At 40.1% G+C, this 144,179-nt stretch overlaps 1 protein-coding gene and 1 non-coding gene across 4 annotated transcripts; both read left to right on the top strand.

Moving 5' to 3' along the window:
• The first annotated feature begins 29,375 nt into the window (after positions 1-29,375).
• NIPAL2 (NIPA like domain containing 2) lies at positions 29,376-129,689 on the top strand. Of its 3 annotated transcripts, none has more exons than XM_003903008.5 (11): positions 29,376-29,714; positions 62,921-62,989; positions 64,358-64,529; positions 80,874-80,933; positions 98,783-98,904; positions 108,929-109,025; positions 116,524-116,659; positions 118,575-118,663; positions 125,819-125,882; positions 127,000-127,094; positions 128,755-129,689. In XM_003903008.5, the coding sequence occupies exons 1-11, from the start codon at positions 29,580-29,582 to the stop codon at positions 128,865-128,867; spliced, it is 1,152 nt and encodes a 383-aa protein (XP_003903057.1). In that variant the 5' UTR covers positions 29,376-29,579; the 3' UTR covers positions 128,868-129,689. The 3 variants fall into 3 exon arrangements, with proteins under 3 accessions (XP_003903057.1, XP_009211670.1, XP_009211669.1); XM_009213406.4 differs by lacking the exon at positions 116,524-116,659 and adding an exon at positions 104,208-104,376 and having other exon boundaries at positions 29,481-29,714; positions 127,039-127,094; XM_009213405.4 differs by lacking the exon at positions 116,524-116,659 and adding an exon at positions 104,208-104,376 and having other exon boundaries at positions 29,481-29,714.
• Positions 129,539-129,643, top strand: LOC116268705. Its single transcript, XR_004175878.1, has one exon. It is a non-coding gene; the product is annotated as a U6 spliceosomal RNA (small nuclear RNA).
• Positions 129,690-144,179: the final 14,490 nt, after the last annotated feature.

Here is a 144,179-nt window from a genome sequence, read left to right as displayed (position 1 = left end):
TGTTAAAGGCATTCAGTTTTATAAGGGAAGCAGAACATAAAAGTTCAAAAAATTTGCAGACTGATAATGCAATAGAAAAGGAAATCCCATTTTCTGAGGAGAAATTCAAGCTGGCTGCAGAAATTTACGTAAGTAACAAGGAGCCAAATGTTAATCCCCAAGACAATGGGGAAAATGTCTATGGGACATGTTGGAGGTCTTCATGGCAGCCCCTCCAATCACAGGCCTGGAGGCCCAGAAGGGAAAAATGGTTTCATGGACTGGGCCCAGGGTCCTCATGCTATGTGCAACTTAGGGAGTTGGTGACCTGTATCCCAGCCACTCCAGCCATGGCTGAAAGGGGCCAACATAGAGCTTGGGCTGTGGCTTCAGAGGGTGGAAGCCCCAAGCCTTGTCAGCTTCCATGTGGTGTTGAGCCTGTGAGTGCACAGAAGTCAAGAACTGAGGTTTGGGAACCTCCAGCTAGATTTCAGAGGACGTATGGAAATGCTTGGATGCCCAGGCAGAAGTTTGCTGCAGGGGCAGGGCCCTAATGGAGAGCCTCTGCTAGGGCAGTGAAGAAGGAAAATGTGGGATCAGAGCCCTGATACAGAGTCTCCACTGGTGGACCCACCTAGTGGAGCTGTGAGAAGAGGGCCACAGTCCTCTAGACCCCAGAATTGTAGATCCACTGACAGCTTGTACTGTGCACCTGGAAAAGCCACAGACACTCAATGCCAGCCCATGAATGCAGCTGGGAGGGAGACTGTACCCTGAAAAGTCACAAGGGTGGAGCTGCCTAAGACAATGGGAACCTACCTTTTGCATCAGCATGACCTGCATGTGAGACATGGAGTCAAATGAGATTTGGAGCTTTGACTGCCCTGCTGGATTTTGGACTTGCATAGGGCCTGAATCCCCTTTGTTTTGGCCAATTTCTCCCATTCAGAATGGCTATATTTACCCAATGCCTGTACACCCATTGTATCTAGGAAGTAACTAACTTGCTTTTGATTTTACATGTTCATAGGCAGAAGGGACTTGCCTTGTCCCAGATGAGACTTTGGACTGTGTACTTTTGAGTTAATGCTGAAATGAGTTAAGACTTTGGGGGACTGTTGGGAAGGCATGATTCGTTTTGAAATGTGAGGACATGAGATTTGGGAAGGGTCGGGGTGAAATGATATGTTTTGGCTGTGTCCCCACCCAAATCTCATCTTCAATTGTAGCCCTCACAATTCCTATGTGTTGTAGGAGGGACCGGGTGGGAGGTAATTGAATCATGGGGGTGGGGCTTTCCCATGCTATTCTTGTGATAGTGAATAAGTCTCACAAGAGCTGATGGTTTTATAATAGGGAAGTTTCCCTGTACAAGCTCCTCTCTTGTCTGCCATCATATGAGACGTGTCTTTCACCTTCTGCCATGGTTGTGAGGCCTCCCCAGCCACGTGGAACTGTAATTCCATTCAACTTCTTTCTTTTGTAAATTGCCCAGTCTCAGATATGTCTTTATCAGCAGTGTGAAAATGAATACAAGGGGGTGCAAGGATCAAGGCTTTTTAAAAAAGAAATTGAAAAAAATAGCAGGAGAGATGGGGGCCAGTGAAGAGAGAGAGAGAGAGAGAGAGAGAGAAATGGGGAGAGAGAGAGATATATCCTGAAAGCCAACTAAGACAAGCAGGGAGGGATCAAACACTCAAGAGGGAAAAGAAGACACATCTTTACATCAGATATTCTACTTTCTTACCGCCTCTCTGCTTATATTATCACCAACAAAAAATAATACTTAACTTTAAAGCAGGAAACCAAAATGGATACTCATTTTATTCTGATTTTTACAATTAGTTGGATTTGAGTAATGATTCTCAAAGGATTGGCAGAGTAGGAAATTAGGGCAATATCAAATAGAACTGGATGGATGGAGCTGGAGGCCATTATCCTCAGCAAACTAACACAGGAACAGAAAACCAAACACTGTATATTCTCATTTATGAGTGTGAGGTGAACAATGAGACCACAAGGACACAGGGAGGGGAACAACACACACTGGGGCCTGGGAGAGGGGGAATAAAAAAAATTAAAAGTAAAAAGCAAATAGAATGTAAACCTAGATCCTGAAAAAGTACTAAGGTGTTTTTGTTGTTTGTTTTTAAATGAGAGCAATAATTACTATGGTACCAGCCTCAACACAGCCTCCTTAGTAAGAGTTGATTGTGTATATTTATCCAGCAATGCTGAAGAAAAAGTGTCAGGTTTTATAAACCCTGGGTAAACATGTAGACTTTCTAGAGAAAATAAAATCAAAGATGTATTTCATGTAATAATATACACATTGCATTCTTGAAACTAAGTATTTCTCATTTGACCCACACCCTAAAATCATTTGCAAATGAATCAAGAAATGGTGGAATGGGCAGCCGATAAGAGTCCTGGTTACCTGAGGTTTTAAACCAAAGGTAATCAGCCCTTAGGGGGGTTTATAGTAAGCTTATCAAACTGTGGCCTGTGGGCCACATGCAGTCCAGGACGGCTTTGAATGCAGCCCCTTACAAACTCGTAAACTTTCTTAAAACATTATGAGATTTGTTTTAAGCTTATCAGCTATCATCAGTGTTAGTGTATTTTATATGTGGCCCAAGACAATTCTTAATGTGGCTCAGGGAAACCAAAAGATTGGACACCCATGGCTTATACATTACAAAATGAAAGCATATTTATTTAAAGCAAACTTTTTTTCTTTTTTCTTTTTTCTTTTTTTTTTTTTTTTTTTAACCAACTGTGGTTTCCAACTCATTGGTGAGTTGTGAAATCAATTTAGTGGGTCATGAAAAATTTTTGTTAAATAAATGAAATAGAATAAAATTTTTTAAATGTTAGCATGTATTACAAATTTTAAGGGTATTATTTCATGAAACTTTTATTTCAGTAAATATATCTGTGTGCACGTGTACACTGCCTTAATGTAAGAAATATTTCTTCTTGTGTATTACAGTCAAACCAAATGAGAAACTGATTTAAGGCAGTGTAACAGGCTTCCTGCTGCTTAAAATAAAAAAGCCAAACATTTCATCATATTAGACTGTCTTACATTGTTCTACCTATAGCTGAAATCACTTCTTTAAAAGGATACCCTGTGTATTAGTCTGTTTTCACACTACTATAAGGAACTGCCTGAGACTGGGTAATTTATGAAGGAAAGACGCACAGTTCAGCATGACTGAGGAGACTTCAGGAAACTTACAATCATGGTGGAAGGCAAAGAGGAAGTAAGGCACCTTCTGCACAAGGCAGCAGGAAGGAAAAAGAATGCAGGAAGAACTACCACACATACAGAACCATCAGATCTCATGAGAACTCACTCACTATCATGGGAGCAGCCTGGAAGAAACTGCCCCCATGATTCAATTACCTCCACCTGGTCTCTCCCTTGACAGGTTATAGGAATTATGGGGATTACAATTCAAGATGAGCGTGAGTGGGGACACAGCCAAACCACATCACCCTGCTGCTCTCCTCTGCTCTACCTTCAGGGCATTTCTTATGCCAGTGATTCTCAAAGTGTCCATGGATCCTTTGAGGTCTCAGGATGAGACCCTTTCAAGGGAGTCAACAGGTTCAATACTATTTTCATTAGAAGGTGGGGCTATTATTTGCTTTTTCACTGTGCTGACACTAGCATTGGTAGAGCAGAGGCAAAACTGCTGGGTAAAATGGGTAGAACACATCACTCCTCAGGCAGTGGCACCAAATTATACTGGCAGTCCGTGAACTGTCACTGCCACGTGCTCACTGATTTTTCTTAAAGCACTGATTCATTTAACAATGACCTTGATAAAGCCATGAAAAGTATTCATTGTATTAAATGTTGGCACTTGTGCACATAGCGTTTTAATATGCTGTGTGAGGAAATGAGAAGTTCTCATAAATACTTTGATGCATACCGATTACAATTACATTTTACTTTGACTCAAGTAAAATCATGTGTGTGATTATTTGAGTTGTGAGCTGAACTAGTTGCTTTTTAATGGAATTCCATTTTTACTTGAAAACAAACCATGGTAATTCAGATGTGAGGATTTGGCAGACATTTTCCCTAAAATGAACAAAGTGAGACTATCACTTCAAGCAAAACAACTGAGAGTACTTATTGCCAATAATAAAATTCCAGCTTTCAAGCAAAAATGAGAATTTCTAAAAAAGTTCACAGCATACCAATACTTAAAGGATTTTTGATAAAATCAGTGGTGATATTAGAGTGATTATTTGATACTGTATAATGAAATGTGTCAACATCAGGAAGATCTACATAACTCAGGGAATCAATGTTTTCCAAATGACCAATGCATAATGCCAATACATGAGAGACCAGTAGATTTTAATGCAATGAAGGACAAAAAGTCATTGATATGGTTTCAGAATCTACCAATTCTACCAGATTTAGGAGATCATCCTTGAAGAAACTATCACTTGTTGAGTGTTGATGTCAAATCTAAAAGAAATGTTCACAATTATCTAAAAAGAGTGTTAAAATACTCTTCTCTTTTCCAATTACAGATTTGTGTGAGGCCCAGCTTTCTTCATCTACTTCAACCAAAACAATGTATCCTATCAGATTGGGTGCAGAAGCAGCTATGGAACTGCAGCTGTTTTCCATTAAGCCAGACATCAAAGCAACTTATAAAAATGTGAAATGATGCCACTCTTCTCACTAATATATTCATTGAAAGTATTTATTTATATTATTATATAATGGGCTTATTATTTTAATAAAGAAATAAATTTTTAAAATCCTTTCTTGGCCAGGTGTGGTGGCCAGGAGGCCGAGGTGGGCGGATCACAAGGTCAGGAGATCGAGACCATCCTGGCTCACACTGTGAAAACCCGTCTCTACTAAAAATACAAAAAATTAGCTGGGCTTGGTGGCGGGCACCTGTAGTCCCAGCTACTCGGGAGGCTGAGGCTGGAGAACTGGGTGAACCTGGGAGGCAGAGCTCGCATTGATCCAAGATCATGCCACTGCACTCCAGCCTGGGCAACAGAGTGAGACTCCGTCTCAAAAAAAAAAAAAAAAATTCCTTTCTTAACTTTAATTTCGAATACAGTAAGCATTAGCTATTAATATAACCCATGTAAACAAAAGCTCTTTGGAGTCCTCAATAATTTTTAAAGAGTATTCATGGGTCCTGAGACCAAAATGTTTGAAAACCATTTTCCTTGACCTCAGTTTGATTCCTTTCTAAAAAATTACCAAATCTAAAAGTATGAACTACATGGTTGAACCTATAAGTCAACAATCAATTATACCGTTTAAGAAAATCTGACTAACAGGTATGGATTGGGGATTTTTTGAAGCAATTCTGGGTTAAGAAAATGAATTTCTTAACTAAAGACTATTTAACATATATGTCATATAGTAGACAAGAATGACCTAGGGCCCAAAAAGGACCCTCAGTGTTTTCTCCTCTGCTGACCTTGATGTTAAAATGTTCACTTCTAGTTACTATACTGTCAAGATGGATGTAATGTACAAACATAACCTTTATTCATCAATAGAGAACACAATTCTAATCTGACACTTTAAATACCTCATCCAGCCTGAGAAGTGTATCACACGTGATGCAAAACGCCTACTTTCAAGAGCTCTTCTTGAAATGTCAGTGCGAGAGCCCATGTGCCCATGCCCCCAGAACATTCCAGAGCAGGCGTCATCCTGCAGTGAAGGCTGTTTGAAAGCAACATGACTTAATTACATTCATCACACTGAAAATCAAATTCTATGCCAATGACACATGGCACTTGGAGCTTATTTTACAAACATTAACTAATTAATCTGCAAAACATCCCTGAGAGGCAAGACGTAATGATATATGAGCTGACAACCTAATTATGTCTAATTATTCCTATTTCCCCCTTCCAAGTGTTCAGAGAAGTGGGTCTGCTATGTTCTTAAATCAGATATGGAAATCAATTATCTCTTATTCCATCCAGAATCCTCTTGCTGCAAGAGATCCAATCTCTTGTCCTTCATTGCATTAAAATCTACTGGTCTCTCATGTATTGGCATTATGCTTTGGTCATTTGGAAAACATTGATTCCCTGAGTTATGTAGATCTTCCTGATGTTGACACATTTCATTATACAGTATCAAATAATCACTTTAATATCACCACTGATTTTTATCATAAATCCACTCTTGCTACAAGAGAATTCTCTAGCATTCACCTTTCTTTGTGGAACAGATCAACCTGTACCATTTTTCACTGGATTGTTTATAGAAGCCTGAAAGCACCCAAACTTTAATTTAGTGCTGAACTCACAATTCTACCTCTTAAACTACATTCTTTGCTCCTTTTTAACCTCCAAATAATTTTAATCATTATCTTCAATTGCTTCGACCAATGTTTCTCTGCTATCCTCTTTTCTTTCTATAGTGTCTTTCTGCTGGAAACATACTAACAGGCACAGGCCCTATTATCCATGCAGTTCCTTTTCCCCAAATTTTGTAGTCAGAAGGTCAAAGTTGCCTTCTCTGTGCTTTCTTCCCTGTTGTCTCCCTCTTCTGAGACCTTCTTAGCTTCCCTCAAGCTCTCTGCATTCCCTCATTTCTCATTCCACTTAAAATTCAAACAGTTTTGTTTCATCTGAGAATTCCACTTTGGCTTCTAAATTTTCTCCTCGACAGCAAGGTGGGCCTTGAAAGTGAATGGCCTCTATGTTTAAAAACATTGCTGGGCCAGGCACGGTGGCTCACACCTGTAATCCCAGCACTTTGGGAGGCTGAGGCAGATGGATCACCTGAGGTCAGGAGATCGAGACCAGCCTGGGCAACATGGTGAAACCCCGTCTCTACCAAAAATACAAAAATTAGCCAGGCACATAGGCACGTGTCTGTAATCCCAGTTACTCGGGAGGCTGAGACAGGAGAATCTCTCGAGCCCAGGAGGTGGAGGTTGCAGTGAGCCGAGATTGCGCCATTGCACTCCAGCCTAGGCAACAGAGTGAGACGCCGTCTCAAAAAAAAAAAAAAAAAAAAAAACAACACTGCTAGAAGATGTATTGTTAAAAGGGATGTCACCATTTGTGCAAAAAAAAGATATAATATAATTATGTTTTAAAATGCATCAATTATCTCAGGAATTAAAAATAAGTAACAATTCTTATAAGAACTGTATTAGAATTCTTCAAAGAAACAGAACCAACAGGACATGTGTACAACACACACAGAGAAAGAGAGAGAGAGAAGCAGTGTTATTTTAGGGAACTGGATCACGTGACTGTGGGTCTATACGCCCAAAATTTGCAGGGCAAGCTGAAATTCTGGACAGAGCTGATGTTACATTCTTGGGTTTGAAGGCAGTATGAGGCATAATGCCCTCTTGCTGAGGGAAACTTCAATCTTTGCTTTTAAGGCCTTCAACTGATGGGATATGGCCCACCCACATTATGGAGGGTAATTTGCTTCACTCAAAGTCTACTGATTGAAATGTTAATCCATTCTAAAAAAACAAAAACAAAAAACCTTCACAGCAACGTCTAGACTGGTATTTGACAAACAACTGGGCACCATAGCCTAGACAAGCTGACACATAAAATTGGCCATCACAAGAGCCTACCTTGTTTGACAAAGTATTTAAGGTGACTATTTTCTCATTGCTGTAATCCTACTAGCTAACAAAGTGCATCCTTTGCTAGTGTTCACTTACTCTTCATTCAGTGGTGAAGTTAATGAATGTGTGTTATGCTTATGTTTCCAATAAGTTGTAAGCTTGAGGGACAGTGTTTCTCTTGCATTTCCAGTAGCGATTGCAATTACATAACTCACGTTTTCTGGGGCAGGAGTGTTTTCAGGTGCTTTGTTTCACAGTTACATCATGTGTCCTGATTTTTAATTTTAGGAAACATGGTCACCATACCTCTAACATGTAATTGCATGCTGGACATGGTCAGTAAATTTCAATAAATACTTACTGCTTGAAATGGAATTTCCAGCCAGTGGACATTTTGTTTAAAATATGACAAAATACAACTGGGGAAAATTATCATTTCTCTTCTCATTTATTCCTGAGACATACAATGCAATCTGGTTCTTGTGTTTTTAATTTTCCATGTCCAGTTTTCAGGGTGTGGTTATAATGAATTGCCAAACCAATATGAAGTAAGATATTCAGTAATCAAGGACAAGTTCAAACAGTGTTGAACTTTTTTTTAGGGTGAGTGAATGTTCAGGTAATGTATCCAGGGAAGGGCTTCTATATAAAGGGAGGGACACAATTAGACAAATAAAAATACCTGTTTATGGTTTCTCGATGCAGATAATAAAACTTTATGACTCCAGGAGGAAGGTGGATAAACTTTATTGTACATAAGAAGATGGCAGAATCTAAGAATAAATCAAATGTTAAGAACTGTTTTCCAATAAAAATTACTTGGGACTTTTCTGGACTGCTGAAATTATTTTTCTACTTTATAATCTGATATGATTTTTTAAACTGCTGGTTTGTTCCAAACTGATATCTCAAAGGAATACAAATTATATTGCTTGGAATTTAGATAGGCCTGGTGAAAATTTAAAGCTATTATAGAAAACTGAATGATGAATTATCTTCAGGGAAGCCAGGAAGTGCCTGAATCAAAAAGCCTTCAGATACTCAGTCAAAAAATTAGCAAGATTTAGTGACAACTTGGCTACATAGAATGAAGATATGAGAGAGACGAAAGATGTTTTAGTCTAGGTAGGAGACTGGAACTACGCTTATCTCATTGTTAGAGACAGAGAGATTAGGACAGATAACCAGTTTGGAATATTTAGTAGTGGAGCGAAGGTGCTGAGTGATTTTGAACATGTTGTGTTGGAGTGAAACATGGAGATGTTCCGTACACAGCTGGAAGTGCAGAATATGAATACAGGTGAGAAATCAGAACCAGAACTGCGTTCCCAGAAACTTTATTACAGAATTTAAATGAAGCCTAAACTATTGACTATGATTATCTCTTTTCACCCCCATGTCTTCCCCAAGCCACAGATTTCCTCTTCCTGGATTCCAGCTAGATGGAGTGATTGGCAGGCCCCCTACTTGATCTTTGCCCCTTCTGGAACATGTGCACACTCTCTCCTCACCTGGAATTCTCTTTCTTTTCCCATCCCACACCTCACAACCCACACCCCAACTTCCACTAGGTCTCACTTTAGATGTGGCTTCTCTGAGTGCCCCCTTATATACACACATGCATGCATGTGCACAAACACCTATGTATGTGCACGTGCACACACCCACTCCTCCTGTGTTAGGTCAGTTACCTTCATATGAGGTTCCAGAGCCCCTAGGATTTATTTCCCACATTAAACTATGTTATAAAATTCTGCTCACTCTTCCTCCCATCCAACTTGAGTTTGAGGTTCCCCAGGACAGGGATTTCATCCTTCCTGCTCGTTGTTGTATTTTTAACTCCATAACACACAGTAGGCACTCAACAAATTGAACGAATAAATGAATTATCAGAGAGGATTGAATACAGGCAAGATTACATTGGATAAAGCTCTACAAAAGCATGTGGGGAAAAGAGAAGGGTGATAGTTGCCTACCTCAAACGGCAAGCCTGGAAGTGCTTGGAAATGTCAATTACCTGTTATGTGTATTACCCTATGGAATGAATGATGAGGTTATGGTGTTGCATTCTGATGTGGTTTTTCTGGTGAGATGTGTAAAGTAAGGCACACGCATGTGTATGGGTGGTAGGCATGTCTTCCAAGAAGCTGGAAGCCATTCTCCAGAGCAGCCACCTGGGAAAGAAGGGTGTTCTCAGACAGGAAGCGAGCTGAAGGGTGGCTTGGGTGGGTGAAAGGACAGGCTTGATCTTGCTCTCTTGGTCTGGAGCTGTGCTTTCCAATAGACCAGCTACTAGATACATGTGGCTATTGAGCACTTGAAATGTGCTGATCTGGATTGAGATGTGCTCCAATTATGAAATACACACTAGATTTCAAACTGAGTACAAAAAATATAAGTTATTTTATTAATAGTTTTTGTATTGATTACATGTTGAAATGATATTTTGGGTATGGTGGATTAAATAAAATCTAATATTGAAATTAATCTCACCTGTTTATTTTTGCCTTTTTAACGTGGCTACTAAAACATTTAAAATTCTATACATGGCTTGAGTTACATTTCTATTGGACAACGCTGGTCTAGACTTAAGAGAAGATTTGAACATTTCTGAATGTCCTCCTGGGTGTGAGAGCAGAGACTCTTCTTAGGGGCCTGCCACCCCACCCCAAGCGTGGAAATAAAGGAAAATCTGGAGTTCCTTCAAGGGAAATTCCAAACACTTAGCCAGCCCTGAGATGTAAATAAGCAAATTGATAAGAAAGAGGGTAGTAATTGCTGAAAACAATAGCAAAAGAAGTTAGAGCCACAAGATGTTTGGTTCCCTATAGAAACTAAAGATAGGTTGGGCATGGTGGCTCATGCCTGTAATCCTAACACTTTGGGAGGCTAAAGCAGGAGGATCTCTTGAGCTCAAGAGTTCAAGACCAGCCTGGGCAACAAAGGGAGACTCTTTCTCTAAAAAAAGAAAAACTAAAGATAACATCTTAACACATGTCCCTGAGTTGTTTTTCAGAAACTCACAGCCCCACCAAATGGAAAATGTCATTCACTGGCACACAGACCTCAGGTAAGGGAGAAGTGAGGACTGAATGCCATTCTTTGTTCTAAATTTCTTCCTGAGGGGACTTGAAGAGTCACATGCACAGGCCAGACCTCAGCATTCCTTTCTGCTGACCCAAGTTTTTAGACAAAGCTCTGCTTCCTTAACTAGAGAATCTTTGAATCCCCCAATGACCGGTAAGCCCCTGCTTCAAGATATCCCACCTGTTTAGGCCAAACCAATCTCTAACCTCCATGTGCTGCCTATGATTTCACTTCTGCTTTCCTGAAGTGTTCCCCTGCCTTTAAAAACCTTTGCCTGTAAGTCAGCAGGGAGGCCAGTCTTAAGCACAAGCTGCCCAATTCTTATTCCTTGGTGTCCTGTAAATAAATGCCCTCCTTTCCCTCACTGCAAAACCTCGGTGTGGGTGTTTGTCTTTAGTGTGCAGGGTGAGCAGACCCAGGTTTGGCTCAGTAACAGGTGGAGCTATTAAGGCAGCAATGGAACAAGCCTGAAAACCTGAAACGTAAGCATATCTTGTAAAAGTAGAATGATTTATGAGCATCTCTGTCTTGTTTGCATCATTGTAAAGGATTTCTTCCTGGTACTCTATGTGCTGGACACTGTGCTAGGTATTGGGGCTGCAGGATAAACCAGGTGGAGGTGGTCCTGCCCTCATCAAGCTTGCTCTCTAGCTACATGATTCAGTCTCTTCTTTCATCAGGGGAGTTTCTGCTACTGCTGTCCTTGGAGGAGAATGGATAGGGAAGCGTGATATTTGATATTTGTTTGTTTTTCATCATGATTAAATGTATTGAGTGTTTACTCTGTGTCAGGCACTTTTAATTCCTTGTCTCGTGGAATCCTCATTGATCAATCACCCTACAAAGCAGGAACTATTATTATTCCTGTAAAGAGGAGTAAATTGAGGATTGGGAAGTAAAATAACTTGCCCAAGGCCAAACAGCTGGTAAGAAACAGAGCCGAATTGAAACCCAGATCTGCCTGAATGCAGTGTTCCACAGCTAACCACTATACATATACCACACTGGCTAACTTTCTGTTTTTTTAGAGAGATGGTGGGGGTGGTGGGGGGTGGACAGCACAGGTCTCTCGCTTTGTTGCCCAGGCTGGTCTTGAACTCCTGGCTTCAAGAGATCCTCCTGCCTTGGCCTCCCAAAGTGCTGGGATTACAGGTGTGAGCCACTGCACCTGGCCTATTGCTATTTTACATCTGAGGAAACTGAATCCCAGAAAAGTGAAATAACCTGACCAAGATCATGTAGCTACTAAACAGTGGCACCATTATTTGAATCTTAGTCCTCTTACGTTTAAAGTTCTTTAAATATTCCATCTCTCTAAAGTTCCCATAAAATATATATTTTAGTGTCACATGCCTATAATCCCAGCACTTTGGGAGGCCGAAGCAGGCAGATCACTTGAGGCCAGGAGTTTGAGACCAGCCTGGCCAACATGGCAAAACCCCATCTCCATAAAAATACACACACACAATAATAGTCAGGCGTGATGGCATACTTATAATCTCAGCTACTTGGGAGGCTGAGACATGAGAATCATTTGAACCTGGGAGGTAGAGGCTGCAGTGAGCCGAGATTGTGCCACTGCACTTCAGGCTGGGCAACAGAGCAAGATGCTGTCTCAAAAAAAAAATTAAATTAAAATTTAAAAAGGTATATTTTAGGCCGGGCGCGGTGGCTCAAGCCTGTAATCCCAGCACTTTGGGAGGCCGAGACATGCGGATCACGAGGTCAGAAGATCGAGACCATCCTGGCTAACACGGTGAAACCCCGTCTCTACTAAAAAATACAAAAAACTAGCCAGGCAAGGTGGCGGGCGCCTGTAGTCCCAGCTACTCGGGAGGCTGAGGCAGGAGAATGGCATAAACCCAGGAGGCGGAGCTTGCAGTGAGCTGAGATCCGGCCACTGCACCCCAGACTGGGCAACAGAGCAAGACTCCGTCTCAAAAAAAAAAAAAAAAAGGTATATTTTAAACATGTGTGGAAGATAAAAGCTAACCTTCTTAGCCTGGTGTGTTGGCGCACACCTGTAGTCCCCTGTAGTCCCAGCTACTCCAGAGACTGAGGTGGGAGGATCACAGTGAGCCCAGGAGGTGGAGGTTGCAGTGAGTCGTAATTGTGTCGCTGCACTCCAGCCTGGGGCACAGAGCAAGCCCCTGTCTCAAAGGAAAGGAGAGGAGAGGAGAGGAGAGAGGGGAAAGGGAGAGAGGAGAGGAAAGGAAGAAAGAGAGAGAAAGAGAGGGAGGGGGAGAAAGGGGGAGAGTGAGAGAGAAAGAGTGAGAAAGAAAGAAAAGAAAGAGAGAGAAAGAGAAAGAAAAGAAAGAAAGAAAGAAAGAAAAAGAAAGAAAGAAAGAAAAAGAAAGAAAGAAAGAAAGAAAGAAAGAAAGAAAGAAAGAAAGAAAGAAAGAAAGAAAGAAAGAAAGAAAGGAAGGAAGGAAGGAAGGAAGGGAGGAAGGAGAAAGAAAGAAAGAGAAAGGAAGGAAGCAAGGAAGGAAGGAAGGAAGGGAGGAAGGAAGGGAGGAAGAAAGGAAGAAAGAAAGAGAAAGGAGAGAAAGGAAGATGGAGAAAAAAGAAGGAAAAATTGTGGGCTGGGGAAGTTAACCCTCTTTGACCAGAGACTACCAGATATCCCAAGATGTTGTAGGAAGACAGATTAGTACCTTATAGAGCCATTCTCTCTTCCCCTAAGTATCCAGGGATAAAAAAAAAAATCTGCTATAATGTGAAGAAGATAAAAGTTCTCCTAGACTGGTAATTCAGAGTTGGAAACATTTGGAATGATGCAGTCCAAGCCTCTCATTTCACAGATGAGGCCCAGGGAGATACAGGAACTTGCCCAAGGTCACCCAGCTGGTTGGAGGCAGAGCCAGACCTGGAGCACGTGCTGCTTTGCACAGTATATACCTCTCTTCATAACCCTCCCTGCCCCCCAGAGCACCCAAATGAGGGCCTTGGGGAATTTCAGGGTGGTGTGTGTGTTTGCGGGGGAATTGCTAGGGGGTGTCCTATTGGCTGACAGGAGGCAAAGCTTACTCTGCTCATCACACATGTAGTTTTCATCACATCCCCAAGGCACTCGTGAAGAACCCAGAGAGGCCACAGCACACAGCAGGGCCCTGCAGAGAGAACTACTCAATTAGTCCCTGCTTTCTTTATCATTAGTCCCTGCTTTCTTTATCATTAGTCCCTGCTTTCTTTATCATTAGTCCCTGCTTTCTTTATCATCTAAGACACACCAGTGCTGTGGATCCAGATAACAGGACAAATAGTATAAAAACAAGATTCACTCAGAACCTGGAAACAAGTGGAGAGTTTTGCTTTCCCTGCTTTTCTTCCCTTTAAGCACATGCAAGTCCAGGAGAACAGCTTTTCAGAGGAAGCCTGGATAACTCGCCAGAGCAGCTGTGGGACTTGACTGGCAAGACAGGTTTAGGAAGCCGTGTTTGGGAGGAGACGCCTGCAGGAGACGCAGATGACACTCCATGCTGATCTTGGAAATTTCACACACAGTAAAAAATTCTAATTAGCAATCTGGGCCGAAAGCTGTTTCTGGGAGTTGCTCTCTAGGCATCAAGCTGTTCCGTGGCACGGGTGCCCACCCAGCCACGACTCGTTGTCCCTGCACACACATTTGCATTTCCCACTTCCCTCCCGGTGTTCTACATTCCTGCCATACTCTCTCCTTCTCACACCTGCGTCAGCCACGCTCTTCTCTCAGGCCCTGCTCAAGAGCCTCGACCTCCTTGAAGCTTTTCCAGATCCTATCCAGCCCCAAATCACTCGTTTTTGTGGAATCTAAGATTCATTTCCTCCTGTATTCAGCACTTAGGTATCGAGTTTCTACTTGATTTATACTTATTTATCTTTTTATGTATATGTTCTGTCTCTTAAACTGGAATTAAGCCACTTACAGTAAGGGACAGATCCCGTTTCCTCCATGAATTCCAAATTCCTTCTTGGTGCAGAGCCACGTGAGTGCAGGCACTCCATACACTTTGGAAGTTGATGATGACGGTGAAAATGATGATGATAATGGTGATGGAGAAGAATGAGAAGGAGAGAAGAAAGAGAGAAAACAATAAATTTGTCCCTTAGGACAAATTTAATAACTATTGAGATCAAACTCCAGGCCAAAGAAAAATCTGAGAAATGCTCAAATTTATGTTTGTGACACTTCTACTTGCCACGTTTGTCACATCTGGTTTCACAGGCCATTGTATCAGTGTGAAATGCAAAGCTGGATTGTTTCTTTCATTCCTTTCCTTGAGGACCACACCGTGATGGCGACTTTCATGTGTCCACTTGACTGGGCCACAGGGTACCCAGACATTTGGCCAAACATTATTCTGGATGTGGCTGTGCGGGAGTTTCTGGACGAGCCTCACACAGCTGAATTGGCAGACTGAGTACAGAGACTGTGCTCCCTAATGTGAATGGGCCTCATCAGTTGACTGAAGACCTGAATAGAATGAAAAGGCTGAGTCAGAGGGAACCCCTACTGTCCGACGGCTTGAGCTGGAACATGGGTCATTTCCTGCCTTTGAAATCTAACTGGAAAATCAGCTCTTCTTGGGATTCAGACCTGCCCACTTTTGGGCTGGAAACTACCCCACTGACTCTCCTGGTTCTCAGGCCTTCAGACTCGGACTGAAATTGCACCATTGGCTCTTTAGGGTGTTCAGTTTGCCAACTGCAGATCTTGGGACTTCACCTTCATAATCATGTGTGCCAATTCCTCATAATAAGTCTGTGCGTGTATGCACGCGTGTATGCCTGTCTCCTATTAGCGCTGTTTCTCTGAAGAGCCCTGATTAGCATACCCTTCTACCTGGACATCGTTGAGCAGCAGAAGTCTTGGCTCCACCACAAACCAGCAGTGAACATTAGATAAATAATTTAGCTTCTCTAAGCTGAGGTGTTTGCTTTTGCTTTTTAAAAATGCAAATTTTCACCGGGCACGGTGGCTCACGCCTATAATCCAAGCATTTTGGGAGGCCAAGGCGGGTGGATCACTTGAGGCCTGGAGTTCAAGACCAAGCTGGCTGACACAGCCAAACCCCATTTCCACTAAAAACTAGAAAACTTAGCTGGGCGTGGTGGGGCCTGGAATCCCAGCTACTTGGGAGGCTGAAGCATGAGAATCGTTTGAATCTGGGAGGCAGAGGTTGCAGTGAGCCAAGATTTCGCCACTGTACTCCAGCCTGGGCAACAGAGTGTGACTCTGGAAAAAAAAAAATTAATTCAAATTTTATTGAAGAGAGGTTGGTTAACAGGTACAAACACACAATTAGGTAGAAGAAATTAGTTCTAACATTGGATAGCAGAGTAGGCTGACTATAGTTAACAACAACGTATTGTATATTTCAAAATAGCTAGAAGAGAAGAGTTTAAATGTTCCCAATACATAGAAATGATAAAAACTCTGGGTGATGGATACCCTAAATACCCTGACCTGATCATTTCACATTCTATGCATATAACAAAATATCACGTGTACCTCATAAATATGTACAAATATTATGTATCAATTAAAAATAAATAAATAAAAATACAAAATACAAAAATGCTTTTTAAAAACACAAATGTTCTGCTTACTTTACAGAGCTTTTGAAAGAAGCAAATGAAATAGAGGTGACAGTGTTTGTAAACTATAAACTGGAAGGGAAAGATAATACTATGATGTGGCTAACTACTTCTTTCTTTCTTTCTTTTCTTTTTTTTTTTGAGACAGGGTCTTGCTCTGTTGCCCAGGCTGGAGTGCAGTGGCATGATCATGGCTCACTGCAGCCTCAACCTCCCAGACTCAAGTCATCTTCCTCTCAGCCTCCCAGGGAGCTGGGACCACAGGCACATGCCACCACACCCAGCTGATTTTTCTTATTTTGTAGAGACGAGGTCTCACTATGCTACCCAAGCTGGTCTCCAGACCCCTGGGCTCAAGCAATCCTCTGACCTTGGCCCCCCCAAAGTGCTGGAATTACAGGCATGAGCCACTAAGCCCAGCCTCTTGACCTCCGACCCGTGGCCCTTTGTCTACCTCTGTATTTCTCACTCCAGGGGATTTTCATTTACCAATTAGATGTAAGATCTGTTGTGTCATCACCCCAAATTAAATATTTTATTTCTTTTTTTTTTTTTTTTTTTTTGAGACGGAGTCTCGCTCTGTAGCCCAGGCTGGAGTGCAGTGGCCGGATCTCAGCTCACTGCAAGCTCCGCCTCCCGGGTTTACGCCATTCTCCTGCCTCAGCCTCCCGAGTAGCTGGGACTACAGGCGCCCGCCATCTCGCCCGGCTATTTTTTGTATTTCTTAGTAGAGACGGGGTTTCACTGTGTTCGCCAGGATGGTCTCGATCTCCTGACCTCGTGATCCGCCCATCTCGGCCTCCCAAAGTGCTGGGATTACAGGCTTGAGCCACCGCGCCCGGCCCCCCAAATTAAATATTTTATTTCTAAAATTAAGATTTTTATCTCACTCCCCTCAGTATTTCTCCAATTCACAAGCAGCCTTACCAGTAACAAACCTATTATGTAGTAAGATTTGAGGGGCAATTTTGCCCTTCCCATCTCCATCTACCCAAATTCTTACCATGACTGAACAAAATATTCCTTTGGGTTAAGACCTTGTGTTGCCAGGAGAGTCCATCTAGAAAGCAAATAGACATAGAAGATCTATTATGTCCATATCTTGGCGTGGATTCATTCTTAGACTCCTCTTCAAAAGTAGAGAGCAAAGGAATGAGAAGTGAGATGGTATGATTTTAAACAAGGCAGGGGAAGAGATGTTGTCTGTGGAGGACTGGCTTGGATGGGACACAGCCTTGGGAAGCCCTGCCTAGCCAGAAGTCAGTAAAGGCAGGTGGGATGGGGTATGGAGGCAGGACAGGAGTTGGGGAGGGTTATGGAAAAAGGCTTCGCCATAAGTCAAGGAAAGGTCAATCTTAAAGCAGTGTGGGTACTAGATTAATCTTTGTCCATTGAATACTTTTGTTTAGGGCTGGCTCTGTTCTTGTTTCTCCAGGCTTGAGACCAGATATTCTTATCAGCTCTCTCCTCCACTGGCCTATTCTACCTCCCTCAAGTCATCTCTCACTGCTGTTTTTAAATTCCACGTTGCTTGGATCCTTCCTTTGCGTCTGGTTCCCAAAAATGCAATTCTGCCTCAGGCCCCGAGGGTCACACCAGGACTGTGCTTGGCCTCTCAGCCTTGGTACTCCCCTTGATGGGTTTCCCCTGCTCTGAGCATTGTCTCCCTGGAGTATGGACTGATCCCAACATCCCTTTCCCAGAAGCCTCCTATGGCTTCAAAGTTATAAAACTCCTGGCTCTCCGCTGATTCCTAACCTTTTCCTTATCTAAGTTTCTTTACAGTAATAACTGACATTCCTATGGTGAATTAGAATTTTGTGAAATTTTGTAGTTAACTATAATCTGTCACCCCAACACTCCACTGAAACTCTCAGCAAAAGATCACCAGTGACCACCTATTATTGCCAAAGCCAATAAACACATTTCATTTACTGTGTCAGTATCCTTTCTGCAGCTGACGGCTTTATTCAACACACCTTCATTTTTTTAATTCTCTCCTGTCCAGGTTTCTACAGCACTGCTCTATGCTAGTTTTCCACAATATTGGCGATTGCTTTTATCTGCTCAGCATCCCTTTTCCTCACCTTGGTAATACCCCATCACCTTGAATAGAGCGGGCACATGATTCAGGTGGGCCAATCATAATACCAAATCCTTCTGTCCTCCCCGATTGGTCCAGGGATGGGTCACATGTCCCAAAGCAGACCAAGCAGAGATTTTTTCCCTGGACTTTCTAACTGAAGTTGGTTGGGAATACACTTAATTAATTGGTTTTGCTGCTTAATACATACCCTCAAAATCTCAGTGGTTTTTAACAATCTAAATTTATTTTCTTGCCCAAGAGTCTACAAGTCAGATATGGTTCCAAGGAAGACAGCCAGGATTAGCTTCAGGTCCACTTCACAGATTTCCTTTTCCTCCCTGGACTGGTGGCTACCTGGAGTTCTCTTTTCAGAGAGCAGCACAGGAATGCCTCGAAAAACTTTGGCCTGGAATTGTCACCCTCACTCCATCCACGTTTCTATTGCCCAAAGCAAGTCATGTGCCCAAGCCCACCATCAATGGGAAGATGCCTCTGTGGGAGAAATTGTAGTCACTGAGCAATGGGTGGGGAGGTACAAGGCAAATATTCCTGTGTCGGGGGCATGAAGAACTGTATAGTCCAATCTGCCACACTCCCCCTTTCCTCTGTCACTCTAAAGATGGCACCAGGAGCCCCTGTGGCCATAGTCTCACCATGTGAAGCTGATCTGAGGATGAAGCCCAGAGGGCACAATCAGGTTCCCAGATCCAGTAGTCCAGCTCCACCCCTGCCTTCCCAGGTTTTAGTTATGAGTTAATGAATTTCCCTTTGAACTGGGATCCTGTCTCGAATACTGAGAGCCCTACAAATCCGTGCTCTTACTTCTTAGGCGGTTTTTGTTGGCCTTGTGTTCTGTACTTTATCTGGAATAGCGGTCAGCAAATTGTAGCCTATGGGGTAAATCCAGTGAGCATGCTGGTTTTGTAAATAGAGTCTTATTGCAACACAGTCACATCCATTTATACACATGTTGTCTGTGGCTGCTTTCACGCTGCAACGGCAGAGTTGAGTAGTTGTGACAGAGACCATATGGTCCACAAAACCTAAAATATTTACTATCTGGCCATTTACAGAAAAAGTGTGCTGAACACTGCTCTAAAAGATATTGGCCACTTGCTAACCCTGGCCAGTCTCATCCACCTGTATGCTGGTGAATCCCCGATCTATTTCCCTGGCCCTGACCTCACCAGCGCACCTCAGAATAAATTCTGTACACCCTTTCCTGCTTGGATATTCTACAAGTTCCTCAAATTCAATGAGTCTCGGAACCAAACTCTGGTTCCCCTACACTGGTTCCTCTTTCCTCTTCCCCACATCAGTGGATGGTGCTGCCTTCGTACTTAGCAGCCCCAGCTACAACAATCTTCAGCTTTCCCTTCTCCCACCTTCCCCTACCCCATCAGCAGGTCATGCTGATTTTACTTCTAAACATTTCTTAATCCCTCTCCTTCTCCCCAGCCTTTCTCATATATCCTCACTTGAACCATAGCAGTCTCTAACTTTTCTCCTAGCTTGTGTTTCTCCCCTTAAACCACACCCAGCCACACCTGTGCCTCCCACAAGGGATTTTACAGCACTAAGCTTGCCCTGCTACCCTCTTATCTTTAGCTACTTAGCGGTTCCCCATTAAGAGTCAAGACTGACCTTGAACATCCAACACACAAAGCCCTCAATTTCCTGGCCCTGTCAGCCTCTCTATCCTTAGGGTAGGGTACTTATAGCTTGTATCACCCAAGGGTAATGTGGAATTGCTTCATGTGGATACATGCATACTCTGCTGTCTTTGCCTGCTGTGTGGATACATGCGTACTCTGCTGTCTTTGCCTGCTGTGTGGATACATGCATACTCTGCTGTCTTTGCCTGCTGTGTGGATACATACATACTCTGCTGTCTTTGCCTGCTGTGTTCTGCCTGCTGCAAGCCCTGTTCACCCTTGACCTCCCTTCATGTGGCTAACTCATCTCAGGGCTCTCAATAGTCATCACCTCTTCTAGGTAGCCATCCCAGGCTGCACCTGCCTGCCCAGCCTGAGCTGGCTGCTTCTTCTTTGTTCCCTCCCACCCTTGTGCTGAAGTTAACTTGTAACATTGAGCCTACCTATTTATTTGCATGTCTGCCTGCTCACAGCCAGTTAAGCTCCTCATGCCTTATCCAATTTCATGTCCTGGGCTCCTGGCACAAAGTTAAGTATTTGGTGAACTGAGTTGAAATACAGTTCACATTACCTATTACTTAATGTTCAAAAAAGCCTTTAAGATAAATATTATCATTCCTACTCTATGAATTAGGAAACTTAATATCAGAGAATCTGCCCAAAGTCATACAGCTGATAAAAGTCAGAAGAACACACTTTAATCCAGGTCTACCAATCTTAAACTTTTCAAACCTCTGACCACAAAACCTGGGTTTTTTTCTGGATGGGTCTTTTTCTGTTAGTTGTAAAATATATTATGGTTATAAAAAACACACTTGACATAAGTGTATAGCTTTAAGAATAATAATAGTACAAATGCCCACGTAACACATCACCCAATTTAGAAAATAGAATGTTGCCAAACCTTTCAACCACTGTCAGAATTTTTGTGTTTATCATTTTTTTGCCCCTTCCTTCCTTCCTTCCTTTTTCCTTCCTTCCTTTTTCCTTCCTTCCTTCCTTCCTTTCTGTCTTTCTTTCTTTCTTTCTTTCCTTTTCTTTCCTTTTCTTTTTCAGACAGGGTGTCACTCTGTCCCCCAGGACAGAGTGCAGTGGATCCATCACGGCCTATTGTACCTATACAGATCTCACCATGTTGCCCAGGCTCGTTTTGAACTCCTGAGCTCAAATGATCAGCTTGTCTCCGCTTCCTGAAGTGCTGAGATTATAGGCATGAGCCACAGCACCTGGTCCATCTTTTGGTTTTCATTAGGTCCTGCCACATATAGATAGATGTACTTTTAAACAATATATTGTCTAATTTTGCATGCTTTTGAATAATATTGAATATAATCTTCTATGGATTTGCCATTATTATGTTTGTGGGATTCATCCACGTTGCTGTGGCTACTAGGTGGTTGCAGGTAATTTCTTTCTTTTTTTTGTTTTTGTTTTTGTTTTTGTTTTTTAATTTTTTAATTTTTTTATTTTTTATTATTATTATACTTTAAGTTCTAGGGTACATGTGCATAACGTGCAGGTTTGTTACATATGTATACTTGTGCCATGTTGCTGTGCTGCACCCATCAACTCGTCAGCACCCATCAACTCGTCATTTACATCAGGTATAACTCCCAATGCAATCCCTGCCCCCCTCCCCCCTCCCCATGATAGGCCCCGGTGTGTGATGTTCCCCTTCCCGAGTCCAAGTGATCTCATTGTTCAGTTCCCACCTATGCGTGAGAACATGCGGTGTTTGGTTTTCTGTTCTTGTGATAGTTTGCTGAGAATGATGGTTTCCAGCTGCATCCATGTCCCTACAAAGGACACAAACTCATCCCTTTTTATGGCTGCATAGTATTCCATGGTGTATATGTGCCACATTTTCTTAATCCAGTCGGTTGCAGGTAATTTCATTGCTGCTTTCCATTTTATAAATGTATCAAAATTCATTTGCCCACTATTCCTGCTGATGGACATTTGAGCTGCTCGCCTCCACTTCCTAAAGTGCTGGGATTACAGGCATGAGCCACAGCACCTGGTCCATCCTTTGCTTTTCATTAGGTCTTCCCATAGACAGATAGATGGACTTTTGAGCTGCTTCCAGTTTTTTGTTTGTTCGTTTTTTTTTGTTTGTTTGTTTGTTTTTTGCTATTACAAAGGGTGTTGTTATTCTTGTGCATCTCTTCTGCTGTCCAGGTATGGAAGTTTCTCTGGGGTATGTACATAAGAGTGAAATTCACATGTACTCCTTCGTCTTTACCAAATACTGTCAAACTCTTTCCAATGTCAATAGCATCAGCACTAAATAAGAGTTTCTTTTGCTCCACATCCTTATCAACATTTGGTATGCAAATTAAAAAAAATTTTTTTGGCCAACAAGCAGGTGTAAAATGGTTCTCATTGGAGGTATTATTTTGTATTTTTCTGATTATTGGTGAAATTGAAGTATTTTATATGTTTATTAGCCATTTATATTTTTTCTTATGAAGACTGCCTATTTATACTTTTGCCCATTTTTCTACTAGGTTGTCTGACTTTTTCTTATTGACCTGAAGTAGTTATTTATATATTCTGGATGTGAATCCTTGGTCAGTCATATGTGTGAGAAATAAAGGTTCTGAGTTTGATTTTAGTTTTGTTTTGTTTTTTGAGACAGGGTCTCACTCTATTGCCCAGGCTGGAGTGCAGTGGCATGATCACAGGTCAGGGCAGCCTTGACCTCCTGGGCTCAGGTGATCTAATCCTCCTGCCTCAGCCTCCCCAAGTAGCTGAGACTACAGGTATGCGCCACCATGCTTGGCTAGTATTTTTGTATTAAGGTTCTCAGTTTCTGACTTATCTTTTTACACTTTATGGTGCCTATTGATGTATAAAAGTTCTTAGTTTGGCTGGGCATGGTGGCTCATGTCTGTAAACCCAGCACTTTGGGAGGCCAAAGCAGGCAGATTGCTTGAGCCCAGGAGTTTGAGACCAACCTGGGCAACATAGTGAAACTCCATTTCTACAAAAAACACAAAAATTAGCTGGATGTGGTGGTGTGAGCCTGTAGTCCCAGCTACTCATGAGGCTCAGGTAGGAGGATGGCTTGAGCCTTGGAGATCGAGGCTTTGTCGTGCCAAGATTGGACCACTGCACTCCAGCCTGGACAACAGAGCAAGACCCTGTCTCCAAAAAAAAAAAAAAAAGTTCTTAGTTTTATTGTAATTGCACTTATGAATCTTTGTATATGTGGATTCTATTTTTTAATTTGTTTACAGGATCCTTCCCTATTGTAAGGTTATAGCCAGCACTTATTGAGTACTTTCTATGTTTTGGGTACTCCTTATCATCTCCCTTTTACAGGTGATGAAGACAAGGCTCAGAGAAATTGAGCAACTTGATGAGGTCATACAGCAAATAAGCAGTGGAGTCAGGATTTGAACCCAGACAGTCTGCCTTGTGTTTGCACTTTAACAATTGCCAAACTGCTGTTTATAGAGATGGTGTCATATGTTATTCTATAAGATTTAAAGTTTTGTCTCTCTCATCAAAGTCTCTAATCTGGACTTGGCTTATGATGTGAGATACCTGAATTAATCCATACCCTTCTCTACTTTGGCCCCTTAAAAGCTCCTAATTTGAGTAATGCTTATTGTAACACAACTAGTATCAACTGAATTGTGCTAGAGATGAATTTTTAAAAAAACATTTTATTCATGGGAACAATTGACACTGTGGACTGCCAGAAAGGGGAGGGAAGGAGGAGGGCATAGGTTGAAAAACTACCTATTGGTAACTGCTCACTACCTGGATGCAAGAAACCCATGTAACAAACCTGCACATGTCCTCCTGTATCTACAAAAAAGTTGAGAGAGAGAGGAAAAAAAAAAAAAAAAAAGCTGTTTTGTTGATGCTGCCAGTGACTGATCCCAGGCAAGGTAGGCAAAATCTAACCCTGCTCTCTAAGTAAAATGATTTGGCACCAGAGTAGAGTTCTTCAAATTAACTGAAGAAGACAGACCTCCACGTTTCAGCCCTTTTTTTAGCTTTTGGCATCCCGTAAAGTGAACAGGATATCCCCTGAAGAAATCCCACGAGAGGTAGAGGCCGTCACAAAGTACGGAACAATCTCCACAGCTCTGCCTACACTGCTGGGACCAAAATAGTTCACATGGCATTCCTGCCGCCTCCTTGTGAACTGTGTGGGAAGGAACGCTGGTCACGAATTCTTCGTTTCAACCACCCCCACACACTAGGACAGCAGCAGCAACAGCAGTGACATCTTGGAATCTAGAGAACAGCACGTGGTAGGCTGTACATCAAATCTTCTCTGCATCATGTACCATCTTCCTCCAAAATTAGAGGTTTTAAACAAATGTAAAGAAATTGAAAATGATTTTTTAAATTAAGAAATAAAATGGGAACAAGTTGAGTATAGCAGAGTATCAACTAAAGAAAAAAAAAATCAAGCTTTTAAAGAATTAAACTTAGTTTTATTCAGAAGTCTCACTGAATTTTTTGAGGCCAGGAGTTCTAGACTGGTCTGGGAAACATAATGAGACCCCATCTCTACAAAAAAAAATTTAAAAATTGGCTGGGCACAGTGGCTCATGCCTGTAATCCCAGCACTTTGGGAGGCTGAGGTGGGCAGATCACGAGGTCAGGAGTTTGAGACCAGCCTGGCCAACATGGTAAAACCCTGTCTCCACTAAAAATACAAAAATAAGCCAAGCGTGATGGCGTGCACTTGTAATCCCAGGTACTCAGGAGGCTGAGGCAGGAGAATTGCTTGAACTCAGGAGGCAGAGGTTGCAGTGAGCTGAGATTGTACCATTGCACTCCAGCCTGGGCAACAGAGCAAGACTCCATCTTACAAAAATAAATAAGGGCCGGGCACGGTGGCTCAAGCCTGTAATCCCAGCACTTTGGGAGGCCAAGACGGGTGGATCACGAGGTCAGGAGATAGAGACCATCCTGGCTAACATGGTGAAACCCCGTCTCCACTAAAAATACAAAAAACTAGCCGGGCGAGGTGGCGGATGCCTGTAGTCCCAGCTACTCGGGAGGCTGAGGCAGGAGAATGGTGTAAACCCGGGAGGCGGAGCTTGCAGTGAGCTGAGATCCGGCCACTGCACTCCAGCCTGGGCCACAGAACGAGACTCCGTCTCAATAAATAAATAAATAAATAAATAAGAATTAGCTGGGCATGGTGGTGCACACCTGTAGTCCCAGTTACTCAGGAAGCTGAGATGGGAAGATCGCTTGAGCCTAGGAGGTCAAGGCTGCAGTGAGATGAAATTGTGCCACTGCATTCCAGATCATGCCACTGCACTCCAGCCTGGGTGACAGAGCAAGACATTGGGGGAAAAAAAAAAAAAGAAGGAAGGAAGGAGGGAAGGAAGGAAGAAGGAAGGAGGGAGAGAGGGAGGGAGGGAGGAAGGGGGGGGGAAAGAAAGAGAAGAAAGCAAGGAAGAAAGCAAGAAAGAAAGCAAGAAAGAAAAGCAAGAAAGAAAGAAAAGAAAAGAGAAGAAAAGAAAGAAAACCCTCTAGGGAAACTAGAATTGTTGCTGAGTCTGTGAAGCAAACTCTCTCAAGATTAAGAGAAAGAAGACAGGATAAATAAGAACAAGAAAGAAGGGAGAAAAAAATTAAAATGACATGTGCCAGAGACAAGGAAATGTGATTTCTTTTTCCCTCTTTAGGTGACAATGAGCAGATTCTAAAATAACTTAGGTAACTAGGCATACAGTTGAGGACATGCTCTAGATAACAGAGTTGCCTGTAGGCACTGAGAAGCCTAAGGATCAATGGAGATCCCTGAAGTCTCAGGGCATGGTGACTCCTGCTCATAATCTCAGCACTTTGGGAGGCTAAGGCTGGAGGATTGCTTGAGCCCAGGAGTTGGAGACCAGCCTGGGCAATACAGCAGACCTCATCTCTAGAAAAAATTTAAAAATTAGCCAGGCATGGTGACATGTGCCTGTGGTCTCAGCTACTCCGTAGGCTGAATTTTGGATCACTTCATCCCACGAGTTCCAGGCTGCGATGCCATGATCACGCCACTGAACTTCAGCCTGGGTGACAGAGCAAGACAGGCCTATGGCCCAGGAGCAGTTATCTCAGATGGCTCCAAAGCAACATTTCAGTTCACAGTTCATATGCAGGTGGTGAAAATTCAGTATTTGCAAAATCACATCAAACTTATGCCTAAATTACATTAAATCAGAATCACATCAAGGTTTGGGTGTAAGAGATACTCCTGGTTATAGATTGTAGACACATCATCACTAACCCCATCAGATGTTATCTTATATGCAATTAAAGGTAAGGACTAGGGTCATTTATCGTTTAAGAAACATAGTGACTGAAGCAAGACATGTGGGGGAGCCGTGTGCTCTGTCCTGTCTTTCCCTCTGGAGAGCTGCTCTGTCCTGCATTTCCCTCTGGAGAGCTGCTTCACCACAGAATCAAGGGTTCAAGCAGAAATTAGCAAACATGGCTTCTTAGGTTTGCTGCTTTGGCTCCCTAGAGTATGGGGGCCAGATCACAAGCATCTCATGTACCAGGTTTTAAAAGTGTGGACTTTGAGGCCGGGCGCGGTGGCTCAAGCCTGTAATCCTAGCACTTTGGGAGGCCGAGACGGGCGGATCACGAGGTCAGAAGATCGAGACCATCCTGGCTAACACGGTGAAACCCCGTCTCTACTAAAAAATACAAAAAACTAGCCGGGCGAGGTGGCGGATGCCTGTAATCCCAGCTACTCGGGAGGCTGAGGCAGGAGAATGGCGTAAACCCAGGAGGCGGAGCTTGCAGTGAGCTGAGATCCAGCCATTGCACTCCAGCCTGGGCGACAGAGGGAGACTCCATCTCAAAAAAAAAAAGTGTGGACTTTGGCCAGGCACGGTGGCTCATGCCTGTAATCCCAACACTTTGGGAGGCCGAGGCGGGCGGATCATGAGGTCAGGAGATGGAGACCATCCTGGCTAACACGGTGAAACCCTGACTCTACTAAAAATACAAAAAATTAGCCGGGCATGGTGGCCGGCACCTGTAGTCCCAGCTACTCAAGAGGCTGAGGCAGGAGAATGGCATGAACCCGGGGGACGGATCTTGCAGTGAGCCGAGATCGGGCCACTGCACTCCAGCCTGGGCGTTAGAGTGAGACTCCGTCCCAAAAAAAAAAAAAAGTGTGGACTTTATTATGTCAATGGGGAGGCTTCGAGGTATTTTAAACCAGAAGGTAACACAATCCATTTAATATTTTGCTTGTTAGCAACTGTACAACCACTTAGAATCTGGCTGATAGAAAAATACTAAAGAGTGGTTGTACCAGGCTTGACTGGTTCCCCTCCCTCATGCCCCCATGGCATTCCCACTCATCCTGGTTGGTAGAGCTCACTTCTCACTAGGCGGGAAATAGCCAAGAATCACTTTCCCAGCCTCCCTTGCTGGTAGAACATGGGCATGTGACCCAGTCCCAGCCAATGGGATCTGAGGTGAAAGGATGCAGGGAGGATTCTGAAAAAGGCTTTCCTCCCTCAATGGACAAGGCCAGTACCGCAGGGATAGCAGAGCAGAAAGGTGGAAGTGACGACATAATAGAACCACGTAGAGACACATTCCTCTGGAGATAGCAGATACTTATTGTTTAAGCCACTTTTATTTGGATATTCTGTTACTTGCACCTTAAAGCATGTGAAGAGAAAGAAGCATTAATGAAGTCACCAATATCAATTAATGTGATGTTATAGAAAACTTATCAGACCAGGCATGGCAGCTCACACCTGTAATCCCATCACTTTGGGAGGCCGAGATGGGACAACTGTTTGAGGCCAGGAGTTCTAGACCAGTCTAGGAAAAATAGCGAGACCCTGTCCCTACAAAAAAATAGAAAAATATTAGCCAGGACCCGGTGTGGTGGCTCACACCTGTAATCCCAGCACTTTGGGAGGCCAAGACAAGGGGATCACTGGAGGTCAGGAGCTTGAGGCCAGCCTGGCCAACACTGTGAAATGCTGTCTCTACTAAAAATACAAAAATTAGCCAGGCATGGTGGTGTGAATGTGTAGTCCCAGCTACACAGGAGGCTGAGGCAGGAGCATTGCTTGAACCCAGGAGGCGGAGGTTGCAGTGAGCTGAGATTGTGCCACTGCACTCCAGCCTAGGCAAGAGAGAGAGAGACTCTATCTAAAAAAAAAAAAAAAAAATAGCTGAGCATGGTGGCATGCACCTGTATGTAGTCCCAGGTGGGAGGAACACTTGGGCCCAGGAATTTGAGGCTGCAGTGAGTCAAGATCACACCACTGCACTCCAGCCTGGGCAACAGAGCAAGACCCTGTCTCAAAAAATAAAATAAAATGTAATATAACAAATGGAGACCTTTTTCCTTCAGATATTTATTTGAAGTAAACCAGCCTCTTAAAATTGGGAATAGTTAACTACAATTGTTAGCTGTTCACTGAACATCTCGAGTGCTTAAGCAAGAAACTACACAATTTCTGAGATGACATGTCTTGCTTTTTCTCACATGTGAAATGACTTTTTCTCACTCTTTTCTCTCATTTGCACATTTCCCCTAAGAAACACTGAAAACTGTCCCCGCTCCCTTCTAGGCAGCAATTCTCTTTTCTTGAAGGTCTCTTTTTCATGAAGTCATGGAAGTCAAAGCACATTATCTAAGAAAAACCTCAGCATTGTGTAAACAAAAGAAGGCAAGTATCAGGCTTCAGACCACAGTATAGAATCATGGTCTTTTTAAAGTGAGAAATACCTTACAGATCATTTGTGGTCACACATTATTTGAATACAGGTAAAACCAGAACATCTCGTTAGAGTTCTTAAGATTAATAACAACATTTGTCTCTCATCCTAAATTCATATATACAGTAGCTGGCAACTTTTCCGCAAGTCCACCTGGTCCCATCTGAAGAAAACCCAATCCAGTCATCGCACATTGGGGTCCTACGGTCTACCACATTCCTCATTCAACGAATATTTACTAAGGATGTATCAAGCACTGGCACTGAGATTTAATCGCTCGGATCTTTTTTGCTCATATTGCTTACAATATTTCTGGGAACTCATGACTTTTTCATATACAATCAATTTTTAAAATATCAGTGAGAAACACTACATATGTGATAGAGGACCGGAATTGCCAGGTAGAGATGGGAGATGGTAGCTGCTTTGGGTTAGTCAGTGTCTCCTCCATCGACTTGGACAAATGTTTACATCGGAGATGATCTGATTCTGGCCCCGACAAGCGCGGGCACCCGTTGCGGAGGGCCGCCCGGATTGCCCCCTGGGCAGTGCGGCCCGGAGGATGCAGACACTGGCCCGGCGGGAGGAGGACGCGGTGCGAGCCGTGCGGCCCCGGGAGGCCGCAGATTGCCGGTCTCCCCGCCGACACCTCGCTTCGGAGGAGGAGAGGAGGCTGCGCAAGGCCTGGCTGGGAGCACCTGCGGCCGCGCGGGGGCGGGAGCCAGGTGGCCTCGGCGCGCCAGCCTCGCCCGGGCACCGAGCAGGAAGTGGCTGCGGCGCGGCCCGGGCGCGGCCTCCTCGCGGTGCAACCGGGCAGGGAGGCGGCCGCAGCCCGAGCCGGAGCCTGAGCGCCGGGAGCGAGACCTCATGGCAGCGTTGGCGCCCGCGGGCCCCGGGGACGCCGCCTCGGCCGCTCTGGACGAGCTGTCACTGAATTTCACGTACGGGGCGCCAGGCGTCGGCAACGGCTCCCTCTCGGGCGCCTGGTACCGCAGGAACCAGGTAAGGGCCGCCCCGCAGCTCCCGCAGCCCGGTGGGGACACGGCCGGGGCGGCTGCCTCCGGGGGCCTCTGCGCCTCGGCCGCTTTCCTGCCAGCTCTCAGGAAGACACCCGGGCTCTCCGAGTGGAAAGAGCTGACATGCGATGTTTCCTGCATTGACCTAAGTCCCCCTCATGTGGGAGCGCGGGGGTCCGCCCAGTCTTCCTCTCCCGGGCACCCGGCACTGGGAGTGGGCGTCCAGGTCCTGGGCCTTGACCTCAGCCACCCGTTTCTGGGCCTCCTGGTCCCGATCCCGCCTCCCCAGCCTGCGTCCGCCCTCTTCTGCCGGAAGGAATCTAGGAGTGTGGGGGCGATTATTCACTCATTTTCACCCCAGGATCCTTTTGCAGTTAAAAGAAAAGAAGAAAAAAAGTGACACCCCGTTGTCAGAAGCAGAAAACTCATTAAGGGCAACCTAATGTCACCTCGCGCAGATGCCCTGCGTGTGTCCCTGGTGTCTCAACACAGCTCTTCCATTTCCGTGCGAGGAACACATTTTCTCAGGTTGCATTTGCAGGACTCTCATTCTTTCCAACCGGCCCTTTGGGAAAACATTGTTAACTTAAACAACGCCAGTTTACACTGGAAATATACATTTAACAAAATCAAAGGGACTTGGAGTCGCCCATTTATTTTTGGCTTGGTTTAAGATGAGGAAGAGCTCTGACCAACCCTTCCTCTAGCAGCATTCATATTGCAACTGAGTTTTATCACGGTGGATTCCAGGCTTCCTCCTGTTTTCATTAAATGTGTTACTTTGTTCTTGTTCTTTAACAAAACCATGGATACTTTTATTTTTGCAACAATATAATCAGAAAATATTTGTTGCTGTTGTTCTAAAGCAGAGAGTTTAACCAATTATCAAAGATTTAGATTCCTTTTATGCCTGAAGTGTTTTAAATGCTAATTTCTGAATGCAGAAGACAATATATTTGTATAAAGAAAAAGTAAGATAAATAAGCATGCTCACTTTATTAGTTTTCAAGAGGGGAGAGTATTGCTTTAAGTCATTTCATCATAAAAGACATAAAAATAGGAAAAATGAGGGTACTCAGAGCCTCTTGATCAGTGTTTGTAATCCATCCCCATTGCTCCTTTCTTCTACAAAGGAATTACAAAGAAAAACATCATTTTTATGGGAACTTGAGTATATCTATTATATTATTCTTATATTAGATGCATTCCCAATGTAAGTTTAAGAATGAGTTATCTATCCCCTCTTGAAAAAAAAAAAATTAGAGGGTTAGTAGATGTGATCATCCAAAAACAGGACATTGTTTTCACAGTGGAAACCTCTGTAGTCATTAGTTTTCTTTGACATTTCCTGGAATTCTTGATTGTCTTGGCTCTCTGATAACCAAACACAGATTATCATGTGACATTAATGCGAGGCAAATAAATACTGTTTGCAAGGCTTAATTTGCCTTTGACTGTGTATTTGTACAGGTTAGAAAGGATGTATCCAGAATGTGCTAATTGAAATTACTGAGCTGACATCTAAACTTTGCTGGTTTGAGATAAGACTGTATCAAGTTTTCCCATTACTGTGCAAATTTAGGCCCTCTTATAAGATGGTGGTATTTTATCTTTTTGGTAATTGCATTTGTGTTAAGCAAAAGTAAAAATTAATTTTTAAAAAGTTCACTCGAGAAGCATTTTATTGAGTGCCTCTGGTGTTGTCCAGGCCAGTAAAAATAAAATTGAGTCTATTTTTTCTTGTCTTTTTTAACACTGAATAGAAATGGCTGAAAATGGGTGTGGTTCCAGAAAAACAAAGTGTGAGATATAAAAGTGTCACTCCCACAATCAAAATGAATGTTGGTTGCTAGCTAGCCACAGCTTAATGATGCTTATTAGCTTGCCTCCATTGGTTTTATCACAACTAAAATATTTGCACAGTGCGTGCTGGCTAATAGCCTAGTTCTCTGTCCCTTTCTCCCTTCCAAAGTGATTATCGTCAAATCTGATCAATTAACCTTACTACATAGAAATAGACAAACTTCCCTGGAATGCTTTCATGTAATAGATGAATGTTTAACAGTGGCCATTTGGAATCAATGTTGTCTAAGGCAAAGATGTGAGTGCTTCCGGAGGAAGAAATCTCAAAGCAACTCAAAAGTAGTAGTTCAGTGGGGGAAGATGTCTTAGGAGCAGGGAGGTAAGGTCTTTGCCCTTTGCACTACTCAGATGCTGTGTGCTTGGTGAAAAGCCTGGCCTATAGAAGTGACAGAGTTGTGCCAGGTAAACAAAGGGCACTTTATGTTTGATCCACAAGTTTTCAGTAGAGAAGGATAATGTTCCCAAGATGTTTATTGAGCTCTGTGCTATGTACAAAGCACTGCAGGGATATTCAATATAGTGCAAGACCCAAACTCTTCCTTCTGTGAATATTATTAGGTGTTTGGGAAAATGAGCTATGTAAGTAATGCCAAAACAAGGCAGTATGTTGTAAGTGTCATGTGAGTGATATAAAGTCCTATGGAAATTCAGAGCAAGGGGGCATTTGGCTGGCCATCAGTGATGCTTTGTGGAGAGGTGGAGCTGGACAGTTAAAGATGGACAGGGTTTCATTGATAGGCATGCACAGTGTAGGGCATTTCAGGAAAGGAAAAAGCTCAGGGACCCAGGAGCAGCCCTCATGGCCTGGACAGGTGCCTTTCTGAATATTTTCCTTCCTAGAGTACAGTTCAGCTATCATTGTGGTTGCAGTGGAAGATGGAGACTGACTACAAGGTGGAAACATGTTTTGGGGTCTTGGATATAGCCATGGATTGCCTTGAAGGACTGGTGACAAAGTTTAGACTTTACCTTGTAGACAGTGGGGAGCCATTGAAGATTTTTTTTGAGAAAGAGTACAGGAATCAAAGCAAATTAAATTTTAAAAATTTAAATTAAGGCTAGCCGGATCCAGAGTTTTCAAACTGGCCAGCTGTGGACTCAATCCAGCCTATAGATACATCTTATTTGGCCGGCAGAGAGGCTTCAAAATCTTCAATACATTGCCAGCACTTTAAAATGAGAAGATTAAATACAAAATTTCAAGTTACCATAATCTCTTTAAATATTAGGAGTTCCAGCAACACTGGGCCTTTTCCCCCACATGATCACTGAGCTGGATATCATGTTTAAAGCAAGCTGTGCTTCCTGCTGTAGCTCTCTTGCTTCTCTTTTCTTTTACCTACTGACTCCCACACGCATTTTTTTTAAATTTTTAATTTTTATGGATACATAATAGTTGTACATATTTATGTGGTCCATGTGAAATTTCAAAACATAGGCATTTAATGTGCAACCAGTGCTAGAGTCTGTCACCTCTGCTGTTAACTAGCATACTTGGACAGGTCACTTAATTTCTCTGGACGTCAGTTTCCTTATTGGTAAAAATTAGAGTTGAACCAAAAGATCTCCAGCTTCCCTCATGCTATGTGGTTGAATAAATAAGGGACAAACCAGCAAGGTTTGTAGAGAGAATGGATAGAAGAGGGAAAATGTGGGAAATAATGGGAAGGAGGATTTTGTTGTTGGTTCTTTAAATTTATGCATATTGTTAAATGTCTAAATTCACAAGGACATGGTCAGAAAGGTTTTTTCTGCATAGGGTGAGATGAAACTTCAGGATTTTTTATGCCCTTTCTTTGAACTTTTGATATTCAATGGCTTGGATTTTAAAGTCAACATATTTAAGGGAAAATTGATACAACTTGGCAGGGAGGAGGACAGCAAGGAGACGGACATTTGTTATGCATTTACTGTGTGACACTTTATAGCTGTTATCTCATTTGAGCCCCCCTCAGCCTCGTAAGGTATGTATTATCCTCACTGCTCATGTAAGGAAACTTGTGTTAAATAACTTGCCCCGAGATCTTACAGCAAGTGGGTTTAACTGCAAAACTACTTTTATTCCATGCCTGAAGGCCATCGCTAGAAACTAAGGCTTGAAAACAATGTGATAAGAGTCCATGTGAAGGGAAAATGATTAAGCCTTCTCTCTTGCTGGTCTTGAGAAAAATCATGCTGAGTTTTATATTACCCTTTTATTAATTTTGCTTTGCTACCATCTATCTCTTTTCTGCTAGTAGCTGCATATGACTATCTCTTAAAGAAAGAATAGTGCAAAACTTTCAAATTGCTGGTCCTTTCCATTTCCTTCCTAAGAAAAATCCTTTTTCTATTTTGTTTTGTTCATACTTGATTTTGTTCCCTTTGTTATGTATCCAATGTGATATTTTTTCCTTTATCAGATTTTCTAGGAGATGTACGTATAAGGCAGCAAGAAGCCAAACATGGTAGCTTGTGCCTGTAGTCCCAGCTACTCAGGAGGCTGAGACAGGAGGAGCTCTTGAGTCCAAGAGTTCAAGACCAGCCTGGGCAACATAGCATCATGATGTCCCTTAAAAAAAAAAAAAAAAAAGCAAGAAGAGAGAGGGAGGAAGAGAGAGATTATGTCAAAGCAACTGTTCAAAACTTTTGTAAATCAATAAATAAGTCCCCTGGCCCTTGTTAGAGGAACTGAGTTTTAATATACTTGTGTGTGTGGCAGACCAGATATTTTAATTTAAATCTACCTGATACCCTCCTTATGGCTTGAGTAATACTACATAGTTATAATATTCACATTGAGGCAATCAGCCAAATGCAGGCTATGGGAAAGTGCCAGTTTACAGCACACATGGCCTGGTTTCTTAAAAAATCATTCTGATAAGGAAAAACGGGGAAAAAATAGATAGTTGGATGACCTATCGATTAAAATAGACCTAAAAGACACAGCAGAAAAAGACACCATTTACTATAGCATTTAGGGTTTCTTAAAAAATCATTTTTATGAGGAGAAAAGCGGAAAAAATGGGTAGTTGGATGACCTATAGATTAAAATAGACCTAAAAGACACAGCAGAAAAAGACACCATTTACTATAGTATTTAGGGGCACACGTTTGGGTGATAAAGCTGTAAGAAAAAGCTAGAAAGTGATTGCCACAAAGTCAGGCCACCAATTCCTTTGGGGAAGGGAGAGGGTTGTGATGGGAGGAGGAAAAGGGAGGGTTTGGGTGGGGACCCAATTTCTATTCTTGATCTGGATATTTTCCTTATGATAATTTATTGTAGTAATTTACTCATCAAAATAATTATCTTCACAGTTGTCTATATAATTTTTAAAACCTTAAAAAATAATACTAACATTGCTATGACTATTCAGTTTGCATGCTTCATCTAGGTAGCATGGGAAATGGTATGTCATAATCATTTTGTTAGTTTATGAGAATTAAACAATTTGTTTTTCCAATTGTTCCAATTTTCCAATGTTGATGACTGTTCACACTGACATTTGAGAACTTACCTTGGAAAGGTTGATATTCCCCAAAGCTATCCTTTTTGTTTCTGTATTGTGCTGTTATAAAAGCTTGGACTTTAGTGGGTGTGTTGCCAAGTTTCTCGATTTCTCCATTTCTTGGCTTTCTCTATATAAATGGAAATAATAATAATACATATGTACCTTACAGAGTTGTTGTAGGCACAAAATAAGATAATGCATGTCAAATAGTTAGCAAAATGCCAGACACATAGCAAGTACCCAATAAACACTAGCTATTATTACATTGTAATCAACCTATATTATAGGAAATGTCATAAAAATGTATATCTAATAATCAGTAATTTTTGGATTCAGCTCATTGCAAATGGAAATAAGAAAAATTATGTCAGTTATTTGATGTAACTTTGCTTTCTTTAAACCATAACCACTATTTCTCTGCATCTAGTGCCTTCCTCACTCTCTTTGATGTTTGCCTCCCTTTCAGTCACATTTCAGAACACTTCCTAAGGAGAGTAATTTTCTAATCAGAGCCCTTGATAGCTCGAAGTACTAAGGCAGAGATTCTTCCCATGTCTTCAGCCACTTTCCAGACTTCCAGATTGGAAAGGTGGTGAGTGTAGCACTGGGAACAGCTGATAGAGGTGTTTGGTGGCAGTAATGTCATCATATTTCATAGGCCCTGACTGTAGTTTAACCAACCAGAAGAACCACCACCCCAGCCTAGGAAAGCTCATTTAGTGTTAACATAAGACTTTGTGCCATTTATTTTAGCTTTTTTTTTCTTTCCTGAAAGACCGATATTCCTCTATTCCATTTATAACTTCTGTTAACTGCCCCCTTCCCCATCCTATATTCCAATAGACTTACATTTTACATAAAGTCAAATCTCTTCACCCAGTCTGTCATGGCCCACCAAAGCATCCAATTGCATGAGGCCTGGCAGATAGCACTCTACTGCCCCTCCATATAGCTCTCAGGATGTACACACTACACATTTGCCGCACCGTGTCACTTTCCCAGCCCTTGGTCACTCTTAATGTGTTTTTGTTTTGTTTTGTTTTGTTTTTTTAGACAGAGTCTCACTCTGTCACCCAGGCTGGAGTGCAGTTGCAGTTGTATGATCTCAGCTCACTGCACCCTCTGCCTCGTGGGTTCAAGTGATTCTCCTGCCTCAGCCTCCTGAGTAGCTGGGGCTACAGGCATGTGCCACCATGCCCAGATAATTTTTGTATTTTTAGTAGAGATGGGGTTTTACCATGTTGGCCAGGCTGGTCTTGAGCTCCTGACCTCAGATGATCCACCCACCTCAGCCTCCCAAAGTGCTGGGATTACAGTTATGAGCCACCGTGCCTAGCCTCAACATGGTATCTTGCCATCTTTGGCACATATCAAGAGATGCTGACTGATCCCTAATGTAAGTATAGGCTGATATATATTTAGTTATGAGCTCCATGCCTCACTGAAGATTGTGTTTGTCCCAACATGACTTCTTCAGAGACCCACCCTGAGCTTGGCAGGTCATACCAGGTCTGCATAAAATGAGTGTCTGGCTGCTTGCCTGTGGCCTCAGCACTGGTTCCCTAAATCACCTTAGTCTTTTTCATGCTGCTATAATAGTATACCACAGACTGGGTAATTGATAAACAATAGAAGTTTATTTGGCTGATGGTTCTGGAGGCTGAGAAGTCCAAGGTCTAGGGGCTGCATCTGGTGAGGGCCTTCTTGCTGTGTCATAACATGAGGGAAGGCATCAAATGGTGAAAGAATGTGCAAGAGAAAGCAAGAGAGGGCCAAAGTTGCTTTTATAAGAAACCTACTCCAGACACAAAGACATTAATCCGCTCATGAAGGCAGAGCCCTCATGACCTAATCACCTCATAAAGGTCACACCCTTCAATACTGTTGCATTGGGGATTAAGTTTCCAACACATGAACTTTGGGGGACACATTTAAACCATTTCATCACTTGACCCCACTTCACCTTCTTTGCAACTCTCAAATTGTTTCCTCCCTCAGGAACTTGGACCATTGGCCTGATTTCTTTAGCTTGCAAGAGGAGTCAGTCTCTCTTCCGGTCTTTGAACTTGGCTTCCCTACCATGAATGCTTTGTAAGTTAAGAGGCTTTAGGTTGCAAGTTACACACACAAAAAAAAAAAAAAAAAAAAGAAGAAGAAGAAGAAGAAGGAAAGACTTAAATAAGAAAAGAAAGTAATCCATTTGGATGATGTAAAAGGTCAGAAAAACTCTGGGTTCAGTCAACCCTCCATCCGGGGGGCTTTAAAAATATGCTGAATGCTCAGTTTCTCACTCTCATTTTCAACTTTTGTTCTTCAGAGTTGTTGGTTCCACTTTTGTCAGGCTCACCCCTCTAGGGTACATACTTCCTTTCACCCCGCTGGAAGAAAGAGCTTGACTTTCTCAGCCACTAACGAAAAAACATGGGCTTTAGTCTGATTGGATGATGTTAAGACCATGTCCTATCTCATACCAGTCACCAAGGTTGGAGTTACTGGACTTAGTGTTCCCAAAGCACATGGGCACCCTTGAGAAGGACTGGACACCCACCTGAAATAGGAGTCCTGTAACCAAGAGAAAAGGGCACTGTATGCCTCAACAGCAATCCCCCCGCAGGTGGGCTCAAGTCCTCCTCCTGTGGAGTTTTGTCTTCATGGGACATCCTTGGGCTAACACCACTCCCAGCTCACCCAGGACCTTTCATTTCTGTGTCCTGGCTCACATGAGCGGCTCCCCAGAATAACTCACTCACTTGGCCTTGTCTTTGTTGGTGGGACCTGAACAGTAATCTCCTTAGAAGCTTAGATTATAGGTTTAATTTCTGAAGTATTTTCAAAAGCATCATCCCTAAGCAGTAACTATTTCCAAGTTCTAAATATATCTCCCCCTGCCCCCAAGAAATTCTAGAAAGGCCTCTGCTCATTCCTATTGATAGAAAAAGTAAAGGGAAGAAATGGCAAAGGCAGTATCCTCTGCTTGGTCTCTATCTAGCTTATTCTTGCTAGGCAAGTTCTTATCAACAAACACCTCTTCAGTAGGTAGGACAAGTTTAGCATATTTAGGTGACTTAGGTTATGGTGTGCAAATACAATGCTGTATGGAGTCCTAGGGGTCATGTTAGCATTGTGAATATCTCATTCAAGTTTGAGGTGATTCCTGGGAATTCTGGGGGTCTTTATTTCCTCTTCAGCCTCTGGACTTGCAGGGCTCTGATTGTTCCAGGGCTGTTTTGGGGGCTGTCTGTATTGTGTTCCCTCTTACCACAGTTCACATTAGGCTGGGTCAGTGAATCAACGAAGGCCCAAAATGCAACCAACTTTCCATTCAAGAAAAATCGTAAGCAGAGAGTCCTTCTCTATAAGGCAGTGTTACCAAAGAAGTCAGAAAACATGGACTATGACCTCAAAAAGTAGCTGCATTTTTTGTGATATACATTGTGTGTGTGTGTGAGAGAGAGAGAGAGAGACAGAGAGAGAGGGAGAGAGAAAGAGGATGCCTTAGAAATACTTGAAAAACATTTGAAAAAGTGGTTAGAAGTCACCCCCTTATATAACCTGGTGAGTTATTTATGTTAAACTTCCAGAACTAACATGGTTCTGTTTTGTGATTGTGAATAAGAGAGCCAAAACAGAAGAGGAAAGATTGTGACATACATTTGGATATGGCTGCTGGAGTCACAATGGTAGAGAAATGGGCAGTTCTTTGTGAGCAAGATTCGACCCAAATAAGAATTGCCATCAGTGAATCCTGTGGGTGTCATATGAGCATTGACCATGAGGTGTGTTGGGACCTGGCTGCTATGCCAGTGGGATGTGAGGCTTTTGCCAGGAATAGGGGTCTTAGGGATGAGGAAATATGCTTGGCTGTGAGAATTGGCCCTTTAGAGGTTGTGAAGAGCCCAAGTCACAATGTCTAAGGGGTATAGCAAACTTGAAATTGATTCCTGACTCAATTTCAGAAAGGTCTAATCTGGTGGGTACTGAGGGCATCAGGAGTCTCTGGCAGAGATCAGTGAGTGAGTGGCAACATCATCACAATCCCTCCCCATATCAAGGCAAAGACTCACCTGGTGGCTGACACCTGATATAGGCTGTAGAGTTTAGTCTTTGGGGAAAGATGCTGACAAAATACTGTTAGAGTTCAAGGCAGGCATTGCTCCCAAATAGAGTATGCACTCCGGAGACCCAGGCAGGTGTGGGGTAGAGCGATGCAGGTGACAGAGCTCACAGCATCCAGCTTTTGCAAAGGAAGCCTTGTTCCAAACCTGGGCTGGGCCTGCAAAAGGTGGCCTGCAATCCTGCTTCTTTGGAAACAAAGGATTATGGGTTGTTAAAACTATTATAATAAACATATTCTTGTAAAACATGAAAGTTATAAGGCCCTATATTGACCTGGACATAGACAGTGGCATTCTTTGTGTTCAGCATGTCTGTTTTTGTTTCAAAAACTTCCTCTCCAGTATTATACAGGATTAAGCTGTTTTGTAGTAGAACCAAGTTTAAGACTTCCTTAACTGGAATCTCACCTTTTCTCGACTATTGTTGCTCCCCATTTAACAAAGTGTTAAAAGCCCTCAAAGGGTGTGTTATTAAATATATTGCTTTTTCCATAAATTTGCTCTGCTGAGACTTACATTTCTCAGAAATGAAAAAACCTGGTGGCTTCTTAGCAAAACTCAGGCTTATTTTTAATGAAATTTTGTTTTTAAAAATAAAGAATGTACAATTATATAAATAAATGTGTTCCCTAGTAAAAGACAAATGTAATCATTCTTAATTGCATGGGAAGGCAATATGTTGGGGTTTTCTGCCTAGGCTTTAAGGTTGATTAAAAATTGGCATGAAACAGCTTGTAGAATAGCAACGATGTACTGTGTTATGTAACCCTGAGCCTTTATGTTGGCTTTTAAATAACCCGATTTGGATCTGGTGTCATATGATTTTCTCAGGATAGGAACCCAATAACCCAATAGCATACAATAACCAAGATAACAAATTAAAAATCTGCTCCTGACTGAAAATGTTTCTTTCTTTTTCACATATAGGATTATAGTTTTAACTCGGCTTGTGTTAGTATTGCAGACAACTCAATTATCTACAAGAATGAAGGAGATTAGTGGTAAAAATAGCACAACCCACCCAGTAATCTAAAAAGCATTACCGTATTTCAGGTTGTCTCCTATGTTTGCTGTTATGAATATTGTTTCTTTTTTCTTTTCTTTTTTGTTGTTAGAGACAGGGTCTCACTCTGTTGCCCAGGCTGGAGTGCAGTGGTACAATCATAGCTCACTGCAGCCTCAAACTCCTGGGGTGAAGTGATCTTCCCACCTCAGCCTCCTGAGTAGCCGGGACTACAGATGTGTGCCACCACGTCCAGCTAGTGTTGTTTCTTTAGGACCCTGTTTTAATTAACTATCCTCATCGCCCCTACTTCTTGTCTGAACTCCTAGATCGATCTCCTGCTTGGTCTTCCTGTTCCCTGGTCTCCTTGCCAGTCCATCCTCCACACTGCAGCTAGGATGAGTCTTCCAAAAGCCAAATCTGGACTTAGCCTTCTCTAGTTTGTGTCTTTGTGTTCTTTGAGTTCCTTGTGTCTTAGCACCGCCTACAGATCCGTGGCACAAAACGTCTCCTGCTTGCCTCTCCAGACCAGCTATACTGCAGTCCTCTGCTTTCAGAGGACTCTGCTTTCAGGCCTGCAGGGCACCTTGTTTGCTGCACCTTGGGCCCCTGTACCTGCTCTGCCCTTAGCCCAATGCACTTACCCTGGTGAGATATCATCCTGTGAGGCTTCCCTAACTCCATCCCTGGAGTAGGCTGAACAAAGACCCCCCAGCAAAAGATATCTGCATCTAGATCCCAAAGTCTTCCTCGAATGTTACCTTGCATGGCAAAAAGAGAACTTTGCAGATGGGATTCAAGTAAGGATCTTGGGATGGAGAGAGTGTCCTGGCTCACCCAGGTGGGCCTAAATGCTATCACAGGTATCCTCCTGACTCCTTGATTTCAGCCCAACAAAGTTGAGTTTGGACTTCTAGCCTCCAGAACTGTGAGAGAATAAATTGTGTTATGTTAAGCCACCATGTTTTGTGGTAATTTGGTACAACGGCCACAGCAAACAAGTACAGTCCCCACCCTAGACAGATTTGTACTCTGTCTTCTCTATTCCCTGGGGTTCTGCGGAGCACACCTCTATTAGAGACTGAACAGGCTGTGCTCTGCTTGTTAGTGGTTGCTTTCTCTACTTCTTCTCAGCTTCCCTTTTAAAATTTTTTAATTTTTAATTTTTGTGAGTACCTAGTAGGTATGTATATTTATGGGGTACATGAGATGTCTTGATGCAGGCATGCAATGTTTAATAATCACATCATGGAGAATGGGGAATCCATCCCCTCAAGCTTTTATAATTGTGTTACAAACAATCCAGTTATACTTTTTTAGTTATTTTTAAATGCACATTTAAGTTATTGTTGGCTGGAGTCACCCTGTTGTGCTATCAGATAGTTGGTCTTACTCATTCTTCCTGTTTTTTGGTATCCATTAACCATCCCCACCTCACCACCTCCTACCCCAGTACCCTTCCCAGCCTCTAGTAACCATCCTTCTACTCCTTCTGAGCTTCTTGGTGGGTACTTTGCATCCTTGATTCCTGACAGAGGGCCTAACATTTAGCGGTTGCTGAACGAATACCAAATGGATGCATGACTGGATGGATAACGTCCTGATGTGAGCTTGCTGAAGTTGTCTGTCCCCTACATCTCTCCTCTTCTCTCTGATCATTTTCATTTCACGTCCTTTCCCTCTACATAGTGTGTTTTTCTCAAGCAGTGCCTACATGCGGTTTTCAGTTGCGCAATGGTTTTATTTTTCTCCTTAACATCTTTTCTTGGTTCTGCCAGCTTCCTTTTCATTTCTTCTCTTGTTATCATCTCCTCTTAACTCTATTTTTAAATAAATCCATCTTCTCCTTAATTTCACTGAGGCTGCAAAGGAGGGTGTACTTAAAATTTTTTAGCTTGGAAAATTTTAAACCTATAGAAAAGTAAAAAAGAATAGTACAATAAACACCATATGTCCCTCACCTGGAGATTCACCAATTGTTAACATTGTGAAATATTTGTTTCTCTCTCCATAAATATACATATATGGAGAGAGAGAGAGAGAGAGAAAGAGAGTAATGGGCTATTTGAAAGTCAGTGGCACACATTATAAATGTTTACCCCTAAATACTTAAAGATGTACCTCTAAGAATTTGGATGTCTTCCTGTCCCATCCTAACTGTCCTGGAGATCTCTCATGTGCCTACCTGTCTACTGGCTACAAATGCAAAACAACTCCAGTTCCTTCCTAAGAGTTTACCACAAGATGGGGTGAGCTGAACACCCATGTCTCAGACATGTCCCCTGGTTCAGGCCATTACGGTCATTTCTGCAGTAATTGGTTGAGCTAAATCACTCAACCTGTACTATTGCTGATACAAGATGCTAGATCTCATTTCCAGTTCATGCATGTTTTATTACTAGAAGCAAGAGATATCATTATTCCAGTTGTGAGTTGCATGCAACCATTACTGTGTTCAAAACGAGCTCAGAATCTGTGGTGCTTTTGTGCCATGTACTAGCTCCATTTGGATCTGATTTTGCATTTATGTTTTGAAGACAGAGCCAAGAATATGGTTGAGTTCAAAGCCAGAGCTGAGACAGAGCACCAATTCCACACACCCTTGTATTACCATATCCCATCTCCTTGTGGCCAAACCACTGCTCTTGCTCCACAATGGATTACAGGTCAATAACACAATACTACAGGTCAATTTGAAATATCTAAAGAACATTCTGACACAATAAAAGTAGAATAGAAAATTGTTATTCAAAATACAATGAAAATATCTTAATGCTTATCAGTGCTGCTATTTTGAACCTCATTCTATATAAATTGTATGCTGTGGCTGCCACCATGTATTTGCCAAGACATCCTGGAAAAGCCAGAAATTACGCTACAGTGGTGACAACAGTGAGCACTACAGACATTAATTAAAGGCATCTTCCTGTGTTTCTGGCCTCTACTTGTAACTACATTATTAAGATGTGGAACAACCTTTCCTCCTAACTATTGTCATTGCTTTATTTCATTTGTATTGAGAAAAAGAAACAAATTCTGCTAATTAAAAACTTGTGGTGCATTGACATTGACTAGCCAAAAGGTTATCTACTGCATTCTACAGATAAATAGTGATTCAGACTTGACCTGGGTGCCTTGGGGTCAAAATTTGACTGCTATCTAGCTGTGTGACTTTGCATAAGTCACTTTCCTTCTCTGGCCCTGTTCTCTTCCCTGACCAATAAAAGGACAGGGAAGCTAGGGAGTGGAAGAAAGAGAAAACAAAAGAAAGAGAGAGATATTTAAACTTCCATTAATTCCAAAATGTTAGAAAAAGAGATAACGTGCTGAATAAGTAATGATGTAAAGTAGACATTTTTAATCTAATGTAATGGGAAGTTTCTAAGGGCCTGCTCAGTGTATGCAAATGATACTTCTGATTACAGGAGTTTGTAGTCATTAAAATACATTTACCAGAGCTTCTAATTGGAAGCAGTATTTAGTAATGGTTACCTCAAGTTACTGTATGTCTTTGAAGGTAATCAAACCACCATCTTTTAAAAGCATTGCCAATTGGAAGTTTTCCTCTCCAATAACTAAGGGAATTAATGAGGATTTACTGTGTTACTACCATTCATAGGAATGTATTAAATAAATTTAATAAGCATGCAATCAACCTCGAATAATTAGACAAAATTTCAGAAAAAAACATAGAATAAGATGTATCAGTTTATACGGAGTACTATTAGGAAACTGTTTCTGACAGCTGCTTTATACCAGTATATTTCTTGTTTTTTTAGTATAATTCAAATTAACTAGAATTTAAAAGTCAGCAAGCAACTTTTTACTACACTCTTAATTGTTGAAATCTGAACTCTGGGACAAATTTTGCTCTCACAGAAACTGGGTTTTTGGTATATTCCAACCTCAGTTATTATAAAATAGTTACTCACTGAGATCCTTCTAGGACCAAAGGTCAACATTTCCTATTTCTAGACAGTTTATATTTGATCCAATAGTTCAGTTCAAATGGTATTTAATAAACAATGTCTCTGTGCTAGGTCTATACTAGTCATTAGTTTACTAGTCATTAGTCATACTAGTTTAAAAGTATTGAGATGAGTTGGTGTATAAGTCACAGCTTTGCCTTCAAGGAGCTTGTAGTCTAGTGGAGAAATGGCCTTGTAAAAATTAACTGCAGTATTGTACAATACATGTCCTGATAGAAATATATAAGACTCAGTTCAGAAGAGGGAAGTCAGGAAAGGTAAACTGGAAGATGGATCTGAGGAAATTATCGAGAATTCAGTACAAAGAGATAAAGAGTTGGAAAATATAGAAGACATCTTAGGAAACAAGGGGTTAGAATGAAAAGACCTAATGTATGAGTAAGAGGAGTTCCAGATGGAGAACAGAGAGAGAACAAAGGGTAGATGACATTTAAAGGGATAATGGTGAAGAGCTTAACAGAATTAGTGAAAGACATGAATCCTCAAATTGAGGAAGCATGAGTCCCCCAAAAAAACATAAATCACATATACAGAAATTGTAGTAAAATTGCAAACAAACAAACAAACAAACAAACAAAAACCATGACAGAGAAAATCTTAAAAGCATTCTGAGAAAAACAACAGATTACCTACAAAGGAGAAACAATTAGACTAACAACCTACTTCTCAACAACAACATTACGGGCCAGAAGTCAACAGAATAATATCATAAAGTGCTGAGTAAAATTACTGTCAGTCAGCCTATACTTCTATACTCAAGAGGAAAGATGAAGATATTTGCAGAGTGACAGAGAGTTTGTTAATTCAAATGATTTTATTGAAAGAGCTACTAAAGTTTTCTTCAGGAAGAAGGACACTGAAGTCAAAAGAAAAAATAAGATGCAAGAACATAATATCCAAAACATGAAAACAACCCAAATATCTATCAACTGATGAATGGATAAATAAAATGTAGTATGTTCATGCAATGGAATATTTAATAGCCATAAAAAGAAATAATACATGCTCTAGAGGTGATACACACTGATACATGCTACAATGTGATGAGCCTTGAAAACATTATGCTAAGTAAAAGAAACCAGGCATAAAAGGCCACATACTGTATGAGTCCATTTACATAAAATGTCCAGAATGGGCAAATTCATATAGACAGAATGTAAATTGATGGCTGCCATGGACTGTGGGGAGGAGGGAACGGGAAATGACTGCTAAATGGCTATGGAGCTTCTTTTTGAGGTGATGAAAATATTCTTTTTTGGTTTTTTTTTTTTGAGACGGAGTCTCACTCTGTCACCCAGGCTGGAGTGCAGGGGTGCGACCTCGGCTCACTGCCACCTCTGCCTCCCAGGTTCAAGCAATTCTCCCATCTCAGCCTCCCAAGTAGCTGGGACTACAGACATGTACCACCATGCCCAGTTAATTTTTGTATTTTTTATTACTAGTAGAGATGGAGTTTCATCTTGTTGGCCAGGCTGGTCTGGAACTCCTGACCTCAAGTGATCCACCCACCGCAGCCTCCCAGAGTCCTGCAATTACAGGCATGAGCCACAGTGTCCAGCCAGGTAATGAAAATATTCTGAAATTAGATAGTAGTGATGGCTGCACAACTATATGAGTATATTAAAAACTATTGAGTTGTACACTTTAAGAGGTTGAACATTTTGGAATGTAAATTATATCTCAATAAAGCTGTTATTTAAAATAAGAACAGTGGTGAGAAAGAAATGGGTAAACATGGGCTGGGTGTAGTGGCTCACGCCTGTAATTCCAGCACTTGGGGAGGCCAAGGCAGGCAGATCACTTCAGGTCAGGAGTTCAAGACCAGCCTGGCCAACATGGTGAAACCCCAACTCTACTAAGAATACAAAAATTAGCCTGGCATGGTGCCATGCACTAGTTCCAGCTATTCAGGAGGCTAAGGCAGGAGAATCGGTTGAGCCCAGGAAGTGGAGGTTGCAATGAGCCGAGATCATGCAACTGTACTCCAGCCTGGGCAACAGAGTGAGACTGTCTTAAAAAAAAAGAAAGAAAAGAAAAGAAAGAAAAAGAAAGAAAGAAAGAGAGAGAGAGAAAGAAAGAAAGAAATGGGTAAACATGGATAAGTAAGGCAAGTATTGGCTGTCTGGAGCAATAATAATTACTAGGAACTCTTATTCATTGCTACTGGGAATGCATGGTATAGCCACTTTGGAAGACAGTTTAGCAGTTTCTTACAAAACTAAACATTCTCTTACCAGGCAATTCAGCAACCTTGGTATTTACCCATAGGCATTGAAAATTTATGTCTGCACAAAAGCCTGCACATAGATGTTTATAGCAGCTGTATTCATAATTACTAAAATTTGGAAGCAACTAAGGTGTTCTTCAGTAGCTGAATAGATAAACAAACTGTGGTACATCCAGATAATGGAATATTATCAATCCATGAAAGACATAGAAGAAGTTGAAATTCATACTACTAAGTGAAAAAAGTGAATCTGAAAAGGCTATATACTATATGATTCCAACTATATGATATTTTAGAAAAGGCAAAACTATGAAAACAGTAAAAAGATCAGTGATTGCTGGGGGCTGTGGGTAGGAAGGGATGAATAGGTGAGCACAGAGGATTTTTAGGGCAGTGAAACTATTCTGTATATAATAAAGGTGGATACATGTCATTGTACATTTACCAAAACCCATAGAGGATAAAAAACTAACAGTGAACCCTAATGTAAACTATGAACTTTGGGTGATGATGATGTTTCAATGTAAGCTCATGAAATGTAACAAACATATTACTCTTGATTCCTGAGGGGTGATGTTAATAATGGGAAAGGCTGTGCATGCATGGAGGCAGGGAGGAAATGGGAAATCTGTACCTTCCTCTCAATTTTGCTGTGAACCTAAAACTACTCTAAAAAATAATACTGGTTAAAAAATAATAATAATCATGACTAGTTTGAGGATATAAATACAAGGTAGAACTGATACACTAGTCAACAACATATGAGATAGGAGAGAAGAAAGATTGTAGTTAAAACAAATGGAAGCTTTTATAATGCTCAGGAGGCTGGGAATATTAATTAACTTTTAGAATTTATGTCAAGAATGCGGATAAATTAGTGGAGAAACTGGATCACTCATATATTGCTGGTGGGAAAGTAAAATTGTACAACTCTGAAAAATAGTTTGGCAGTTCCTTTCAAAACTAAAAATGGACTTACCACACAAACCAGCAATTACACTTTCGGGCATTTGTCCCAGAAAATGAAGATTATTTTCATGTAGAATTTGTACACGAATGTTCAAAGAAGCTTTATTCAAAATAGCCCCAAACTGGAAACTACTCAAAAGTCATTCAATGAGTGAATAATTAAACAAACCGCGGCATATTCACACCATGGAATACTACTCAGCAATGAGAAGGAATGACCCAACAACTTAGATGAGACTCAGGGAAATTCTGCTTAGTGAAAAAAGGCGATTTCAAAAGTACATATACTTCTAGATTCCATGTATGTAACAATATTTTTGAAATAACAGAAATGGAGAATGGATTGGATTGAGGTTGGTGGGGGTTAGGAATGGGGAGGGAAACAGGATATATCTATAAAGGGGTAATACAAGGGAGTCTTATGCTGATGGTACAGATGAATATTGTGATTGTGGCAGTGGTTACACACACACACACACACACAAATGGGTTCCTGTATAATTGGTGAAATCTAAATAAGGTATTTACCAATGCCAATTTCTTGGTTTTGATATTTTACTGTAGTTGTGTAAGATGTAAACATTTAGGGAGGGCAGTTAGGGGAAATATGCATAGGAACCCCCATACATTTATTTGCAACCTACTATGAATCCATAATTATTTCAAAATTAAAGGTTTAAGAAAATAGCAATACTTACTAAAATAATAGAAATAAGATGTATAACTTCCTAACCAGAAGAGTGAAAGCAGAGAGGGGATAAAGAACACTCAACCAATTCTAACAGGGTATAGGAAAGAAGAAATTAGGATGCAAAGGAAAAGCAAGATACCTACAGATATACACACACACACACACACACACACACACAAAGATAGTAGAAATAACTGAAACTATGTTGACAATCACAATAAGTATAAGTGGACTAAATTTCCCACTTGACAGAAAATCTCAGTTTAAAACTCCAGTTATTTTCTATATATAAGAGATCCAACTAAAATGTAATGACACAGAAATGATGACAGTAAAGTGATGGAGGAAGAGGAAATATCAAAAGAAAGTGATTATATTAATATCAGACAAAAATAGACTTTAAAACAAAAACATTATTGAGATTAAAAGAGTTATAATGATAAAAGGAACAATTAACTGAGAAGATAAAATAATTCTGAACTTGTATATACCTAACAGTATAGCCTTAAAATATGTAATACAAAATTCAGCAGATTTAAAAGGAAAAAGATGTCTAAATCCATATTTGTGGTAGATTTTTAATAGATCTCACTTGGCAACTGAAAGACAAAGCAGTACAAAATTTAGTAAGATTGTTGAAGATTTGAGCAATGTATTAATGGAGATAGATGGGATGGATGGGTGGATGGATAGATGATTGATAGATAGATAGATAGATAGATAGATAGATAGATAGATAGATAGATAGACAGATAGATAGAATATGTAAAGTATATATATATATATATGTATAATATTAGCAACTAAATACTTTATTTTCAAGCATACATAGAACACTTATAAACCTTGACCACACACTATCTGGTCACAAGACAAATTTCTATTTATACCATGTATTAGATCATAAAGCAAATGTTGATTTCACACGCAGCACATTTCTGACCTCAACTCAATAAAATTAGAAATTATTAAAGTGGTAACCTACTTCATTTGGTTGAAAACCAACTACCCCATTCACTTAGAATTTTTTTCAGAAAACATACTTTTGAATAATATTGAGGCTCAGATGAAAATCATGAGATAATTAGAAACTATTTAGAACTAGGTCGGGCGCGGTGGCTCAAGCCTGTAATCCCAGCACTTTGGGAGGCCGAGACGGGTGGATCACGAGGTCAGGAGATCGAGACCATCCTGGCTAACACGGTGAAACCCCGTCTCTACTAAATATACAAAAAATTAGGCGGGTGTGGTGGCAGCGCCTGTAGTCCCAGCTACTTGGGAGGCTGAGACAGAAGAATGGCGTGAACCCGGGAGGCGGAGCTTGCAGTGAGCTGAGATCATGCCACTGCACTCCAGCCTGGGTGACAGAGCGAGACTCTGTCTCAAAAAAAAAAAAAAAAAGAAACTATTTAGAACTAAATGACAATGACTATGTATGTCCAAACTACACATGAAGCTGAAACAGACAGTGTACTTAGAGGGAAATGTATAGTGGTACTTTCATATATTATTAGATAAGAAGAAAGGGAAAAAGCTAATGAGTTAAGAGTCCAAATGAACAAGATGAAAAAGGAACAACTGAGTTAACAAAATAAAGATAACAAAAATCTAAGGAAGAAATACATTTATTAAATATATCAACCTCAGAAAATTACTTATTTCTGAGAGGGAGAAGAGACTGAAATAGTAATAGCTACATTTGTAGTATTTTGTTTCTTTGGACAAATATCTGTATCTACACATAGTGTGTTTTAAAGTATTTTATTTTCAGTAACACTTTACTGAAATGTAATTCACATACCATATAATCCACTCATTTAAAGTGTACAATTTGTTGGTTTTTAGTATATCACAAAGTTATGCAACTATCACCACAATTAATTTTAGAACATTTTATCACCTCAAAAAGAAATCCCCTCACCCTTTAGCTGTCATCCCCAAGCCCCTCATTCATCCCAGCCCTAAGAAAACCCCTGATTTTCTGTCTCTACAGATTTGTTATTCTAGACATTTAATATTAATAGAATCATATAATTTGTGATCTTTTGTTACTGAATTCTTCCACTTAGCATAAACTTTTCAAAGTTCACCTAGGTTGTAGCATGTATCAGTACTTCACTCCCTTTTACAGCTGAATAATCTTCCATTATATGAAATGTATCACATTTGTTTATTCATTCATCAGCCAATGTTGGTCATTTCCACTTTGGGGCACTAGGAATAATGGTGCTATGGATATTTGTGTACAAGTTTTTATGTGAACATATGTTTTATTTCTCTTGGATCATTTCTCCTCTGTAATGATAGCCTTTTTATGGACACTTTCAATCCTTTGTTTATCCCAAATATCACTGTGGAGTTTTGTAGTGGGAGTTAATATCACAATGATGTTGAGCATTATTGAAATATTCCTGGAAAAAATAAGCATTTCCTTGGTTTTCAGACATCATAAGTTTATGTGCTATTTCAAGTGGTTTTTTGATTCTACAGAATTGTGTAAGATAGCACACAGTTACAAAAAATTAGCCAGGTGTGGTGCCACGTGTCTGTAGTCACAGCTACTCGGGAGCCTGAGGCAGGAGAATTGTTTGAACCCGCGAGGCAGAGATTGCAGTGAGCCGAGATTGCGCCACTGCACTCCAACCTGGACAACACAGCGAGACTGTCTCAAAAAAAAAAAAAAAAAAGCACACACTATGATGCTTTTTCTAAACTGGTGTTAAGAATAAACAGATTAATTGTATTGAAACTGTTTCTTAATACACTACATTAACTGGTAATAATATTTTAAATAATAGGCCATTTCTAATAGTCTAAAATATTTATGCATTTAATCAAATGAAATTAAACAAGTTAACTGGTATTCAATAAATCTCCCTTCCTTTTCCCACACCTCAGTCTATGATTATACATTTAACTGCAAATTTTTGCAGCACAATCTTATCCAGTTCCATTATTGCGGATGCAAAGATAAATGAGGAATGAAAACAGAACAAAACCTCTGCTCTTGATGATCCTCATTTAGCCAGAGAGAAGTAAGAAAGAGTTAACACCAATCGTGAGGTCCTGGAAGGAAGATAAGCTCTGAAGTCAAATAGACCTGGGATCCACCAGTAATGGTGGAAATTTAGAAGGTAACTTAAACCTCTCAGGTTCAGTTTCCTCATCTATAGGAAGGGAATACAAATCATTACAAATACTACAAACTGAATACAGCAGAACATCATAAAATTAATTCACCCTGATCAAATGGGCTTTATTCCTGGGAAGCAAGTTTGGTTCAACATACTCAAATCAATAAATGTGATTCACCACATAAGCAGCATTAAAAACAAAACACACATGATCATCTCAATTGATGTAGAATAAACTTTTGATAAAATTTAACATCATTTCATGAAAAACCCTCAACAAACTAGGCATCAAAGGAAAATACCTCAAAATAGTAAGTGCCATCTATGACAAACCCACAGCCAATAGCATACTAAATGGGCAAAAACTTCTTAAGGAAGCATTCTCCTTAAGAACTGGAACAAGACAAAAATGACAAAAATGTCCACTCTAACCACTCCTATTCAACATAAAAGTTCTATCTGGAGCAGTCAGGCCAGAGAAAGAAATAATAGGCATCCAAATAGGAGAAGAGGAAGTTAAATTATCTCTCTTCACTGACGATATGATTTTATACCTAGAAAACCCTAATGATTCTGCCAAAAGGCTCCTAGACCTGATAAATGACTTCAGTAGAGTTTCCGGATACAAAATTAAAAAAAAATCATAGCATTTCTGTACACCAACAATGTTCAAGCTAAGAGCCAAATCAGGAACACAATCTCATTTACAATAACCACACACAAAAATAAAGTACCTAGGAATACATCTAACTAAGGAGATGAAAGATCTCTACAAGAACTATAAAATACTGCTGAAAGAAATCAGAGATGACCCAAATAAATGGAAAAATATTCCATGTTCATGGATTGGAAGAATCAACATTGTTGAAATGTCTATACTGGCCAAAGCAATCTATAGATGCTATACTATTCCTATCAAATTACAATGTCATTTTTCACAGAATTAGAAAAAACTGTTCTAAAATTTATATGGTACCAAAAGAGCCTGAATAGCCAAAGCAATCTTAAGCAAAAAGAACAAAGCTAGAAGCATCACCTTACCCAACTTCAAACTCTAGTAGAAGGCTGTCATAGCAAAAACAGCATGGCACTGGTACAAAAACAGACATATAGACCAATGGAACAGAATAGAGAGCCCAGAAATAAAGCAGTATACCTACAACTAACTGATTTTTGACCAAGTTGACAAAAGCAATGGAGAAAGGACTTCCTATTCAATAAATGGTTCTGGAAAAACTGGCTAACCAAATGCAGAAGAATAAAACTGCACCCCTCCCTCTCACCATATAAACAAATTAACTCAAGATGGATTAAATATTTAAGTGTAAGACCTCTCAAACTATAAAAATCACCCAGAAGAAAACCTAGGAAATACCCTTCTGGAAATTGGCCTTGGCAAAGAATTTTGACTGAGTCCTCAACAGCAATTGCAACAAAAACAAAAATTGACAGGTGGGACCTAATTAAGCTAAAGAGCTTCTGCACATCCAAAGAGACTATCAACAGAATAAAAAAAAAAAAAAAAAAAAAAAAAAAAAAAAAACCTATCGAAAGGAAAAAATACTTGCAAACTAAGCATCTGACAAAGATGTATTAGTCTAGAGATTTTGAACTAATATCCAAAATCTGTAAGGAACTTAAACAAATCAACAAGCAAAAATCAAATAATACCATTAAAAAGTGGGCAAAGAATATAACAGACACTTCTCAAAAGAAGACATACAAGTGGCTAACAAACATATGGAAAACATGCTGAACATCACTAATCATCAGGGAAATGCAAATCAAAACCACAATGAGATACCATCTCATACCAGTCAGAATGGCTATTATTAAAAAGTAAAAAAACAACAGATGCTAGTGAGACTGTGGAGAAAAATGTACACTTATACATGGTTAGTGGGGATGTAAATTGTTCAGCCCCTGTGGAAAGCAGTTTGGAGATTTCTCAAAAAACTAAAACTAGAACTACCATTTGACCCAGCAATCCCATTACTGGGTATATACCCAAAGGAAAATAAATTGTTCTACCAAAAAGTCGCATGCACTCACATGTTCATTGCAGCACTATTCACAGTAGCAAAGACATGGAATCAACCTAGGTGCCCATCAACAGTGGACTGGATAAAGAAAATATGGTACATACACCATAGAATATTATGCAGCCATAAAAAAGAATGAAATCATGTCCTTTGCAGCAGAATGGATGCAGCTGGATGCCATTATCCTAAGCAAATTAACACAGAAACAGAAAACCAAGTATTACATGTTCTCACTTATAAGTGGGAGCTAAAATATTGGGTATACATGGACATATAGTTGGGAACAATAGACACTGGGGACTCTGGAGGAGGGAGGGGGGCAAGACTTATAAAAAACTGCCTATTGAGTACGATATTCACTGTCTAGGTGACAGGATCAATACAAGCCCAAACCTCAACATCTTGCAAACATACCCTTGAAACAAATCTGCACATGTACCACCTGAATCTAGAAGGAAAAATGGAAATAAATAAATAAAGCTACAGTAACCAACAACAGCCACAAATACAATAACCAAAAATAACAATAATCTACTTTGCCTGTACTCCAGAAATGGAACAACTAAGCCTGGATGACAGCACATCTGTTTATGGCATGGTTTACTTAATATTTCAAACCCACCATTGAGACCTACTGCTCAGAAAAATAGACGCATCTGAAAATATTACTGCTCATTGACAATGCATCTGGTCACCCAAGAACTCTTATGGAGATGTACAAGGAGATGAATGTTGTTTTCATGCCCACTATCACAACATCCATTCTGCAGCCTATGGATCAATGAGTAGTTTTGACTTTCAAGTCATATTACTTTAAAAATACATTTTGTAAGACTATAGCTGCCATAAATAGTGACTCCTCTGATGGATCTAGCCAAAGTAAATTAAAAACTGTCTGGAAAAGATTCACCATTCCATATGCCATTAAGAACATTCGTAACTTGTGGGAGGAAGTCAAAATATCCACCTTCACAGGAATTTGGAAGAAGTTGATTCCAACCCTCGTGGTTAACTTTGAAGGGTTCAAGACTTAGTGGAGGAAATAACTGCAGATGTAGTGGAAATAGCAGGAGAACTAGAAGTGGACCCTGAAGATGTCATTGAATTGCTGCCATCTCATGATCAAACTTGAATGCAGGAGGAGTTGCTTTTTACCAATGAGCAAAGAACGTGGTTTCTTAAGATGGAATCTTCTTCTTGTGAAGATGCTGGAAATATTGTAGAAATGGCTCACTGTAGGTTCAGATGATAATTAGCATTTTTGGTAATAAAGTATTTTTTAATTAAAGAATGTCTAACTTTTTTAGACATAATGCTATTGCAGTATGTTTATTAAGTATAGGTTACACTATACTTGAACTACAGTATAGTGTAAACACAACTTTTGTATGCACTGGGAAACCAAAGAGTTTGTGTGACTCACTTTATTATGGTGGTCTGGAACCAAACCTGCAATATCTCTGAGGTATGCCTGTATAATTTTGCTCATTCCTACTTTATTTTATGGGGTTTGTGTGTGTGTGTGTGTGTGTGTTTTCTTTTTTGGTTTTTGAGACAGTCTTGCTCTGTTGCCCAGGGTAGAGTGCAGTGGTGTGATTTCGGCTCACTGCAACCTCCATCTCCCAGGTTCAAGCAATTCTCCTGCCTCAGCCTCCCAAGTAGGTGGGATTAAAGACATGCACCACCATACCCAGCTAATTTTTATATATTTAGTAGTGACGGGTTTCACCATGTTGGCCAAGCTTGTCTCAAACCCCTGACCTCAAGTGATCTGCCCACCTCAGCCTCCCAAAGTGCTGGGATTACAGGCATGAGCCACCGCACCTGGCCTTATCCCTACTTTGAACTCGTGGTAATTATTGGACCTGCCACCAGACATTGTTTTTATTGTGTTAGTAAAGACACACACATATTACCAAAAAAAATGCATCATAAGTATTCAAGGAGAAATAGTATAGGGTATTCTTTGATAGATGAGAAAGACTAGGAAAGACTCAACTAGGGTGATATCTACCTTCAACATTCTTTATGAAAAGAAATTATGTATATTCAATTATCTCTTTGCCCACTTGTTTCTGCTCTGTAATTTAAAAACATGTGATTCTCTCAGGTACAGTTTATGGTTGTTCCTACCTCTGTTAATTATTGTATAATATTCAGAACTAAACTTGGACTGAAGAAAGGACAATCTTCTTTTTGTGATTTCTTAGGATGTGAAGTTGAACTCCCACATGATTTTGACAACTATTATTTAATTGTGGGGAATGTGTATATGGTTAATTTTAAATCTCTAAATTTTTGCCTCATGTAGATTCCAGGGGGTGGGGAACAAACTTCAAAGTTAATTCTAACTTCAGGAACTGTAAAGTAAGTTTTATATTCAGGCCATTTTGAAATATGAGTAAATTTTATAATAACCCATAACCTATGGGGAAGTGGTAAGAAAGGAAATATTATAATGTGAGCTCTTTTAAACTAATAATGATGGCTTAAAAAGTTAAAATAATAAAATAGTATGATTGGCATTACCAATTAGAAAAATATATATTGACCAGGTGCAGTGGCTCATGCCTATAATCCTAACACTTTAGGAGGCTGAGGCAGGAAGATCGCTGGAGCCCAGGTGTTTGAGACCAGCCTGGGAAACATAATGAGACCCCCGTCTCTACAAAAATAGAAAAATTAGGTGGGTGTGGTGGCATGCCTGTAGTCCCAGCTACTTGGGAAGATGAGGTGGAAGGATTGCTTGAACCCGGCAGGTCAAAGCTGCAGTGAGCCATCATCATACCACTGAACCCCAGCTTGGGCAACAAAGTGAGACCCTGTTTCAAAAAACAAAAAAGGAAAATAGAATATGCCCTCTAGTTGTACCTACATCTGTGAGTCAAGTCGTTTTCTGAGAAAAATAAATAAAATGCTACATATTTTTATCTCTGGTTCTACAGCATTAAAAAAAAAATTGTAATTGGTAGTTTTACCATCCCTCTATTAAGAAAACCAAACTATTCACCTATATCTTATAAATATTTTCTATATTCATTAGATTTGGAAGACATTATTGAAAACAAAATGAATGTTGCAATAACATATCATAAAGTTGGTGCACACACCCTGAGGCAAAAAAAAAAAGGGGGGGAATAGAGAAACAGCAAAACCTTCATTTACTATGTCTGCCAAGCAATAGGTTGGCAGTTGTTTTTTTTTTTTTTTTTAAGGAACCATTTATGTGATTGCTTGGTCATTTTAGATACAGATAAAGAAAATAAAGCTTTCTTATTACCTCTTAGTATCGCCTTAGCCCATCACTTTGGATTACTAGCGTGTTGTGTCATACTTTCATAAGCGGACCTCATTCATTTAGGTCTCCAAACTCCTTATGGTATTGTTTTCACCTTACAATTGAGAAAACTGAGAGTCAAAGAAGATAATGGCTTTGCAGGGGTCACTTATAGTGAATACCTGGCAGGGACAGGTGTCCTGACTTTTGGAACAGTGCCTTTTGGTCTGACTTTTAAAATAGCTTGCTGCCTCTATGCCATAGTAACCCTCAGCAAAATGTCTCACCTTTTTTTGTGTCCCCTTCTTCTCACTGTAAGTGATCCACAATACCCACACTCCACTCTCTCATCTTCTTAGTCTACCTTAGTATATTAGTTCTTGTTGTGTAATAAATCATCCTAAAGTTTAGTGGCTTAAAATTACAAACATCAATGAGTGCTTTGGAATCAATTGGTCAGCTGGGGGTTCATTGATGTGGGTCAGACTTGGCTGAGTCCACCTGGGTTCACTCATGCCTCTGCGCCGGCTGGTATGTCAGCTGGGGGCTGGCTGCTCTAGGGAGGGCCCCCTACTGAGGTTGAACATTGACTGACTATTGATTAGGGCCGTAGACACGAGCGCAGCAGGGTTGTGTGTGTCCCCATCTGTCATCACCCAGCAGGCTAGCCTGGGCTTGTTCTCAAAATATTTCATAACCAGAAGCATGTCATACTTTTTGAGGCCTAGTCTTGGAACTAGCACACTTTCACTGAATTTGTAGCCTGAATTCAAGGGGATAGGGAAATAGACTGTTCTTCCTAACAGGAGGAGGTACGAGACTACCTAGCCAAGGGCACGGATACAGGGAGGAGTAAGCAAGCGTGTCCATTTTTGCAATCTGCCATACTCCGATTACTTCCAAATAACTTGTCTGATACATTCATATTAAGATATTAATAATGTAATCATGTATACCTTTCCAGGAATATCTGCTTTGGGCAAAAATAAACCTGTGATAAGAATATTTAAAGGAATGGCAGCATAATGCTGTCTTGATGAAGAATTATGTATTTTTTTATTTTGTTGCCTGTGCATTTGGTGTCATAGCCAAGAAATGACTGCCAAATCCTACCACCATTTTTTTTAATACCCAGACTATTAAAAGAAAAACTTCAGCTGAATTGAATTTAAAGGAGCTTAATTTAGTAACGAATGATTGAATCAGGCAGCCCCCAGAATCACAGCAGATTCAGAGAATCTCCAGGGATACCTCGTGGTCAGAACAAATTTATAGACAAAAAAACGGAGTGGCATATAGAAATCAGAAGTGAGATACAGAAACAGCTGAATTGGTTACAGGTTGTCATTTACCTTATTTGAACACAGTTTGAACACTCAGAAGTGTATGACTGGTTGAAGTATGGCTTATGGCATTGGCCAGGACTCAGCTATTGTTACAGGCACATACTCCTAAGTTCGGGTTTCAGGCTTGTCTACCCACTAAGTTGGGTTGCAGTTCACCCACAAGGACTCAAATGTAGAAGTACAGAGTCCTTCTCAGGCCATATTTAGTTTGCTTTAACACTGTTGACCCTGGGCCAGGGAGCTATTCTGTAGCAGGTGAATTTTTCCTTACTTCTCCAAGTTAAAGCACACTCTGACGTACTTCACCACCAATTTTGTATTGTTATAAAATACAAGTAATATAAAATTTTACCATTTTAGCTATTTGTAAGTGTACACTTCTGTGGCACTAAGCACATTGTCATTGATGTGCAGCTGTCATCATATCCACCTCCAGAATTTTTTCATCTATCCCAACTTTATATCCGTTAAACACAAATTCCCCATTCTTCCCTCCCCTCACTCTGGCAACCACCATTCTACTTTCTATCTTCATGAATTTCCCTCATGTAAGTAGAATCACACAACATTTGTTCTTTTGTGACTGGCTGATTTCACTTAGCATAATGGCCTCAAGGTTGTAGATAAAAGTCATCAAACTCTGTAAAATATTTGAAGATATTTATTCTGAGCCAAATATGAGTGACCAATGGCCTATGGCACAGCTCCAGGAGATTATAAGAACATGTGCCCAAGGTGGTCAGGCCACAGCTTGGTTTTATACATTTTAGGGAGATATAAGACATCAATCCATACACATAAGATGGGCATTGCTTCCGTCTGGAAAGGGGGAACAACTGGAAGTAGGGGCTTCCAGGTCGTGGGCGAATTCAAGCTTTTCTGATTGGCAATTGGTTGAAAGAGTTATTATCTAAAGACATAGAATCAATAAAAAGGAATATCTGGGTTGTGGAGACCAAGGTTCTATTACGCAGATGAAGCCTCTGGGTAGCAGGCTTCAGAGCTCTCATCAGACCTAAAAAGGTACCTGAGTCTTAGTAAATTCTCTCCTGGATCAGGGAAAAGACCTGGAAAAGGATGGAGATTCTCTACAGAATGTAGATTTTCCCCATAAGAGACAGCTTTGCAGGGCCATTTCAAAATACGTAAAAGAAATAGGCCAGGTGTGGTAGCTCACACCTGTAATCCCAGCACTTAGGTAGGCTGAGGTGGGAGGATCATGAGGTCAAGAGATTGAGACCATCCTGGCCAACATGGTGAAACCCTGTCTCTACTAAAAATACGAAAATTAGCCGCTGAGATCATGCCACAGTATTCCAGCCTGGTGACAGAGCAAGACTCCATCTAAGAAAGAAAGAAAGAAAGAAAGAAAGAAAGAAAGAAAGAAAGAAAGAAAGAAAGAAAGAAAGAAAGAAAGAAAGAAAGAGAGAGAAAGAAAGATATATAAATAAATAAATGGGGGTAAAATAGTTTGATTCCTTTCAGGGCCTGCTATCTGTCATGCGATGCTATACTAGAGTCAGGCTGGAATTTGGTGTCTTATTGCTATAAAAAGTCTGTTTTGTCAGTCTTCAGATCTTTGTTTTAATGTTAATGCTGGTCAGTTGTGCCCTAATTCTAAAGGAAGGAGGGTATAATGAGGTATGTCCCAACCCCCACTTCCCATCATGGCCTAAATTAGTTTTTCAGGTTAACTTTGGAATGCCTTTGGCCTAGGTGAGGGTCCATCAGTCAGTTGAGGGACTTAGAATTTTATTTTCGGTTTTTAAGGTTCATCCATGTTGTAGTGTATATTGAAATTTCCTTCCTTTTTAAGGCTGAATAATATTCCATCATATGTATATACTCTATGTTGTTTATGCATTCATCCACTGAGGGACACAGGTTTCTTCCACCTTTTGGCTATTATGAATAATGCTGCTATTATTGAATGTAAGTGTACAAATATCTGTTCAAATCCCTGTTTTGAGTTCTTTTGGATATGTACCCAAAAGTGGAATTGCTAGACCATATGGTAATCCAGTGTTTAATTTTTTGAGGAATCTCCATGCCATTTTCCACAGTGGCTGCACCATTTTACATTCCCACCAGCAATGCACAAGTGTTCCAATTTCTCCCCATCTTTGCTAACACTTCTTTTCTTTTTTTTTTTTAATTATAGCCATCCTAATGGATGTGAAGTAGTGACTCATTGTGGTTTTGATTTGCATTTTCCTAATGATTAGTGATACTGAGCATCTTTTCATGTGTTTATTGGCCATTTGTGTGTCTTCTTGGAGAAACAGCTATTTAAGTCCTTTGCCTATTTTTTTTTTTTTTTTTTTTTTTTTTTTTTGAGACGGAGTCTGGCTCTGTCGCCCGGGCTGGAGTGCAGTGGCCGGATCTCAGCTCACTGCAAGCTCCGCCTCCCGGGTTTACGCCATTCTCCTGCCTCAGCCTCCCAAGTAGCTGGGACTACAGGCGCCCGCCACCTTGCCCGGCTAGTTTTTTGTATTTTTTAGTAGAGACGGGGTTTCACCATGTTAGCCAGGATGGTCTCGATCACCTGACCTCGTGATCCGCCCGTCTCGGCCTCCCAAAGTGCTAGGATTACAGGCTTGAGCCACCGCGCCCGGCCCTTTGCCTATTTTTTAATCAGGATGTTTATTTTTTGTTGTTGAATTGTAGGCATTCTTTAAATACTCTGAATCTCAATCCAGATATATGATTTACAAATATTTTCTCTCATTCCATGGGTTGCCTTTCACTCTGTTGATAGTGCATGTTGATGCAAAAAATTTTTAATCTCAGCCAGGCATGGTGGCTCATGCCTGTAATCCCAGCACTTTGGGAGCTGAGGCAGGCAGATCACTTGAAGTCAGGAATTCAAGACCAGCCTGACCAACATGGTGAAACACCATTTCTACTAAAAATACAAAAATTAGCTGGGTGTGGTGGCATACGCCTGTGGTTCCAGCCACTTGGGAGGCTGAGGCACGAGAATCGCTTGAACCTAGGAGGCAGAGATTGCAGTGAGCCGAGGTCATGCCACTGCACTCCAGCCTGGGTAACAGAGCAAGATTCTGTCTCAAAAAAAAAAAAAAACACACAGCTTTTAATCTTGGTGAAACACAATTTATCTATTTTTTTCAATGCCTATGCTTTGGTGTCATATCCAAGAAATTATTGCCAAACCCTGCCACCAATTTTTAAATACCCAGCCTGAATCCATTTAAACTGTTTAGTGAATGACTTAAAGAATTTTAAAGTGAGATATTTCTATTCAACAATGTACTTTTATAATTATGGGAGATGTTAATAAATATCCATTCATGGCCAAAGTTTTTTCTCAGTCTTCATTTTCCTGATTAATGCCAAGTACATTAGATGTAAATAGGAAGCATGGAAATAGTACATTGTATTGTACCTCAATTGTTTCCCCATGAGGGATCGTGATCAAAATTATTACCAATTGCCTCTCTTAGGAAAAGAAAATTCTTAACTGATTAAAGACCATGGATATTATATATCAACTATATAATGAGTTTTCAACTTTTTACTTCATTTAAAAAATACTAAATTTCATTTCTAAATACTAAATTTCATGCTATACTTGAGTCAGGCTGGAATTTGGTGTCTTATTGCTACAAAAATCACATATAATAAAGCTCTAAAACTTCAAAGACATTTTGCATTCTGAAAAGGGTTCTTTGTGGTTGCAATGCTCATTTGAAATTCAAATAACTTCTTGGAATTTGAAGCTAGCTAGAAGTTACGTATTGTAGAATAAGAGGGAGATGATCCTTTGTATCATTGCTAATTTATACTAATAGAAGATATTATACTTTTGGACCTAGATGGGAGCAACAAATGCATCTTTTGAAATCATTAAATAATACATGAGCTATCCATGATAAACATCTTGGGCAATGTGTAAGAACTTACCTTTTAACTTCTATAGTTCTTGTGTTAGATGATTATATACTTTTTCAAGCAAGTGTTTGTTAAATCTTCAATTTTATATTGCAGTAGATGATGCAGAAGACCCAATAGAAAGAAGCATAAGACTTGGTTCTTTTCCCTCAGAGAATTTGAGCAAACATGATAATATTAAAGAATAAATAAGGGAGGCTTACCATTTAGAATCTGAGAAAGTCAAGGTGGGCCGCGGTGGTCTGAGGAGGTCTCAAGGAGATGGACCTCTGCAGGCCAAGAGGGCGAGGTTTGGTTGGAGTGAGTGAGAGGTGCACCTGCACGACCTAGGAGAGCAGTGACATGAGAAAGTGTCACATCTGGCTGGAGGATAGCACGTGCCACATACCTGAGATAGAGGAAGCACATTAAAAGTAAGTTATGGACAGAGGGCTGGGTGAGGACTAATTGTGGTGAGCTGGTATAGTAGTTTATTGTTTGATATAGTAGACTGTAGAGAATCATTGTAGGTTTTTGACCAGGGGAGTAGCAGGAAAATTTAGCCCATCTCCAGTGGAGATCATAGAGCCTTAGAAGTAAAGGGATTTCTGGAAACATCTTATCTAATATCCCATTTTTACTTAGGCCAGAGAAGTGAAATAACTTGCTCAAAAGGTTACCCAGTTAGAAAAGAACAAATCTGTGTCTCAGATTTATCCTTTACCTTGTAGTCCGATTATCTTTCTTTCATATCACAGTCCTCCAAAACCTATTAGAGAAAAGAAAATAAAAAGAAAGGATACATAAGAAGCAGCGTCTTGATAGGAAAAAGCCAAATAAATATTTTATTTCTATTAGTAAATGGGGCAGGCAAATATCTAGAGAATTCATAGAGGACCAAGTGATTTCTCAAAAATAGTGTCTGAAAAAGTGAAAAACTAATTCTAATTAAATCATATTAATAGGGATTTATGGTATTAATTGGTTATTCTACATTACTATAAGAATGTGTAATTTTTATCAAACCTACCCTAGCAAATGGGTGCTAAGCTAAAGCTGAATTACTGAACAAATGAATGAATACCTAAATTTGTCTTTTTTCTTCCAGTAAATATCTTACAAGTATTATTTAAGGAAAACATTTTCTTTTACAGATTCACCTTTTTGGAGTTTTGCTGGCCATTTTAGGAAACTTGGTGATCAGCATTTCTCTAAATATTCAGGTAAGAAAAAAGCTTATTTTTCTAGCACTGTAGATTAATCCAGGGACACATTATGACTCTCATGGGCCTTGGAAACTTTTGTCTTTGTGGCTCTTTTCTCCATAAAAATTATAAAAATATATATATTTTATGACCTCATTGGTGTAAAGAGAAATATAACGCAAGCTGGAGTGCATTCATTTTTCTTCTTCTTCTTCTGATTTTAAAAGAAATTAATTTTGGGGGGTGTGGAGTGGGCTCTGACAGTATTGTAGACCCTAGGTAAGGGGCCTATGGTGTCACTGGTTTGATTTGCAGTACTTTGATTTCTTTCATAGCCTTCACCTCAGGTGGGATATGGATACTTTTTAGAAGCAGTTCATAAAAGTACAGATTATAGGGTTTTTTCCCCTTTCTTTAAAATGCTCTTAAATATGCCAGTATAGACTAATGGTCTTGAGGAAAGAATGTAGAATACAAAATAGGAACTATAATTGAACATGAATTAGAAATCTGAATAAATTGCTGATTTGCTAAATGCAAACTGAAGGAAATATGAATTTTTAACCAAATCAGGAATTAAATAAACCATTTTAAATCATTTAATGAATCAGTTTGAATTAGAATCAAATTGCTGCAGTCTCTAAAATGATTTGAATCAAAATAAACCTGAACATCAAAATATCTCCCAGAATGTTATATGGTAATTCCCTCTTAACCTCAGGGGATAAATTGCAAGACTCCCAGTGGATGTCTGAAACTAGAGCTAATACTGAACCCTATTCAGTATATACTATGTTTTTCCTATACATACATACCTATGATCACATTTAATTTATAACTTAGGCACAGTAAAAGATTAATAACAATAACTAATAATAAAATAGAACAAGTAAGTAAGATAAGGGTTACCTGAACACAAGCACTGTGCTATTGCAACAGCTGATCTGATAACCGAGAGGCCCACTGAATGACTAAGGGACGGGGAGCATCTGTAGCCTGGATACATTGGACAAAGGGAGGATTCACATACCAGGCGGGACAGCAAGAGATTTCATCCTGCTACTCAGAAGAGAATGCAATTTAAAATGTATGAAATGTTTATTTCTGGAATTTTCCATCTAATATTTTCTGACCATGGGTAACTGAAACCACAGAAAATGAATCCGTGGATCGAGGGGTGACCACTATATTTGTTTATACAAATCTTTGCTAGAAAATGACCTAGTATAATTTTCAATAATTCCCCAAAAATGTATTTGTTCTTTAAAAAATACAAAAATAAATTAGTGTTCTTATAAAAAGAATTAAAGGAATACAAAAGAAAAAAAGTGGCATTCCCTTCATAGCTCAGAATGTTTTCTTATTTATCTTCTGATTTACTTTCAGAAATATTCTCACCTTCAGCTGGCACAACAGGAGCACCCAAGGCCATACTTCAAGAGTGTGCTGTGGTGGAGTGGTGTCTTGCTGATGGCCGTGGGAGAGACGGGGAACTTTGCAGCCTATGGATTTGCTCCCATTACTCTGATCGCTCCATTAGGCTGTGTGTCTGTTACAGGTAAGCTGTTGTGTGTTTTGACAAACAGAAACTTAATGAGCAGAAAAATTGGAGAAAAACACACAACTGAAACAACAAATGCACCAAAAAAGAAAGTCTATTGCCTGGTTTCTTAGCACATTAACATGGAACAATTATTCTGCTAATTTCAGCGATCCGTTGTCACACTGTCACATTAACTATAGAAACTTGCAGTTTGTGACTCTAACACTTATCTGTGAAAGCCTGATGCCTGAGTCTTAATAAATTAACAGTGACAGAAAATGTTATACTATGCTTGTAATCATTAATGAGTTACCTAAAAGCATTTGTAATGCAATGTTTTATTCATATGTTAAACTGATAATACCTGTGATTAGAGTCTTTGATGTCTGGTCTTGACTTCATAGTTTAGTATCTGTTTGACATTAAGAATTAAATATTGGTTATTCTACATTACTATAAGAATGTGTAATTTTACAGTAATGTCACAAATATCTACTTTGAAATTTTATGTAATTTACTAAATACATTTAGAAAACAGAAAATGAGATGTTGTGAAAGACTTTAAAAAAAAAAAGAGCAAAAATCACTGCTAAAAAGGAGAACAAATTCTCTAAGCCCTGTTAAAATCAATAAAATCTTTTTGGTTTTACTCTTTATCTGTTGCTATGGAAACAGGATGTTTCTAAATTTGCGTGAATTTAGAAACTTCATTGAAATAGAAACAACTTGATAGTCATTATCTGTTAACAACTAGATCAAGCATATCACATGTTTACATATCCCAATTTAAATGTTCCTCCTAAACAACTATATGATATTCTTAAAGAAAACATCATTTAAACTGAAACAATGCAGATTCAAAGATAATTTTATTTTATTTTGTAAGTCATTTATCTCAATCATTTAAAATATTTTATTTAAAATACTTGAATGAGGTATAACAGAATATTTAGCAAAAAAACACTTACTTTGCTTTCTAGAAATAGCCTACTTAAAAGAGCCATCCTGTTACTACTCTGAAGAGGCACACAATTTATGTAATCATTTACTGTTTTTAACATTCCAATAGAATAAGCAAATTGGGTAAACCTCACTTTCTATTTAGTAAACCACATAACATGTACATAGACATTTTAGACATTTTATGTTTTCAAAATCTAAGAAATAACAGATAAAAGATCTAGTTATATGGTGAACTTGGGATCCCTCCAGACTCTTGCTGTCTTGAAAATATTGTTTTATTCTCCAATAATGACTGTGTTTGTCATGCTGATCTTTAGTTTTGTTCCTTACTTTATGCTGTTTCCATGAAATAGCCAGAGAAAAATGTGTCCGGGCATATTAGATAGATAACTGGGGAAGGCAGGTGGTAAGTGCACCATATGGTATTGAAATTCTCCATTTATCTCACGTCTCCTGGTCCTGGGAAGTCTTTTGCAGGAGTGGGGTATAAGAAAAAGGGTGCTACCCCAGGTGGTTCAGACAAGGGGAAATATTGTTGTAAAGATCAGAGATTTCACAGAAATGAGATATAACCAGACCTCATGGGGCCTGAAGTGAGAATGGGGCAGTTTTCAGGACTTCAGAGTCAGCAGTCGTACCCTTCCTAGACCTTCAGTGAAGCTGCCTGTGAGTCTGCCTATCTTGGCAAGACTTGATCCAAGCTCTCATTAAAAACTGAAAGCTGAAGCTTTCCAAACTTCCACTCAGAAAGAGAGTCCTATTCTCCCAAGTCCCCTGTGAGCCGGTCCACCCACCTTCAAACTCGAGCCCACTGCCTTGACAGATGGGCTTTTTCTTCATGCTATAGATTATTTTTCTTTGTGTGCTGTTAGCCCCAATTAATGTTTCAGCTTCAGAACATTTTTAGTTACCTCCCTCTCTGTCCATCTGAAATGATTCAAAGATGTGAACTTACAGCCTCAAACACAACTCATTTCCTACTTTACAATCTTTGCACACAGTAATGTATGTTCATAAATAGTATTCCCACAGCAGTCCTGAACTGGATTTAAGTCATTGTAAAGCTTTGTGGGTGGGTGAGGGACTGCTGGTGATGGAGGATTTTCCCTAGAACAAACCCCTGCTACCCTGAGATTCTTTATAAAGATCCTAGAAACTCTAGAGAATTTGAAGGAAAAGGGAAAGTATAAACCAGATGTGTCTTATGTCTGTGTCTAAAGATGAAGCAGAAAATCCACACTTTTCTATGTTAAAACTTTTTTTTGGTATCATTTCTTGGGAGCTTTAAGAAATCAAATCTCCCATTGAATTTGAATAAAAAATAAGACCTGTTGCAGTGTTGCATGGGAAATTGCAGATTCTTTTCTGATTTTTCTTCTGTCTTTTGTTGCTTTTCTAAGAGAAGGAGACAGAGAGAGAAACTATTAAAATCCAGAACACTTACAATAGTTTTAGCCCTTAAATCCAAGTGTGTTAAGTCCCTTAAGTCTTTTATCTTCCTCCCTCTCCTTAGACAGTCTGGTTCACACCAACACATTCTGCTCCATTTTTCTTTTCCAGAAGTAGGGAGAGACAGTGCAGGTAAACACGTGGACTAGTTTTACTACACTGATGATTGCTAATATGCCAGACCTGCTATTTTGTCTCACATAATCAAAATTCCTGCTCCTTTTGTATACTTTGAGTATAATATATATTTGTATACTTTGAGTACAATATATTCAATTAAATATTAAATATAAATTAAATATATAATATTTAATATATTTATGTTTAATACAATTTTATTATTGTATTTAACATATTTAATATAATTGTATTATTATACTTAATATAATTATATTGATTATATTTAATATATATTTAATATATTGATTATATTTAATAAGATATTAAATTTTATTTTGTTATATATTTAATATATATTAAATATAGTTCTATATTAATAGATACTATACTAATTGAATATGTATTCAATTAAAGTATGCATGTCATATGATTGACATATATATGTCTGACATATATGCTAGTCACATATAGGACTCATTTGTAAGAAGCACCACAGTTAGCAATATGGGCATTTCAGCTTGCCCTCTACCCATGTTTTCCTGCCTTGAAACATCTTTCTTCTGTGATTTTTTCCCCTCTCTGTGTGTCCTGCTGTTCCTCACTGACATACTCAGCTTCAGGCAGCATTTGTCCAACATTAGTTTTACAGGTAGATTCATAGGTGTTCTAAGAAACAAAGAATTCCATAATCAAACAGCATTCTGCAATTTGGGGTTTTAAAGGTGACAGAGGTTTCATTAGTGTAGAGCTTCTTGGGGCCTTAAGACAGGCCCATGCACACTGTGAATCGTGAGAGGCAGATGCAGTACGCCAGGTCTCCAAAACATACTGAGCGCATCTGAGATTCCCTTGATTGTATCTCAAGGCAGTTCTGCAGAAAACCCTTTAGGGAATTCTTAAGGCAAAGCTCACAGGCAGTCACATCGTGCTAGAGACTCAGCCTAAATAACCCGTCTATGCCTCACCATGAAGACGGCAAAATGGGGAATGATCTCAGTGCACAGGGATGCCCAGGCCTGGGTCCAGCTTTTTGAGAGAGTCAGAACCTTCGTATCCTTGTGTCATCTTTTAATTTTACTTTATTTTTCTCACTGGAAGTCTTTCTCAATGAATAATAGGTCCAAAATCTATTCTGACTAAAACGCGAGTTATACTAGCAGTGTGGTTAATTCTAGATGTGGATTTGTGTAATTCAGAAAGCTTAATTAATGATTTTCAATTTCACCTAGAGGCTAGGTTCAATACTCGCCCTAATAAACCAGGGCAGCAGAAAGGTCAAGAGCTCTAGGACCACACTGCCACGGTTCAAATCTCAGTTCTGCCATTGGCAAGCTCTGTGACCTTGGGCAAATTATTAAAACCAGTTTATGCCTCAGATCCCTAGCCTGTAAAATGGGAGTGAAGTAGTTTCTGTATTAGAGGTCGTTGTGGGGAAGAACTGAGTAAACTCAAACATCTAAGGACAGTGTTGGGTAGATAGTATTTGACATAATGACAACACTGGCTATCGTCACTATGATTTGTGATTATTAGTGTGTAGAAAAATAAAATACCTTATTCTTTATAATGGAGCATACTTTCATGCCTCCAAAGATGGCTGATGGTTAAATTCTCTAAAATGGAGAAATCAGTTCAAGAAAGGCTTTTTATTGTTATTATCCACGCAGTGGTTAAATTTATGGAGAGCAGAAAAGTAGGATCCTCACTGCTCATTTTTCATCTAATTAAGTAGCAATTACCTTCAACCCCCTCGCATATTCCCTACCAAAACACAGTGGAAAATAGAAGAATTTCCAAATAACCTACCAAGACGAAATACATTTTAAAAACAAATACAGGAGTTTGTCAGAGGAAATGCTTAGAAAGCTAGATGTGTATGCAGTTTTCCATCTTCGTGCTCTGGTTTCAAAGAGCTTGTGTTCTCTTGTTCATTAACTACATAGAGAGGCTGAATGGCAGATTCCTTTCAGATCAATGTGATTTGAGGATATGTTTTCTGGGAAACTATTAATATACTAGATATCCAGTACAAAGACATAGGTTAGCTATTCTGTGGAGTTTGTAATAAAATTTCAAACTACTGCTAATCCTTCTTGTCTCAGGTAAACCCTTCCTCAGGAGGCCTTCCCTGGCTTTTAGACTAAGGTAATTAAACAGGCTTATTCTCTGCTCCCTTCACACCCTACGCAGGCCTTCCTCTCATCTGTGTGGTGCCGTTTTGTGAATTAGAAAAAGAGAGCCCTTTCTCAAAATACTTTATTTCTGTCTGTCTGCAAATGATTGTAATACATTAATTTTGTTAGAGCAGGACACTCTGGCAACATCTGTCAGAGAATTGTGTTGAGAAATACACAAATCAACAAGGTGTGAGACGCGGATGGTGCCACCTCAGATGTGGAGACTTTCTGCATTCCAAAACTTACACAGCCTGTCCAACCACACACAGCGACCCTGCCCTATGCTTCCCCTTTGGCACCTCTCAGCATGCTCACAATGACCTGTTTCATGTCCTTCCTCACCATTTAACTGAGACCCAGGGGACTGGTGACTGACTACGTGTCTTGTTGCTTGACATTTGCCCTTCCTGGAAGAGCATGGCACGAGGAAATCACACAATGCAGCCTGCAGAATTGGTTTGAATTTGAATTTTGATAAAACAAGGATAGGATATTCCGTTCTAGGGTGTTGGAAGAGATAAATGCTTGCTTAAAAGATTTCAATTTCTAATGAAGCATGGTGGTTAAACAGTTCATTGCAAGAGACTCATGAATATTCATGCTTGTGAACACTCATAGGGCTATACGCCTGTCCTTTGGGAATTGAGTTCAATTATTTGTGCATCTCCAAAGCGTGGGCTTACATTTAATGTTTTCCTTTTTCTGTTTATCCCCATGACTGTGATCTATGCTATGCCTAAACATTTAAAGATGATTAAAAACAATGAAGTTATCAACAGTCGAAAGAATTGAAGCCACATGGAATTACATAGCTTCAAGGCAGACTTCTCTCAGTATAAAATTAACTTGTCTATGGAGCAGCAAGGAAGTGGGATATGGAGGGAGATTGTTGCAGGGGCAAGGAGAGAAGGAGGGAGAAATAGAACATGATGGAAGCACCGGTGACATTTTTCAGTTCTATGCCTCTGAGTATATTGATTAAAAGTAACCAGAAAAGAGTGCAAGAACATATCAGCTTTTTCCAAGTTAAATTCAGGCAATACTTTAGACAAAGTAATAAAAGTAAGAAACTAATATTGAATGAGCATCCACTATGCCAGGTATGAGACACATAAACTCATTACCTCAATCATTGCCCAGCTGAATGGAAATGAGTAATAAATAGATTGACTTTGGGATAAATTATATTAAATTAAGCACTTGAAATTTTGTATGGAAAGATAATAGCAGCTAGCAGCAAGATCTCTGTGGCCCTAGAATAAGTTCCTAAGAGAAGTAGTCGCTCTGTTACTAATTTGTATTAAGGTTGGAGAGCTAACTGCACTAAGAAAATGAGGAGAGCGTGAGTCTGATAAGTCTTTTCCATCTCTAATTTTCCCCAATATGCTGGGTTTTGCTCAAATCAAAATTCATGATGTGGAATACATGTTGTTTTGTGTGTTTCTGTGGTGCTGTTATGAAGCCCTAAACTGAAATGTATCTGTAATCCATTAGACGACGGTCATAGCAGAGCCAGGAAGCCCTGGTGAGGCCTTTTGGAATTCCAAAGAAATCATGTCAAGCAGAAACTTTGGTCTCCAAGATTTTTATTAGAAACAAATGAAAGGAAACATAAACAGACCAATGAGCAAGTGACCCATGGCGTTACCCAAACCTAGATGCTGCGAATTCTCTTTGTCCCTTAGAGCAATGTGCTTAGTGCCAGCCTGGATGAGGTCACCGGAACTCTAAAACCTCACAGGATGCCTGTGATAGTGTCACTTCACATGGACATTGATTTTAATGTTCAAGATATGCAGAAAATATCGCTTTTCTTAGTGGCTTGCTGAGTTATCTGCTTTTGCGTGTTTGTCCAAAAACCGGCCTACATAAAATGTGTGAAACTCTGAAGTTTTAATTTTATGTCCGTTCATACACTCTCAGCAGAAAGCATTCCTGAAGCCTAAACGCTTTATTTGAAACATCTTTTCCACTCATCCTTATTTTTTGAGCATGCCACAAAGTATTTCTAGAGAGGCTGCTAATGGTGAAGTAATACACAATTAAATTTGTAATACAGAATTAATCTAGTCGGTGGTAGTATTTTTACTTTTTTGGAGTCTTTTCAACTTTAATCATTAATGCATGCCAAGAAAAACGTAGAAAAGAAAGGGTTATTGTTCTTAACCCAGGTAAGTTCCCTCGTTTGAAATTATGCAAATTGTCTCTGAATGACAGTTCCCTCTTCATTATCTTCAGTAAATGACAATAGCAATTTTTTAATCAACATGAATTACTTGACACTTCTCTTCCTGCCAACATGAATGGTAGAACTTTTCTCTCTGTAAGATGACATTTTTCAAACTGTCATATCCTCAGATATTCAAACCTTAATTCCATGGAATACATTGTAATTGACATACCTCTTTTCCTAAAATTCTACAACTAATGGGGAATGATAATTACATAGCAGTGCCTCAATACAGTTAGAGTTGACTCAGCCTGTGAGCACGCTCAATGTGTCCACGTGTTTGAAGCCTGATTGTGACTGACATGAAAGTGTTTTTGTGGTTTGCTTTTTAGCAGTACAATAAAGTTGCCATTATAAGTGGTCAGAAACCACAAGCCAGATATTTACATGTGAGGCTCTGTTTGTATCATCATTATGTAAATATGTTATTTTCATGTCATGGTTTTTTTTTTTTTTTTTTTTGGTAAGAGAGTTTTCCTTACTATTTTATCTTCTACTTTCCTATATTATAAATATACATCATGGTTTCTCCTTATATCACAGAGGTGACACAATAAATTGAATGTCCAGGAAATGAAAATGGATGGAATTTTTATTTGTAGGCTAGATCAGAGTTCACAAACTTGCCTGTAGACCAGAGTTGGCCCACGTTTTGACTGGCTCAAACAATGCTTTTAAAGAATACTAATTAATTTCCTATGGGTAAAAATTAGACAATAACACACACAAAAAAGCTGAATTTTTGGCTAAAGAATCAGATTTGGTAGTGCTGGATTTGCAGTTGACTAAGGCTGATTCAGGAGTGCCACCTTTCACTGATCTTGAATAGTTCACCATGGCCCCACAGCCCCTCACCACCATGGCCAGCACCCCCCATCACTACAGCCTACCCTCTCATCACCACAGCTCACCCCTCATCATTACAGCCTACCCCCATTGCTATGCCCACTCCCTCATCACTAGAGCCCACCCCCGCATCATTATAGACTACACCCCATCACCACACCCATCCCACTCATCACCAGAGCCCACCCCTTCAACATTACAGCCTACCCCCATCACTATGCCCACTCCCTCATCACTAGAGCCCACCCCCTCGTCATTACAGACTACACCCCATCACCACGCCCACCCCCCTCATCACCAGAGCCCACCCCCTCATCATTGCAGCCTACCCCCATCACTATGCCCACTCCCTCATCACTAGAGCCCACCACCGCATCATTACAGACTACATCCCATCACCACGCCCAGCCCCCTCATCACCAGAGTCCACCCCTTCAACATTACAGACTACACCCCATCACCACACCCACCCCCCTCATTCACCAGAGCCCATCCCTCTTATTACTATGGACCATCCCCCTTATTTTATTTTATTTTATTTTTTGTCTTCAGAGGATTACCTTAAAGGCCCTTATAGGCATTTGAGTTTCTAACCTGTCAACCAAATGTTCTTTTTCTCCCCAGCTGAATCAGATAAGAATATCATATCTGTAATCACATTTGAGTAAGGTAAAATTAATTGATTGTCTTAGCTTTGGGTTACATTTGTCTTTAAGAAGTGATAATGAAGGGTAAAAAAAACAGAGAGAAACAAAAGTGAACAAAATCATTTAAACAGTTATTGAAATCATTTAAACATACCCTAAACATTTAAACAGTTATTGAACAGTCTTCTGTACCATTAAGCTTTTAATAAAAAATTATTATTTTAGGGGAAGAGAGTTTAAATAAAAAGCACACATATGTCTTAATGTTACATATTTAAAAAGGGAATACCCATTTACCTATTGTTCTACAGACACAGAGTTCTAAACTGACATGTAAAAAGCTGCCCTTGAGCTAAATTGCTAACAGAGAAGTGTGGTATTTAACTTCTCATTTACTAATCCTCATTAGTAGCTATTACAGAAGAACCCAAACCAAGTATTTACAACTTTTCTGAATACTCATGCATCAGGTTAATTTATGGTTGGCTTTTTCTCTCTCGTGACCTGCTATGGGTCTTAGAGCATCAAATAACTCTTCCATAATAACAGCTGGTCTTGGACTGAGTCTCATAAACTGAAGGATATCAGAGAGTATGTGAATGAAGGACAAACCGAGAGTTGATTCCTAAGTAAATCAAGACGCACAAGGAAGCACAAAACCAAGACACATACCTCGCTCTGGGACTGGCACCCTCCCCGACGTCATTGGAAGGCATGGGAAACTTGCTTGGTCTTTTACCTGAATCCAAATGCCCATGTATAGGTTTCCTTATGTGAACCTTGATCAAAATGAATCTCCATTTTGATTGCCAACCTAAATGAATTTCCATTTTGATTGCCAACCTAAGTGACAATAGCCACAAGGAGAACAGATGACTCACCAGTAGGAATCAGTCTACTGCAATTGCTGCTGAGAAGCTTCCTGACCTTAAAGCATTAGAGCTTCAAGGGCAACTGGATACATTAAATACGTTAGACTGCCCCATGGAGGTACCATTTTGCACCAGAGGAAAGACTAGAAGAAGGTTGTATGTCCTTTCCCCTATGGGTAGTATTCCTGCCGTCTTCCCCCGCCCCACCCCCCATGACTTCTACAGAACCACTCTTTGGATTTTGGCATATTATCTTTTCAAAATTTTTTATTTTTTAATGTAATTTTTAAAATTGTTTTAATGACAAATAATTTTATATGTTTATGGGGTACAGTGTGGTGTTTTGATAGACATATATGCTGCAAAAATATTACATCAGGCTAATTAACATATTTATCATCTCATCTACTTCTCATTTTGTATGGTTAAAAATATTTAGCCAAAAGACCGGGCGCTGTGGCTCACTCCTGTAATCCTAGCACTTTGGGAGGCCAAGGCGGAAGGATCACGAGGTTACGAGCTCAAAACCAGCCTGGCCAACATAGTGAAACCTCATCTCTACGAAAAATACAAAAATTAGCCGGGCATGGTGTTGGACTCCTATAGTCCCAACTACCTGGGAGGCTGAGGCAGGAGAATCGCTTGAACTTAGAAGGCGGAAGTTGCAGTGAGCCGAGATCGCCAATGCACTCCAGCCTGGGCAAGAGAGCCAGGCTCCGTTTAAAAAATAAATAAATAAATAAAAATTAGGGTGGGTACAGTGGCTTTTGCTGTAATCTCAGCACTTTGGGAGGCCAAAGTAGGAGGATCAGTTGAGCCCAGACGTTTGAGACTAGCCTGGGCAACACAGTGAGACTCTGTGTCTACAAAAAATTGAAAAACTGTCCAGGCTAGTTTTTAGTACACGGTATTGCCTATAGTCCCAGCTCCTTGGGAGGCTGAGGTGGGAGAATCGTGTGAGCTCAGGAGGTTGAGGCTCCAGTGAGCCGTAACTGCGCCACTGCACTCCAGCCTGGGTAACAGAAGGAGACCCTGTCGCAAAAAAAAAAAAAAGAACTTTTAAAATCTACTATTTTAGGAATTTTGAAATATGTATTACTGTTAACTTGGTCACCATGCTGTGCAATAGACCACTAAAACTTATTCCTCCTGTCTAAATAAAATTTGATAAATTGGTATATTATCAATGGTACATTACCTTTCGCCTTTTATACCATGGTATACCAATGGTATATTACCTTTCACCTTTTATTTTTTTAATGCATTATGGCCATTGTGGTCTAGTGCTTGACTCTGGAGTCACTGCGTGACATTGTGTAATAAACTTAAACTCTCCAAGCTTCAGCTTCTTTACCTGTAAAATGAGTATAACAATGCCAACTATCTCACTGAGATGTTGGGAGGATAGAGTTAATTATTCCATGTCAAACCCTTAATAAGTAGAATATTCAGCCACCATTATTATGTATAAATTTTCCTGTCATGATCATTGTATCAATATAATTTTCTACCTCCTTCAACATAATAGCATAAAATTTTCAATATCACTATGTAATTTTCCATAATAAATTCTATTAGCTGCATAATATTCTACTGATTATTGCTGAACATTTAGATTATTCCAGTTTTCCACTATGAAAAATAATTTTGTAATTGACACCTTTAGGCTTGAGACTCTCAGTTTTTTGGAATGCTTCCTTAGAACAGTTCACAGTTGCAGAATTACTAGGTCAAAGAATTTGAACTGTTTGATGCTGTTGATAGATATTGTAAAATCACTCATCAGAAAGTTTGCATCAATTTACAATGACACTAGCAATGTGAGGGCGTACTGACTTTACTTCTTCCTTGTCAATACTCAGCCTTAAAATTGCATGTGGAAAAGAGCACCTGGCTCTAAATTATCTTTATTACTGATGATTTGGACTTGCCCGTATGTGTTTGTCTGCTCTCATTTTTGAATTCCTTGTGTTCCTGCCCATTCATTTATCCACCGGGGTTGTGTTTCTTTACCTACTGGTGGGTATACCTGTTCACACGTATCATCACTAAGTAAAGGAAAGATGCTGTGTCAAATCTTGGTGCTTTCAGTTATACCTGCACACATAGACCATGGTCATCTTGGAAAACAGAGGACCTGTCTCTTTTCCCTCAAATACTGAAAGCCACCTGGGAAAACACAAAGAGCACAGCTTGATCCGTGCACTCTTATTTCTAATAACTGACTGTTTATAAAATGTTCAAGCAAGGAGAATAATTAGAAAGGATGAAGCACAAATGCTTCCTTTCACTGGTTGAGGAAATAAAACTGAGGCTAGTGTGTTAACATGTGCTGTATTCCATAGCTGGTTCTGGAAAGAGCAACACTCAAACCCAGGTGTTCTACACCCCAGCCCAGCACCCAGCCACCTAGGCAGTGTTGTGGAACTTCAGTTCTTCAATAGGACCTTCTTCTTTTCACCTGGAGTGATACTCTGAGTAACAAAACAGTAGGGAAGTCTTTTTGGCTAATTCCTGTCCGTATTCCACTTCCCAGCATCCTCGTGAATCAGCCTCAGCCTTTCCAACTGAGCATTTCCTTAAGGATAATGAAATAAGAATGAGTTGAAGACAGCTCAGCTCAGATTAGACCCCCTTTTGCAAATTTTGTATATCGGCCCCAAGATAAGATGATTCTTGGGTAACTGCAATGGCCATCAATTGTTGATAAGCTTATGGGGAAAGGGTGTCACATTTTATAAACATTTCCCACCTGCCAAGAATAACAGTTCACTGACTATGGGCAGTGAGTTTTGACTGGGAAAATAGCCTGTCTGAAGCAGGGACATTTTATTAACCTGCTAGGACTACTATGTGCTTAGGAGAGCTCGCATCTTCCTCCTGGTTTTTCTTACATCAATTTTCCCCCCTGAAAAGGTACTTTTTAATAAAGCACCGAGATCAGTGAGCACTCTCTGTAAACCAGTGCCTTCTGAAGGCCAGAGGGAAAAGCATTCATGAGTCTCTGCCCAAACATGTCTCAAACCAAAAATGCACACACAATTGATTGCTTAAGTAAATATCCAGTCATAACTATAGTTTCATCATAGCTAGTACAAATCTTTTTAATTTTGTACTAGCTATGGTGAAACTATAGTTATGACTGGATATTTACCTAAGCAATCAATTGTGTGTTCTGTTTTCATGCTTTTTAAATGATTAACCTTGAAATGCTCTATTTTTGAATATTAAATTTTACTATAGGAATAAAAGTATAATAGAATTCCCCCTTTTCTAGGTGTTCATTAGGCAATGGTTATTGTTATAGCAACTACTAAAAAGTGTTGAACTTGACAGACCTCTGATTACAAACATATATGAGAGTACTTCAGTTTACATTTTTCTCATTTGAAAAATTTACTACTCTACTTAAAAGTCATGTTATTAGCTATTGCTCAATACTGCCTTTTTGCTCAGCACAGCTCTCATTTTAGCATGTTTTGCAAGATAAATGAGTTGAAAGTAAATGTATCGTAATAGAATGTTCTTTTTTATTGCCTTTTTTACTAGATAAATAAAACTAAAATATCTTTTTGTTCTATTACCTAAAAATTTTGTAGAAAATCTCATGTTCTCTTAAAACAGAAAAAAAATATATTATTAGCTGAATATGGAAGTGCATTAGACTTCTATTATCTTTCAGAAAGGAAGAGTAGCATATTTATGTTTCATAAAATTCTGACAATTATTTTATAGCAATTGATATAATTTGATACAAGTAGTGTACTTCCAGTTTTTCGTTACCAATTATGTCCTTTTTGCTTTTAGCAATGAAATTATTTCCTATATAACATTTTCCCCTCTTCCTTCTGAAAGTAAATGTATTAAGAAACTGTGGCTTAGCAACAAGAAAAGTAAAATGATGTTTTCTTACTTCAAGGGAGCCAATGGGGTATAGTGTACTAGAAAGAGTTCTGGACTGAGAGTAAGGAAATATGGGTGCCTGTTCCAGCTCTGCTGTAATGTAAATGTGTTTTAAATGGATGGCTCAGTGAATAGACAAACAAATTCTTTGGACCTCAGTTTCCCAATTTCAAGTTTAGAACCTGGAGTGGATTATGTCTATGTCTCCTACTAGCTTAAAATCTCCTCATTCCATGTAAGCAATGTTTCCCTTCTTACTATAATCCTTTGTTGTGAAATGGTCACCTCAAGGATTGTTAGAATGGAACACATTTGGGATGTGTTAACGCAGCAACACTTCACCTATTTTTATTGCTAATCTATCTCCTACTTAGAAACATCCCTTACTTAATTACACAGGAAGTCTGGGATTGGAGGGTGGGGTAGGGGTTCAGGTTTTTAATACCTTTTCTCATGCTCTACCATGTGAAATTAGTTTCCCTGGATTATTTTGGTTCAAATCTGAAATAGAAAATTTGCATACATTTTTATACCTATCCCAAATTCATTTCTTAATTTAATGAGCCATGTAGTCATGCATTAGTTTATCTGCAGAAAATCTTGCTTTAATGTTTTGAAACCATAACACTCAAACTCATGCCTGATGAGCATTTCCCAGGCCTGGTTTACTCTGTGTGAAGCTTCCTTTCCTATAAGTAACCTGCCCAGGAAAAGTTTTGAAGGACAAAGATCAACCAGAATGAGAAAAAGCTAAGTTGAGACAAAAAAAAAAAAAACCCAACAGAGACAAATAGCATCCCATCTTATCCCGCATGAGGGTTTCTGGTGTGGACTTATTTTGTTTTCAATAAACTGCCAAAATATCAGATATAGTCACATTCAAATTTAACCACACCATCTGTTTAATGGATTATTATACCATTAAAATTATGTCTATGAAGAATTCTTGATGACATGGCAAATTGTAATGTGTTGACTGAGGAAACTGAGAAAATAAATTTGCCACTAAAGTTTGATCTCAACTGAAGAGAAATAAAAACACCAATATATTAACGGCAATTTTCTTTACAGGATGATATTATTTTATGATCAAATGATCATACTGTACTTTTGCTTTTAAAAAACAAACAGCAAATCGTTTTTGTTAAAAATTTACAGCATATATTATGTTGCATATTTTTTTGTATTATTACAATTTTGGATTTTCCCATGCCTATACTCATAGAGAAATGGCCCCATAAGAGGAACAACTCAGAGAGGTTCAGTTTAACCCTGATACCTGAGGTGACAGTAGCAGACCGTGGATCGACTGTATGGGAGAGAGTCCAGTAGTGTCACTAATGGGAAGGAGAACAGCTGCAAGGCTGAGATCCCATACTCTCTCATTTCATTTAATGAGCATTTATTGAACACTGTTTATGTGCTAGATACAGCTACTCACTGGAGCTCTTAGAAGAATAAGAAGACATATCTGAGATTAAAAGGAACTGATGGTCTTTCAGGGGAAGACAGGCATATAAATCTAGGTGTGGTGAAAAAGCTATATACAGGGGTCATCAGAGCATACGGGTGGGGTGATCAGCTCAGCCCAGGGGAATCCAGAAGTGACACTTGAGTCTAGAGCTGGTCACAAGGACAGGAGCAGAGCTGGACATGTATAAGCCATTGAGCATGAAACTGCGCGGTGGATTCTGGGAATTATAATTACTTCAGTAAGGGTGGACTACAGATTATCAAAGAAATAAAGACAAATGTGACCAAAGCATCAGAAGCAAAATCATAGCTCTTCGAGTGTTCAGCTTGGTAGTGTGACCTTTGTCCTGTAGACCAGCCACTTAGGGGTTGAAAGCAGTGTATTTACATCAGATTTGCATTTTAGAGTGATTACTCTGGTGGTGGTATGGGGAAAGGGGAAAAGGGGGAAATGCGAGGTCAGAGAGAAGCTAATGGTCCAAGCCAGAGGAGAAGCTGCCCTGAGCTTGAGACAGGGCTGGTGATCACAGGAATGAAGATTCGGGAACAGACCTAACAGAGAGGGAAATAAGGCTGGTTGCAGTGGCTCACGCCTGTAATCCCAATACTTTGGGAGGTCGAGGCAGGAGGATCACTTGAGCCCAGGAGTTTGATGCCAGCCTGGGCAACATAGTGAGACCCCATTTCTACAAAAAAAATTTTTTAATTGGCTGGGAGGGTGGCGTAAGCCTGTGGATCGTTTGAGCCTAGGAGTGCAGTGTTGCAGTGAGTTATGATCTTGCCACTGCACTCCAGCCTGGGCAAAAGAACAAAATCCTGTCTCAAAAAAAAAGAAAAAAATAGAGAGTGGACTACAGACTTTGACCCAGTGACCTGTTGGATGTGGATCGTCAAATAGAAAAGAAATAGGAGAAGTCCTGGGATTCTGGTGTTAGTAAGTAGATACAGGAATTGTCAGAACAGGAATTATGGGAGGAAATGCTGGGAAATCATGAGTTTCAGTTTAGCACATATTTAAAGTTCTTCCTGTCCTTTCTTTCTTTCTTTTTTTTTTTTTTTTTTTTTTGAGACAGGATCTCCTTCTGTCACTGAGGCTGCAGTGCAGTGGTGCCATCATGGCTCACTACAGCCTCAACCTCCCAGGCTCAAGAAATCCACTCACCTTAGTCTCCCCAGTAGCTGGGACTACAGGCCCATGCCACCATGCCTGGCTAATTTTTTGTATTTTAAGTAGAGATGGGGTGTTTCACTATGTTGCCCAGGCTTATCTTGAACTCCTGGACTCAAGTGATCCTCCCAAAGTGCTGAGCCTTACAGGCGTGAGGCACTGCACCCTGCCCCATCCTTCTTTCTTTCCTTCCTTTCTATCTCTTCCTGTCTTTCTACCCCTTCCTGCTCTGCCTTTCTTCTTTCTTTCCATTTGTTTGTTCTGTCATTTAGTAAACTTTTATTAAGCCCTCACAATATACAAGACACATCCGTTGTAAATCACACCAATTTTCACATATCCTCAGCCACAGGGGGAAGAAAGGCCTTTTTATAGCCACAACTGCTGAATGTCTCTGATCAGGACATAGCTCATCAGGCGTAAGACACAAATTGCTTAACTTCTTTCAAAAGGCATTGCGTAATAGACACTTTTATATTGGAACTACCACTAATGGCCATTTTCTTTCTAGGTAGTGCCATTATTTCTGTTACATTTCTGAAAGACAATTTGAGAGCCTCAGATTTACTAGGTAAGTAATTATTTAATTCATGTAATTGCAGCATTGCTTGATCAGGAAATAAATAATACTATCCGTAAAAAGTATGTGCAATAAAAACTGCAAACAAATTACTGAAATGGGTGTAAGTCTCATTTAGAGACAAGCATTATTCTGTCTTGGAGCTGCCATCTCTTCTCACATGAAATACTTCCATTTCTATTGTGACCACTGCTAAACGTGATCAATTTTTGCTATAGCAAATTATTAATTAATAATTATAATGAATTATTATAAAATAATTGATAATGGATTATTATATTAATCAATTGAGTGGATTATATTATTATAATGCATTGAATTATAATTTCATGTCATTTTATTATTATAATAACCCATTAAAATACAAATACTTTAGGCACTTTAAATAAAACAATGCCTCCCCTCTTCCAGGGAGCTCATATTTTTTTTTAAATTTGAGCTCTAAATGTGACACTAGTGTTGGTATGTTGAGCATTTGTATATTTTATAATGGGTCTTTATAATAATATTAATGTTATAAAATTGTATGAACACAATAAAATTCAATGAAAACATCTGTGTTACCTAATAGACTACCACACTCCAAAGGATATATTTGTCATATTGTTACAAGAAAGTATTGCATAAAAATGAAAACCACAAAAAATTTGCTGCACCAACTAACTACAATTTATATTTGGCTTTTCCCAAAAGTAGCACAGAACATTGTTCTTAAATATTTTATTTGGACATATAGTTATTAATGGAAAATGACAGTAGCCTTCCTGGCTGTAAGAAACATTTCTGATGTATGGCAAAGCCATCATTTATGTATTGCATTTTCCAGCTATTGTTGGACATATCATTGGTGAGAAGAATTATAGAGAATCATATTTTCTTCTGTGACAGAATCCTGTTTGAATTGCTGCTGACATATGATAATGAATACAAATACTTTAGGCACTTTAAATAAAACAATGCCTCCCCTCTTCCAGGGAGATCATATTTTTTAAAATTTTGAGCTCTAAATGTGACACCAGTGTTGGTATGTTGAGCATTTGTTTTCCCTGATCATGTTTCCCTTGAGCATAATGTCTTGAAAATGTTTTCTCTTTTTCTTTTCCTCCTTGGTTTGATTCTGCTAGCAGAGTTTTTAGTCAACATGGTCAAATTTTTCATGGTTAAATGTTTTTCTAAATGCATTCATATGTGGATTCTATCTCTCCCAATATAATATTTTTCTATACCCTTTTTAATATTATGTGGTTTGTAGAATCATTTGGGGAAGATGTATGGACTCAGAAATAAGAATGGCCAATGCCTGATGCAGTGGCTGATGCCTGTAATCCCAGCACTTTGGGAGACCGAGGCAGATGGATTGCTTGAGTCCAGGAGTTCCAGACCAGCTTGGGCAACATGGCAAAACCCCATCTCTACTAAAAAAAAAAATATATATATATATATATATGTATATATATATATATATATATATATATAATAGCCAGGTGTGGTGGCATGCACCTGTAGTCCCAGCTACTTGGGAGGCTGAGGCAGGAGGATCACCTGAGCCTGGGAGGACAAGGCTGCAGTGAACCAAGATTGCACCACTGCACTCCAGCCTGGGCAACCTGAGTGAGACCGTATCTCAAAAAGAAAAAAAAAATGGTAATGACCATCGATGCTAGAAAGAAACTGCATCAACTAATGAGCAAAATAACCAGCTAACATCACAATGACAGGATCAAATTCACACATAACAATATTAACCTTAAATGTAAAAGGGCTAAATGCACCAATTAAAAGACACAGACTGGCAAATTGGATAAAGAATCAAGACCCATCAGTGTACTGTATTCAGGAGACCCATCTCACATGCAGAGACACACATAGGCTCAAAATAAAGGGTTGGAGAAAGATCTACCAAGCAAATGGAAAACAAAAAAAGGCAGGGGTTGCAATCCTAGTCTCTAATAAAACAGACTCTAAATGAACAAAGATCAAAAGAAACAAAGAAGGCCATTACATAATGGTAAAGGGATCAATTCAACAAGAAGAGCTAACTATCCTAAATATATATGCACCCAATACAGGAGCACCCAGATTCATAAAGCAAGTCCGTAGAGACCTACAAAGAGACTTAGACTCCCATACAATAATAATGGGAGACTTTAGCACCCCACTGTCAACATTAGACAGATAAATGAGACAGAAAGTTAACAAGGATATCCAGGACTTGAACTCAGCTCTGCACCAAGCAGACCTAATAGACATCTACAGAATTCTCCACCCCAAATCAACAGAATATATATTCTTCTCAGCACCACATAGCACTTATACCAAAATTGACCACATAGTTAGAAGTAAAGCACTCCTCAGCAAATGTAAAAGAATAGAAATTATAACAAAGTGTCTCTCAGACCACAGCGCAATCAAACTAGAACTCAGGATTAAGAAATTCACTCAAAACCACTCAACTACATGGAAAATGAACAGCCTGCTCCTGAATGACTACTGGGTACATAACGAAATGAAGGCAGAAATAAAGATGTTCTTTGAAACCAATGAGAACAAAGATACAACATACCAGAATCTCTGGGACACATTTAAAGCAGTGTGTAGAGGGAAATTTATAGCACTAAATGCCCACGAGAGAAAGCAGGAAAGATCTAAAATTGACACCCTAACATCACAATTAAAAGAACTAGAGAAGTAAGAGCAAACACATTCAAAATCTAGCAGAAGGCAAGAAATAACTAAAATCAGAGCAGAACTGAAGGAGATAGAGACATAAAAAACCCTTCAAGAAAGCAATGAATCCAGGAGCTGGTTTTTTGAAACGATCAACAAAATTGATAGACCACTAGCAAGACTAATAAAGAAGAAGAATCAAATAGACACAATAAAAAATGATAAAGGGGATATCACCACCGACCCCACAGAAATACAAACTACCATCAGAGAATACTATAAACATACTATAAACACCTCTACGCAAATAAACTAGAAAACCTAGAGGAAATGGATAAATTCCTGGACACATACACTCTCCCAAGACTAAACCAGGAAGAAGTTGAATCCCTGAATAGACCAATAACAGGCTCTGAAATTGAGGCAATAATTAACAGCCTACCAACCAAAAAAAGTCCAGGACCAGACGGATTCACAGCCAAATTCTACCAGAGGTACAAGGAGGAGGTGGCACCATTCCTTCTGAAACTATTCCAATCAACAGAAAAAGAGGGAATCCTCCCTAACTCATTTTATGAGGCCAGCATCATCCTGATACCAAAGCCTGGCAGAGATACAACAAAAAAAGAGAATTTGAGACCAATATCCTTGATGAACATTGAAGGAAAAATCCTCAATAAAATACTGGCAAACTGAATCCAGCAGCACATCAAAAAGCTTATCCACCACGATCAAGTGGGCTTCATCCCTGGGATGCAAGGCTGGTTCAACATACACAAATCAATAAACGTAATCCACCATATAAACAGAACCAAAGACAAAAACCACATGATTATCTCAATAGAGGCAGAAAATGCCTTTGACAAAATTCAACAGCCCTTCATGCTAAAAATTCTCAATAAATTAGGTATTGATGGGACATATCTCAAAATAATAAGAGCTATTTATGACAAACCCACAGCCAATATCACACTGAACGGGCGAAAACTGGAAGCATTCCTTTTGAAAACTGGCACAAGACAGGATGCCCTCTCTCACCACTCCTATTCAACATAGTGTTGGAAGTTCTGGCCAGGGCAATCAGGCAGGAGAAAGAAATACAGGATATTCAATTAGGAAAAGATGAAGTCAAATTGTCCCTGTTTGCAGAAGATGTGATTGTATATCTACAAAACCCCATCGTCTCAGCCCAAAATCTCCTTAATCTGATAAGCAACTTCAGCAAAGTCTCAGGATACAAAATCAACGTGCAAAAATCACAAGCATTCTTATACACCAATAACAAATAGAGAGTCAAATCATGAGTGAACTCCCATTCACAATTGCTTCAAAGAGAATAAAATACCTAGGAACCCAACTTACAAGGGCCTCTTCAAGAAGAACTACAAACCACTGCTCAATGAAATAAAAGAGGACACAAACAAATGGAAGAGCATTCCATGCTCATGGATAGGAAAAATCAATGTCATGAAAATGGCCTTACTGCCCAAGGTAATTTATAGATTCAATGCCATCACCATCAAGCTACCATTGACTTTCTTCACAGGATTGGAAAAAATGACTTTAAAGTTCGTATGGAACCAAAACAGAGCAAGCATTGCCAAGACAATCCTAAGCCAAAAGAACAAAGCTGGAGGCATCATGCTACCTGACTTCAAACTATACAACAAGGCTACAGTAACCAAAACAGCATGGTACTGGTACCAAAACAGAGATATAGACCAATGGAACAGAACAGAGCCCTCAGAAATAATACCACACATCTACAACCATCTGATCTTTGACAAACCTGACAAAAACAAGAAATGGGGAAAGGATTCCCTATTTAATAAATGGTGCTGGGAAAACTGGCTAGCCATATGTAGAAAGCTGAACCTGGATCCCTTCTTTACACCTTATACAAAAATTAATGCAAGATGGATTGGAGACTTAAATGTTAGACCTAAAACCATAAAAACCCTAGAAGAAAACCTAGACAATAACATTCAGGACATAGGCATGGGCAAGGACTTCATGTATAAAGCACCAAAAGCAATGGAAACAAAAGCCAAAATTGACAACTGGGATCTAATTAAACTAAAGAGCTTCTGCACAGCAAAAGAAACTACCATCAGAGTGAACAGGCAACCTACAGAATGGGAGAAAATTTTTGCAATCTACTCATCTGATGAAGGGCTAATATCCAGAACCTACAAAGAACTCAATCAAATTTACAAGAAAAAAACAAACAACCCCATCAAAAAAGTGGGCAAAGGATATGAACAGACACTTCTCGAAAGAAGACATTTATGCAGCCAACAGACACATGAAAAAATGCTCATCATCACTGGCCATCAGAGAAATGCAAATCAAAACCACAATGAGATACCATCTCACACCAGTTAGAATGGTGATCATTAAAAAGTCAGAAAACAACAGGTGCTGGAGAGGATGTGGAGAAATAGGAACACTTTTACACTGTTGTTGGGACTGTAAACTAGTTCAATCATTGTGGAAGACAGTGTGGCAATTCCTCAAGGATCTAGAACTAGAAATACCATTTGATCCAGCCATCCCATTACTGGATATATACCCAAAGGATTATAAATCATGTGTTATAAAGGCACATGCACATGTATGTTTATTGTGGCACTATTCACAATAGCAAAGACTTGGAACCAACCCAAATATCCCTCAGTTATAGTCTGGATTAAAAAAATGTGGCACATATACACCATGGACTACTATGCAGCCATAAAAAAGGATGAGCTCATGTCCTTTGTAGGGACATGGATGTAGCTGGAAACCATCATTCTCAGCAAACTATCACAAGGACAAAAAACCAAACACCACATGTTCTCACTTATAGGTGGTAATTGAACAATGAGAACACTTGGACACAGGAAGGGGACTATCACACACCAGGGCCTGTCGTGGGGTGGGGGAAGGAGGGAGGGATAGCATTAGGAGGTATACCTAATGTAAATGACGAGTTAATGGGTGCAGCACACCAACATGGCACATGTATACATATGTAACAAACCTGCATGTTGTGCACATGTACCCTAGAACTTAAAGTATAATAAAAAATAAAAAGAAAAAAGGTGAAGAAAAATGACCAATACCTGAGTTTTACAAACTAAAAATTAGTTCCTAGATACATTATTTTTCTCGTTTATCAAGTGACTTAAGGGAACTTTCAATCCTTTTATCTAATATCTGTCATCTTTTATAGTTAATGGTTGAATAATGATGAAATTAATAACCTAAGGTATTTAATGACAGAATGCAGATATAAAGGGGGATTTGCAACCTAATCTTGAATATTAGTGATAAAAAGATGATTAAGACAGAATCCCTGTCCTCAGATAATTTATAGTCCATGATAAAATGTATTCATAAATAAGTTTTTTTAAGTAGAAAAGGATATGTGCCATAATGCCATGAGTCTTTAGTTTAGAAGTGTTTCTGAATCAGCATTGCTGAGATTTTGGGCCAGATCATTCTTCATTGTAGGGGCTGCCCTGTGCACTGTAAGATCTTTAAGATCCCTCCTGACCTTTACCCACTAGATCCCTCTAACATCCTCCCACTCAGTTATGACAACCAAAAATGTCTCCAAACATTCCGAAATGTCCCCTAGGGGACAAAATACTCAGGTTTAGCTCTGTTCTTCTCTAGCTGAGAAGATCAGAGAGAATTTTTTACAGCAGAGATAACATTTGAATTGGTTCTGACAGCTGGGCAGGACAGGCAGAGGCTACATCCAATAATTTGGAGGAGGACATACAGAGGGAATAACATGAGAAATGTTAACAAAGGTACGAAAAGGTAAAGTAAATTTCTATTTCATACTCCACCATAACTCCTGCCTGTAAGGCTTAGGAAAAAAGTAAATGCAAGTTGTAACTATGGAAAGGAAGAAATACAAATATCAATATGTACAGTTTATTTTATTATATACTTAGAGAACGCATTATCAACTAAACATTACCAGAAGCAATAAACCAGCTCTCAACATTAAAGGATCTAAATTAAACTGACTCTCATAACTTCAGATCTGGATTCAACTCTGGCTATCAACTGTATGGGCAACCTAGTATTACTTAACTTCTCTAAGCCTCACTTTTCTGACAAATATATAAGATAGTTTTGAAGATCACATTAATTAATTCATATATAAGTACTTTGAAAAATGCAAAGCTTTGTCAATATAATTGTCATAATTTCTATTACCACCTTCATTGCTGAGAGATTCCTAAGAGATAATACTGAAAATGCAATATAAGGAAGGGGAAATACACACACACACACACACACACACACACACACACATATATCAAGAAAACAAACTAACAAAATAAAACTTTTAAGTAATTATTTGGGATTCTTTGCTAATTCCTCACCATTTTTTTTTTCTTTTGAGATAGAGTCTTGCTCTTTTGCCCAGGCTGGTGTGTAGTGGCGTGATCTCAGCTTACTGCAACCTCCACCTCCTGGGTTTAAGCAATTCTCCTGCCTCAGACTCCCAAGTAGCTGGGATTACAGGCACATGCCACCATGCTCGACTAATTTTTGTATTTTTAGTAGAGACAGGGTTTCACCATGTTATCCAGGCTTGTCTCAAATTCATGACCTCATGATCCACACACCTCTACCTCCCAAAGTGCTGGGATTACAGGTGTGAGCTATCACGCCTGGCCTACTTCCTCATCTTTTAAAAGCAGCTAACATTTATTAAACATTTACTCTTGCCAAATACTATGTTAAGTGTTTTGCATGGATTATCTCATTTAAATGTAGGAACAATCCATTTACAGAAGCAAAATCTGATACTTAGAAAGGTTAAGTAACCTGCCCGAGGTCATATAACTAGTACGTGATGGACCAGTATCCTAAAAATGGCAATCTGGTATAGCTCTAGTATAAAGTTAGGGTGAGTCTTTAGTACCAGAAAGCTGTTATGTAACCTTATATAACCTTTCTCTTTTTTCTTTTTTAAGGCTACACTGGAGGAACCTTATGTAACCTTTGCAAAGTTACATAAGCTTTTTAAGCTTCAATTTTCTAATCTTTAAAATAAAGATAATATTACATACCTTACAGGATTAAATGAGTTCATATATGTAAAACTCTTACAACAGAGCCTATCACATAATGTGTTCAATAATATTAGCTATAATTGTCATTATTACTACTACCACCACCCCCCACCACTGTACTCTACTAATTAATCAGAGGAAACCTTGATTAGGACATTTTTGCACACTTTAGGAATCCAGGTAATCTTTCCCACAACTCTGATTGGGTACTTTGTTTTGTTTTTTCCTACCTAACTTAATGCTTTTGGAGTAGGGCCATGTAACTCATAAGTCACATTTATTTCATACCATAGTTAAACATGACCAATTTTTGCCTTTAATCTAGTGTCCTAGGAATGAAAAAAGGGTTGAGTCACCTATTCTATACCCTTGCCTCCAACAAGTGATATCCTAAGATTATCATTATCTGAGATGTAGCAACCCACTTCATACCTAGGGAAGTCCAAGGAAGGACTTTTCCCCAACCCCTCTCTCAGAAATGTGTTAAGTCACATGTATTTGCTCTGAGCCTTTGTTGCCGTTGCCTTGAGAAAATATAGCTTTTCCTGTTAAAAGCAAAAAAAAAAAAAAAAAAGTCTTTTACTTCATAGGGACTAAAACCAAACAGGGAAAAGAGTAGTTAGTGGTGTGTTTTAAAGATTAACATATGAACATGCTAAAAATTAAATTATCAAAATGTGTAAAGGAAAATCATTTATTTTTCCCTGTTTCAAGCAAATGGAAGTTTGTTTTTCATGATGGAACAAATGAAGATTTGGGGACCATGTGGAAACAAGCTGAACTAATTTACTGCCAAATGTTACTCTGTGACTATGAAGCTTTTCACCACTAGTCTCAAAAAATGACCTCACAAAGCTATGTCTGAAAGCAATCGCCAAGTATTATTAAGTCAATGACAGGTTTTGGACTGTGCTCTGATTCTTAGTGGATTAATTATTTTAATGATTATTTTTCCTTTAAAAAGTAAAAGCACCAGATTTCTCTCCCCTTCAATCAGCTCAAAACTATAGAATTTTCTTCTGTCTTCTCCCTTAGACATCAAAAGCACCAAATCATCTGTGAGATCCCAGTTGATGTAAGACCAGATAGAGTCATCATAGAAACAAAAATGACAGTCAACTCATCAGCAATTTCCAGAGACAAGCAATTTGATTATTTCAGGTCACCTAGAAAAGGTTTCCCTAAATAGAATATCACGAGATTAATAGTGAGAGGAGGGCTGTTTCCTTCCTTCCATTTCCCACACCAGAAGTCAGCTTGATTTGGAGCCAATATCTAGAACACTAAACTAGCTAAATAATGCCCCATTGTCTCTGGTTGAGAAGACAGATTGACTGTTATGGTTGCAGAGCTGCCTCAAGAATGGGAGCCTTTCTGATGGACTACCTGAATTCACCACATCATTGAGATTTTCAATCGAGGGCTTCTTCAAGGTTTTGCTACCATAAGCCTGAGGAATCCAGAGAGATTGTACTTATGGGAGGGTATTCCCAAATGGTTTGATGTTAAGAAGTCCAATTTATTCTTTGACTCCTGTTATCCCACAAAAGCAATAACTGGACTCCCACTGACCAGGAGACATATTGCAGGGACCAAAGGAATTAGACTGCAATCTTGGTTGCAGTCAGGTTAGCTGAATAAGAAAAACTCTTAAGGCTTCTAAAAGTCAGGTCAGACCAGATTCCAGAAGTCAGCAAATGGGCAGTTAATATTAAGTAGCATCCAGCTGGAGAGTGGACAAAATTCAAGAAGATTTCAGGTTTTAGTTCAGGGAAAGAGGAGCTTGGGAACCGGGATATCTGCTGTGGAAGAACTGTGCAAGTAGATCTTAGATTCCAAAACTTGCACAGGTGAGGGACTCCACAGGTTAGAGGTGCCAGTGAACAGAAGCTTCAGAAGGAGCCTGATTCTGGGGTGTTTTCCTCCAACCACATTCTTGGTGCACAGGTATCTATAGAAGACTTTTGCAACAGAACACTAGTAGCCTCCTGAAACAAAGGCATGCTCACAGCTGGATCCAGTTAAATGTCAAGTATTTCCCAAAATATAAAATATTCCCCCAAAACACTACTTCAGTACAATATAAATGGTCAAATATGTTTAGAAAATATGACAACCATATCCTCCTCTGGGAGATTTACAGTGAATGCTAATACATTAGGATCGGAGAGGTTTTTCCAGTAAAACAATGATTTAAGTTTGTTTAATTCACCTCTTCTCAAATACATTTGCCTTGGGACCTTTTTTGGTGGAGCATCTGTCTTACAAAACTGGTTCCAGGGAATACCAGTTTGGGAATACTCTTCTAAAGGAAATTTAGGGCCAGAAAAATTACCTGAGACCAGTCAAGGACCCCAGGGACCTTTGCCGGGAACGATCAATTTCTTTTATCCCCAGTAAGGATGCTGCATACGGCCTCAGGTTGTGCTCTGTACAGCTCCTAGGGGTGCCACTCATACAGACTTCAATGTAAATGACAGCCCTGAGCTGTCCATTCAGTGGCCTTGATTCTTAAGGCAAATAAGAGGCAGTGGAGTATAATAGTTAAGAAAATAGACCACCTAGGTTCCAATCCCAGCTCTCCTCTTCTTAGCTGGAAAATCCCAAGCAAAATAACTATTTCTTCTGTGGCTCAATTTCCTCTTTTGTCAAATGTAGATGGTAACAGTTTAAGAGTATACATTATATAGTATTCATATTATATGTCATATACTATACAGCTTATGTATAGTAAAAGTTGTAATAGTATAATAACACAAAGGTAAATCATTTTCACAGATTTGTTGGAAGCATTAAATTAGTTATGTATAAAGCATTTAGAACTGTGCTTACAAGTATTAGTTATTACTATTATAGTTATCATCGTCACATTTTAGCATGATGCTGATTATACCATAACGCTCATGTCAGCCATACACATCTATGAACTCAATAATTTTAAGAACAACACCTAAAAATAATTATTACTGGCTGGGCATAGCGGCTCACACATGTAATTCCAGCACTTTAGGAGGCCAAGGTGGGAGGATCACTTGAGACCAGGAGTTCGAGACCAGCCTGGGCAAAATGGCCAGACCCTATCTCTACAAAACTTAAAATTAAAAAAGTAGCCAGTCATGGTGGCACATGCCTGTAGTTCCAGCTACTCAGGAGGCCAAGATGAAAGGATCACTCGAGCCCAGAAATTCGAGGCTGCCATGAGCTACGATTGCATCACTGTACTCCGGCGTGGGCAACAGAGTGAGACTGTATCTCTATTTAAAACAAAAAAGATTACGTTCCCTTGGCATATGCCCTCCCAGTATAACTAGTGTATCTATTATAAAAGGCAGGGATTTGCTTGTTTACCTGTTTTGCACAAATATCAAGTTTATAGGGAGAGGTTTTATTTAATATTTGTACATGTTATCAAGCTAAATCTAAGATTCCCAGCAGACCATTATAGACTTCTAAGTGACTTGAGTTGTATTTGATGAGAAAAATGTATTTGCTGCAGGTTTGGGCATGAGGACAGAGGATGGCATCCCATGCCTGTATTGTGGGTAGCATCTAGCATCTAGACATTGCCTCTTACCTGCAGCTTACCCACAGCTGTCTGGCTGCTGTTTTATGTCCCCTCCAATATCCAGATCTTGGAACTCTATGCACCAGTTTCCTGAGGCTAGCTGTGGGTAGCAAACATAGGACTGCTATTTTTTCCTTCTTCTTTGTTATGTCTGTTAGTTATGCCATGTCCTTCTTTCTGTTTTCTTTGAAAACCAACAGCGAGAAGTCTTTACTAGGCATTCAGAAAACACCAGCCAATTCCTTCCTGCTCATTCCTTCCATTATCAAATTGGGTTATCTCCTTAGAGACAGCCCCAGTGATGGTCCCTGATCATCCCAAGGTTATAATATTAGAGATACAATTTTGGACTAATTTTTAAGCTTAACTCAAATGGCCATTGGCTCATGGCAGGCAGTCAGCATCCTGAGATGGATCTATCCAGGATCCGCTGTCACATCAGGCCTCTCAGTGGGCTTTGAAGCATATTCAGTTCCCTAGACTGGCCTCTTGCAGAGCCAAATTCCTGGGATTTTGCAAGTATGATGACATAATTTGTACCTAGAGATGAGGAAACTGAGTCACAATGGAGTAAATAACTTGCCTAAGCTCTTCCAGGTAGCAAGTAGCAGTGAAATGTGAATTTTGTGAGGGCAGTTTCAGCTTGGATTAGACTCCTGGGATCCAAGTCTTGACCTAAAATGTAACATTTCCCTGGGTGAGGAACATGTTGGTGATACCCTGCTTCCTTTTGGATCTTATATGTCCAGACAAAGGAGATGGAGCAAGATGGCTGAATAGAAGCCTCTACCAATCGTCCTGCCTGTAGGAACACCAAATTTTACAACTATCTAAACACAAAAAAGCACCTTCATAAGAACCAAAACTCAGGTGAGCAATCACAGTACCTGGTGTTAACTTCACATTGCTGAAAGAGGCACTGAAGAGGGTAGGAAGGACAGTCTCGAATCACCAACACCACCTCTCCCACATCCGCCAGCAGTGGCCAAGTGGCACAGAGAATCTGTGCACTTGGAGAAGAAGAGCACAGTGATTATGGGACTTCGCGCTGGAACTCAATGCTGCCAACGCTGGCTAGAGCTCAGCTGATGGCCACAGAGGGAGCATGTAGACCAGCTCTATCCAGAGAGGAATCAACCACCCCAGAGGTGTGAACTTGAGTTTTGGCAAGCCTTGCCACCGCAGGCTAACATTTCTCTGGGGTCCCAAATAAACTTGAAAGGCTGCATGGCCACAAGAACTGCAACTCCTAGGCAAGTCCTGGTGCTGTGCTAGGATTAGAACCAGTGGACTCGAGGGGCATATGATCCAGTGAGACAACAGCTGGGAAGCCAAGGGAGTGCAGACGCCACTCCTCCCCCAGCCCCAGGCAGCACAGCTCATAGCTCTGGGAGAGCCTCCTTTCTTCCACTTGAGGAGAGGAGAGAGAATAAAGAGGACTTTGTCTTGCAACTTGGACACCAGCTCAGCCACAGTAGGATAGGGCATCAGGCAGAGTCCTGAGGCCCCCATTCCAGGCTCTAGCTCCTGGATGACATTTCTTGACACACGACACACCCTGGGCCAGAAAAGAAGCCACTGCCTTGAAGGGAAGGACCTAGTCCTGGCAGGATTCATCACCTGCCAACTAAAGAGTATTTGGGCCCTGAATAATCAGCAGTGGCAGCCAGACAGTACTCACCGTGAGCCTTGGGTGAGACTCAGAGATGTATTAGTTTCAGGTGTGGCCCAGCATATTCACAGCTGTGGTGGCTGTGGGGAAGGACTCCTTCTGCTTAAGAAAAGGAGATGAACAAATAAAAAGGATTTTGTCTTGCAGCTTAAGTACCAGCTTGGCCGCAGCGGGGTAGGGTACCAAGAGGGTTCTTGGGGTCCCTGATTCCAGGTCTTGGCTCTTGGATGGCATTTCTAGACCTACCCTGAACCACAGGAGAGCCCACTTCCCTGAAGGGTAGTGCCCGGCCTGGCAGCATTCACCATAAGATGACTGAAGAGCCTTTGGGCCTTATGTGACTATTGGCAGTACCCTGGCAGTACCTGAGGGTGGCGGACAGAGGAAAGACTCCTCTGCCTGGGGAAAGGGGAGGGACAAGCAGAAAGGACTTTGCCTTGTGGTTTTGGTGTCGACCTAGCTGCAGTAGAATAGAACACCAGGTAAATTTCTAAGGTTTCTGACTCCAGGCCTGGCTCCTGGACAGATCTCCAGACCCACCCGGGGCCTAGGGGAACTTGTCACCCTGAAGGGAAGGATACAAGCCTGGCTGGCTTTGCCACCTGCTGATTGTAGAACCCTAGGGCCTTGAGCGAACATAGGTGGTAGCCAGGCAGTGGATAGAGCAGGCCTTGAGCAAGATCCAATGCTGTGCTGGCTTCAGGTCTGACCTAGTGCAGTCCCAGTGGGAGTGGCCGCAGGGGTGCTTATGTCATTCCACCCCTCGCCCCCAGTTCCAGGCAGTTCAGGACACACACATACACACACATACACACACACACACACACACACACACACACAGAGAGAGAGAGAGAGAGATTGTTTGGGAGAAAGTAAGAGAAGAGAACAAGAGTCTCCTCCTGTTAATCCAGATAATTCATCCAGATCTTATGCAAGACCACCAATATGGTACCTCTACAAATATGCAAGAACTACAACATTACTGGGCTTGGAGTGCCCCCTAATGTAGATATGGCCACAGTGACCAAAAACTTAGATCACAACACCCAAGTTCATTAAAATACCCAAAAAGCCTTCCAAAGAAGGAGGGTACAGACATGCCCTGACTGCAAAGACTACAATAAATATCTAACTCCTCAATGCCCAGACACTGACAAACATTCACAAGCATCAAGACCATTCAGGAAAACATGACCTCACCAAACAAACTAAATAAGGCACTAGGGGCCAATCCTGGAGAGGCAGGGTTATGTAATCTTTCAGACAGAGAATTCAAATAGCTGTTTTGAGGAAATTCAAATAAATTCAAGATAACGCAGACAAGGAATTCAGAATCCTATCAGATAAATTTAACAAAGAAATTTTTAAAATTCAAAAGAATCAAGCAGATATTCTGGAGTTGAAAAATGCAACTGACATACCAAAGAATGCATCAGAGTCTCTTAACAGCAGAAATGATCGAGGAGAATTAGTGAGCTTGAAAACAGGCTATTTGAAAATACAGTCAGAGGAGACAAAAAAAAAAAGAATAAAAAGGAACGGAACACACTTACAAGGTCTAGAAAACAGCCTCAAAAGAACAAATCTAAGACTTATTGGCCTTAAAGAGGAGGTAGAGGAAGAGAGGATTAGAAAGTTTATACAAAGGGATAGTAATAGAGAACTTCTCAAACCTAGAGAAAGACATCAATATTCACATACAAGAAGGTTATAGAACACTGAGCAGATTTAACCCAAAGAAGACTACCCCAAGGCATTTAATCATCACACTCCCAAAGGTCAAGGATAAAGAATCCTAAAAGCAGCAAGAGAAAAGAAACAAATAACATACAAGAGAGCTCTGAGACTTCTGGCAGCAGACTTTTCAGATGCTCTTACATGTCCAGATTACTCCTTTCGGCAAACGGGCCAGCAGAAGGTAAACTAACAAGTTTCCTCAGTCAGAAATCTGTGTCTTTCAAAAGAAGGAATATATGTAGCTTTACTGAAATAAAAATAACAGGAACTGATATCTCATATCACTTTTAGAAAAAGGTAGAATATAAATAAATTTAAAAGGAATTTATTTAAGGAAGTGCAAATGACTAACATGAAAAATATGCATATAACTCATAAAGGGGACAGTAAATCACATAAATATAAATGATGCCAAATAAACCAGCATACAACTGGTGGCAGCTATCCAGAACTGCCTTTGTAATTATTGCAGATAGCTGAAATAAAAATTATTAAGAAGAAAGAATGTGTGACCTGCTGAACTGCCATAAAGTTACTTAGCAGATACACAGTGATGTGAGGCCCAAATGAAATAATATATGTGAAAGGGACTTAGAAAGTACAATTGCAGCCAGGCATGGTGGCTCACTCCTGTAATCCCAGAACTTTGGGAGGTGGAGGCGGTCAGATCACCTGGGGTCAAGAGTTCGAGACCACCCAGGCCACCATGGTGAATCCCCGTCTCTACTAAAAATACAAAAATTAGCTGGGCATGGTGGCACGTGCATGTAGTCCCAGATACTCGGGAGGCTGAGATAGGAGAATCACTTGAACCCAGGAGACAGAGGTTGCAGTAAGCTGAGATCACACCACTGCACTCCAGCCTGGGCAACATAGCAAGACTGTTTCAAAAAAAAAAAAAAGAAAGAAAGAGAGAAGGAAAGAAGGAAGGAAGGAAGGAAGGAAGGAAAGAAAGAATAACTGTAAAAGCATCAGCCATTTTATATTTTTTAAAAGTTTTGAAATACAATGAAATATACCCCATAAATATATACACCTCCTATGTACCCACAAAAATTAAAAATTTTTAAAAAGAAATGCAATGAAGATATACATTGATAGGAACAGTCATGGAAGGCAAATGCAGACGTGGATGTGAAGTAGGGAGGGATATGTCAGGATGTGAAACAGGGACAATATTGGAAAGTTATTCAGTAAACAATACTACCTCCGCGAGATAGAATACCAGTAGACTTAAAAAGAATGAAGCCACCCTGCATATACTGATGTGAAGTGTCCTCCAAAATGTTCTAAGTAGAAAAAAAAAAAAAGCAAGATACAGAAAAGCTTATATAATATGCAATTATTTATGTAAAAAAAAAAATCTCATGCACACTTATACACACATGCATAAAACATCTCTGAAAAGAAAACCCCAGGAACTAGTGGTGGTAGTGACTTTGAGGAGGAAAACTAGTGAACCATCAGGGTGTATGAGATTTAACTTTTCACCAGTCCGCCTTGTGTATTGTTGGAATTTTGCCATATACATGTGTTGCCTACTCAAAACTAAATTTAAATACAAGAAAGTTAATAGAAACTAGATACTATTAGTAGAGATAAAGAAGTATCTGATGGAGGAACTTGATATAACTAGAAATTTGGATTTCACAAAAGAAACAGAAGTATCTCAGACATTTTAAAGTAGATTAAATGGATTTATGCTACTTTATCATACCAAGTTTAGAAAACAGGTTTTTTTAAATCTCTTCCTCCTAGGGACCTACTTTTGAACAATTATGTAATTTTTTTCCAAAGAAAAGACATGACTGACAAATAATTTTCTCCCAAGTTCTTATATATGGTTTTATCATTTGCTTTTATTACAGTGTTTAATAATGTATATTGTTTTTTGTTTCTAAAGTTCTCATTCAAAATAGCTTTAAAGATTGCATATAATCTGTCTTCACAAAGTATTACAGAATAAATCGTTACATTAGAGGAAACTTCCTTGTAGCTTCTACAATACCCTGAATTGCTGTTGTCTAGCTTTTGCGAAAAATCAAATGCTATTTGTTTCCAGGAACTAGAGTTCAAAACCTAAGTCATTTGCATAAGAGGAACAGGAAATTGGTGCCTTCAAATTGTGAGACTTTGTAGACAAACCAAATTGTTTCAGGTTGGAGTCAATGTTGGTTATAAATTATATTCACAATAGCACTGACCTCAGAGATGAAACAAGTTGAATTATGTTTTCAAGTGTGCTATCTAAAATATGCTACTTATATCAGGGTTTTTTCCAGACTGCTAATTATATATAAATAAGCACTTTTCAACATTATTTGGAAGGGCAAGTCCTCCCTTCACCCCTTCTTCGGTGGCCTCACCCCCTAACCCCCCTACACACATTCCCTTCTGTCATTTTAAGTAATGCTAAACCGATGGCAGTAACACACTCCTTACATAGGTTTATGACGTGGTTTCTATTTTATTTTATTTTATTAAGCTAACCTTGGAATTCTATATTCTAGACTGGATTAATTAAACTCCTATGGCAAAGCCAGCGTTCACCTTCGTTATTGCTGCTAAAAGGAATCCAATAAATGGCAGTGATTAAAGATGCTCATTACCAGAGTTTCAAATTATTAAATCACCTGAGTGTGTTGAAGGCTCCAGGGATGAGTGAGTGTAGAGCAGATCATCATGTGATGAGTTTCCCTGTCGTCTGGACTGTGCCATCTAGATCTAGACAGATCTAGACTGTCTAGATCTATCATGCACTTACTGGCCCATGAGGAAACGGTCAGCTTAGGATGTGTTTTCACATCTTCATAGCACATATTCTGATCTTCCCGATCACTGGGGAAAGCTTCCCTGAAGAGGCCAGGAGTCATCCAGAACAACAGAAAAATTGGAAGTTATGTCCTACCCCATCCATCTCCCAGCTCTATTCCCCTGTAAAGGGAATGCCTTCAGGTGAATGTGAAAGATATCCAGGGATGATGTGATGAAACGGAGTATAATAGGGAGGGGCGACTGGCACTTTTACAAGTAATGCTCAGTCTCTAGGCAATGTCTGTGTCAACAAAAAGCTTTAGGTTGGTTTCAATTTGGTTTTTCTTTTCAATTTTATTTAAAGGTATGACACTGGCATTTGCAGGAACATATTTACTGGTGAACTTTGCTCCAAATATAACTCAGGCAATCTCAGCAAGAACAGTGCAGTATTACTTTGTTGGATGGCAGTTCCTGATCTATGTGGTAAGAATTCTAAATATTTCACTATCCCCAAATCTGTATTATCCAGACCACTGGTACATGCAGATATTAGAGAACATAACCTTTTCCTTACCAGCACTAATATCTTATTAAAATGTAAATGTATTTGACCAACACCAAAGTATTTGAATTACTAAGTCAGCAATAGAAGCACCCTTAGTTTCCCAGATATCCTTTCCTGGAACAATTTCCACATCAATTAATCCAGCAAGTTCCAAAGCAACATGTTTTAGGACAACTCAGAGTAAAACAAAACATTCCCTTCCAAGTTGAAGGGACAATACTTGAGGACACATTTTGCTTTACTGAACTTTATTCAAAATAGGGGTTCTCTTCAAAAAAGTCCTCGTTTTTTATGGTTGCATAGTATTCCATGGTAGATATGTGCCACATTTTCTTAATCCAGTCTATCATTGATAGACATTTGGGTTGGTTCCAAGTCTTTGCTATTGTGAATAGTGCCGCAATAAACATATGTGTGCATGTGTCTTTATAGTAGAATGATTTATAATCCTTTGGGTAAATTTCCAGTAATGGCATTGCTTGGTCAAATAGTATTTCTAGTTCTAGATCCTTGAAGAATCGCCACACTGTCTTCCACAATGGTTGAATTAATTTACACTCCCACCAACAGTGTTCCTATTTTTCCACATCCTCTCCAGCATCTACTGTTTCCTGACTTTTTGATGATCACCATTCTAACTGGCGTGAGATGGTATCTCATTGTGGTTTTGATTTGCATTTCTCTAATGACCAGTGATCATGAGCATAAGGGATAGCATTAGGAGAAATATGTAATGTAGGTGACGGGTTGATGGGTACAGCAAATCACCATGGCATGTGTATACCCACATAACAAAACTGCACATTCGGCACATGTATCCCAAAACATAAAGTATAATAATTTTTAAAAAAACTTGATAGATGTAGACAAACTGCCCTCCAGAATTTCCATATTCATTTATATTCCCATTAGTACTGTCAACCAATACAAAATATTTAAACTTGTATATTTTTCTCTTTTATTATATTTTAAATTTTATATCTTTAATTTTTCCAGTGAAAAAGATTAAAGTGATCTATTAATTTTTTTAAAGTCCTTGTTGAGATCAATGCTACAGATTATCTGAGAGGAGCACACAACAGTACTACAATACCAACAGATGTGTAAAAGAATCAAATGAGGCTGGGCACAGTGGCTCACACCTTTAATCTCAGCACTTTTGGAGGCCGAGGCGGGCAGATCACTTGAGGTCAGGAGTTCGAAACCAGCCTGGCCAACATGGTGAAACCCCCATCTCTACTAAAAATACAAAAATTAGCCGGGAGTGGTAGTACACACCTGTAAACCCAGCTACTTGGGAGGCTGAGGCAGGAGAATCGTTTGAACCTGGGAGGCGGAGGTTGCAGTGAGCCAAGATGGTGCCATTGCACTCCAGCCTGAGCGACAAGAGTGAAACTCTGTCTCAAAAAAATAAAAAGAATGAAGTGAGCTGATAGAGAAATATGAAGGCATTAACTGGGTTATCTCGCTTGATGCAGTGGCTGTATCTGTAGGTATAAAGAGAATATGATCAAAAGGGTTGATATGCAACTTGTCACAGAAGTTGGTACAGATTGGGGAATAATAATATTCTAGGAAGGGTAGGTAATAAGAAGAAAGCTGGGATAGTCTAGCTGAGCATTTAACCAAGAACTGGTTTGGTAAAATAGTTGTGAAAACAATAAAAAGAATCAGGCTGGGCATGGTGGCATATGTCTGTAACCCAACAGTTCGAGAAGCCAAGGTGGGAGAATCGCTTGAGCCCAGGAGTTTGAGACCAGTCTGGCAACATGGCAAGACCTCATCTCTACAAATAATTTTAAAAATTAGCCAGGCAGGGTGGTATGCACCTGCAGTCCCAGCTACTGGGAGTTGAGATGAGAGGATCTTGAGCCCAGGAGGTCAAGGGTGCAATGAGCCGTGATTGCAGCTGTGCACTCCAGCCTGGGTGACAGAGTGAGACCCTGTCTCAAGACAAAGAAAAAAAAAAAAAAAAGAATCAAAGCACACACTATTAGGATTAGAAGTGACCTCAAAAGCTAACTGGTCTAACCTTCTGCCATTAAAACAGATAAAATAGTATGATCCTACTTTATATGCCTAGTATTGAAAAGTGTGACATTGGCATTTACAGGGATGTGTCTACTGATTAAATTTGCTCTAAGTACATGACTGAAGCAGTTCCTAGTGTGTATGACAAGAATTCTATATATCCTACCATTTCTGATATGTACTCTGACCACTAGAACACAAATATCTACAGATCTTTTCACTTTCATTTCCTTTTCTACTCCTTTCTCTTGCTCTACAAAGATACTTAGGTTTCTTTATTTTAAAAAAATTCTCATACACTACACACCCTTTTAATAAACTGCCCAATTTCACTCCTGCCATTTACTACCAAGAATGTCTTCAAATAATCTACTCTTGCTGGTCCTGTCCACTTCCTCAGCTCCCACTGACTCTTCACTCATTCCAATCTGTGGATGGGTCTGTGGGTCAAAGGAGGTAGGGGGATATTGCCAGTAGAGGGAACAGCAGACAGATACAATAGCACTGCATTATGTGGCTGGAGGGGGCTCACTGGTCAGATTTGTTTATTAGGAGGAGCTTGTAGCCACAGTGTTGATGATTAACAGAAAGGAGAGGCAGCCTTGTTAAGAGGCTGCTGACACAGTTCAAGCAAGAGATGATGGAAGCCTGAATTAATGCGATGGGAATGGGAATGTAGAAAAGGACCAAGTTCTAGAGGCTTTACATTCCCAACAGGAAGGGGACTAGGAGTGACGAATGAGGGTGTAGGAGAAGTCTGGAAAAGTAAATTCCTCTCCATGGAATTCATTAAGTTAGTTAAGGAATTATGGAAAGTTTTTATCCTGATTTTCGAACTTATGCAAAGATGACTCCTCTGGCCTCCATTATTCTATTTAGAATCCTTCACTTTTCCTGTCTTATTTTCCAGAAGAGACATATGTTTTTCGTGAGTTTTTCTTTTTCTGATCACTAATCCACGCTTAGACTTTCTGAGCACTCCTTCCTTCCTTTTCCTTCTGCTCATGATTTATTATTAGATTGATTAAGCAAGTTGTGTATTAATTCTTCCAAGGTCTTCTAAAAGAATCCCATTGCCCACCCACCAGCAACCTTTTTAAAGACTTCTAATCTAGACTCTACTCTCTTCCTTCCTAGGCACTCTCTCTGGCTCAGATTCATATTCTCATCGTCCACATATTACTTATCCTCGCTCTGGCATCATCCCATCGTCTCCTCAATTGTAACATATCAAAAAACAAACTATCTTCTCTCCTGTGACTCTTTCTCTTCTTTTTCCATGTCAGTTTTCCTATACTGGAAAATCAACATATTATATTATATGACTTTCCTTCAATTCTCTTCATTCCTTACTTCCTACTTTGGATCTTGGAAATGTAAAGTCTTTGAATCTTGGGACTCTTTACATGTCTATTCTTGTTAGATATATTATCTAGGTTTACCATCCTTGTTGACCAGCCAGCAGCTCTTAACAAGTGTTGCCTCTGTTGTTCATCATCAGCACTGGTACAAGCTCCTCCTAATAAACAAATCTGACCAGTGAGCCCCCTCCAGCCATATAACGCAGTGCTGTTGTACCTGTCTGCCTCCCCTACCTCCTTTGACCCACAGCCCCATCTCCTTATGACCCCTGAAAACTTACCCTCATGGGCATGGCTCAGATTGGACCTCTTTATCTATTTACCTGCCTGTCTTATTTCAGAAGACCCTGCACTTCTTCAGGACATGAACTTGTACTGGTTGATCAATGAATCAATCAGGCCATCAGTCACAGTGCCCTGCCTATTTAAATCCCTGATCCTCATATGTTATGGCCCCAAAATCCATTTTCATAGGCCTTATTTCTACCCTAGTGCTGTCACTTCCTAGCTCTTCCCTCACCCCTGCCCTCCTTCAGCCTTTAAGATTGGGCTTCCCAAGTCAGATCGCCTTCCTCGGGTCTGTCATACTTTGTGCCAACCCCTCTGCCCCATTTATCTTCCTACTTCTATGCCGCACTCAGTTCTTTAATTATCACAGCTTTTGTCAGTCAATGATAAGCACTAGATCTCTGTGATTTACTTCTGTCTTTTATACTTTACAGAAAATTTCATGATAATCCAGACTTGAAGCCCTACCAACAAATTATTACTCTTCGCCTGCAGGCAAAATAAATTCTTCATCTAGTTAAGAAAAGGGTCACATAGCCTGAAACCAGAAAATTAATGGCATGAGTTAAATCCTTTGTATATTAAAGATGCATCAAGACTTATTTCCTGGAATAAACAGCATTGTTTAATGATGCTGTATCTTGTATTGTTTTAACACCAGAGAAAACATTTGAAGAGATCCAAACTACTTTTTATTAAACTGTATATTTCCACAAAAAGTACTGAGATGAGTTGCAGTTTGCCATTTTTCCAAAATCAACTCTTAAAATAAATTTATTCATCCATTTATTCACTCATCCATTAAGTGGTGATTAGACACCAAGTTTAGAGACAGGAATTCCCGTAGCAGGAATTTTACAGTTCTGGGAGAAACCCATATATCTGAAAAATCATATTAAGATAAAGAAAGTATATTTGAAAGTAAATGCCACAGAGAAAAATGTAAATAATTTCAGGTATTTATAACATAGCATAAAATAAACCTTTAATAAAATTACTTTTGAATAACACTGTTGGCATTAGACCCTAAGGGGAATAGATCTATATTATATTCATTTGTAATTTAATCCATTATATAATTGCATCTCTAAAGACTCTAGAAGTGATGTATTTTATACTAAGATTGTGAGCTGAAATTTGGTTTGAATCTGTTAAACACTTAAGTAATATTTAATCCTCAGATATGGCAAATTCTATGCTTTTCTGCAAGCCCTGACTGCAAAGATAATAATTACAGTAATTAAGACTATTCTTTGACATATCATTCATCTAACTCTATGTGTTATACCAAGTATAAATAAGAGCACCTGAATTGGCTTTCAGGACTGATCAAATAACTTCTAAAATATTTATAAGCCTGAATACATTTTATATTTCTCACAAAAGGAATTATAATATTGCAGCACCCACTGGCTCACATCAACCCCTTGTTTTGCGTGTTTGCGTGCCCCAGACAGATGTCTGTTTTTCCTTCAAGGCTTACATTAAATGGAAGCCTCACAGGAACAAGGTTCAGTAGCTTTTCCTCTGATCTGGTACAGAAAAGAAAGGAAGGAAGATTTGAGAAGCCCAGTGTATACCAGCCAGAGAAGAATAAAGTGCCCTCCACTCACTCACTGAAACAGCCTCTCCCAGCCTGTCTGCCGCAGATGGACAATCCCGATCCTTGCCAAAACACAAAGAGAAGTGGGATTTTCAAGGTCAAACTAGGTGAGGAAAATTCTGCATAACATGGCCTGTCTGAGAAATTCATCATCTCTGTTAGCATGTTAAAAGCCAGAAGTCCTGTAAGAATGAGAAAGGTTTGATTTTGTTCGTCCTACATGCCCCAGGCTACTTCGACCATGAGGCCCTTTTCTTGGAAGAACCTTTTGTTGAGTAATACCTATGAGCAAACGTGTTCTGCAAAAACCACGTTAGAAAATGCAGCCCTAATTCTCAATTACTTCATGTTCTTTGGCAGGCTTGGTCATGGCTATTTTGCTCACCCAGATTTTCCAAAAGACTATTCAAATGGAAACCTCTTTTGTGAACATAAAATCCTTCACAAAATAATCTGCACATTGCTCATTTTCTCTCAGACAAAAAAAATTAAACCAGCAGATGCTGGGGCCAAGCCTGTCATTTGGTGTCATTCTGTACCCTAAACCTGATTATTAAGTCAGCCTTTCTGGCAAAGCTGCGACAAAACCCACCATCAGGTATTAGAAACCTAAGGGAGAAAACTGTATGTTTTTATAGGATATCAATATCTATGGCATGATGTTATTTGCTTTATTGTCTGAATGCAAATAGCACTTGTGCATCCACACAAGAGTCCACCTCTTTGGTAGCAGCAGCCACTCTCTGAGTGGCTGAGCCCTATGTCTAGCTCAGATTACATTCTACTCTTTACCTGCACACTGGCCCTATACATGGGACACTGTTATCCTCTGCATTTAATGGATGGGGAAGTTGAGGCTGGGGAAGGCCCAGGAACTTGTTGAAGGTCACATAACTACTAAGTGATAAAGCCAAAACTCAAAACCAGTTTGTTCACTTCTGGGGTGCACATGCCAATACGCCTCACTCAATGCCTCTCTGCAGAATTAATAAACCGATCACCAAGGATCAGATCTTTGTCCAAATATGGCCTTAGAGAGAAACTTTGCAGAGCTCATTTCTTTTGGACAGAGAAGCCATATGCTAGGCCATAGGCTATGCGTTTGAGAACTTGGTGAGGCAAGATGAGGTCAAATCGGGCTCAGATATTGGTACTGGCAGTGGGGCATCCAGTGCTAAAATTTTGTTTATCTCTTTTGCCACGCACCCCTTCAGCTGCCAGTGCTCTTTGCATTAGGTTGGTGCAAAAGTAATTGAGGTTTTTCCCATTGAAGGTAGTTATTTTCAGTGGGAAAATTGAAAATTGTCTGTTTTTCCTTCAAGGCTTACATTAAATGGAAGCCTCACAGGTACAAGGCCCAGGAACTTTTTCCTCTGATCTGGTACAGAAAACAAAGGAAGGAAGAATTGCACCAACCCACCAACCTAATAGAAAACCCCTTTGCTATGTAAAGTAACATCTTCACAGCGTCTGGAGATTAGACCAGGGACTCCTATGGGGCCATCATGCTGCCTATCAGAGCTGCATCATTTTGCCCCTCTGAGCCTCAGTTTTCTCACCTGTAAACCAATGACAGCACCTACCTCCTAAGTGATTGTGAGGATTCAATGAATTCGTAACAGGAAGCTCTGAGAACAGTGCACAGGGTGCGGGGGACTCAGTAAGTGCTGTTACTTTTTCTAACCTGTGAGATTGCAATCAATAATGCAGCCCCTTCCTGGGGCACCGCAACCTGTAGAAATCACAGCTTCTTTAATATTGATGTTTTCAGGGAGAAAAAAAAATGTTGCTAGAAAAAAATCAGCATTAATTCATACTGCTTTAATATTTTATTCCTAGGAGCTGTGTGACTTCTTGCCACAAGGCAGAACCAGGGCAACTATAGTTATTCTGTGAATAATGGGAACTCATGTTTTATTTATCTGAAGCCACAGAGATGGAATTTGCCCACACATGAAAAAAGTCATACATGGTTTCTAGACCTGATAACAAATACCTGCAAAAATTAATAATCAGCATGATAATTGATTTACCTAACAGGCTCTGCGTGTTAATGCAGGAAGAGCTTTCTTTTCTCCCGCAACAAACACAGAGGCCCAAACGCTGCTGTGAACTGTCTATAATTGTCTCATGTGAGAAGTGGAAGCCTGTGGTGGAGGGGAGACCAGGCCCAGAGGGATATTTCTGTTAACAATTGGCGAAATGCACAGAAATTAGGACATCCAATGTTTTGATGGCCATTTTAGGGAAGGCAAAGAGATACAAGTTTAATAGCTTTTGTAGCACTACTCAATTAAATTAAAGGTCTGGCAAATAAGTCCCATAAGAAACAGTTAAAATAATTGGTTTAATTTACCAGGAGAAGAAAAGACAAAGGGATGATTTCATCTTCCGTATTAGATGAAAAGGTTTTTTAATGAGGAAGATAAGGGCCTGCTGTTTCCCATGCCCACAAAGGAATAGAGAAAAAAACAAACCCACAAGCAAATCTTTGAATGGAAACAAATTTAAGTTGATTTAGAGAAGGCGTTGTAGGTAGAATGCATTCCTATAAATAGTGAAGTCCCTAACTCCTGTGGTTAAAAAAAAGAGAAAAAAAATTAGTGATGGTACTGTCTGCTGCTAGAAAAGTAAACATTCACACTTACAACTTCAGCCCAAGAATACTATCTCGTCAAAAATAATAGCCTGGGCTGGGCGCGGTGTCTCATGCCTATAATCCCAGCACTTTGGGAAGCCAAGGCGGGTGGATCACTTGAGGTCAGGAGTTCAAGACCAACCTGGCCAACATGGCAAAACCCTGTCTCTACTAAAAATACAAAAATTAGCCAGGTGTGGTGGCAGGCACCCATAATCCCAGCTACTTGGGAGGCTGAGGCAAGAGAATCACTTGAACCCAAGAGGCAGAGGTTTAAGTGATCCGAGATCGAACCATTACACTCTAGCCTGGGCAACAGAGTGAGACTCCATCTCCAAAAAAAAAAAAAGTTAAAACAAAAATAAAACTGAGAACTCAAAATTACACTAAAGTTCTTAAGGACAGGAAAATTTTAGACTTTTAGTCAATTAATATTTATTGAACAGTCACTTTTTCAGACATTAGGTCTTTTTTGGCGACTTATTCATAATAAATTTGAGGTGTGATTTACTCATTAATTCCATCAGTACTCATTGAGTGACCAACTGTGTGCCAGGCACCAGATATTGAGTGGCAAAAAGAGTGGGTAAGATTCCTGTCCTAGGGCTGGCATTCCAGTAGGGAAGACAGACAAGAAACACATAAACATATGAACAAGAAATGATGATGGCAAAATGCTCCACCGCGACCTGAAGCTGGGGGTGTGACAGGATAATGAGTGGCTCCGTTAGATCAGAAGAGTCAGAGAAGAACTCTCAGAGAGGTGGCATTTGACCTGTGAGCTGAGTGACTTGGAGAAGCCATTGTGCAAAGATCAGTGAAAGAGCATTCCAGGCAGAGTGAGCAGTTAGTGCAAAGGCCCACAGGCAGGAGCAATCTGAAGATTGGAAAGAACTAGGAAAAAAAAAAAAGAATTTTTAAAAATTGCCATGAGGCTGGCACAGAGTGGACCATCCAGGAGTGAGTGGTACAAAATGAGGTCCAGGGAGTTGCCTAAAACTTTGTGATCCAGAAGGAAGTTTGGATTTTATTCTAAATGTGGTAGGAAACCACAGGAGGTTTCGGCAAAGGAATGAATGGGTCTAGTTTATATTTTTACTACATGCATCATGCTGGAAGAATGTCACAAATATAATACATGGTGGAAAAAAACAAACGAGTGAAAGCAAGTATGAGTCCACTTGTATAAAGTCCAAACATGCAAAAGTAAACTGGGTACCATTTAGGGACACATAGAAATGCAATAAACTATAAAGAAAGTAAATAATAAACACAAATTTTCAGCATAGTGATTCCTGGGGAGGTTGAAGGAGGAGGGGAGTGCAGCTGGAGAAGGGCACATGAGCAACTTCAGAGGTGTCAGTAGGTTCTGTTTGTTAGTTTGGATAGAGAATCTGTGAGTGCCTGTCATATTACTCTAAATCCCTTTGATGTGTATCATATATGTTCTCCATGAATAAAATATTTCATTATCCAAATTGTGTTCTTAAATGATTCCTCTGGCTGTGGAATGGCTGGATTATAGAGAGGCAAGAGTAAAATCAGAGATGAGTTAGAAGCAAATGCAGCTGTCTAGAGAGGAAGGCAGGGAGTGAGGGAAAGGGAAGGGTTTGGGGTTTGTGCAACAGGGAGTGTGGGAATGCTACTAACTGGAGGGCAAAGGCCCTGGAGGAACAAGCTGGGAAGGTAGAGAATCAAGTGGGAGGTGTTACCCACATTACTGTGGCGTGTCTATTAAACATGCATGTGGAAATGTCCCGTAGATACTTGAGGAAATGAGGCTGAACTCCCAGGGAGGTTAGGACTGGAGATCTAGATTGGGCATCACTGGCGGAGAGGGGTGTTCGAGCTCCGGGTTTGGATGGCCGAGGTGCTTATGCTGCTCTCCTGTGTCATCCCTAGGAACCTCAGTCACCCTCAACTCTCATATGAGAACTGCTGCAAAAATCAAAATGAGAAGTGTGACATTTTGAAGACTTTGTGTAGAATAACTTACTCTTTTTCATCTTTTTCATTTCTAGATTTTAGAAATATTAATTTTCTGCATTCTCCTATATTTCTACAAAAGAAAAGGAATGAAGCACATGGTGATTCTGCTAACCCTGGTGGCACTTCTAGGTAAAGGCATATTTTGTTTTCTTATTCTTTAATTGAGCTGTGCTGAATCATAAATGAGGTTTGAAGGAAAATACTTAAGCATTCTACTCCTTTCTCATTGTTTATATTTTTCAGCTCTGATCTACAGGAAGAAACTGAGTCTAAATTATAAAAATTATATATTGCCTGTCCATTACTGCAATTGGTTAGATATTTAATTCTTTTAAAAATATATTTAAGGATTTTTTGCTTCTTGATAACTTTATTTGCTCCCTGATAATTTGAAGATATTTTGTTAATAAGTAATTGAAAATCTTAAAAGAGAAACAAATTAATGATCCCAATTGAAACTCTCGTGTCAGGAATTGGTTAGCAAGACCTATACTATTAATATTTTCTTTAAAAGCTTTGTAATATGACTAATAGGAAATGTAGATGTAAGCAGTATGATTTTCTTAAATACCACATTTCTTGCATTCATTGTTTACCAACCCATTTACTTTGTTTTTCCAGAGGCACCTTGTTAGAGATGAAAATAGTGCTTAGATAAGCCCACTATGTATTTTTTAATGTATCTTCACTCCCTTCTTTTCTGCCTCTTTCTGTCTCTCTGTCCCTGCCCCTTTCTCTCTTTCTCTCTCTCTCTTTCCCCCACCCTACACACACACACTCTCATTCATATATACCAACACTAGGAGATCTCACTAATCATTTAGGAAATTCCCTTTATAAAAATATATTTGTAAATCTTCCTTCATTTCCTCTTTGCCAGTCAGATGGCCCACGTGTCGCGTGCTGTTTGCCATGACTTGGAAGGCCGTACTCCTACCCCTGGGGCAGCATGTAGCCTCCATGTTAATGAGCTGCTGGGTTTTCATGTTCCCATCTCATCAACTAGTTCTCTCCTTTGTGCTAGTAAATTTGTGTTTTTGATAGTTACTTAGAGAAACAAATGTACTCTGTGCTATATTCAGGTATGCTGTAGATCAAGAGAACAGAAAGAGAACTTTATATTTGTTTCTTTCCAAATTACCAAATAGGGAAAACAAAAGCAGACATCTAAGAAACAAAATGTACCTTATATAGGAAAATAATGAAAATGAAGACAACTTAAAATAGGAATGTAAGATAACAGAATTAAGATAATGCGTAGCAGTTATAATAAATGTAAATGGAATACGTTTACCTAGTAAAAAAAAGAAAAAAGAAACATTCTCAAATTGGATGTCAGGGAAACATCCAGATTGATTTTGAAAATGATTCTGAAGTTGGATTCAGCCAATTTGCACTGTTACAGCTGTAAGGGTTATTAAAATAGCAGCCACCATGCTTCCTTCCCCTAAGATCTCCTCCTCTCAACCCCAACCCTGTCATAAGTACTAAGACAGGAGCCCTCCAGGACCCTCTTCCAGCAGTGCCAGGGCCAGCACCCTTTCTGATTGGCCCTTGCAGATGGCAAAGTGTTTTGGCTACATGCATAAATTTTCATCTAAAACAAAATAAATGAGGTTGAAAGTAAAACAAGCAGGTCATGATATTACTAAATGAAAATTAAGGCAGAAGATACTAAATGAGACGAAAGGGGTAATTTATCCTGACAAAAAGAGCACAATCCACAAAAATATCATATCCAACATGCAACAGAAAATCTGCAGAAAATGCAAAACTACATTAACAGAAATATAAGGGGTTTAGGCGACTTCTCTCAGCTCATGGAAGATAATTAGACAGAAAACCATATAAAGACAGAGGATCTGAATAATTAATCATGAACTGGTACCTGTAATATTGAACTCTAAAGCCTGAAAACAGAGAATAAACTTTCTTTCAAGTGCCTGTGTAACATTTACAAAAGTTGATCATATAATTGGCCATGAAGAAATCCTTGATAAATTCCAGGAAGTTGAAAGAGTACAGACCACATCCTCAGATCACAGTGAAATAAAAACAGAAAAATAATAATAAAAATAGAAACCAGTAAAACCCTACCACCTGGAAATGTTAACACTACCCTTAAACTGCAGCTGTGCAAAGTAGAAACCAAGATTTAATTGCAGCATATTTTTTAATTATTATTAAAACACTTAATATTAAACCTAGAGTTTCTGACTAATGCTGTACTCCGAGAAATTGATTGCTTTAAATGTAAGTCAATTAAGCACTCAACTCAAGAAATTAGAAAAAATACTGAAATAAAACTAAGGAAAGCAGAAATAATTAATTAAAATTAATTAAAAAGACAAAAAATAATGAAATAGAATAGAGAAAAGTAATGGATTTATAACTAAACACAACAATGTGTTCTTAAAAGACAATAAAATAGGCCAGGCGTGGTGGCTCACGCCTATAATCCCAGAGCCCTGGGAGGCCGAGGTGGGCGGATCACGAGGTCAGGAGATCGAGACCATCCTATCCTGGCTAACACAGTGAAACCCCGTCTCTACTAAAAAATACAAAAAATTAGCCAGGCGTGGTGGCAGGTGCCTGTAGTCCCAGCTAATGGGGAGGCTGAGGCAGGAGAATGGCGTGAACCCGGGAGACAGAGCTTGCAGTGGGCTGAGATCGCACCACTGCACTCCAGCCTGGGTGACAGAGCTAGACTCCGTCTCAAAAAAAAAAAAAAAAAAAGACAGTAAAATAGATCCTCCATCAGAAAAAAAGAAAAACCACAAATACCCCAAAATAGAAACAATAGATATGCATATATATAAGTTGAATAAATTGCTTATTTTTTAATGAAAATAACTACGGAGGAAATAAAGGAGTTGTTAAAAAGCTATATCCTAAAAAAGAACCAGGCCTAGAGAGTTCCAAAGGTAATATCTTCAAATCCTTAAGGAATAGATTATTCTGATGTTGTTGCAACTATTTGAGGACATAAGAAGGAAGTTTTACTTTTAAAAAAACATAATCAGATAAGACTCACCTCCCAAACTGGGAAAAAAATGGGACAAACAAAAAACACTATGAACTGATATCACTGCTAAATATTGATACAAAAATTGAAAAAAAAAATTAGCAAATAAACACAGAGCAAATCATACTCAGTGACAAAGTGGTCTTTGTTTTGTTTTGAGACAGAGCCTTGCTCTGTCACCCAGGCTGGAGTGTAGTGGCACAATCATAGCTCACTGCAGCTTCAAACTCCCAGGCTCAAGCGATCCTCCTACCTCGGCCGCCTGAGTAGCTGAGACTATAGATGCATGGTATCATGCCTGACTAATTTATTTATTTTTTATTATTTTTGTTTTGGAGAGGCAGGGTATCCCCATGTTGCCCAGGCTGGTCTCAAACTCCTAGGCTCAAGTGATTCGCCTGCCTCACCTTGCCAAAGTGCTAGGATTGCAGGCATGAGCCACCGCACCTGGCCCAAGTGGTCTTAATAAAACTGATTCTTCTTTGTAACACTTACAACAATTTACACTTACATATTCTACTTATATGTTTATATGCTGTTATGAGCCCCTCTTCCTGGCCAGGTTAGCTACATGAGGACATAGAGCATGTCTATTATTTACAGTATACATTCTTTAAGTAGAATTGAGCACAGTGAGCACACAGTAAACATGTGAATTCAATTAACTATGGGAATGAAAGAGGGATTCTTTAAGAAATTCATTAATATAGTTCATCAAGTTTCATATGCACTCCTAATAAAGAACTTGTTGGTGAAATACCAGAAGTGTTCTCATTACAACAAGAAATGAGAACCAGGATGCTCACTCTGCACCGTGTGCTCATCTTGAATATTGCACAATGAGCATTAGTACCCTTTAAAAAAGTGATTATCAAAGTCATGTTGTATCCATGAGAGGTAGCAAAATACATAATATTGCTTGTGTGATTGATAAAGACTGGAATAAAAAAAAGAAAATAGCAAGTGAGGGTAGTCAGAAGAAAGAAACCTGACTTCTGGTGAGTGGCCCCCTTTGCCAGTGGTGGTGATCATTCTTAAAGCACTCCAGGCCTGGTGCGGTGGCTCAATCTGTAATCCCAGCACTTTGGGAGGCCATGGCAGGTGGGTCGCCTAAGGTCAGGAGTTTGAGACCAGCCTGGCCAACATAGTGAAACCCCAGCTCTACTAAAAATACAAAACTTAGCTGGGTGTGGTGGTGGGCACCTGTAATCCCAGCTACTCAGGAGTCTGAGGCAGGAGAATCATTTGAACCCACGAGGCGGAGGTTGCAGTGAGCTGAGATTGCATCATTGCACTCCAGCCTGGGCCACAAGAGTGAAACTCCATCTCAAAAAAAAAAAAAAAAAAGAAAGTACTCCAAAGCCTCTGGGACCGTCAGGAAACTAGGAAGGCCAGGAAGTCCTTCTCTATCCATGGAATGCTTTGGTTATCAGAGACAAATTAATAAATAAAATGTTTATGGCTCTCATAAGGAAACGTTGATGGCAACCTAGGAAAATTTTTGGAAGGAGGTATATTGATGAAAATCTAAGAGGGAATTGAGAGGGCCAAATTTCAAGAACAGGTCAGCACAGGTTAGAAAAAATGGTGTTGTTCTAATGATGAAAGTATATATGGTAATTATTGATAATTAAGAAAATAGAGAAAGATACAAAGAAAAATATGAAAATCTGTGTAACTGAGCACTGTACAACAGAGTGTGGCTGGTACTCTCTGGAAGGCAGTTTGCTAGTATATTTCACAAGCCCTCACAGTGGCTGTAGTCAGGAATTCCCCTTTAGGTGGTTTTCCTAAGGAAATAGGCAGAGTGATATACAAAGACTTATGTTCGAGAATATTCATCACAGCCACGCTTTTAACACTTAAAAAAAAAATACAATCTAAATATCCAAAAATAGGGAATTGCCAAAATAAATTATATATTCATACAAAAGCATTCTTTATGCTTTTATATGGATATACAATTCATACAAATCCATGCTTTAGAAGAATACTTAATGGCATAGAAAATACTTTAGGTAAAACCTATTTACTTTAGGTAAATAGGTTCCTAAGTGGTATATACTTGGAAAATAAGCTCCTAAGTAGTATATACCTTATGATTCACATGTTGTAACATATTCATACTTATAGATAGGAAAATTACAATATGTCCCAATGTCAAAAATGATTTGGGGTGAGTGCTGAAACTACAAGTGATTTTAATTTTCCTTTCCAGGCTTTTCCACATTTTCCAAAAATTTTTAAATGAATGTGTTTACTTTTGTAGATTTTTTTAAATGAATTTAAAGTTAATTCATTATCCCAGTGCTAGAGATAACCACTGACAATATCTTGATGTAGTTTCTTCTAGTCTTTTTTTCTGTGTTTACCTAAGTACTTTCTGTTTTTAAGTATAATGTTAGAAGAACACTGCATTACAATTCTGTATTTCCACCTATCCTCATCAACTACCCCCCAAAAATACTTAGAAGTACTCAACACCAGCCTAGAAATAACTTACAGGTTAAAATAGTGATTAATCAGTTGACAATTGTGCATGCTTTGAAAATATAATGATTGGCTACAGAAATTAATAGTTTGTTTAGCTATCAATAACAGAGAATTCTAGTTTTGTTTTTGTCTTTATTTAAGTATAATATAAAATCAGATAGTGGTTAAATCAGATGACCTTTAAAGTCCTTTGCAATTCTGAGGTTCTGAGGCTAATGGAACCGTACGTTCAACTCCTTCTCCATTAATTGTCCCTTTGGGAAACCTGGCTGTTCAGACCACAAGATCATAATCACATTGTGCTCTGATTTCAGGCAGTGTTTAGGAGGGAATCAAGGTCCCTCAAGAGCTAACCTACAAACTTAAACCATCAAGTGACACACAGATCTCTATAGCTATTTAAAGTGCCTAGGTTAGCTAAGATGTGACTATTGGCATAATCAATAGGAAATATGTAAAAGAATCAGGTCAAAAGACATCTTAAGATGGAGAGAGACCTGATTGTAAGGGCCTCTTTGTTGAGAACTGGGGTTTGTTTTTAGAATTTATTACCTGATCTCCTGTGTCAATTATGGTTTTTTTTTTTTTTTAAGACGAAGTCTGGCCTTGCTCTGTCGCCCAGGCTGGAGTGCAGTGGTGCGATCTCGGCTCAGTGCAAGCTCCGCCTCCCGGGTTCACGCTATTCTCCTGCCTCACCCTCCAGATTAGCTGTAGTTGGGACTACAGGCGCCTGCCACCATACCCAGCTAATTTTTTGTATTTTTAGTAGAGACGGGATTTCACCGTGTTAGCCAGGAGGGTCTCGATCTCCTGACCTGGTGATCCGCCCGCCTCGGCCTCCCAAAGTGCTGGGATTACAGGCGTGAGCCACCGCGCCCGGCCAATTATGATTTTTAACTGAAAGAAAATGCCTAATTTGGAAGTGTGCCCTAGTACCCTTCAAGTTAAAGTATATTTTCAGTTTTTGGAAAACGATATTATGGAAGACTCTTCTTGGCTGGCCACCACTCGCTGTTTTAAATGTATATATATTTCATATATATATCTATAAAATACCTTTTCAAATAAAAGGAGGAAAATTCAGATATATTATGGCCAAGTAGTTCAACAGCAACAAAGGGAGTATTTCTCCTTTGCATTGCCTTTGACTTATAATTTTTTGATTTCATGTAAAAAATATTTTTGAACTTTCAGTGAATTTTAGCTAAATTATGGAATTATTTGCAGCAGTAACTTCAAGAGACATAAGACAGAAGGCATTCTTTTCTTCCTTACAGAAAGATGATGTTGTCGGAAAATGCTCCATTACTCTCATAGTGATATAACCTTATCAAGTTACTTTTTCTTAATGGTTGTTTGGAACCTATGAAAAGTTTGTTCTCATAAGGGATAAGTTCATCTTTAGCATAGAAAATACATAGTTATTGCTTATGTAAACCTTAAATTGATGGTCCACGCTGAGAAATGAATACTCAACTCTGGTCCTCTTTCCAATTATTGTCATTGTCAAAAATATTTTTAGTGAAACTTCTAGGTGTCTCCTAACAAAAAGCCTTATATATAGACTTAGTACAACTCACTTGATCTTAGCCAAAAGGCTGAGAAGCAATGACTTAGTACAACTCTAAGTAAATTCAAGAAGTGAGTTACATTTCACTTTCTAGTCTTCTCATCTATTTGGTTTTTAAATTTTCAGTATAGCTTAATAGTTATTTCTCTCATTAATGTCACATGGACAATCTGACTTTTCTTATCTCCTCCCTCCATTGTTTTTGCCTTTCCCATCTACTCGTAATTATAACCTCCACAGCATTCTTTCAACAGTTAGGGCTGGAAAAGAAGCATCTTGCTCCAAAGATTAAAAAAAAAAAAAAAAGCACACAGTCATACAGCAGAACTTTAGCTGATTTAAGCAAATTTGAAATCCAGCACGGCTCGAGCAATGAGGCCACTGCTTACTACTGTCACATTCCTTCCTACACCTCCCACAACTATGTTCATTCTTAAACCATAATTGGTGTATTTGCTACTCTACCACATAAGCTTAAGATATTTATTTGTTAATTCAATCTCAAATATGTTCTTTGTGTTTTTTGTTTTCTTTTTCAGCCTCATTGACTGTTATTTCAGTAAAGGCCGTCTCAGGCATGATCACTTTTTCTATGACGGATAAAATGCAACTAACTTATCCCATTTTCTATATCATGTTTATCATCATGATAGCATCTTGTGTTTTCCAAGTCAAGTAAGTTAGCTTCTGCATACTCACTAATCTTTCAACATTCCTGTACTTCTCTGGGCATTAATCTTTATTGACTTCAGATGATAATTAAAATGAGATACAACTGATTTCTAAGGGTGAAGGGCCTGTAGCTTGTCCTCAGTCAATGTGCCTTGCTTCCTCCTTTGCATCCAATAATGAGTTTTTACGAAGCATTGCCTTCATGTCTTGTGAGTTCTAAAGCGCAGCCTTAATCCAGCTAAGTGCACTTTGATGCTTTCCTGATGCTCTTCTGCTTGTAATTAATATCCGTGGTACACAGGTTGTCATTAGCAATAAATCAAAGGGGCAGGTCCACATCCAGGCTTTCATTCTAAATATAGGACACACATGAACCCTTCACCTTCGTTTCTTAGCTCATGCTCACTAATTGCCCAGAGATGGACGAAACCAGACATTTGGCCGGGAGGGAAATCCTTTCCCCAAAATTTTGCATCTTTGGCCAGAATTTCCTTTGTATCCATGGGATTGCGGAATGATTGTTTTATGTTTCTCTTGGGGCCTAATAGTGGTGACATGGAACATTTTTAATTTCTGCTCTTCCCTGCCCCGACCTCCATCAGCTCTGATCCCTTCCCCTCCATCTCTCACACTGGGATTGTGCCTTTGCCTGCTGGGCTTTCTTGAGTTGACCTGAAAGTTTTCTGTTTACCCCAAAATGCTATGCAAAAGCACCATCCCAGATAAGAAATCAGAGCTCAAAATCAGTACAAGAGTGGTTCCTTCTGTAGGTGCGAGAAGTACCATCTAATTGTTACGGACTGAAGATAGGCCCTGTTACAAGGTCTGTGGAGAATTACTGGAGAAACCCAATGTTTTGTCACTGGTTTGTCATCTCCTTATAAGTCTGTGTTTCTAATACTTGTATTTTGCTATTTTTTTCTCTTTCTTCTTCTGAATTAATTGGTACTGCCACAATATCTTTTGGGATTAGTGACATTATCTTCATACCATACTTTGTAAATTTGACAGGCAGACACAATTGGGGGTAAACTGCATTCTGTCACCCTTGTCTCAATCTCTGCACCCATCACACTGTACAACTGTGGTTCTCAGCCCTGGTTGCCCATTAAAATGACCTGGGTTTAGTACATATATATGTACATGCATGTATATGACCTGACTTTTGTACATATACGTACCTGCAGGCATATAAGAACATACATGCATTTATGTATACCTACATATGTGTGTGTATACACACACACACACACACAGAGATACACACAGGCTCTACCCACAAAGTACTTTTTTCAATTGCTCTAGAGTAGGACCTAAGCATTCGTGCTTTTTAAAAGCACCCCGGTGATAGTACAATTCACTGCTTCAAAAAACAATCTAGTCCCGAGCAGGGCAGCACAGCACAGTTGTGGGAACTGCTTTTGTGTTGGTGGCCAGAATGAGAAGTTGAGCTCCCACATATGCTCTGCAGCTGGAGCACTGAGCATTGTTTTTGAAACATTAAACATTCCTTTACTTCTCCATCTTCTTTCTTGGCACGTGGCAAGTCAATGGATAGCTCTACTATTCCCCAGATATGATATTTAACAGATTCTAGGGTCTATCCTAATGAATCAGGCCCAGTGTGATACTGGTCCAGCAGCTTGAATCGCTTCCAACTCAAACTTCTGTGGCCTCGGAATATGATTAATTGCTTTTCATTGTTACTGTTGTTGGTTTAAACAGACCATAAAACCTGACATCTGATCTCATACATCAGATGCATATAAGCTATGACTGCTGATTGGAAATGCCCTTTCACTGCACCTCCTTTCCCTTTGTAGTTGTAGCTAAAGAACACGCGTTTCTTGAAGTTATTGTTAACTTATTGCTGAATGTCTCTTAAAGCCAAAGCTCCAGTAAGTGCCTTCTGCTCTAGGTTCCTGAATCAAGCCACGAAACTCTACAATACAACAAGAGTGGTGCCAGTTAATCATATTTTCTTTACAATCAGTGCCATCATTGCAGGTGAGTTTTGGTTTTCTATACATAGGTGATTCCAAGCATAAATTAAGTATCTCCCAGAGTAAATGAGAGGACCCAGAAATCTTTAAGTTGTAAGGATCTCTGTTGCCTCCACCTGGTGTCTGAATTTCCCCTGTGACAATCCTCCAGGAGAGGTTCCTCTACTTTTTGTGAATGCTGTCTGCCTCCTGGCTCAGCTGTCCTGCTTTGGATCACTCTCATTCTCTGGAGATTTCTAAGTAGAAAATGTGTTCTTATATTGGAGCTGAAATGAGTTTCCTTGCAAAATCAAGACACTCATCTTTGTTCTTCTTGTTGGAGTCTTTCCCTTGCCAGCCCTTGTATTAGTCCATTTTGTGTTGCTATAAAGGAATACCTGAGACTGGGTAATTTATTTTAAAAAGAGGTTTATTTGCCTCATGGTTCTGCAGGCTGTACAGAAGTATGGTGCCAGCATCTGCTTCTTGTCAGAACCTCAGGAAGCTTTTACTGTGGTAGAAGGCAAAGGGTGAACAGGCGTGTCACATAGCAAGAGATGGGGCAAGGGAGAGGGGTAGGTCCCAGTCTCTTTAACAACCAGATCTCATATGAACTCAGGACTGACAGAGGACACCAAGCCATTCATGAAGGATCCACCCCCAGGACCCAAACACCTTCCTCTAGGCCCCACCTCCAACATTTGGGGATCACATTTCAACATGTGATTTGGAGAGGACAGATATCCAAGCTATATCAGCCCTTCTGATCATCAAAGCAACTGAAAGATCCTCTTGAGTCTTATCTCTGGGCCATACATGCCCAATTCTACTAACTCTTCCCTATATGCCCCTCGCCAGCTTGGTCAGAGAGCACAATCCAAAACTGAATTCAATGTTCCAGGGAAAGCCAGAGAGACAAGAATAGAAACTAGTGCCTTTGCTATTCTGGCCTCTATTTTTCTACTATTGCAGTTCTTTTATTAGTATGGAACATTTTTTTAAAATATGACAGGCATGATAACATTAAAACTAAAAGTATAAATTTGAAACTCAGTCCAAACCAAAAACAGTTGATTCAAGTATACCATTTCTAAATTTGGTACTGGTATGCCCTCATTCATTGGCTTATTTGATGTATTTACCACCTTCTTGATCTTCAGAGTTCATTTCTCAATGTAAAGTTTATGTATTTGAGGGAGTAATTGAAGATTGTCTCTTTCCTAAATGACACATTTTTTTTTATTTTATGGAAAACAATGTGACTGTCAGTGGGTAGTTCTTTAAAGTAATTAATGCATTTTCTGTTTCCCAAACTTGACACTTAATATTTAAAGAAAAAGATTCTATGCCATGACATCTAATTTTTTAGTATTTTAAGCTAGTTAACAAAGTAAGAAAAGATTGCATATTGATGTGTCTTAGAATTATTGGAAAAAGAAAATAGGCCAAAAAGAGTCACAGAAATGACATAAGCCTGATAGTTATGTGCATAAAGAATATAGTTGCTCTGATCAGAAGGTTTTCTGCAGCCTGGGAACATAGCAAAATGTTATCTCTAAAAAATTAGGGGGAAAATCAGCCAGGTATGGTGGCACATACCTGTATTCCCAGCTACTCAGGAGGCTAAGGCAGGAGGATTGCTTGAACCCAGAAGTTTGAGGTTACAGTGAGCTATAGTCACACCACTGCTCTGAAGCCTGGGTGACAGAGCAGGACCCCATCTCTAAAAAAATAAAAGTTAAAAATAAATAAAGATTTTCTAGGAGGACCAACAGGGCTGGGTCTTAATACTCAGCATACAGAGTAATTAATGAGTCAGGGGGATGCTGAGACCTTTTGGGAGTCATAAGAGTCCCTCTGATGTTACTGGTGAGTGGAATGGTGGTGGAGCTTGCTGACTACTTCTTCTCTCTGCCTCCATAAGAAAGCATAGCTTACAATTAAGATGAGACCATATTTTGCCTACTAATTAGTCAAGTTTTGTTTGTTCTTTTTATTGCATTATCCAGTGCTGATAAGGCTACAGTATCACAGGCACTCTTATGGGCTGGGTAACATGGTGCCACCCTCCTAGAACTGAGTTTTGTAGTTTTTATCAGAAGCCTTAAAAATATTTCTATTCTTTGATTCTACAAGTCAACAACAAAAACCCAAATAACCTGATTTTAAAATGGGAAAAGAACTTGAATAGATGTTTTTGAAAAGAAGATACACAAATGGCCAAAAGACGTGAAAAGATGTTCAACACCTAATCATAAGGGAAATGCAAATCAAAACCACAATGAGATATAATCTCACACCCAATAGGATGGCTGCTATTAACAAGAGAAAACAACAAATGGTGGTGAGGATGTGGATGAACTGGAACTTTTGTACACCGCTGGTTGGGATGTAAAATGGTGCAGCCATTATGGAAAACAGTGTGGCAGTTCCTCAAAAAATTAAAAATGGAATTACCATATGATCTAGCAATTTCACTTCTAGGCAAGAGAATTGAAAGCAAGGTCTTGAAAAGACATTTGTATATGTATGTTCATAGCAGCATTATTCACAATAGCCAGAAGGTAGAAGCAACCCAGATGTCCATCAACAGATGAATAAACAAAACGTGGTATATATATACAATGGAATATATTCAGCTTTTAAAAGGAAGGAAATTATAACACATGCTACAACATAAATGAACCTTGAGAGCATTATGGTAAGTGAAATAAGCCAGTCACAAAAAGAAAAATATTGTATGATTCCACTTATACGTGATATCTAGAGTAGTGAGATTTACAGAAACAAAAGTAGAACGATGGCTGCGGGGAGGAGGAAATGAGTAGAATTTCAGTTTTGCAAGATGGAAAAGTTCTGGAAATTGGTTGCAAAACAGTGTGAACTACTTATCACTACTGAACTATACACTGAAAAAAAATAGAGATAGTAAATTTTATGTTATGTATATTTTACTACAATGTTTTTATTTTTTTATTTTTTATTTTTATTTTTGTTTTTATTTTGAGATGGAGTCTCGCTTTGTTGCCCAGGCTGGAGTGCAGTGGCCGGATCTCAGCTCACTGCAAGCTCCACCTCCTGGGTTTATGCCATTCTCCTGCCTCAGCCTCCCTAGTAGCTGGGACTACAGGCGCCCGCCACCTCACCCAGCTAGTTTTTTGTATTTTTAGTAGAGACGGGGTTTCACCGTGTTAGCCAGGATGGTCTCGATCCCCTGACCTCATGATCAGCCCGTCTCGGCCTCCCAAAGTGCTGGGATTACAGGCTTGAGTCACCGCGCCCAGCCTATAATGTTTTTAAATTGGGAAAAAAATAGCCAGGTGTGGCGGTGCACACATGTAGTCCCAGCTATGCAGGAGGCTGAGGCGGGAGGATCACTTGACCTGGAAGTCCAAGGTTACAGTGAGCTATAATCACGCCACTACTTTCCAGCCTGGGTGATGGAGCAGGACCCCATCTCTAAAACAATAAAAGTTAAAAATAAATAAAGATTTTCTAGGAGGACCAAGAAAATCTTTGGAAACAGAAATTCCACTTCTAAAAACACCCACGAAAATTCATAAAATACTTGGGAAAATGAGGCATACCTCATTTTATTGTGCTCTGCAGATACTGCAATTTTTTACAACTTGAAGGTTTGTGGCAATCCTGCATCAAACAAGTCTGCTGGAATCATTTTTCCAACAGCATGTGCTCACTTCATATCTCTGTGTCATGTTTTGGTAATTATTACATTATTTCAAATTGTTATTATTATATCTGTTATGGTGATCTGTGATCAGTGATCTTTAATGTACTACCATAATTGTTTGGAGACACCACAAACTGCGCCTGTGTAAGACTGCCAACTTAACAATAAATGTATGTGTTCTGATGCGCCGCTGACCAGCTGTTCCCACATCTCTCTCCTTCCCCTTGGGCCTCCTATTTCCCTGGGACACAGCAATATTGAAATCTGGCCATTTAATAACCCTACAATGGCCTGTAACTGTTCAGGTGAAAGGAAACATCACACAATCCTTCCGTTAAGTCAAAAGCTAGAAACCGTTAAGCTTAGTGAGGAAGGCATGTCAAAAGCCAAGATAGGCTGAAAGGTAGACCTTCTGCACCAAACAGCCAAGTTGTGAAGGCAAAAGAAAAAAGTTTCTGGGCTGGGTGCAGTGGCTCATGTCTGTAATCCCAGCACTTTGGAAGGCCGAGGCGGGCAGATCACTTGAGGTCGGGAGTTCGAGACCAGCCTGACCAACATGGAGAAACCCTGTCTCTACTAAAAATACAAGATTAGCCGGGCATGGTGGTGCATGCCTGTAATCCCAGGTACTCGGGAGGCTGAGGCAGGAGAATTGCTTGAACCTGGCAGGTGGAGGTTGTGGTGAGCCAGGATGACACTATTGCACTCCAGCCTGGGCGAGAGAGAGAGAGAGAGAGAGAGAGGGAGGGAGAGAGAGAGTTATTAACCATTCGGAAAAGCCTAGGGCCCTTAAGAATTATGCTAAATCTACTCTGCCTGTACTCTCTAAATGAAGCAACTAATCCTGGATAACAATACATCTGTTTATGGCATGGGTTACTGAATATTTTAAACCCACTGTTGAGACCTAATGACCAGGAAAAAGATTCCTTTCAAAATATTACTGCTTATTGGCAATGAACCTGATCACCCAAGAGCTCTTATGGAGACGTACAAGGAGATGAATGTTGTTTTCATGCCTGCTAACACAACATTCATTCTGCAGCCCATGGATCAATGAGTAATTTTGACTTTCAAGTCTTATTATTTAAGAAATACATTTTGTAAAGCTATAGCTGTCATAGATAGTGATTCTGCCAATGGATCTTAGCAAAGTAAATTGAAAACTTTCTGATTTTCTTGATGTCATTAAGAACCTTTGTGATTCATGGGCGGAGGCTAAAATATGCACATTGACAGGAGTTTGGAAGAAGTCTGTTCTAACTCTCCTGGATGGTTTTGAAAGGTTCAAGACTTCAGAGAAGGCAGTAACTGCAGATGTGATGGAAATAGGAAAAGAACTAGAATAGAAGTGGAGCCTGAAGATGTGACTGGATTGCTACAACTTCATGATCAAACTTTAATGGATGAGGAGTTGCTTTTTATAAAAGAGCAAAGAAAGTGGTTTCTTGAAGTGGAAACTACTCTTGGTGAAGATGCTAGGAACATTGTTGAAATGAAAACAAAAGATTTAGAATATTTCAGTAACCTAGTTGATGAAGCAGCAGCTGTGTTCGAGAAGATTAAGTAGAGATTTTGAAAGAATTTCTACTGTAAGTCAAATGCGATCAAACAGCATTGCATGCTACAAAGAAATCTTTCACAAGAGTTAATTGATGTGGCAAACTTCATCATTGTCTTATCTTAAGAAGTTGCCACAGCCACCCCAGCCTTCAGCAACTACAGCCCCAATCAATCAGCAACCATCAACATTGAGGCAAGTCCCTCCAACAAGCAAAAAGATTAGGACTCACTGCAGGCTCAGATGATCATTAGCATTTTTAGCAATAAAGTATTTTAATTAAGGTATGTACTTTTTTTAGACATAATGCTATTGCACATTTGATAAACTATAGTATAGTATAAACATAACTTTTATGTACACTAAGAAACCAAAAATTTAGTGTGACTTGCTTTATTGAGAGATTAGCTTTATTGTGATGTGGTCTGGAACCAAAACCACGTATCTCCAAGATACGCCTGTACAAAGAAGTACATTGCTGCTTTACTAAAGAAAAAAAAAATGAAAAAAAAAAAGAGAAAAAAGATGTAGAACCAACTTGAAATGCCCTTAGAGAAATGAATATTATGGTATATCAGTTTAAAATAACATGAAAACTGGCCGGGCACGATGGCTCACACCTGTAATCCCAGCACTTTGGGAGGCCGAGGCGGGCGGATCACAAGGTCAGGAGATCGAGACCATCCTGGCTAACACTGTGAAACCCCGTCTCTACTAAAAAATACAAAAAACTAGCCGGGCATGGTGGCGGGCACCTGTAGTCCCAGTTAGTCGGGAGACTGAGGCAGGAGAATGGCGTGAACCTGGGAGGCGGAGCTTGCAGTGAGCCGAGATCGCGCCACTGCACTCCAGCCTGGGAGACAGAGCGAGACTCTGTCTCAAAAATAAATAAATAAATAAATAAATAAATAAATAAAATAACATGAAAACATTAAAATGATTATAAGGAAGTGTGTAATAACCTGGAGTGTGCTTCAGAAACTTTCATTCATTCAACAAATATTCATTAGAACTGGACATGGCTTCTTCCTGTAAGAAGTTCATTTCCTAGGTAAGAAGATACAGTGAAGATTGAGAAAGCTCCTTGAGGATAGGTCTCTGTCCTGTCGTTTCTCCAAGACCTAGAGCAGTGGCTGACACACAGCAGACGTTCGATAAACATTTGTTGGCTGGCTAGCAAGGATAACACCACACACAAAAAAATTTAATTCCAGGCGACATATAACTTAAAGATATCTTATTTAACAAAAACTCTATGAAGGCTTTGGAACTTTACAGAAGAAATCATTGAGACCAACAGGGATAGAAGCAACGTTCATCAAAGTAGATGATGCATCCTTGTTTACCTATGGAAGACCAGAGGAAGATGAGACGGGGGTTGGCAGTGGGAAGTGGAGCTAAGGTAGCACTTCAGCTGCTAGAGTATGCTTTGGTGCTTGAGTTGCTGTGGGGCCAGACCAACAGATCACTGGCATCGCCACGAGTGACAGCATGCGTGGCAGCAGCTGGCCTGAGGTGGACCTGCCATGTCAGAGGCCCCAGAGTCCACCAAGACTCTCAGGCCAGGCTGGCTGACTCCTGACCTAAAACTGCAGGTGGGGAATAGTCACTAGAGTGTTGTTTTCTTGTATGTTCCAGTGGGGCAATCCTGGACTGGATGAGAAATTTCTGCTTGCAAATATATGTCAATTATGTTGATTTTATAATAATGATAATTATATCAGGTCTACAAATCTATGTTCTTTTTGGAATAATTCAGAATGTGTGGCCTGCAAATTTTCTTAAACTAAACTGCTGAATGTGCATTTTAAGGGTGACTAAATTTACTTTGAAAAAATAACATATTAACATAAGTTTACAAACAATATTTAGCTATTATAAATAACCTTACTTCAAAATCAATTTTATCTTCTTTTCCTGTGTCACAGGTATCATATTTTATCAGGAATTCCTTGGTGCTGCTTTTCTCACTGTATTTATATATCTTTTTGGGTGAGTAAATGTCTCAGAGGTAAAGTATGTGAAATTCTATTACTTTTACATAGGATTTTTGGCATTGTACCAGAAGTACAGAAAACTGGAAAATAATATAAGAAACGTCAGTTTCCTGAGCTCCTAAAAGAAACATGTTTTTTAACTTAAGACCCTACATGGGGCTCAGTGTCTTTGGCTTTGTGACTTAGGTATTCCTCTGAAGCTCTGAAACATCGGGGATTTTCAATTCCAGGCCAAAGACAAGATACATCCACTGGCCCTTGCAGTTACTGCATGACCTTTCTGCACTGTATCAGACCTACTTCACTCTTGGGAACCCCTAGATTAGATCTAAATTAGAGAATCGTGATCCTCTAGGGTCGCCCAAAATAAAAGACGAAGATGGACAGATCCCTTGCTTTAGTCATGATAACATCATGTTGGTAATGTCCCTTCCTTGTGTCAGAGTGTGCAGCTTGAACTCTCCCTAGAGATTTGGTGGGCATCATTGCTAGCATTGCTTGCAAACAGAAAGCAGAACTTTGACAATATATCACCAGTGTATAGGAGCTTCCATGAGTCCATGAGGCACTTCATTAAATGTTTAGCTGCTTCTGATCTGATAGTCAGCATGACCATCGTTATGCAAACTTAAACCTAGGCTATTTTCCGTGTAGGAAGCCATCTATCTTGAAAATTCAATTTCATAAGATATTTGGGCAAGGCCAAACTTCTGAGGTCTGGAAATTATGACTACTCTTATGGCCAAGGACAACTAGGTTTCTTAGAAAATTAAAGAAGAAATTATTTTTTCTCTTGTGTCACATGCCACAAATGGATCTGGGCGTGCATGGGTAGAAAATGAGACAGGGTGTCTACCCAAAGGGTTTTGAGCCTGAATTAGCCCCCAGATGGTAAAAACCTGGGGCAGAGATCTACTGGAATCTGCCCAAGTCTTGGTTCTGGGTAGAACTATTGGCTGTGCTAATTAAGACAAGTACTAGGAAACTTACCAGAAACTGGATGAACAAAACCAGTGGGATTTATGTCATCATGTAGAATATGGAGCTCAGTTATTTAATATCATGAGTCTGTTTCAGTGTTCTTGTATTCTTTATTAATATTATTCTTACAGGTGTTTTCTGTCATTCCTTGGTGTATTTTTGGTCACAAGAAATCGAGAAAAGGAACATCTGCAACAGTCTTATATTGATTTTGGAAATATTCCTGGTAAAATCATATATTCTTTATAGTGGAAAATTTGATCCTTATAAATGAATAATTATTGGTATTATTTTGGGTGGTAAGTTAATATAAAACATAATTCTTACCCTTAAAAAATGTGGATTTAATAATGAAACCAAAGGTGATATTTTCAGTGAAAATGTTACTAATAATTTATTGAATGTTAGTTTTGCACAGAACTGGGGATATAAAAGAACTGACCATGTTTCCTTGATTTGGGTGATTTGGAGGATTTCCTTTTTGGGTTTCCTTAAATTGGAAAAGGGTAGAGAAAAGAGTAGCAATGACTACCAGCAACAGACCCCTGCCACTTTGAGAGCCTTGAAGGAACATCCAAGGACAAAGGGTAGGCAGCTAAGGAACATGTCTTGGGGAAAGCCTGGGGTGGCTTGCGCACTGTGGCTCAGGACAGTCACCAAAACACAAGTAGCTTCTTCCCCCTTCCTCACCCCACCTACCCAGAGAGCAAACACTCTTTCCCATTCTCACTCTCACTGAGAAATAACTCACCTAGTCATGTAGACAACAAAAGCCAAGTCCAGGACAGAGGAAATAGTCTGATGTGTAACTTCTTCCCCCGTCCACCCGCCCTCAGCACTCTCCAGCCTTATTAGGGGTTTGGGGGGACCTATAGGTTTCCAGGCAGGAGTGAAGATATTCTCACAGCTTTCTCCACCATTCTGTTAGCATCATGCCTGTGAAACAAAAACTAGGGAAGCCTCATCCCTAAGACTGAGAAATATGGCCCCATGCAATGAATTCTGTGTTCTCTTTGCCATTCGAGCCATCTTATCTGCTGGAAGCAGTCAATGAAAGAATTGGCATCAGTGGCAAAGGTGCATGTGAGAGAAGCCTTATATGGTTAGAGGTTCTTTGGTGGGAAATAAAGTTTGATTTTATTTTATTTTATTTTTATTTTTTATTTATTTTTTTTGAGACGGAGTCTTGCTCTGTCGCCCAGTTCTGGAGTGCAGTGGCACAATCTCAGCTTACTGCAACCTCCCCTCGCAGGGTTCAAGTGATTCTTGTGTCTCAGTCTCCCAAGTAGCTGGGATTACAGGTATGCACCACCATGCCTGGCTAATTTTTCTATTTCACCGTGTTGGCCAGGCTGGTCTCAAACTCCTGACCTCAAGTGATTCGCCTGCCTCAGCCTCCCAATGTGCTGGGATTATAGGTGTGAGCCACTGCGCCCAGCCTGATTATTTTTAACTCTATTTTTTATTTCACAAAGCCCAGTGCATAGACTCCATAGTAGCTTTAGAAGCCACTATCAAAGGCTATTTTTCTATGTTGTTATATGCATTCGACATGGAAAAGAAGACACAACCCTGGGGAGAAAGGCTTGGAGATGAGTGAATGCTTCATGTGAATCTCCAGACTAAACCCACCTGATTTCCATGCACGGCCTGTCGATCCTGTGGGGTGGGGACAGTGGCTCTGACATAGACAACATGCTATCACACAGCTAGAGACATGGCATTCCAAGGGCCTTTCCTTCCTTGACATTCATCTCTTCTGTTTAGACAGTGCCCACATAGTATAAAAGAGAGGTGATAAAATGTGGCCTAGATTGAGGAGAAATTATTAAGACTCATTTTTCTGTAAGACCACAAAAGATTCTCTATGATTATTATCTCCACAGGGAAACAAATGTTGGACAAAATACAACCAGATTCAAATAGCTTATCCTATGGAACTTTGCCTGATGGAAGTGACTCAACAAACAGCCAAAGTGGAGAGAAGAAAGAGGTCTAAAATGCTGAGAGGGATGACTGTTGGCCTGTTATTCGATACCACCTTTTTAAAAAATTGCACATGTTCAATTTGTGTCAGCAGCTCTTTTATAAGCTGACATGTGCTAGTGTTCATTTCAGTCCTTTCCCCCACCTCAGCGCCTATGGACAATCAGGGGCTTCCTAAGCTCTGACAGTCTAATATTTCCATGGAATGTGATTTGAAGTGTTCCCCATACCCTGGACCTCTCCCTAGTGATTATCTAGCCAGCTACACCTTAATCAGAGCCCAGCTGCTCTAGCAGGAATGTTGCACAGAAATGTACATTTGCGGTTTGGCCATAAGTCGCATAGGTGGCTTCTCCCACGGGTAGTGTCAGTTGCTTCACTTTAAAAAGACACTTCAGCCCCGTAGCCTGACTCCCAAAAGAAAGGTTTGAGAGTGCTCATTTTTTTCTAAGCCACCTTTTATAAGCCTCTCTATAAAAATCTTACCTTTCAAGTCCTAAATTAGAATTGCAAGTCATCTTTTCTGAAAACTAATGCTATCAAAGTCCTCCTTGGAAAATTAAGGGTCTCTTTAAAATTAGAATTTATAAATGGCATTCAGTGATGGTGTATACCAAAATTAAAAGACCTTGACTGGTGGGCTTTTTAAATGTAAGAAAGAGGAAGTTTAAGAAGTAGGACTCTGCTTGTTTCGGTAGCCCATGTACTAAAATAGGAACAATGCAGAGAAGATTAGCACAGCCCCCGCGCAAGGCTGACACATAAATTCATGAAGCATTAGAGACAAAAAGTAGGACCAATGTTTCTTTATTTTGTAATAAAAATATAGAATGGTGATGTTTTCTTCAGCTGTATGATTCTATTATACTTGAAACTGAAGAAAAATTTAATATCCTATGACTTTGTTTTTATAGATCTTATAATTTATCAAGTGGGTTTATATGTCTTATTCTCCATATAAGTGTAAAAAATCACATTTAAATTCTTAGTGATACTTTCACTACACATCATTTATTCCCAAAGTCATTATCTCAAGCTTTGTAAATTCTTCGAGATAAAAGGAGAGTTGTGATTAGAGAACTGTATTTCAGCCATTTAATTCTGTAGACATAGAAGACAACCCAGTGGTCAAACCTGAGCTTCAAGAGGAAGCCCAACTCCTCCTGTGCCCTAAAAGGCTTTTCCACTTCAATTCATCACATATCTACTAAGACACATTTGCATGTAGAATCCATAATAATATCTGTTATTTATGATCTACCTAATATTTAAAGGAGAAGGAAAGAGGTAGCCTTCATTGTAGCCAACATCAAACAATAAGTCCCACCCTTCACGACATTTCAAAGCCTTCAGATCAGGAGATAGAGACACAAAAAACCCTTCAAAAAATCAATGAATCCAGCAGCTGGTTTTTTGAAAAGATCAACAAAATTGATAGACCACTAGCAAGACTAATAACGAGGAAAAGAGAGAAGAATCAAATAGATGTAATAAAAAATGATAAGGGTGATATCACCACCGACCCCACAGAAATACAAACTACCATCAGAGAATACTATAAACCCCTCCATGCAAATAAACTAGAAAATCTAGAAGAAATGGATAAATTCCTGGACACATACACCCTCCCAAGACTAAACCAGGAAGAAGTTGAATCTCTGAATAGACCAATAACAGGTTCTGAAATTGAGGCAATAATTAATAGCCTACCAACCAAAAAAAGTCCAGGACCAGACGGATTCACAGCCGAATTCTACAGAGGTACAAGGAGGAGCTGGTACCATTCCTTCTGAAACTATTCCAATCAATAGAAAAAGAGGGAATCCTCCCTAACTCATTTTATGAGGCCAGTATCATCCTTATACCAAAGCCTGGCAGAGACACAACAAAAAAAGAGAATTTTAGACCAATATCCCTGATGAACATCTATGCAAAAATCATCAATAAAATACTGGCAAACCGAATCCAGCAGCACATCAAAAAGCTTATCCACCACGATCAAGTGGGCTTCATCCCTGGGATGCAAGGCTGGTTCAACATACGCAAATCAATAAATGTAATCCAGCATATAAACAGAACCAAAGACAAAAACCACATGATTATCTCAATAGATGCAGAAAATGCCTTTGACAAAATTCAACAGCCCTTCATGCTAAAAACTCTCAATAAATTAGGTATTGATGGGACATATCTCAAAATAATAAGAGCTATTTATGACAAACCCACAGCCAATATCATACTGAATGGGCGAAAACTGGAAGCATTCCCTTTGAAAACTGGCACAAGACAGGATGCCCTCTCTCACCACTCCTATTCAACATAGTGTTGGAAGTTCTGGCCAGGGCAATCAGGCAGGAGAAAGAAATACAGGATATTCAATTAGGAAAAGATGAAGTCAAATTGTCCCTGTTTGCAGAAGACGTGATTGTATATCTAGAAAACCCCATCGTCTCAGCCCAAAATCTCCTTAATCTGATAAGCAACTTCAGCAAAGTCTCAGGATACAAAATCAACGTGCAAAAATCACAAGCATTCTTATACACCAATAACAAACAGAGAGTCAAATCATGAGTGAACTCCCATTCACAATTGCTTCAAAGAGAATAAAATACCTAGGAATCCAACTTACAAGGGCCTCTTCAAGAAGAACTACAAACCACTGCTCAACGAAATAAAAGAGGACACAAACAAATGGAAGAGCATTCCATGCTCATGGATAGGAAAAATCAATGTCGTGAAAATGGCCTTACTGCCCAAGGTAATTTATAGATTCAATGCCATCACCATCAAGCTACCGTTGACTTTCTTCACAGGATTGGAAAAAATGACTTTAAAGTTCGTATGGAACCAAAAAAGAGCAAGCATTGCCAAGACAATCCTAAGCCAAAAGAACAAAGCTGGAGGCATCATGCTACCTGACTTCAAACTATACTACAAGGCTACAGTAACCAAAACAGCATGGTACTGGTACCAAAACAGAGATATAGACCAATGGAACAGAACAGAGCCCTCAGAAATAATACCACACATCTACAACCATCTGATCTTTGACAAACCTGACAAAAACAAGAAATGGGGAAAGGATTCCCTATTTAATAAATGGTGCTGGGAAAACTGGCTAGCCATATGTAGAAAGCCAAAACTGGATCCCTTCTTTACACCTTATACAAAAATTAATTCAAGATGGATTAAAGACTTAAATATTAGACCTAAAACCATAAAAACCCTAGAAGAAAACCGAGGCAATGCCATTCAGGACATAGGCACGGGCAAGGACTTCATGTCTAAAACACCAAAAGCAATGGCAACAAAAGCCAAAATTGATAGATGGGATCTATTTAAACTAAAGAGCTTCTGCACAGCCAAAGAAACTACCATCAGAGTGAACAGGCAACCTACAGAATGGGAAAAATTTTGCAGTCTACTCATCTGATGAAGGGCTAATATCCAGAATCTACAAAGAACTCAAACAAATTTACAAGAAAAAAACAACCCCATCAAAAAGTGGGCAAAGGATATGAACAGACACTTCTCAAAAGAAGACATTTATGCAGCCAACAGACACATGAAAAAATGCTCATCATCACTGGCCATCAGAGAAATGCAAATCAAAACCACAATGAGATACTATCTCACACCAGTTAGAATGGCAATCATTAAAAAGTCAGGAAACAACAGGTGCTGGAGAGGATGTGGAGAAATAGGAACACTTTTACACTGTTGTTGGGACTAGTTGAACCATTGTGAAGACAGTGTGGCGATTCCTCAAGGATCTAGAACTAGAAATACCATTTGACCCAGCCATCCCATTACTGGGTATATACCCAAAAGATTATAAATCATGCTGCTATAAAGACACATGCCCAAGTATGTTTATTGTGGCACTATTCACAATAGCAAAGACTTGGAACCAACCCAAATGTCCATCAATGATAGACTGGATTAAGAAAATGTGGTACATGTACACCATGGACTACTATGCAGCCATAAAAAAGGATGAGCTCATGTCCTTTGTAGGGACATGGATGAAGCTAGAAACCATCATTCTCAGCAAACTATCACAAGAACAAAAAACCGAACACTGCGTGTTCTCACTCATAGGTGGGAATTGAACAATGAGAACACTTGGACACAGGAAGGGGAACATCACACACCAGGGCCTGTTGTGGGGTGGGAGGAGGGGGGAGGGATAGCATTATGAGATATACCTAATGTAAATGATGAGTTAATGGGTGCAGCACACCAACATGGCACATGTATACATATGTAACAAACCTGCATGTTGTGTACATGTACCCTAGAACTTAAAGTATAATAAATAAAATAAAATAAAATAAAATAAAATAAAAGCCTTCAGATCACGTTTGACATGTCTATCCAATATCATTCCAGCCAATGGTCTTGCATGTAAATAGGTTGTTTAACTTGGTGGCATTGAGACTGTAACCTTAATGATTCAGGTCTTTCAGCTTTGTTCTTTGTCATAATCTGCACTCCTGGCCATACTGACCAAAGCTGGCTGCAAAGGAAAGCGATTTGAATTGATCACCAATGTATGAAAAATACAGAACCCATGTCTGGCTCCTAAACTCCTGGTAATAATTCCCACCATTGTAGAAAGTGTCCCATGCATTCAGATAAAGCAGTCATAATTTATGGCATATTTTACTGAATTTGTCCAGCATATTCGTACTACAAGGCTCAGCGGAGAAATGTATCTGGTGCCTTAAACTACAGTTTTCTGGTGACTCTTAAAATTGGTTTCAAAGATTGGGAAAACAATTAGATTGAAGAGTTTTGCTTCAAGTAGACCTACATTCGTAGCTCGAGTGCATGAGGTTTTCAGCATTGCAGAATTTCACACAGGCACAAGCATGACACCAGTACTTTAGCAGCCGCCAACAGTTGCATCTATTAAACGTTTTGAGAAATGACATTGACTTATGCACATTTAAGCAATCAACAATGTTTTAGAAGTCCAGGTAATATATTAAATATATTCAGACCTAGTTTTACTTTCCATATTATTGCTCCAAAGTAAGGTAAATAGGAGTTTTAGTTGTACTGGCTTGTAAGATTTTTTAAATTACGCAGTGCATGACAACAGCTAAAGCCAACTCAGTCTTTCTCTTGGCATTGTGAGTTGAGGACCTTTAGCCAACAGTTAGCTCATCTGACTATTTGTCTAGACCAAGGGTCAGCAAAGTTTTCAGTAAAGACCCACAGAGTAGATATTTTGGAGTTTGTGTTGTCTGTCCCAACAGACAGACATTGTGCCTGTCCCAACTACCCAACTCTGCCATTGTAGCACTAAAGCAGCCATAGACAAGATTAAACAGAAGAGCATGGCTGTGTTCCAATAAAACTTTATTTACAGACCAGGCACGGTGGCTCATTCCTATAATCCCAGCACTCTGGGAGGCTGAGGCCAGCAGATCATCTAAGGTTAGGAGTTCGGGACCAGCCTGGTCAACATAGTGAAACCCCATCTCTACTAAAAGTACAAAAATTAGCCGGGCGTGATGGTGAGTGCCTGGACTCCCAGCTACTCGGGAGGCTGAGGCAGGAGAATTGCTTGAACCCGAGAGGTGGAGGTTGCAGTGAGCCAAGATCATGCCATTGCACTCCAGCCTGGGTGACTGAGTAAGACTGTCTCAAAAAAACAACAACAAACAAACAAAACAAGTGGTCAGTCTATGAGCTATAGTTTGCCAACACCTGGTCTAGACTCTTCTGCCCTTGCTCTGCAGCTTCTTTCTGTTGATTGGGCATTCAGGGAAGGAGTTTAAAAAGTGACACTCATGGCTCATGACAAATGAGATACTTTGGGAGTGTGGAACCATGGCTTGATATTTGCCTTCAGATATTGTTGCTTATATAAGTTATAAATGGAAGTGATAAGTTCATTCTCAGTGTCCAAGTTTCTCTCTTGTGAAGGCAATTGTTCTTTTGTGAACACCACTAACTACATTTGAAAAGCCTCTCCAATTCCACATTCCAAGTCGATAATAGCTTTGGAAATGAGTAACAATGACCTCTCATGTAGTAGATTAAAGCAGAGGCCTTTACCATATGATGGTTTTTTGGCTTAAATGTTTGCTTGTCCTGTAACTATAATACTTTTGTTACCAGAATCACTTGAAAACAAATACAATAAAAAAATTTCTCAAGCGGAACCCAGAATGTATTCCTCCCCCTCCTCAATACCCCACACGCTCCTAGAGATTCTGTTCTGTGGCAACATAAGAAAGAGAAAGACAGATTTCATAGATGAGTGCAATTCTAGTGCTATGAAAGAGTAATGGTGGTAATGTGTAAGTCTGGCTCCAAAGGACGCAGGTGTAATCGTGGACATGACTCAAATAGATAGAAATGTCGAGCCAAGTTCCCTAAGCCAAGAACCCTCTTTGTGCTCCTGTTTCCAAGCACGCAGCTCATCCAGGAATGGTGAGTGTACACACTCAGCAATGCTGAAGGCTGCCTCAGTGCTTGCCAATTTAACAGTGACATGATGGACATAAATATAGCGGTTACTAACGTGAACCTTCCCAACACTCTTCCAGACTGCTTTACTTAAACTCTGTGGCTGGTTATAGAGGCAGTCTTTGCACTGGGCAGCTGCAAGGCTAATGCACATGTTTGGCACCAATGAATGTGAGTCCTTTAGTGGGGTTGCTAGATAAACACCACACATTTTGAACTATTAGAACAAAATCTCAAAATTGAACCCAACCTGATTGTGTGGGGAATTTAGAGGCTGCTTCTAATCGTTAGACTCATCAACAGTCTGGCTCTTATTATGACCATCTTGAAGTAAAAAAAATAAAATAAAATTCCACACATACACAGTTTCCATGCAAATATAGACCAGCCTTGGGCTATTAAACCTAGCATTTTAGCAATTGTGGTAAATGCAGGGAAGAGCCTTCCCACCCAGGAATTTTTGAGTTTTTTCCCTTTCTCACCAACCTCGGGGTACCACACAACATGATGTCCTGTGCCAGGAGAGCAAATCAGTTACAGGAGCTGTGGCCCATCCAAGGAAGTTTTTTTTTTTTTTTCCTGAGAGGGAGGAAACTCCTCTTTTAACGTTAACGTTGGTCCTTTTTGAGAGTTAATGAGTCCCAACCACAATGTAAAAGAGGAATATCAATCCCAATATCAAATAAATGTGGTGTTTCGAGGCGCACCCTGCTGGGCCAGGCACTGCCAAGAGTTTCATGGAGTTCCAGGCAAGATGTAAGATAGTCTCCATGTTCCAGGAAAGAGTCTCCTTCCCAGGGAGCTGACAAGTGCGTAGCCAAGAAAGAGCCCTCCATTCCTGGTGGGACCAGCATGCATGGACCAAAGCCACTTTGCACATTTGAGCTGCTGCTATCCAAACACGAGCCAGTCCCTCCAGTGTGCACGCATCCCACTTTCAGAGCCTTTCCCTCATGGTTCTAATTTGAAAAACAACCTCAGAAATGTTCTGAGGCCTGGACTCTACTCCCTCTATCCAAAGCACCTCATCTAAACCTTCTCAACACTGTGCATGAACAAGGAAATGAACCAACTCAAGAACTCTTGACCCAGGGACTCAAAGCCTGGGTTATTTGCCTAATTACCACATGCCTCAAACTTAGCAAATGTTCATTAATTCACTCAAACATAATTGATCACCTACAATTTTCAATGTAATGCGCATTTTTTAATAGACTTTATTTTGTAGAGCAGCTTTAGGTCACAGCAAAATTGAGCAGAAAGTACAGAGAATTGCCATCTGCTTCTTGCCCCTTCACATGCTAACAGCCTCCCCTATTAGCAACATCCCCCACCAGAGTGGTACATTTGTTACAATCAATGAGCCCACATTGGCACATCATTATCACCCAAACTCCCTAGTTTACATTAGGGTTCACTCTTGGTGTTATACATTCTATGGGTTTGGACAAGGTATGATGACATGTACCCATCACAATAGTATCACACAGATCAGTTTCAAAAACCCTCTTGCTCTGCCTCCCCGCAGGCCCTGGCAACGCCTGATCTTTTTACTGTCTCCAAAGTTTTGCCTTCTCAAGAACGTCATATATTGAAATTATATAGTATGTAGCTTTTTAAAATTGGCTTATTTCACTTAGTAACATGGATTTAAGGTTCCTCCATGGCTATTTACACTTAGTTGCTCACTCTTTTGAGTGCTGAATAGTATTCCATTTTCTGGATGTACCACAGTTTATTCGCCTGTTCACCTACTTGGTTAGACAAGTAGATGAATAGATGTGATCTTGGAAGGACATCTTGCAATTGCAAAAAGCTTCCAAGTTTTTGCAATTTAAAGTTATTGGGAATATGATGATGAATTAGACCAGCTCTTCGGGAGTTCTCTGTCTAGTCAGAGAAACCACAGCTATCATTTATTGAGCCCTTACTGCTAATCTTTTACTTGTGTTACTCATTTAATCCTTAAAATTATCTATTAGAGAGGTCCTGATCCCCACTTTACAGATTAGAAAACCATGATAAGAGGCAGGGCAGTGACTAGGGTAAGTCAAGAGAGGCCCAAGATACACAAATTAAGGAAGCTTATGAAAATCTGACTGGCGGAGTGGTGAGAGGACCCTGAGAGTGAGTGCCTCTTTAAATGTTGTGCCCTAGGTGCCTCACTGTGTCCCAGTCCTGGCAAAAGGAGTTAAGTGACTTGACCAGTATCATTCAGCTGGCAAGTGGCAGAGCTTGGATTTGAACCCAGGACATCTAGCTCTGTAACCCACACTCTTAGCACAAGTGGCCAAAGTACCTACACTGTGCAATTGAATGTCAAAAATGCCTTAAGAGACTTAAAGGGCATGGGAGCTCAGAGGAGAGAAGGGTCTAGGGCACAATCTTCAAAGGGATTTGGGATTGTAGTGGGTTAAACAGTGGCCCCTGAAACACTATGTCTATGTCCTAAACCCTACAACCTGTGAATGTGACCATATTTGGAAACAAGTTCTTTGCAAAAGGAATTCAGGATCTTGAGATGAAAGCAACCTGGATTACCTGGGTGGCACCTAAATCCAGTGACAAGTGTCCTTATAAAAGACAGAAGAAAAGACAAAACACAGAGAGGACCCTGTGAAGATAGAAGCAGAGACTGGAGTCCTGAAACCACAAGCCAAAGCAGACCTGGGGCCAGCAGAAACTAGAGGAGACAGGGCAGGACTCTCCCCTAGCACCCTCTGAGGCAGCACAGCCCTGACTACTCCTTGATTTCAGACTTCTGACTTCCTTAGTGGTGATTTATTGTGGAAACTCCAGGAAACGAAAATAGGGATTGACCTGGTCTTTGAAACATATGAAGAATTTGGACATAAGGGGAAGCCCCATGAGCAAAGAAGAAACTGAATAGTTCAAGCCTGGTAAACATCTATAACATGGGGTCCCACGAAGAGGAAGGCAACTCGGTAAGGCTAGAAAAGCAGGTAACAAGGGCCTGAGTGGCCAGCTATGACACAGATTTAAGAGTTCATGCTTGATTTGGGAGGTAAACGGTTGTATTAACTTCATTTCTGGGGATGAGGACTGACCTTAATGAACATAATCAGTTATCTTTCCAAAAACTCACCTATCCATTCACACTAGCAAATAACCACTCAAAAACAACAACAATAAAACTCACCTATCAGAATTTAAGGACATTCCTCCATATCTTCCTTAGGCAGTCACTCTCAGTATAAGATGGCATAAAAGATATTCAAAAAATAATGACTGAACTCTACTTTTGCATTTGTGGCTCATCACATCCTACCAGAAACGATCAAGCGTAATGAGGCCATGAGCTGGACAGTGACCTCTGAGTTGGCCTCGAGCAAAACAGCTGTCTCCAGAGAAGAATGGGCTGGGCCAACCAGAATCTCACTCTCCAGAACTTGGGTTGAGAGGTATAGAGCAGTCAGGGAGTTAGGAGTGGGAGCTGATACTGGAAGCTTCCCAGAGAGATATAAATGTACAAGGGGACCACGGAGGGCCTTGGCAAGACAAGGTTAATAGTATACAAGGAAGAGGGAATCATGAGACTAAATGAGCTAAGAGCCAAATCTGTTGGCAAAGACAGAGGAAGTAAGAAAATACTGCAAGAAAAACATAAACTCTGAGAGAGGTGACCAGGAGAGCAAAGCCCAGGACCTCTTGCAGGTATAAAGTTCATGGCACACTTACAGTAACAGCCAACACCGTCTAGCTGGCAGGAGAGATTCTTCCTAGCGACCAAAGGGCCTGAGTTCCTTGGAAGTCATTGGGTTTCCAGAAGACAATAGTTAGATTGGGCTGTTGGCACCAGACAGGGAAGGGATGAGCTCATTTGAGAAATACTTCATGAAAACCAGGAGGCCATCATTTCCAGTATTCACACTGCAGTGCAGGACTGTTCAGTGAGAGTCCATAGTGGTAGGGGACAACCTTTGGATAGAAGATGGAAGAAAGTGGGCCCAAGAAAATGATCAGGAGTCCTTGGTGGATCCCAGGGCTAATCTTAATGAGCAGTATAACCTTGTTTTTTGAAGGTATGTAGAGTACTCCCAATGCATGGTCACTGAATGACGGCTGAGGCATCTGCTGAGTGAGTGAGAGTGTGTGTGTGTGTGTGTGCGTGCGCGCACGCGTCAGGAGTGGGGCACGGTGATGCATAAAAAGACGTTGAGGGAGCAGGGGACATAATGGGAACCCTTTTCAGTGTGGAGAGAAAGGTCAGCTCCCTCAGTCACAGACAGGATAAAAACAGGGAGCACAACAGCAAAAGAGCCCTTTAAACACCTCCTTCCTTGACTCTCTGTCCACCTAGGAACGCAAAGCTGAGCATGTGGCTCTTAGGGCAAAACCAGAGAAATGAACCAGGTCACGGGAGGAGAGTCGCCTCCAAGTAGCACAACCTCCAACCCCGTCCCCCGGGCCCTCACCACCCCCAAGCTAGGAACTCCTGCACCAGGTTATGGCTCCACTGCTGTGCCTTGGAACAGGGTGAGCACCCACATGGAGCCTGGTACGCAATGGCCACCTTTCTCCTTTGGCTTGGGGGGTCTCGGGGTGGCAACCTGGGACACTGCTGTCTGGACCATGACAGGGCCCACCCTGCTTCTCAGTCGCTAACAAGAAAACAGGATTCTGCAGGGGAGGACAGAAATCTGTCACCCAGGGCACAGGGCTTGCCTTGCTGGCCTTTCCACGGGCCTTCTCTAAAGCAAACCACCTGTTTCCTGCCCGGCATGGGCCTGAGCCTTCCAAAATCTCCGCAAAAAAGAAACATCCAAACCACTGCTGAGGAAGGACAGTCTTGGCACTGCCTCTGGTTGTATTTGTTGTTCACTAAGGAGTTTTGTGGAATCCAGACTCATTTTCCACTGAAACAAGGGAAAGTAAAGACGGCACCAAATAAAAATAGTTTCCCGGCGTTTCCTGTTTACTCTGCTCTGCGGGCTTCCCACGGCCTGGGGGCTTTGCTGGACTTCTGCACAGAAAGCCTCTCTCCAAAGAACACTGCAAGTGACGATTTGCTTTCTTCTTCTGTGTTTCTATTTCTCTTCCTTGTGTTCCATGGCAGTTTAGTTTGGGGGTCTGTTGGGTTAACTCCCAAATCTCCTTTCTCTAACCCTTTTTAGAGGGAGACAAGGTTGCAGGGTGTTTCTGTGCTTTCCATGACCCCGTTCTCTCACAAAGTAGAGCTAATTATGTCCGGCCTGCTGGGCCTCAGAAGGAAGATGAAGGAGAAAGAGTAGGTGACACAAATATGAAAGGACTATGGAGAGAGGGGACCTGGCCAGGCACGGTGGTTCATGCCTATAATCCCAGCACTTTGGGAGGCCAAGGTAGGAGGATCACTTGAGCTCAGGAGTTCCAGACCAGCCTGGGCAACATAGGGAGACTCCGTTTGCACAAAAAAAAAAAAAAAAAAAAAAAATTTAATTAGCCAGGTATGGTGGCACATATGTGCGTGTGGTCCCAGCTACTCAGGAGGCTGACGTGGGAGGATCCCTTAAGCCTGGGAGGTCGAGGCAGTAGACAGCTATGATCTCACCACTGAACTCCAGCCTGGGCAATGAAGGAAGACCCTGTCTCAAAAAACAAAACACAACAAAAAAAAAGAGGGGGTTTAGGACTAGCACAAAGATTTCACATCCTTCTTCAGAATAACGTTCAGGAGAATTGACAGCAAAGACACAGGTGACGAGACAGGAAAAGCTCATCCAACAGAAGAGCAGAGGAGTCCCAGACATCAAGCCTCATGGAGCTGTGTGTGACTCTAAGCTTTTGCTTAAAACCACAGAGACATCAAACATGTTTGGGGAGAGTTCTGTCTGAGGAGCAAGCAACTCCTGGGTGGGCCAGGAGTGACAGGTCTGTGCTGCAAATTGGTGTTTGGCCCCTGCACACAGCCCACGTGCTGAATATGTTTTTTTGGTCCAAAAGCAATGGGAGCAGCCTCACTTTCCCTGCTGATTTTTGCACCACAACACTAAAGTTAATAATGGAAAAAACATATCCCATGGCCAGGAACACTCTCAGCGAGCACAGCAAAGTGTTGGATCTACCATCTATCAACAGAAACTGCTAAGAGCAAACCAAAGCTTGTTAACTGATTTTTATGAATGATCGAAACAGCAAAGCAGATTTATTTGATTTCCATCATATAAAAATTGACAGTTACATAAATATATCTCTAAAACTATCAGGATTAAAACCATCCTGTTCTTGACAGGAAGCGAAGTCACAAAGAAAGCTAAACTGACACTGCTGTCGGGGACCTCTTCTGGATTGAATTGGGGCCCCCCACCCAAAATAAACATGAAAGTCCTAACCCCCACCACCTCAGAATGTGACATTATTCGGAAATAGAGTCTTTACAGAGGTAAGCAAGTTAAAAATGTGGCCATTAGGGACTGAGCCCTGACCAGTTCAGCTGGTGTCCATAGAAAAAGGGGAAACGTGGTCACAGAGACACACAGAGTGAAGCCAAGGCAAAGACACGGCGAGACACCATCAACAAGCTAAAGGACACCTGTGGCCACCTGAAGCCAGCAGAGAGGCATGAAACAGAATCTTCCTCGCAGACCTCAAAAGGAACCAACCATACCAATCACCTTGAGTTTGGACATCTAGGCTCCAGACTGTGAGGCAGTAAATTTCTGTTATGTCCCCCAGTTGATGATACTTTATTACCGAGCATGTAGCAAACTCATACAAGGACTTTCATCTCCTTTGCTCCCAGAGGCTGACGCCCTGTTCTGTTCAGAGAATCTGCCATGGTGCAAACCTTGCTGGGAAGCAGACCCACCCCTCACCTTGCTATGAAAGCTGAAAGTCAAGATTTCCCTCTCCCCAACCCCTGGCAGATGATGCTCCATTCCAGGCAGGGCACTGGGGCTAGAGCACTGGGCAGTTTAGAAAGGATTCTTTCATCGCCAGCAGCGGTGGCTCCTAACCTCCAGTTGTAATGGTGCCAGGATGCCACCCAGCATTTGCCAGAAACCTGACCTTGGCCATTCGTCCAGCCATTTGGTTTCACTTGGTTCCTTCCCCTTTACCAAGTCCAATCCTGCAGACTTCCCATGGATTCTGTAAATACCTCAGCAAACGAGGACATCAGTGCAAATCAACAAAAAGCCGAGCATCCCACACACCTTGTCTGGCATTTTCCACCCCTGCTTGACTATGGCCTATGGGACATCCTAATCTCAGTGCAAACAAAGTCAAACTCCCCACCTTTACCCTCTGTCTTTTCTCCAGCCATCACCAAACTACCTCTGTTCACGGCCCCCCTGTGCTCCCCTGACCACCATGAGATAGGTCCCGTACAACCCACGCTTCCCTTTTTTCCCAGGCTCCCAGCAGCCACCCTTTTGTCAGGTCCTCCCACCTGAACCACCACCCCAGTCCACACACTGGTCTGAGCCATTGTCTGCATCTCAGATTCCCATGCATGCTGGTGGGGGCAGTGAGTCCTGGAGAGAGAGAAAGTCCTGATCCTACCCCAACCATGCATTTCCCCTGCTACTGCTCCTGGCCTCATCATCTGCTCACCTGCACTCCACTGGAATCCAGCCCTCCTTCAAAGCCCATCTCTAATATGGACAAAGAGTTTTATAATTTTTTCTTCTTGAAACAAGAAACCCCCAGGCTGGAGTACAGTGGCACAACCTCGGCTCACTCCCGCCTCAACCTCCTGGGCTCAAGCAATCTTCCCACTTCAGCCTCCCAAGCAGCTGAGACCACAGGTGAAGGCCACCACATTCTGCTAATCTTTGTATTTTTTGTAGAGACGGGGTTTTGCCATGTTTCCCAGGCTGGTCTCAAACTCTTGGGCTCAAGCAATCCACCTGCCTTGGCCTCCCAAGGTGCTTGGATTATAGGTGTGAGCTACTGTGCCTGACCAGTTTTATGATCCTTATCAGCCAGAGGTGCTCCTTCCCACCTTCGAATCCCCTTTACATTCTTGGATGCAACTCAGTGTCTTGCAGGTTGCGTTACAGTCATCTACATGCTCATCTGGTTCCTGCTATCCAATTGCCACTATCTATGGAACAGGATTTGCCCTGGACTCCTCTGCAGCTCCACTACCACCACTGTCACTTGTGCCTTCTCAGTGGTGATCACTCACAGCCCCCTAACTGATCATTCAGTAGAAAAGATCCAGTCAAAAGACTAGACGTGATCCAACCTCCATGACCTCTCTGCCCAGAAGGTCTCCCCCTTGCTCTCTTCTTCCCTCCTCTCCAGCCTTACTGCTTCCTCCCTGTTCGCTGAACACACCGAGCACACTCCTGCCTCAGGGCCTTTGCACAGGGTAAGTCCCTCAGCTTCTTTAAGTTTTTGCCCAAATGTCACTTTGTTGAGGAGGTCACCCTGACCTCCTTATTTATAATCTTGCAACCCACCCCACCTCCACCCTATACCCTTAGTCCTGTTGCCCTGCTTTCTTTCTCTCTGTAGCAGAGATCACCTCCTAGAATACTGAATAATTTTTTATTATGTTTATTGATCATTGTCTGCCTCCCCATCCCCACCTGCCACAAAGTGAGCCCCTCAAGAACAGGGATCTTGATCTATTATGCTCACTGATGTATCCTGGGTGCCTGGTACATGGGAGAGACCCAGTAAATATTTGTTACATAAACAAATCTCTGAATTCCGCATACTCCTGACTATGATAGTCAGTAGGTTCCCAAATCATGCTACTTTTCTTTTTAAGTCTAGCTGCCTGGTTGCTTGGCTGCTCTTCCCTGCGCTGCCATGGAAACCAACAGCCTAGGGACAGGTTGCTTTTCATGAAGTCAGGCAACGTGCATCACACGCCGCAGAACACACAGAC

This window comes from Papio anubis, chromosome 8, assembly GCF_008728515.1.
Source record: "Papio anubis isolate 15944 chromosome 8, Panubis1.0, whole genome shotgun sequence".
Taxonomy (NCBI): domain Eukaryota; kingdom Metazoa; phylum Chordata; class Mammalia; order Primates; family Cercopithecidae; genus Papio; species Papio anubis.
The sequence above is the reverse complement of the archived record's forward strand: the minus strand, read 5'-3'. Positions and strand labels throughout refer to the sequence as shown.

What these genes read in the sequence shown, in the direction of transcription:
- NIPAL2 (XM_009213405.4), top strand. Translation starts at nt 29,580, where the DNA reads ATGGCAGCGTTGGCGCCCGCGGGCCCCGGGGACGCCGCCTCGGCCGCT. An exon ending in GATTTTCAAGGTCAAACTAG is followed by an intron (nt 104,377 to 108,928) that starts GTGAGGAAAATT and finishes TTTCATTTCTAG; the next exon opens with ATTTTAGAAATATTAATTTT. An exon ending in AACCCTGGTGGCACTTCTAG is followed by an intron (nt 109,026 to 118,574) that starts GTAAAGGCATAT and finishes CTTCTGCTCTAG; the next exon opens with GTTCCTGAATCAAGCCACGA.